The sequence below is a fragment of the Arachis hypogaea genome, chromosome 20, assembly GCF_003086295.3.
Source record: "Arachis hypogaea cultivar Tifrunner chromosome 20, arahy.Tifrunner.gnm2.J5K5, whole genome shotgun sequence".
NCBI lineage: Eukaryota > Viridiplantae > Streptophyta > Magnoliopsida > Fabales > Fabaceae > Arachis > Arachis hypogaea.
In genome coordinates this window covers 31486455-31630633 of record NC_092055.1, presented here as the reverse complement: position 1 = coordinate 31630633, position 144179 = coordinate 31486455, and the positions used below count along the sequence as shown (strand labels likewise).

Here is a 144179-nt window from a genome sequence, read left to right as displayed (position 1 = left end):
TCCAATGCCCTGTCACGGCACGGCTAATCGTCTGGAGGCATCACCCTTGTCAATGGCTTCATCTTATCCTCTCAGTGAAAATGGTCAACGCACCCTGTCACGGCATGGCTATTCATCTGTCGGTTCTCGATCATGCTGGAATAGGATTTACTATCCATTTGCGTCTGTCACTAACGCCCCGTAATCGTGAGTTTGGAGCTCGTCACAGTCATCCAATCATTGAATCCTACTCGGAATACCACAGACAAGGTTTAGACCTTCCGGATTCTCTTGAATGCCGCCATCATTCTAGCTTACGCCACGAAGATTCTGGTTAGGAGATCTAAGAGATACTCATTCAATCTAATGTAGAACGGAAGTGGTTGTCAGGAACGCGTTCATAGGGAATGATGATGATTGTCAGGTTCATCACATTCAGGTTGAAGTGCGAATGAATATCTTAGAAGCGAAATAAGATGAGTTGAATAGAAAACAGTAGTACTTTGCATTAATCTTTGAGGAACAGCAGAGCTCTACACCTTAATCTATGGAGTGTAGAAACTCTACCGTTGAAAATACATAAGTGAAGGTCCAGGCATGGCCGAGATGGCCAGCCCCCAAAACATGATCAATAGATCAAAAGATAATCCAAAGATGTCTAATACAATAGTAAAAGGTCCTCTTTATAATAAACTAGTCACTAGGGTTTACAGAAGTAAGTAATTGATGCATAAATCCACTTCCGGGGCCCACTTGGTGTGTGCTTGGGCTGAGCTTGAGTGTTGCACGTGTAGAGGTCCTTCTTGGAGTTGAACGCCAGTTTTTGTGCCAGTTTGGGCGTTCAACTCTGGTTTTGGATCCCTTTCTGGCGCTGGACGCCAGATTTGGGCAGAGAGCTGGCGTTGAACACCAGTTTGCATCGTCTAAACTTGGCCAAAGTATGGACTATTATACATTGCTGGAAAGCCCTGGATGTCTACTTTCCAACGCAATTAAATTTCGAGTTCTGTAGCTCCAGAAAATCCATTTTGAGTGCAGGGAGGTCAGAATTCAACAGCATCAGCAGTCCTTCTTCAACCTCTGAATCTGATTTTTGCTCAAGTCCCTCAATTTCAGCCAGAAAATACCTGAAATCACAGAAAAACACACAAACTCATAGTAAAGTCCAGAAATGTGAATTTAACATAAAAACTAGTGAAAACATCCCTAAAAGTAACTAGATCCTACTAAAAACATACTAAAAACAATGTCAAAAAGCGTATAAATTATCCGCTCATCACAACACCAAACTTAAATTGTTGCTTGTCCCCAAGCAGCTGAAAATCAAATAGGATAAAAAGAAGAGAATATACTATAAATTCCAAATTATCAATGAAACATAGCTTCAATCAAATGAGCGGGACTTATAGCTTTTTGCCTCTTGAATAGTTTTGGCATCTCACTTTATCCATTGTGGTTCAGAATGATTGGCATCTATAGGAACTCAGAGTTCAGATAGTGTTATTGACTCTCCTAGTTCAGTATGATGATTCTTGAACACAGCTATTTTATGAGTCTTGGCCGTGGCCCTAAGCACTTTGTTTTCCAGTATTGCCACCGGATACATAAATGCCACAGACACATAATTGGGTGAACCTTTTCAGATTGTGACTCAGCTTTGCTAAAGTCTCCAATTAGAGGTGTCCAGGGTTCTTAAGCACACTCTTTTTTTGCTTTGGACCTTGACTTTAACCGCTCAGTCTCAAGTTTTCACTTGACACCTACACGCCACAAGCACATGGTTAGGGACAGCTTGGTTTAGCCGCTTAGACCAGGATTTTATTCCTTTTAGGCCCTCCTATCCACTGATGCTCAAAGCCTTGGGATCCTTTTTATTGCCCTTGCCTTTTGGTTTTAAGGGTTATTGGCTTTTTGCTCTTGCCTCTTGGTTTTAAGAGCTTTTGGCTTTTTCTGCTTGCTTTTCTTTCTATTTTTTTTTCGCCTATTTTTTTTTCTGCAAGCTTTGTTCTTTGCTGCTTTTTCTTGCTTCAAGAATCATTTTTATGATTTTTCAGATTATCAAATAACATGTCTCCTAGTCATCATTCTTTCAAGAGCCAACATATTTAACATTCTTAAACAACAACTTCAAAAGATATATACACTGTTCAAGCATACATTCAGAAAACAAGAAGCATTGTCACCACATCAATATAATTAAACTAAGTTCAAGGATAAATTTGAAACTCATGTACTTCTTGTTCTTTTGAATTAAAACATTTTTTCATTTAAGAGAGGTGATGGATTCATAGGACATTCATAACTTTAGGACATAGTTACTAACTACTAATGATCATGTAATGAAGACACAAACATAGATAAGCATATAACATAGAAAACGAAAAACAGAAGAAATAAGAACAAGGAATGAATCCACCTTAGTGATGGTGGCGTTTCCTTCTTGAGGAACCAATGATGTCCTTGAGCTCTTCTATGTCTCTTCCTTGTCTTTATTGCTCTTCCCTCATTGCTTTTTGATCTTCTCTAATTTCATGAAGCATGATGGAGTGCTCTTGATGTTCCACCCTTAATTGTCCCATATTGGAACTCAATTCTCCTAGGGAGGTGTTGATTTGCTCCCAATAATTTTGTGGAGGAGAGTGCATTTGAGGCATCTCCGGGGTCTCATGGTAATGAGCTTCTTGCACCTCTTGAGCTCCATGAATGGGCTCTCTTGCTTGCTCCATCTTTTTCTTAGTGATGGGTTTTTCCTCTTTAATGAGGATATCTCCCTCTATGTCAATCCCAGCCAAATTGCATAGGTGGCAGATGAGGTGAGGAAAGGCTAACCTTGCCATAGTGGAGGACTTGTCAGCCACCTTGTAGAGTTCTTGAGGTATAATCTCATAAACTTCCACCTCTTCTCCAATCATGATGCTATGGATCATGATGGCCCGGTCTATAGTAACTTCAGACCGGTTACTAGTGAGAATGATTGAGCATTGAATGAACTCCAACCATCCTCTAGCTATAGGCTTGAGGTCCACTCTTCTTAGTTGAACCGGCTTGCCTTTGGAGTCAATCTTCCATTGAGCTCCTTCTACACATATGTCCATAAGGACTTGGTCCAACCTTTGATTAAAGTTGACCCTTCTAGTGTAGGGGCGGTCATCTCCTTGCATCATGGGCAAGTTAAACGTCAACCTCACATTTTCCGGACTAAAATCCAAGTATTTCCCCCGAACCATTGAAACATAGTTCTTTGGATCTGGGTTCTTACTTTGATCATGGTTCTTGGTGATCCATGCATTGGCATAGAACTCTTGAACCATTAGGATGCCGACTTGTTGGATGGGATTTGTTAGAACTTCCCAACCTCTTCTTTGAATTTCATGTCGGATCTCCGGATACTCATTTCTTTTGAGTTTGAAAGGGACCTCAGGGATCACCTTCTTCTTGGCCACAACATCATAGAAGTGGTCTTGATGGGCTTTGGAGATGAACCTTTCCATCTCCCATGACTCGGAGGTGGAAGCTTTTGTCTTCCCTTTCCCCTTTCTAGAGGATTCTCCGGTCTTAGGTGCCATCAATGGTAATGGAAAAACAAAAAGCTTATGCTTTTACCACACCAAACTTAGAATTTTGCTCGCCCTCGAGCAAGAGAAGAAAGAATAGATGAAGAAGAAGAAGAAATAGAGGAGAGGGAGAAGGTGATGTGGTTCGGCCAAGAAGGGTGTAGAGGGGTTGTGTTGTGTGAATAGGAAGAAGAATGGAGAGCTTTATATAGGGAAGGGAGGGGGGAAAGGTTTCGGCCATATGGGTGGGTTTGGGTGGGAAATTGGTTTTGAATTTTGAAGGTAGGTGGGGTTTATGAGGTAGGTTTATGGGGAAGAGTGGATGGATGTGAGTGGTGAAGAGGTGATGGGGAAGAGAGATTGAGGTGATTGGTGAAGGATTTTTGGGGAAGAGTGTTTATGGGGTTGTGTGAAAGAGAGTGGTGAGAAGAAGTAAGTGAAGGTAGGTGGGGATCCTGAGTGGATCCTGTGGGGTCCACAGATCCTGAGGTGTTCAAGGATTTACATCCCTGCACCCATTAGGCATGTAAAAATGCCTTTGCATACAACTCTGGGCGTTCAGCGCCAGGTTGGTGGCCATTTTGGGCGTTCAACGCCCATTTGTGTGCCATTTCTGGCGTTGAACGCCAGAACCATGCCTGTTCTGGCGTTCAGCACCCAGAAGCTACCCATTTTGGGCGTTCAACGCCAGAACCATGCTCTGTTCTGGCGCTGAACGCCAGACAGATGCTCCTCCAGGATGTGATTTTTCTTCTGCTGTTTTTGATTCTGTTTTCAATTTTTCTATTTATTTTGTGACTCCACATGATCATGAACCTATAAAGACATAAAAAACAATGAAAATAAAAATTAGATACATAAACATTGGGTTGCCTCCCAACAAGCGCTTCTTTATTGCCAATAGCTTGACAGTGGGCTCTCATGGAGCCTTACAGATGTTCAGAGCATTGTTGAAACTCTCCAACACCAAACTTAGAGTTTGGATATGGGAGTTCAACACCAAACTTAGAGTTTGGTTGTGGCCTCCCAACACCAAACTTAGAGTTTGACTGTGGGAGCTTGGGTCGACTCTGCTTTGAGAGAAGCTTTTCATGCTTCCTCTCCATGGTTGCAGAGGGAGATCTTTGAGTTTTAAACACAAGGGAGTCCTCATTCCATTGAAGGACTATTTCACCTCTGTCAACATCAATCACAGCTCTTGCTGTGGCCAGGAAAGGTCTTCCTAGGATGATGGATTCATCCTCTTCCTTTCCAGTATCCAGGACTATGAAATCAGCAGGGATGTAAAGGCCTTCAACCTTTACTAATACGTCCTCTACTTGTCCATATGCCTATTTTCTTGAATTGTCTGCCATCTCTAATGAGATTTTAGCAGCTTGCACCCCATAGATTCCTAGTTTCTCTATTACAGAGAGGGGCATGAGGTTTATCCCTGAACCAAGGTCACACAGAGCCTTAAAGATCATGGTGCCTATAGTACAAGGTATTATGAACTTTCCAGGATCCTGTCTCTTCTGAGGCAATGTCAGTTGATCCAGATCACTTAGTTCATTGATGAACAAGGGAGGTTCAACTTCCCAAGTATCAATGCCAAATAATTTGGCATTCAGCTTCATGATTGCACCAAGAAACTTGGCAGTTTGCTCTTCAGTAACATCCCCATTCTCTTCAGAAGAGGAATACTCATCAGAGCTCATGAAGGGCATAAGGAGGTTCAATGGAATCTCTATGGTCTCTAGATGAGCCTCAGAGTCCTTTGGTTCCTCAGAGGGAAGCTCCTTATTGATCACTGGACGTCCCAGGAGGTCTTCCTCCTTGGGATTCACGTCCTCCTCTCCCTCATTGGGTTCGGCCATTTTGCTTATGTCAATGGCCTTGCACTCTCCTTTTGGATTCTCCTCTGTATTGCTTGGGAGAGTACTGGGAGGGATTTCAGTGATCCTTTTACTCAGCTGGCCCACTTGTGCTTCCAGATTTCTAATGGAAGATCTTGTTTCATTCATGAAACTTACAGTGGCCTTAGATAGATCAGAGACTAAATTTGCTAAATTAGAAGTATTTTGTTCAGAGTTCTCTGTCTGTTGCTGAGTGGATGATGGAAAAGGCTTGCTATTGCTAAACCTGTTTCTTCCACCATTATTAAAGCCTTGTTGAGGCTTTTGATCCTTCCATGAGAAATTTGGATGATTTCTCCATGATGAGTTATAGGTGTTTCCATAAGGTTCACCTAAGTAATTTACCTCTGCTATTGCAGGGTTCTCAGGATCATAAGCTTCTTCTGCATAAGAAGCCTCTTGAGTACTGTTGGATGCAGCTTGCATTCCATGCAGACTCTGAGAGATCATATTGACTTGCTGAGTCAATATTTTATTCTGAGGCAATATGGCATTCAGAGTATCAACTTTAAGAACTCCCTTCTTCATAGGCGTCCTATTACTCACAGGATTCCTTTCAGAAGTGTACATGAACTGGTTATTAGCAACCATGTCAATAAGCTCTTGAGCTTCTGCAGGCGTTTTCTTTAGGTGAATGGATCCACCTACAGAAGTGTCCAGTGACATCTTTGATAGCTCAGATAAACCATCATAGAATATATCCAGGATGGTCCATTCTGAAAGCATGTCAGAAGGACACTTTTTGGCCAACTGTTTGTATCTTTCCCAAGCTTCATAGAGGGATTCACCTTCTTTCTGTCTGAAGGTTTGAACATCAGCTCTAAGCTTGCTCAGCTTTTGAGGAGGAAAGTACTTGGCTAAGAAAGCCGTGACCAGCTTATTCCAAGAGTTCAGGCTGTCTTTGGGTTGAGAATCCAACCATAATCTAGCTCTGTCTCTTACAGCAAAAGGGAAAAGCATGAGCCTGTAGACTTCAGGATCTACTCCATTAGTTTTAACAGTATCACATATCTGCAAGAATTCAGTTAAGAACTGAAAAGGATCTTCAGATGGAAGTCCATGAAACTTGCAGTTCTGCTGCCTCAGAGAAACTAATTGAGGTTTCAGCTCAAAGTTGTTTGCTCCAATGGCAGGAATGGAGATGCTTCTTCCATGTAAATTGGAATTAGGTGCAGTAAAGTCACCAAGCATCTTCCTTACATTATTATTATTTTCGGCTGCCGTCTCCTCTTCCTGTTCGAAAATTTCTGAAAGGTTATCTCTGGATTGTTGTATTTTAGCTTCTCTTAGTTTCCTTTTTAGAGTCCTTTCAGGTTCTGGATCTGCTTCCACAAGAATGTTCTTATCCTTGCTCCTGCTCATATGACAAAGAAGATGGCACAGAAAAATAATAATAATAGAGATCCCTTATACCACAGTATAGGGATTCCTTTGTGAGTGGAAGAAAAGAGGGGGAGACAAAGAATGTAATGTAATGGAAGAAACACAACTGTGAGGAGGGTTGAGATGTGAGATGAGATGTTAGTAAATGAATAAATAAATAGAATAAGATGGGAGAGGGAGAATTTTCGAAAAATATTTTTGAAAAAGAGTTAGTGATTTTCGAAAATGGTTTTTGAAAAATGTTAGTATTTTTCAAAAATTTTTAAAATCAAAAATAAAAATAAGAATAATTAGTTAATTAAAAAGAAATTTTTGAAAAAGAGGGAAGATATTTTCGAAAATTAGAGAGAGAGAGTTAGTTAGGTAGTTTTGAAAAAGTTAAGAAACAAACAAAAAGTTAGTTAGTTAGTTGAAACAAATTTTGAAAAGATAAGAAGTTAGGAGGTTAGAAAAGATATTTTGAAACCAATTTTTTGAAAAAGGTAAGATAAGAAGATATTTTAGAAATTAGTTTTGAAAAATATTTGATTTTTAAAATCTCAATTAATGACTTGATTCATAAGAAATCACAAGATATGATTCTAGAACTTAAAGTTTGAATCTTTCTTAACAAGCAAGTAACAAACTTCAAATTTTTGAATCAAAACATTAATTGATTATGTTATTTTCGAAAATTTGATATAAAAATAAGAAAAAGATTTTTGAAAAATATTTTTGGAATTTTCGAAAATAACTAAGAATTTTGAAAAAGATTTTATTTTTGAAAAAGATTTTGAAAAAGATAAGATTTTCAAATTGAAAATTTGATTTGACTCATAAGAAACAACTTGATTTTAAAAATTTTTGAAAAAGTCAACTCAAATTTTCGAATTTGATGAGAGAAAAAGGGAAAGATATTTTTTTGTTTTTTTGAATTTTTATGATGAGAGAGGAAAACAGGAAAAATGATGTAATGCATGAAAGTTATGGATCAAAATAATGAATGCATGCAAGAATGCTATGAATGTCAAGATGAACACCAAGAACACTTTGAATGTCAAGATAAACATCATAGACACAATTTTGAAAAATTTTTAATGCAAAGAAAACATGCAAGACACCAAACTTAGAATTCTTTAATGCTTACGCACTAAGAATTCAAGAATGCATATGAAAAACACCATATAACACAAAACAAAAAATCATCAAGATCAAACAAGAAGACTTACCAAGAACAACTTGAAGATCATGAAGAACACTATGAATGCATGAAATTTTCGAAAAATGCAAGATGCACATGCAAATGACACCAAACTTATGACATGACTCATGACCCAAACAAGAAACACAAAAAATGTTTTTGAATTTTATGATTTTCTAATTTTTTTGGATTTTTTTTTTCGAAAATTATATGAAAAAGAAAAAATAAGGATTCCAAAATTTTTTTTTTAACATGAATTCCAGGAATCTTGCATTCTTAGTCTAAAGCTTTAGTCCAGGAATTAGACATGGCTCACTAGCCAGCCAAGCTTTCAATGAAAGCTCCGGTTCAAAACACTAGACATGGCCAATTGCCAGCCAAGCTTCAGCAGGTGAATCAGGAACAGCAACAGGTGGATTAGCAACAACTAGCTTGCTCTTGATAACAAATTGCTGCCTCAGTCCAAAAAAATTTAGACATGGCTTTACAGCCAGCCAGGCTTCACATGCTTCATGAAACACTAGAATTCATTCTTAAAAATTTTGAATAAAATTTTTGAAAACATTTTTATATTATTTATTTATTTATTTATTTTTTTTTTTCTAAAACAAAGGAGAAAATTCTGAAATATTTTTGAAAAATTTTTTTTGAAAAGAAAACAAGAAGAAAATTACCTAATCTGAGCAACAAGATGAACCGTCAGTTGTCCAAACTCGAACAATCCCCGGCAACGGCGCCAAAAACTTGGTACGCGGAATCGTGATTACACTTTAATTATGTAAAATTCATTGCCCTTTCTTTCCCTGGCAATGGCACCAAAAACATGATGCCAAGACCATGGTTCACAACTCCGTGTAACTAACCAGCAACTGCACTGGGTCGTCCAAGTAATACCTTACGTGAGTAAGGGTCAAATCCCACGGAGATTGTCGGTATGAAGCAAGCTATGGTCACCTTGTAAATCTCAGTCAAGCGGATATCAAACAGTAATGGGTTTTCGAAAGTAATTAATAAAATAGGGATAGAAATACTTATGTAAATCATTGGTAGGAATTTCAGATAAGCGAATGGAGATGCTTTTCGTCCTCTGAACCTCTGCTTTCCTGCTATCTTCATCCAGTCAGTCTTACTCCTTTCCATGGCTGGCTTTATGTGATACATCACCATTGTCAACGGCTACTTTCGGTCATCTCTCGGGAAAATGATCCAATGCCCTGTCACGGCACGGCTAATCGTCTGGAGGCATCACCCTTGTCAATGGCTTCATCTTATCCTCTCAGTGAAAATGGTCAACGCACCCTGTCACGGCACGGCTATTCATCTGTCGGTTCTCGATCATGCTGGAATAGGATTTACTATCCTTTTGCGTCTGTCACTAACGCCCCGCAATCGCGAGTTTGGAGCTCGTCACAGTCATCCAATCATTGAATCCTACTCAGAATACCACAGACAAGGTTTAGACCTTCTGAATTCTCTTGAATGCCGCCATCATTCTAGCTTACGCCACGAAGATTCTGGTTAGGAGATCTAAGAGATACTCATTCAATCTAATGTAGAACGGAAGTGGTTGTCAGGCACGTGTTCATAGGGAATGATGATGATTGTCACGTTCATCACATTCAGGTTGAAGTGCGAATGAATATTTTAGAAGCGAAATAAGATGAGTTGAATAGAAAACAGTAGTACTTTGCATTAATTTTTGAGGAACAGCAGAGCTCTACACCTTAATCTATGGAGTGTAGAAACTCTACCGTTGAAAATACATAAGTGAAGGTCCAGGCATGGCCGAGATGGCCAGCCCCCAAAACGTGATCAATAGATCAAAAGATAATCCAAAGATGTCTAATACAATAGTAAAAGGTCCTATTTATAATAAACTAGTCACTAGGGTTTACAGAAGTAAGTAATTGATGCATAAATCCACTTTCGGGGCCCACTTGGTGTGTGCTTGGGCTGAGCTTGAGTGTTGCACGTGTAGAGGTCCTTCTTGGAGTTGAACGCCAGTTTTTGTGCCAGTTTAGGCGTTCAACTCTGGTTTTGGATCCTTTTCTGGCGCTGGACGCCAGATTTGGGCAGAGAGCTGGCGTTGAACACCAGTTTGCATCGTCTAAACTTGGCCAAAGTATGGACTATTATACATTGCTGGAAAGCCCTGGATGTCTACTTTCCAACGCAATTGAAACCGCGCCATTTCGAGTTCTGTAGCTCCAAAAAATTCATTTTGAGTGCAGGGAGGTCAGAATCCAACAGCATCAGCAGTCCTTCTTCAACCTCTGAATCTGATTTTTGCTCAAGTCCCTCAATTTCAGCCAGAAAATACCTGAAATCACAGAAAAACACACAAACTCATAGTAAAGTCCATAAATGTGAATTTAACATAAAAACTAGTGAAAACATCCCTAAAAGTAACTAAATCCTACTAAAAACATACTAAAAACAATGTCAAAAAGCGTATAAATTATCCGCTCATCAGTTATACTATTTATAACTGTCATTGTCTTGCATGTTAGAAATATCTTTACTTTACTGTCATACTAGAGCTAGCGTCACCATTTGCTGGTATAAAGCATGCTCTGATTACATGTAAATACTGCAGGTTATAAACATGGAGTGGGGTAATTTCCGATCCTCACATCTTCCTCTAACAGAATATGATGTAGCTCTAGATGCTGAGAGGTTAAATCCTGGAGAGCAGGTCAAGATCATCACGTTATAGTCATTGGTTTAAAGCTTTAACCAGCATGTGTAATTTTGTAATATTCTTCCACTATTGTTCACAGATATTTGAGAAGTTGATTTCTGGTATGTATTTGGGGGACATTGTAAGGAGATCTTTATTGAAGAAGGGTGAAGAAGCTGACTTTTTTGGAGATATAGTTCCCCCCAAGTTGAGAGTTCCTTTCATACTCAGGTATGCATGCTAGTTAATTATACTCAAGTATTACAAGAAGCTGTGCTGCCTCCCTTGCAGTGAGATTTGCAAATCATGGGCACCCCACTATGGTGGTTTCAACTGACCCTGCTCACTCCTTAAGCGACTCTTTTGCTCAGGTACCTAACGAGACCAAGAAAAATCTCTTGATTGTTTAGTTTACTAGTTCTTCAATATGGATAAAACTTCAGAAGTGTAATGCTACAATCTCGTTAGGATTTGACAGGTGGTAGGCTTGTTCCGGTTTAAGGAGTGGAGTCACCATTATATGCTCTCAAGGTACTCATTTTGATTGAAACAGAATTGAATATTAAACTAATAATTCTCATTTTGATTGCTGACCAGGTAGTTTCTGCTTTTAATTATGAGTGTTTCTTAATCTAGTGTTAAGTTCTAAGCATTTTTAGGGGCTAATAGTTTCTTCTATTTATGTCCATATAGAACAATCAATGTATCAAATCTCCAAAGTCAATGACTCATTTATAATTGAATTTGGTATAATAAAGCTGATTCACTTCTTCTAACATTATATGATGTCTTAATTTTTTGATAATTTTTTACCTCTCCTATATCTAATTTAAGTGTGAAAGTCTGGTTAATTAGTGCATGAAAAATTCTATAGGGACATATTAGGATTGTGTTAAAGGAAATGGAAGAAAGAAACACCTGTAGATTTTCATGGTTTGAATGAAACAAGATAATACATAATTCCTTGAATTCACCTCTTCTGCCGTGACCATGTTATTTTTTTTAGTATATGCTTTCTTGGTTTACTATGTCTACGTGTTCCATTTAATTTTTATAATTACGAATGTCATTATGAATATTTTTTTAACTACTTTTCTATATAATTATGCAGGGTAACAATGAAGATTAAGCAATAATGAAGATTAAGCTGACTATTATTGTGGTTTATTGGCCAAGATAGAGTGCTATTTAGAATCTTTACATGTATGGTTGACTAATAATTTTTATTAGAAGATACTTTTATTAGCTAAGTGATATTATGGTTTTGATATGGCTATGCTTACTTTAGTTTGAGATGTATGAATCTTTACAGTTAACTTCATTCTAGTACTTTTAGATCAATGTTATAAATATATTTTGGTTAGAGATAATTTTTATTATATAAAGAAATTATTTAGTATAATTATGTATTTATTTTTATTTTGTAATATTCAACTCATTTATACATGTAATCATATTAACTATTATGTTGTATTAATATATATATATATATAACAGGAAAAAAAATAAGACCTAAGGCTACACTTATATACAGTAGGTATAGTATACAAAAAAAAAAACGAGACCTAAGGCTACACTTATATACAGTAGCTATAGTATACAAAAGAAAAAAAATGAGACCTAAGGCTACACTTATATACAGTAGCTATAGTATATATAAAAAAAAAAGAGGGACCTAAGGCTACGCTTATAAAAAGTAGCTATGGTATACAATGTGGCTACGCTTTACAAGTGATGCAGTAGCGTTGAAAAGCGTAGCCTATTCTGGAAGAATGAAAGCTGAAAAGCGTAGCCTTTGGTCCTGGACAGCATCACTTGAAAAGCGTAGCCTATTCCCAAACGCCAAAAGCGTAGCCCTTGGTGCAGAAAAGCGTAGCCTTTGAGAATAGGCAACGGCCGAATAGGAATCACCCCAAAAAGCGTAGCCGTAGTCTAAGGCATCATTTTTTTTCACTTTTGGCTACACTTTTCAAGTGTACCTAAATGAGTATTTTTCTTGTAGTGTTAAGAGCTCTGGGCACCTCTAACTAGGGACTCTAGCAAAGCTGAGTCACAATCTGAAAAGGTTCACTCAGTTATGTGTCTGTGGCATTTATGTATCCGGTGGTAATACTGGAAAACAAAATGCTTAGGGTCACGGCCAAGACTCATAAAGTAGCTGTGTTCAAGAATCAACATACTGAACTAGGAGAATCAATAACACTATCTAAATTCTGAGTTCCTATGGATGCCAATCATTCTGAACTTCAAAGGATAAAGTGAGATGCCAAAACTGTTCAGAAGTAAAAAGCTACTAGTCCCGCTCAACTAATTGGAACTAAGCTTCATTGATATTTTGAAATTTATTGTATATTCTCTTCTTTTTATCCTATTTTGTTTTTAGTTTCTTGGGGACAAGCAACAATTTAAGTTTGGTGTTGTGATGAGCGGATAATTTATACCCTTTTTGGCATTATTTTTACATAGTTTTTAGTATGTTTTAGCTACTTTTTATTATATTTCTATTAGTTTTTATGCAAAAATCACATTTCTGGACTTTACTATGAGTTTGTGTATTTTTCTGTAATTTCAGGTATTTTCTGGCTGAAATTGAGGGATCTGAGCAAAAGTCTGATTCAGAGGCTGAGAAAGGACTGCAGATGCTGTTGGATTCTCACCCACCTGCTCTCGAAGTGGATTTTCTGGAGCTACCGAAACCCAACTGGCGCGCTCTCAATTGCGTTGGAAAGTAGACATCTTGGGCTTTCTACCAATATATAATAGTTCACACTTTTCCCGAGATTTGATGGCCCAAACTGGCGTAAAATGCCAGCCAAAGACCCTTTTCTAGCGTAAAATGCCAGAACTTGCACCAAAACTGGAGTTAAACGCCCAAACTGGCATCCAAGCTGGCGTTTAACTCTAGAAATGGCCTATGCACATGTAAAGCTCAATGCTCAGCCCAAGCACACACCAAGTGGGCCCCAGAAGTAGAATTCTGCACGATCTGCACTTAGTTACTTATTTTCTGTAATCCCTAGTAACTAGTTTAGTATAAATAAAACTTTTAACTTTTGAATCATATCATCTTTGGACTTGGAGGCTGGCCTCACAGCCATTCCTAGACCTTTTTCTCTTATGTATTTTCTACGGTGGAGTTTTTACACCTCATAGATTAAGGTGTGGAGCTCTGCTGTTCTTCATGAATTAATGCAAGTACTATTGTTTCTCTTTCAATTCACGCTTACTTCTTCTCTAAGATATACTCTCTTACTTAATTCAGTTAAGTCAAAATGAAGGGGTGACCCGTGACAATCACCCACTATCTTCGTTACTCGCTTAGCCAAGATCCGCGTGTCTGACAACAACAAGCGGTCTACATGATGTTCAACATAGTCATTGGACGACAGCCGGAGTATATTCTCTTGGGTCTCTAATACACGGACCGAGTCCGTGAGATTACAACCTTTGTGGTATAGGCTAGAACCAATTGGCAGCATTCCTGAGATCCGGAAAGTCTAAACCTTGTCTGTGGTATTCCGAGTAGGATCTGGGAAGGGATGACTGTGACGAGCTTCAAACTCGCGAATGTTGGGCGCAGTGACAGTGTGTAAAAGGATAGAGAGATCCTATTCTGACGCTAGTGAGAACCGACAGATGATTAGCCGTGCGGTAGCTGTACCTGGTATTTTTCATCCGAGACGAGAAATCCGACAGTTGATTAGCCGTGCAGAAACCGTACCTGGTATTTTTCATCCGAGAGGATCATACAGCTTGCCATGGAAGGGAGCACGCATGATTGGATGAATACAATAGGAAAGCAGAGGTTCAGAAGCAACAAAGCATCTCCAAACGCTTATCTAAAATTTCCACCGATGAATTACATAAGTATCTTTATTTTATTTTATGTTTTATTTATCTTTTAATTATCAAAACCTCATAACCATTTGAATCCGCCTGACTAAGATTTACAGGATGACCATAGCTTGCTTCAAGCCGACAATCTCCGTGGGATCGACCTTTACTCACGTAAGGTATTACTTGGACGACCCATTGCACTTGCTGGTTAATTGTGCGGAGTTGTGAAAAGTGTGATCACAATTCCATGCACCAAACATGTACTTGTAAATTTTGGCAGCTTACAAGGTTGCCATGTAGGTATCTTGTGCTACACTATCCAGTAGGGGTCAAAGAGCTAAAACATTCGTGTACAACTGGTTGTCAATGGGAGCATTTAATGCAACTTACCAAGAATTTATCCAACCAGTTCTATTCAAGGAATTTTGAAAGAAAGCTCAAGGATATCTATTACTTCCCTCACATTACAAGAAACCAATTGGTAGACCAACCAAGAAAAAGATAAGTGGTCCTGAGCTAAATCCCAACCCTCACAAGCTCAAAAGAAGATATACAGCCATTAAATGCAAAACTTGTCTGAATGTAAAACTTAAATTAAAATGTATGACAGTTTGAGATTAATATTAGTGCCTAATTAATTCTTGATGTATATAATATTGTTTGGTGTAGATTGGACATAATAATAGAGGTTGTCCTTACAAGAATGGAAACCAAGCTGGAATTTTACAATCATCTGTTGAAGTGAATTTAGATGTTGATGATGCCCAACATTAAAAGGATTACTAGGAGGAGACAATGGAGGCTTTGGATGAGGAAGAGGCTGTAGCTACAGCTGCAACAACATCATAGGTATATTCACACTTTTTCTTAGGGTTGGTTGTAGGTTTCTATTGTATCATATAGTCCCACATTTTTAGTTTTTTGTTAGTTTTATGTTCAGCAGAACCAATCCACTTCAGCTCAATAAGCTGCAGCGGGAAGTGGGTGGAGCTTTATACCAACACCAGGCCTGACAAAGCCTCCTGTCAGTGATCCAAAATTGCCCAAATCAACATCTTCAAGTCCTAACCCAAGGTCCCAGGCTGCAAAAAGGAAAATCCAAATATGATGGGGCAGGAGCTTCTACTATAGCCAAGAGTGGTGGGACATCAAGGAATACCAAGATGTTGAAGATGCCTGTTGCAAAACTCTCAATTAGGAGGCCTCGTAGAGTGTTGAATGTTGATGTGACCTTTTTGTTTTTTTTTTTTTTTTTGGTTTTTAGAATAAAGTCATTTTGTGGGCAATACTTTTTAGACCCAAGTTATAATTTGTTCCTAATTTAGTGTTGTGTTTATTTTTCTTCATTGTTGCTTTTGTTGACATTAAGGAATTATCAGTGTTTTGAAAACCGAACCGGACAGGCCGGTTCAACCGGGTTAACCGGGAACCAGTCCCTTAGCCAGTTCGGTTGAAGTGAAAAACCGTCTGGCAAAAAACCAGTGAAAAAACCAGTCAAACCGATGGTTAACCGGTGAACCGCTTGAACCGGACAATTTTTTTCCGGTTTTTAATTTAAAAAATAAAAAATATATAAAACCCCCCTTCCCTTCTCTCTCGCACACACCCCATGACCTAGTCACCACCCAGCCCCTCTCTCTCTGATCTCCACACGAAACCCTAGCCGCTCTCTTTCTCCCAGACCGCCAGCAAACAGTGGCCAGCGTCGAGTCCCGCCATCGCGATTCTCTTCTTCTGGATCGCTTCACCTCGCGTCGCCAGGTATGCTCGCTGTTGACGTCGCCGCCTCTGTCTTCGTCGTCGTTGGCCACCCTGAAATCGTGTCTCCGTCGGTCCGTCCTCATCGTTGATCCCTCTCTCTCGCGCGTCAAGCCTGTCTTCAATCCTATCTGTGCCTGAGCTCACTTCCGTTCTTCCATCGCTATCACTTGGATTCCTCCTTCACCGCCGGTCTTCAATTTAATATTGCTTGTTTTTGTACTTTTATTTGGTTTCTGATTTCTGATTCTGAGTTTACTAATTTCTTTTTAGCTTGAGTTTATGAATTTCTGAGTTTGTAAGCAGATCTTGCCCTGCTTCAGTTTTCATTTTTGGGAGTTAATTGCTATTTTTTGGATTTGATTATGTTGATTGTTTCTTGTTTGTCTGGGTTAATTGTTGTTTTCATTGCTGTCTTCTGCATTTAATTTCTGTTGATTGCTGCTGTCTTTTGCTTTTTAGCTTTTAATTTTGTTAATTAAATGAATTAATCAAATTTTTTTATTCTGTTTTTGTAAGTTTTAAATTATGTTTTTGTTCTATTTTTAATTTATTATTGCAATTTGATTTCATAATCTATTTGTTTGATTTCATATATTTTTGTAATTCTATTTGTTTGTTCAAATTATGATTATGTTTGTTCAAAATTTAAATTATGATTATGTTTGCAAATTCAATGGTTAATGGTTATTACTGATTTGTTTCAATTGTTTGTTATTTTTTACTATTAGGTTATAGATTGAAATTTTAAATTTTATTAGGTTAAATTTTATTGAAATTTAAATATTTAAAATTATATATTATATTTTTAATAATTTTATTTAATATTTAATTAAACCGGTCGAATCCCAGTTAAACCCCAATCAAACTATTAAACTAATAAACCAGTCACCTCACCGATTTATTGACTGGTTTGGTTCTTGCAACCTTGAGAATTATGGTTGTACTTAGGATGATACAAACAAGTGTTCTAGTATTGGTCATGTTGACACCAAAGTGTGACTATTTTATATTTTAATGATTAGTATTTGGTTGGTTTAATTTACATGTTTCAGAGTGCTACTGATCTTATACATAACTTTCTTAAGAGGCACAAATAAAACACAATTTTTTCATATAACAAATTCAAAAATACAATTTCAACTTTTGCATTACAACAAGGTTCAGAAACAACACATGTAACTTCAATGATAACACATCACTTTAACAAGTTATACAAGCTCATGAATACCAACATTTCCACACCAACGTACAACCCAATTATCAAACTCCTTAGGTTATTAATCTCTAAATTCATCCCAGCAATCAATTTTAAAATCGCTTTGCATTGTAGTCATGTCTGTCCATCTCTTCACTGATATTTGCACTGTTTCTCCATGGTTATGACTGGTGCAATAAGCCTCCATAAAAAATATCCTTCTCCTTATATTCATCTCCAAATTTATCAACCCAAATAAAATATCATGTCTCATCTCTAATTTCTACTCCACACAAGATTGGATGAGGGAAGAACAAATTAGCATCAACCAAGATTTCGAATAACATTGGAAGCACAATGATTAGTGTACACATACCTTATAATGTGGGCACCGTAAGAACCATCTATCTGGGTTCTCCACCGTTCATGACTTTAACAGCACACATTCCATGTCATGGTAGCATTAGCCACCATTGAAAGGGTGTTTCTTTTTGTTTCTCTTCGTCACACCTCCTACAGAAGATCCATTAGTGTCACTTAGGGCTGGCAATTCATACCTTACTGCGGGTACCCAACCCGGTCCAATCCGTTCGGGTAGGGTATGCTACCCGACCCGCTGCGGGTATGGTAGGGTACGGTCTGGGTATGCCTGCGAGTAGGGTAGGATACGGGTTTAGGGTGTACTCTATCCTACCCTACTCGCACCTCATATATAACACATATTTTATTAAAAATTAGGTATATAGTGAAGGAAGTGAGAGTTGAACCCACAACCTCCCTTATGTAATGACTTACAATAAGTGAACAACCACTAAACTAATTAGTTAATTTAGTCATTTAGATCATTAGTTTTTTATTTTTTATGTTATTAATATGTATAAAATTTGAAATGATTGAATTTTATATTTACTTTGAAAAAATTTGATATTTCTACGGGTAGGATAGGGTAGGGTAGGGTAGGGTTTAGAACTTTAGGGTGCGGGTAGGGTAGGGTAGAATTTTAATAAAATTTTCAACTCGCGAGTAGGGTTAGGGTAAAGTCCAAACCCTACCCTACCCTACCCATTGCCAGCCCTAGTGTCACTAAAGCTGTTCTCCTGGCATAGTAGTGTCTGTAACACCCTAACTGGCTGTTCATACATAGCCGATCCAAAATCTCAAGCAAACAACAATAATTCAACATAAATTCAACATAGACTTACTCAAACTCAAACAGTAATCAATCAAACCAACATTCATTCATCTAATTCACTTTTAATGATTATAAAATTACCAAATCCTACCTCCATATGAAATCAAAATACTCGAGACTCTAGAGAAGCTTTCTGACCGAGCTATCGAAAAAGAGAATGCAGAAATCATCTGTACCTCCTAGAACTCCAATTGGCCGAACTCAAAGGGGAAGAGGAGTTACGTCACCATCAACTTCTATCGAACAAAAATAATGTCAACGTGTAGAAAAAGAGAATATGAACACTTTTACCAAATTAAATTTTTTATTAGAGTTACAGATTGCAAAAAATCAGAATCAAAAGCTCGGAGGTTCCACAGTTTCTTTCCCTCACCCTCGGTCACTCCTTCTTTCCCTTATTCCTTGATTTTTGTTTCGGTGATGAAAGAAACCAAATGAACTAAGGATGGTAATGGTGATTAATAAATAAAAGGATAGGTGTCATGTATATATGTATATATATGAATACATGCAAGCCACGTTAACGCTTTCTTCTCCCTTTTGTTGTGTATAATTCGGTGGTGATAACGATGAATGATTAGTAAGTTTATATATTTAATAAGTGAGTGTTATATATATATATATGTATGCATTTGTATATAAGCTATGTCTTTCATTTCTTTCATTTCATTCCTTTAGTGGCTTTGGCCAAATAGAATAAATGAATGATGATGATGATAACGATGATGATGATGATTTTTTTATATATTTTTTTAAAATATTTTATTATAATAAAAATTATTTAAAAATTCTAATAAATTTTAAACTTAAAATATCATAAAATTTAATTTAATTACTTTTAGAAAAAATAATTTTTTTAAATAAAATAATAAATCATAATTAACTCATTATTTAATTTTTAAAAAAACTCAAGGCATTATATCTCACCCACCTTACAAAAATTTTTGTCCTCAAAAATTGTCATATTGAAACAAGTTTAAACTCAAACTAAAGAAAATAAGGTCCATAAAGAGAAGTACAAGAATATCAAAGATAATGTTTGGAAGAGGTCAGGAAATAATCAGATCACATTCTGAAAAAATCCAAGGCAATAATTTCAATGAAGATAATGAAAGAAGAGATGGCATGAGTTCGTGTAACACGAATAAAGATTATACTTCAGAACTGAGCTATCTTCGTAACCTCTAACATTCCAAAACTCTGTAATTCGCATTATCTATTACTCCTATTTCGTCTATGATAATCCATTAGTGTTTCCATATACATAAACTGTAAGACCCGGTTAATTAACGGCTAATTAACCCATAAATGATAATTTATTTTAGAAAGCCAAAAAATGTTATTTTATGGCTTAATATGATAGAGAAAATTGAGACGAGAATTTCGGTACCAATTTTATAGAAATCGGACCAAGATTGGACCGAACGGAACAAACCGGGCCAACCGGACCCAAAATGGGCCCTTGGCCCAACATAACTAAACCAAAACCCTAGTTTTCAGCACTCTCTCTCCTTATTTGCTACACACACGCTGAAAATAGTGGAGAAGAAGGGAAGAACACTCTCTCAAGTTCTATCTCTCACTTGATCTTCAAACCACCATAACTTTTGATCTAGAGCTCCGATTGCCACACCGTTTGCGGCCACGCGTTCACCGCGGAGAGCTCTACAAAACTCATACAATAAATCTTAAGGTAAGCTACGTTTTGCTCTTCGAATTTCCAGCCTTGATTTCGAGTTTCATGCGCAAAAATGTTGAGATTTTGGGCTCTTTGATGTTATAGGACCCAACTCTCTTGAAGGAGAAGGTTAATCTTGTCTCCTTGGACCTTGGGTGTGATAAGATTCTCAATTCTAGTGTAATTTATTGTTCTATGATGTTTGGGTATTGAGATGTTGTGTATGGGTATGATGATTGTGGCTTAGGTTGTGTATATGTGAATATTGGAGCTTGAATTGGTGATTTTGGAAAGCTTGGGAGAGGGTTTTGTGTGATAAAATTTGTTTTTGGAGGTGTTGATACCTTGAGAGCTTGTGGACAAGTAGTTTGGAAGTGCTCCGGTTGAGCTTGGGAAATCGGCTAAGGTATGGTTTCGGTTTCCCGTATCTAATATGTAATGTGATAGGAAATACTTAGGCTAGAGGCCCTAAGATAGGCATTGAATTGTTGATGTTGTTGAATGGTTGAGATATATGATGTGATCATATATGTGATTATGAATATTGATGCCTTGATTGTGTGATATATGAGAAATGCATGTTGTGATATATGCTTGATGGATGATTGGGGTTGAATTGATGGGTGGTACCATGTTGATGGTGAGTATGATGTTGGTCCTGTATAATGATGGTTGATTGAAAATGGTATTATTGGAAATTGGGATGAGGAGGGATGTATGACATGATATTGTGTTTGTCCTTTAGCCATTTGATTGAGAAGTGTTAAAATGGTTGTATGGTGGTTTTGGAAATCTTGGTAAAGTGTCAATGTGTGAGTTGAGGATGGCTTGTTGTTGATTTTGGTATATTTTGAATGATTTCAAAGAAAAGGGTTGAAATTGGCATGTTTTGATTGATTTTGAAAAGAGTTGAAAGTGGCTCGTTTTGAAAATGGCACTTTGTGGTTTTGTATGAAAATATGGTTTTTGGGCATACTTTGATGGGACATAACTTGGACTACAGATCTCTGATTTGTGCCAAATCTGTTTAGAAATGAAATTGGATCCGGGATGTCCATGCCGTTCGAAGAACGGGTGAAAAATGATTTAAAATGAGAGAGTTATGACCGTCGGAAGATTGGGGGTTTAATCTGTGAATTCTGCAGCTTTTAATTTAGAAAATTTTTAGCAGAATAACCCTCCGCGCGTAGGCGCACTTGGCGCGTGCGCGCCATTCTTCCAGGAAGCACCATCCACGCGTGCGCGTGGTGTGCGCGGGCGCGTCGATGCGCTGCGCCATATGCCCAGCTATTTTCCAGAGAGTTGTGCCAGAATTGTGCCAGTTTTGTGCCTGGGCGAAAGAGCACCCACGCGTACGCGTGGCTGACGCTTTTGCGTCGATGAGTTTTTGGCCATCCGCGCGTGCGCGTAGAGTGCGCGTACGCGTGGCCCTGTTTTCATCCCAAAGTTGATTTTTGAGTTTTAAAAGCCAAATTTCATACTTCTAAGCCTCCGATCTCACCACTTATATCTTAAATCATTATGATATGCCTAGCATGAGGAAAAGGGCTAGTGAATGTGGTAACTTGCGAGTGAAGCAAGGGAAAAATGAATGATCAATAAGGATCAAAGATGATTATGTGAGATGCGGAGAATGGCGATGGAAGTGCTTGTTATGCCATGGGCCGAAGGGCCGTAATTGTTAATGAATTGGCTGGTTATGGATTTAACCGTGAGCCGGATGGCTAGATTATTGCCGTGTTACGGCGGAGCCATGATTATGGCTAAGTATAAATGCATATATGTTGTTGAATGAATTGTGAATGTTGCACTTCCACTATCTGAGATACGAGTTTTCCTGGGTAGTAGCAGTGGCTAGCCACCACGTGCTCCAGGTTGAGACTTGATACTCTGTTGACCCTATGTCGTAAGTGTGGCCGGGCACTGTGAAAGCCCCGGATGAGCTCACCCCCGTAAATATTCACCAGTGAGGGTGATGGATATGGATTATGATTATGATCAAGTTTCAGATGAGTATAACTCGAGTTGGGAATGCGCGACAGAGGGACAGTCCAATGGTTAGCTACCAGGACTTGTCGGGTTGGCTCTATAACCGACAGATGATATCATCAGCCACTAGGGACAGGCATGCATCATAAGCATACTACATGAATTGTTTGAGATTACCTATTTGACTGCATATTACTTGCTAATTTTCTAAATGCCTTATCTGTTTCTATTTGTAAATCTCTTGTCTGATATAACTGTGCTTGCTATATTATACTCCTGCTGGTGGTTGGGAGGTCTGAAGGAATTGGAAAGGGAAGTATTAGTTAGACTGAAGGATCTTTAGTCAGTTGCCACTTATGGTTTAGCTTGTTTATAAGCTTTGATATTATCTGGAGGAAGTTCTAGGATTGCCTTCGGCTTTCCTCTATTATTATGTATTATATATGTGGAAGCTGTTACCATGCTGAGGACCTCTGGTTCTCACCCATGCGGATTTTGTGGTTTTCAGATGCAGGACGCGAGACTTCTCGTTGAGGCATGCTGGAGACTTCTGGATTAGCGAAGATCCTTTGTTCTTGGGACTCTGTTTTGGTTTATATATCTTGTTTAGATATTTTTATCTCCATTAAATAATACAAACTGTGATGACTCCTTCTAGAGGGGATTTTGGAGATTAGATTTCTGTATTTGTGTCCCTTTGGGTTTTCTTTGGGGTTTTCCTTATTTTATTATATGTATATATTGCTATGCTCGGACCGGTTATCTTCGCAGCCGGATTTTGAGTCTTGATATTCCTGTTTTTGACACTCCTTTGTATATATATAATCTCGCGTTCGCTTATCCTTTGCTCGTTGCGTTATCGATCGGAGTGTAGCGCTTTCGAGTTACGGTTTTTTTTGTTTACCCCTTTTTCTATAAAGGCTCCTAGTTATAATCAATCATTCATACTACTATACGTACTAAATTTTTATTTTAGAGGTCGTAATACCTTGCCATCTCTGAATTATGACTTAAGCATAAGACTCTGTATGGTAGGGTGTTACATAAATCATTAGTATTAGGTTGGCCAAACTTAATACCATGAGGTGTGCAATGGTAAGCTAACAGCGTTAATTAACAAACAGTCATGCATATAAAGTCTAAATTCTTGTCATTAAGACAAGTCCTATCGCATAACAGACACTCAGAGTACACAGTGAAACATAGTCAGTCCATTTTTAAGGCTTTAATAGGAACGAACTACTCTGATACCATAATGTAACACCCTAACTGGTTGTTCATACATAGCCGATCCAAAATCTCAAGCAAACAATAATAATTCAACATAAATTCAACATAGACTTAATCAAACTCAAACAGTAATCAATCAAACCAACATTCATTCATCCAATTCACTTTTAATGATTATAAAATTACCAAACCTTACCTCCATATAAAATCAAAATATTCGAGACTCCGAAGAAGCTTTCTGATCGAGCTACCAAGAAAAGAACGTCAGAAATTATGTGTACCTCCTAGAACTCTAATTGGCCGAACTCAAGAAAAAAGAGGAGCTACGTCACCATCAACTTCTACCGGACAAAAGTAACACCAATATATAGAAAAAGAGGATACGAATTCTTTTATCGAATTAAATTTTTTATTGGAGTTACGGATCGTAAAAAATCGAAATCAAAAGCTCGGAGGTTCCACGATTTCTCTCCTTTACCCTCGGTCACTCTTTCTTTCCCTTATTCCTTGATTTTTGTTTCGGTGATGAAAGAAACCAAATGAACTAAGGATGATAATGGTGATTAATAAATAGAAAGATAGGTGTCATGTATATATGTATATCTATAAATACATGCAAGTCACGTTAACACTTTCTTTTCCCTTTTGTTGTGTATAATTCGGTGGTGATAATGATGAACGATTAGTAAGTTTATATATTTAATAAGTGAATGTTATATATATATATATATATATATATATATATATATATATATATATATATATATATAATATATATATGCATTTGTATATAAGATATATCTTTTATTTCTTTCCTTTCATTCTTTTAGTGGCTTTGGCCAAATAGATTAAATGGAATAATAATAATAATAATAATAATAATAATAATTTATATTTTTTTTAAAATATATTATTATAATAAAAATTATTCAAAATTTTTAATAAATTTTAAATTTAAAATATCATAAAATTTAATTTAATTAATTTTAAAAAAAATAATTTTTTTAATTAACTCATTATTTAATTTTTAAAAACTCGGAGCGTTATAATCTCGATTTATCCTCAAACTTAGAATGAACTTCACCTCTTGTCTCTCAATTTTTGAAAGCTATTGCAATTGGAATAGCTACAATAACTGAGGTAATAGATAGATTTTTCTACGAAATTAGGACACTCAATACACTTTGATTTTTTATTTTATTTTATTTTTTAAATTTTTAAATTAACTAATTTTCACCTAACCCTCATTATACAGTCCACTTTGTCAAGCTACTTTTTTTCGTATGTAGTAAATTTAACAGAAATGGACCCCAATTAACGGCATGTCATTATTGTCCATCTTTACTAATCTTTCATGTGTACATTGAATATTTCAAAAGATCGGAATGTATATTTATCCACCCAAAATTTTTATGTGTGTACTTTTGTCCATTTATTCTTTATAAAATGAAGAGAATGATAAAGTAATAAAATAAAGAATTAATTATTATTAAATTTTTAATTTTGATCATGCATAAATCTATTACAAGAATTTGATATGGTTTATATACTTATATATATTTTTTACATGGTTGGTCAAACTATACAATTATAGGCAAGAAATATATTGGGAGCTATTTGTTATAATTAATAATTAATGATTAATGATTGGCAAAAGTGATATCAACGGTCAGAAAACACTAGGTTATGAGGATCCAGGTAATGCACCAGAGCATATTAAAACCATTACTCCAGAAAATAATTGGTTTAACACGGACACAACAGCTTTTGGTACGAAATGGACAATGGAATACACGATGTTCCAATAATATAACCCTATAAAAAGGGGGCTACAGATTAGAGTAGCAATCATTAGTTAAAGTTAGTACTAATCTCACTTTTAATATGTATTTTGGGAAAAATTTCAAGTGTATCGGAGAATATCGGTGTTTCAGTTGTTTTAATAGTTGATTTTAATTAATATATATTATATATATTTTTTATAATTTATATCAAAAGTTAAAATAACTGGAACACCGATATTCTCGATACACTTGAAACTCTTCCTATATTTTATATTCTAATGTGTATTCTATCTTAGTAGTTGATTTTAGTATACACCTAACATAGTTGTTTTTGTTAATATACATGCGTCCTCCTTAGTACTCTTTCTTATTTTTATTATCCCTCATTACATTGTTTCTCATTGTTGTGACCTGAATTCTACTTCCTAGACTAACAGTTTCTGTAAAACTTTCTTATACACTTAGTTTGCATATCAATAAAGTTTCAGTGGGTATGTGTTTCGTAGGCTGCGAAAGAACTCCATATATCAAGCTTGTTGGCTTTGACAAATAAGAAGGCTGCTAAAAAACTCCTGATCCCAACCAAGGAGCTGAAGGGCCTCAATGACTGTTTGAGCCGACAAATGTTCCATTATTTTATCTATGTGGCTAGTGACAAGACACACAAAGAGACCATCCTGACTGAATTGGACAATATTTGTGATGACTCAACTAAAGACTCAGACATGGTAGTTGCTTGTAAAGACTTAAGACAATGGCTCACTAAAGTTGGTAACTCGGCCAAGCCCCTTTACAAGGATTTCGAGAGTCTCGTGGAATCCCATCCCTTCCATGAACTCTGCCCTTTCTCTGTATCAAAACATACTTCCCGAAATGGATCAAATTTCCTTAAGAAGTTGCGATGGACCTGTCTTGAAGGTGGGCAAGAGTGTTGCAACTAGTGGCGGAGCTTGAAACAAAATTTTGGGGGAGCCAGATAGAAGATAATTGTCAAGATGCTTTTGATATGGATCCCATTTAAGATAAGTTCGTCTAACCTCATTTCTCTGATTTGGGTGATAATTGATATTGTCAAATTTGAAGCCGTTTTTCAGGATTTTGTTTCAAAGAAATAAGGTCAAACTCGATGCAACTCTTTAAACTTTTGGAAATTGTATCTCACTTTTTTCGTGATTCATTAAAGTAGAAGAACTATCTACATGTGTTTATATTGTAAAAGTTATATGTTTTCCTTCTTGAATATTAGCATTCTTCTTAAAAAATGCATTAATTCTTTGATTTTTCATGATTATTTTATATAAAAATTTGAATATATATTCTGTAAAATATGTAAAAAAAAAGTTAGAATGACAAATATTAAAATTTATAATATTTATTGAATTTTTTTATCAATTTATACAAATACAATAATATCAATACTTATTGAATATTCTAATATTTTTTTATCATATAAAAAATTAAATTAAATAAACAGTAAAATATAAAATAATATTAAATTACATAAATAAAAATACCTAATTTTTTATATTTGAACTCAAAAATAAAGGGAGTGTTGCTTATTGAATAGAGAGATGCAAATACACTCAATTCAGTCCAAATCCAACATGTTTTGGATATTTAAAACTAAAAATTATTGTACAATAAAAGCAAGAGATGAAGATTGAACTTTGGTATTTTAAGTCATAGCGAAGTATTTGAGTCAGCTGAACTAATTTTTTATTTTTTGAAAAAGTATTACTAATTTTTTTACCAAAAGTTTGGGGCCATGCCCCCCTTGTCTTAACTAAATTCTGCCCCTGGTTGCAACTGCTAAATCCCTGTTTGTGCAAGACCATATTGATTTTAATTCTAATTTGCATGAGGTCGAGGTACCCATTGTTAGAGATATTCTTTCGTAGATCCTTGACTTCTGTCAAAAGAAATAGAATTTTCGTGGGATCGTGGTGAATCATTTCAAGAGATAGGCCACTTTCTACTTGAAGCGGAACAAAAATATTCTTTCCAATTTGAATGAGGTGAGTTTATTAACGATATATCACATACATACTCAGTTCTTGTTCTTGACATTAATTATTAAATGGTAGATGTCAGCTCAGCTTTGGAAAAGATGTGCATATTTGCTGAAAAACTCTAGTGTACATGCTCTAAGAGTTTCAAATCTTTTGTAGGCTGCCAACTATCTCATTATCCCGAGCTTGTTGGAGTTAACAACTAATGCATTGGCAAATTCAGTGCAAACAAAGCTTGACCTCCCGATGGTGTAGAAAACTATCCTTATCACCAATAATGACTCCCCTCTTCCTTTATGATTAAAGGATTACTTGCATATTCATCATCTAGTGTATTTTTGTTAAATTTTATTCGTTTCTTGGTAGCAATTCATGATGAGCTTATTTGGATAATGCTTTCCTCATCAAGGTTTGTGGTTAATGGAGCATAGACTCTAAAGTTTAAACGATGAGGTCTATGTAGATTTTTTCACGAATGTTTAATTTCTAAGGAATTAAGTTGATTGATGTTGCTCACTACCTCTAAAGATGAATGGAGTTACTCATTCATGGTTGATGCTTTGCCTCTCATGTTCATTTATAAGAATGTGATTAGCCTACATCAGGTTCGTGTCCCCGTCGCGTATTTGACGAGGTTGCTACATTGACAAAGTTGGTTAATAGGTCTTTTAGCACAATTTTCTTTTTATTTATTTATTTATTTATCAAATAGGTGGTTGATCACGTTTAAAAATATCTAATAAATCATGTATAAGCAAATTTCATTCAAATATTGTGTTCGTGCTCGGAGCGTGGTCACGATCTAAAGAGGTGGAGGTAGGAGATCCCAACTTCGTCAAATGCAGAACCAGGCCGGGTGGACAACTTGCAAGACACTCCGATACTAAAGTTTGTGAGGTTATAAGTGAGTTTTCGTGTGTTTACCTGGTGGTTGCCTCTCCTTTTTAGTCTTTGTCCTTTTGGGTTGCCTTTTTCTGACATTAAATGCTCATTACGACACATTATTTGTTGGGATTCGGTGGTTACGAAATTATGGTGGCATATCCATTGTGGTATCCGGCCGTTATCCCATAAGGTCGGTTACAACTTTAATCTCTTGGTCGGTTATGCTTGCTTTTGTTCGAAATAGTGCCCCAACTCGGAGTTTTGGACCTGGGCCATCGGGTCAGAGGTATCCGAGTTCATGAGTTAAGCCCTTCCTTTAGATCAAAATTTTGAAAGGTTTATTTAATTTAAAAACGGTTATGATTCCCCCATTCCACGAACTGTCAGTTCTATTCTCTCTCTGCAATAAATGCAACATTAATTTGAAATTAAATAACTTTTATTCTTCACTTTACCTTTCATTTCCAATGTTTACCAACACTCTCCCACTTTCTCCAAAAACTCTTCCACTTCGCGCAAACGAAGTCTTCCTCTTCTTCTTCGAGCAGTTTCTTCTTTGTCTTTGTTAAGTTCATCGTTGTCGATACCCTTTCTATTAACTTTTTTAAGGTTAGTGATTCTGATACCTCTTTGCTCTTGCATGTAATTTTTCCTTTTTGGAGCTTTCCACTTGTGAATCTTCGTTTATTCTTCCTGTTCTATGGATACTTGTTTGATGCTTATTGCAATTTTTCACATGTTTCCTTTTGGTTATTTACTTTTGATTAGGCTGAATGTAGTTGGGGAACCACTGTTTAAGTTTTTTCCATATAATTTAGTGATTCTACTTGCCCCTATTCTTGTGTTTCCTGAATTTTATTTTTTGCTTTCTTAGCCAAAATTTTGTAGTGTTAGAATTTTTGCTTCCTGATAGTAGTAGTGAGGTAGTAGTGGTGCCCCTATAGGTGATGGCTAGGAAAAAGGTCATTGTGGCTCGTGGTTGTGGCAGTGCGAATTTGCCGAGACCCCGACCTGCCCCTATTCAAAGGATAAATAGCAAGCTCGAGGTAAAAATCTACGGTTGGGTGTACGAGGAGATTAAAACCACTCCTTCCACTATCAAACAGTATGAGCTTGGTAATCTACGAGAAGTTCGAATTATTTTTTATTCTGATATTAGCAACTTGTATATTTTCTCTGTCCTGAGATTCGGGGACCATTTGTTCCACGTAAATGAGCACGCCGATACTGTCTCGGATTGGTTGTGGATGTATGAGACTTTGTTCTCCGGGATCAGGGTTCGTTTACCCTTTTTCGATTTTCAAGTGAGTATTTTGACTCATGTAAGACCCAGAATCGTTGAAAAGTCTTATTATGATCAAGTCTCAAATCATATAGTTATTTATAGCCTTAATTTCAGAGATTATTTTATTAAGGATAATTAAGACAAGTTTTGATTTATCGAATTTGAGGCGAGTTATGATTATTATCCAGTTTTATAATTATTGGATTATTTTCTATATTTGAATTATAAAGTTGATAGTTATAAAATAATAAGTATTTTATATGATTTGGTTTGGATAAGTAATATTTTAAATATTAATACAGCTATTTTGGAAAATAGAGAAATTAATTATACTATTTCTAATTATTTGATTTGGACATTTTATTGAAAATAATTTGTGAAAGTGATGAACAAATAGTATTTTCTATATATAATTAGTGTTGAATTTAATTGAGTTTCAATTACCATATTATTCCCTACTTTTATTTGAAATTACTAAACTACCCCTAGCCTAACACAAACCCTAGTTTTCAAAATGATGAAACCCTAATTTCCAAGCATAGCAGCCGCCACCCTTTCTTCTTCCCTTCAGCAAACCTGCAACCCAACGAAGGAAACAGAAACAGAAAATCATGGGGGAGGGAGCTTGAGAAGGGAGGTCTGGCAGAGAGGAAAGGGCTGCGCCGTGACCACTACCCAGTCGTCGCTGCCGCCCCGCGCTTACTTCCTCACCGCCGCCGCTGTTTTTGTGATCCCCAGCGGCGCTGCCGGCGAGCGCGAAGCCAGAGGAGAAGAAAGAGACAGACCAAGAAGGGAGAGCGCGCGCGCAGGGGAGGAAGGAGTCGCCTAGCTCGCTGCCGCCGCGCTGCTCGGGTCCGTCGAACCCTCCTTGCTGCCGCCGTTCATGTCGCGACCAGAGGGGAGCGAGAGACCAAAAAGGGAGGCGTCACGCAAAGAGGGAGCTCGCGGTGAAGAGAGTGGGGAGCTACCTTGCGCGTCGCCGGAGCTGGGTAGTCATTGTCCTTGCCAGCAGCGAAGAAGAAGCGAGATGAAACCCCCCTAGTCTGCTGCTTCGGTTCGCCAAGAAAGAGCTTGGCGCCGCCGGAGTTGCTGTCTGTCTCTGCCTCGGGGTTCTGCGAGTTGCCGGAGCCCACTGTCGCCGGAGCTGCCCAGAACTACCACTGTGGCTGCCGCTGGGATTGTGAACGGAAGGGGGAGAAGCTGGTTCTGTCATAGCCATTTCCGGGGGAGAAATCAGTCGTGCCACCGTGCTCCTGGCGCTGGGAAACGCCACTACCGCGACCAAGTTCCACCGTCGGAGCTTCTGACTACTTCTGCCGTCGCCGGAAAAAGTGGCCAGTAAGGGTTTTATTTGAAGTTTCTGCCTTTTTGGATTTCGAGAAGGTTTTAATGTTGCGCGGTTTTTATAGTTGATCCACCGAAGCTTCTGGCCGCCGCCAGAGCTGTTGCCGGGGCCGGTTCGGAATCGCAGCTGCCTTATTGTATTATTTCGGTAAGAAATTATGTTTCGAATAATCTCGCGTTAGTATTCTGTTGTGTTTGGTTAATGAATGAGTCTTGGTAACGTGGGATCGAGTTCTGATTATTATATGTTGCGATTAGTGTTGCTATGGTTATTGCAAAAGTGGCTGGGAGCTGAGGCTTTAGTTTTCGTCAGTTCGGTTTGAGACGGAAAGGACTTGATGAGGCATTTGGGCTATGGTTTTGCATTTTGAGGTACGGGCGCTTTCCAAAAACTGTGTTTTATGTATTGGAATTATTACATATGGGTACTGATGTGAGATATTGTGTATTTGGTGATTGTATCTGCCTTATGTATTATTTGATTGACTCGAATGATTATGGATGTTGATTTGGCTGAATTGTTGTGCGGCTTGTGAAATGTAAGGTTTTGAAGTTGATTCTTTAAAGCTTTGAAATCGAGTTTAATCCGCTGAGGATTGATTTGAGTTAATTTTCTTGGGAATGTGAAAAATAGAATGTACTCTTGAATTCAGCCTGGTTTACTTTAATTGACTTGGTTTTGGACAAATGATTTATTGCTGAACCGATTCTTTAAAGCTTTGGAAATGAGTTAAATCGGTTGATATTGGGTTGAATTTTGAAATGGTTTCCTTGAGATACGCCACTGAGGCAATTGTTGGATTTAGCTTGCTTTGAATTGATTTCTGGTTTTGAGCTGTTGAAAAGGAATGAGGAACGGTTTAGTTGGGACCCGAACCGGGTGGCAAAGTCCAAGTTTTAGGGGAGGTGCTGCCGAAATTTCTATAAAATCCGAGTCTTTATTGAAATGTTGTCGGGCAAATGATGAGTTAAAGACTTCTACAATTTTATTTGAATTATCAAGAAAATGATGATTCATACTCTTGAAATGAATTATTAAAGAGGAAATTGTGATTTAGTCTTGCTTCTTAAGGAAGGCATTGTATCTCTTTCAGGAGAAAGTTATTTAGATGAAACTTGTGTTTTAAAGCTATTTGAATGTGAAAAGGGTTTATGCCTTTGAATTTGACTTGGGGGTTTCAATTAAAGAGTTTTAATGATTTTGAAAAGACCTGATTGTTTATTGACAAGTTTCATTTTAAAATGTTTTGAGAAAGGTTTTAAGTACTCCTTGAATTCTGAATTCTTGCAAGACTAAAACAAACCTTGAACAGTTGAAACGTTCTAGAAATTATCCTGGGGGTTGAAGTTGGTTTTGCTTAAGTAAAGGAAACGGCTTTGAAAGAAGTAAATGATTACGTGACTCGGTTTGGCTTAGATCCTATTTGCTTACTCAAATCAGAAAGCCAATGTTTTAATGATTTTAAATGAATTTGGCGAAATGAGTTATGTTATTCTCCCCTAAAGACTTGGGACTCTGCCGAGAAACTTTGTTATAAAATCCCATTGTGGAATGGGTGATTTTGATTGTTCCCAAATTGAATCTTTAACTTTCCATGGTTTTGGAAGTCTTGGAAAGAGGATGCCGAGAGCGGCTTTGTTTTAAAAAGGGAACTTACTTTGAGTAAAAGTGGCTTATGAGCCTGAGATGATTTGAGAAATGAGATCTTTAAAGCCAAGGCTGAAAAGAGTTGAAACTTGATTTCAAAGTGAATGAATTGAGAAAAGTGATTTATGGCTTAAATGCCGATGTATGAATTTGATGATGTTGAATGGTGGAAGTGCTATTTTGTTATGAGCCGGAATGGCTGTGTATGCTATTGAACTATGCCTGATTGCCGAATGAGTTGTGGGCCGTATGGCTGATTATGAATTATGAATTTAAGCTGAAGGGCTATATTTATTGATAAATTGGCTAGTTCTGGATTGAACCGTGAGCCGGATGGCTAAGATGGATGGCGATCCATGGTTGAGTACAAAAGCATGTAATGCAATTGAATGAATTGTGAATTTAAGCCGGATGGCTGAGATGAATGTTGTATGCGAGTATGCTTGTGTTTTCTCTCTGGTTGTAAGGGTGACAGGGCACCGATACCCTCTAATGGCGACAGGGCGCAGATACCCTCTAATGGCGACAGGGCGCAGATACCCTCTAATGATAATAAAGCACAACAGAGAGACTGTGTCCGGGTTAGCTACCGGACATGTCGGGTTGGCTTGGTAACCGATAGATGATATCATCAGCCACTAGGGACAGGCATGCATCATATGCATTTGTGTGACATTGGTTGGGTGTGCATTTTATACTTGGTTTGCCTATGTGATTAATTGCTAACTGTTCTACTTGTAATAACTGTTTGTTTGTGCTTGAACTTCCTATCTGTGTTTGCATCTGGGAATCTGTTGGATTGTGGTGATTGGTTGTTGGTTGGATTGTTTGGGCCTAGGGCCGTGGTTGGGAAGAGATGAACTGATGGTTGATTTCGGTTTTGTGTTTCTGGTTTGGAATAAAATATGAAAGACTATTTTGGTTCAGCACAGATAAACCGTTTTGAAAGGTTCTTGAGTTTTTGAGAATTGAACTGTTCCTCTTTCAGAAAAGGATTTCAGATTTCCTTTTTACTTATAAGCCGTTGTTTTTGAAAAGAGGCATAAGACGATTATTAATCGCTGGTACGGTTTATCTTCATGTATCCTATTACAGTAATTCCCAAAAACCCTCTACTGAGAACCCTTTCGAGGATGATGTTCTCACCCCCCTACATTTTTCCCCTTTCAGGATATGGGCGCAGAAGTTATGAAGAGTTTATTCATTTGTTGTTGAGATGTTCCGTATTGCTTTAGGTTATTATTTGTACCCTCGCCTTTATCTTGAGATATTCTGTAAGAGGGATAGGAATTGTATTGATTATTGTTTGTAATATTATTTATATATATATTTATGTATATATATGGACGTACTCTTTATGAGTTGTTGTAAGTTGAATGGTATTTATGGATGTACGTCATCGGACGAAAGTATCTTTGGGAGCGGTATTGCGGTTTAAAATTTTAAACAGGCTCATATTTAGTATTAAATAGTATAAGTGTCGTTGTAATGTCTGAACTATCAGAGTCGCGCAGCCGGAAGTGTGAGCTTTGGTAGTTAGGGTGTTACAACTCACACTAGGTGCGCCCCTTCATAGCTTCATCCCAATACTTAGGTGATTTTCCGAGGTTTCGAGCTTCTGTGCTCATTCCTGGATATCGTGCCCTCACTTAGGGTCTTTTTCACTTTGACAATTCCATTTAGGTCACGGGGGCACGGGTTCATCTCTTTCCAAGGTGTCCTAAACAGAAAAATTTTTACTTTATTTGAAGAATCCTATCATGGATTCAAAGAAAAGTCTTTTAAGATTGACAGGGTTGAGGGCACTACTCCTTTCTTCACCGAAAATCAGACTTTCCAATGCGAATGCTGACGAGATCCTCGGTATCAATTTGTTAATGATGCTGTGGAATGAGAATCCATTAATTTTGAGAGACATTTTTATAAACAAGTAGGCTGTTCGGAATGCCATCAGAAAGCTTTCAACTCTTTGCGTCTTCATTTATTTCTGTCTTCTTTATCTCAGAAGTTATCTTTTGTTTATGTCTTATAGTTGACATGGTTGGAGTTCTTGCCGCCATTGCCGAGATGAAGAGGAGGTTGGCATTCCAACCTCCTATCTCAGTTGGTGGTGACGGGATTTCGTCGTCTGCAACCATAAGTCGTCAACCTCGGCCTCGGGTGGTGGAAGGGAGTAGGGAGGGGCAAGGCCCGAGATACTCGTTGTGGAGGAGAATTCCCCTGCCAACTCTCCTTTCTCGAAATCGGCCCCGAGATGACAACCAGGATGATGCTATTGTCTCCATCCCTCCGGCATCTAAGCATGTCCTAGACTAAGGATTTTAGGCTCCCGAGTTTGTGCACAAACACTTTATGGATGAGGACATTTGGGTAGCTTTTGCTAAGATGCCACTAGAGGTCACCCTCCCTTGGGTCCAAAGGATGCTCCTACTTTCCGCGACTTATGTCCGAGACGCTGATGTGGAGATAATGAGTCTTTGCTCAGAATTTCTTGCCAAAGATAAGTTGATTGCTGAGGCCACCAATCAAGCTAAGGATCTCAATAACTCGGTTACTACCCTTCAGGCCAAGCAGATTTTCCTGGAAGATGAGGTAAAAACTTTGAAGTCAGCTCAAGCTGCTTCGGATTTGAGGGAGGTGACCTGGAAGAAGCAGGTTTCCAAACTAATGAAGAAGATTGAGGATCTTAAACTTTTTGTCCGGAGAGCAAAGCAAGCAGCTATTAAAGGTGTCTTTGATGCCAAGACTAATTTAAGGAGCAGATTAAGATGAAGGCCCCCGACTTGGATGTCTTCGAAGTCGATGCCTTCAAAAAGGTTGTGGATGGAAAAATTGTTTCCATTTTGTAATTTATATACAATTTTTCTTTACTTATTTTCTAAGTATTTTAAGGTTGGTACCTCGGTATTTATGATACTTTTTGCAGCATCATTCCCGTTTCTTTTCGGGATTTAATAGTTATTTATTCCTGTTATGTCGAGGTAATTGAATGCTTAGCATTTTATTCTATACTAATCATCATAATCCTTTCCCTTCGTTAAACCGTTTGCTTTAAACTTTACTTTTTTTAGCTCGATGTCGATTTTAAACGAGTAAGGTGGCGTTTTCCACGCGCAACATCGAATTCACAGTGAGACTTAGAGATCATTCGAGCAATTCAAACACTAAATAGAAAATTGAGAAAATAGGGAGTTTTGAATAGTACAAAATGGGGTTTCATTAAAAACCTAGTTTCCTAGGAAAAGAGTGCCCTTTATTTCATAAAGAGAAAGAAAATTATTAGTGTTACGATCACCTAAGAGAACTACTTCTTCAAATGGGTTGCATTCCAGCTTCTTGGTACCCCGGTGCTATCTAAGGTTTCTAGCTTGTATTCTCCTTTTTCCAATACCTCTTTTATCCTGAAAGGTCCTTTCTAGGTCGAAGCTAGCTTATTCCGAGTTCCCAGTACCCTAGAATCGGCTTGCCTCAAAATCAAGTCCCCTTCTTGGAAGTTTCTGGGTCGGACTTTTGCGTTGTATCTTTTAGCAACTCTTTGCTTTAGGGCTTGTTTTGCTAAGTTGGCCATACTTCTGACTTCCTCAATTAAGTCCAAGCTTTTATGGGTTGCCGATGTCCCAAGAAGCATTCTCGGGCTAGGGTCTCTAAGTTCCACTGGGATTACGGCTTCTTTGCCGTAGGTAAGTTTGAACGGAGTTTCGTTGGTGGTAGAGTGTATCGTAATTTGGTATGACCACAGCACCAACCATACCTCATCAGCCCAAGAACCAAGATGTTCATCTAGTCTCTTCTTCAATCCATTCAAGATTATCTTGTTTACGGCCTCGGCCTACCTGTTCACCTGGGAATGTTCCATCGAGGCAAAAATTTGCCGGATTCCCAAGCCAGACAGGAGTTTTTGAAATCTCATGTTTATGAACTGGGTTCTATTATCCGTAACAATGGATTCGGAAATTCCGAACCTCGCTATGACATCTTTTCAGATGAACTTCTGACATTGGACAAGCTGATGCTAGACAATGGTGCAACTTTGATCTATTTGGTGAAATAGTCTATAGCAACTATAAGGTATTTTACCTACCCAGGACCTTATGGGAAAGGTCCCAACAAGTCCAACCCCCATTTAGTGAATGGCCGCATCAGTATAACGGAAATGAGTTCATGGGGTGGTGCTTGATAGAGGTTGCTGTGTTGTTGACACTTATCACATTTCTTTACATATTTCATGGCATCTTTGATGAGCGTCAGCCAGTAGTATTCGGCTCTGATGACTTTTTGTGCCAACAGTTTCTCCCTAAGTGGTGTCTACAGCATCTTTCATGATTTTTTTGTAGCACATACATTGTTTGTTTGACATTTAAGCATTTCAATAATGGCTAGGATATGCCCCTTTTATACAATTGACCATTTACCATAGTGTACTTGGCTGCTTTAAGCGGTAGTTTCCTTGATTTCTTAGGATCATTAGGCAATGTCCCGTGTTTGAAATATTCACAAATTGGGTTCATCCAAATGTTGACAATAGATGAACAAAAATCAAAATATCGGGTTTTGTCACAGTGGGCTCTGTAAGCACCTCCTGTATTAGACTACGATTTCCCAAACCAGGTTTAGTGCTTGCAAGCTTGGACAATACATCAGCACGAGTATTTTGTTCTCTAGGTATATGTTTGATTGAAAAAGAATTGAAGGTTTTTACCTTTTGTTGTGCAATTTTGAAGTAGTGTGTTAGACTTGTAGTAATGGGCCTCTTGCTTGGCACTCCCCATTAACTTGAGAGAGGTTACCAACTATGAATCACTGAACTCGGTTATGTCTATCGCTCCAATATCCCGGGCTAGTGCCACTCCTGTAAGCAAAGCCTCATACTCAGCTTGATTATTTGAAATAGGAAAGTCAAATTTAATGGAGGCTTTAATCACCACGTCTTCCCTTTTGGTCAAGATGAGGCCTACTCCCCCATATCGGACATTGGAGGCTCCATCATGTGAAGCTCCCATGTCGGTATATCGGCATCAGGGTGCATCGTCTCAGCTAGGAAATCGACCATTGCTTAAGCCTTAATGGTTGAGTGTGGTTTGTAATGCACATCAAATTGAGACAACTCAACAGACCAGTTCATCATCCGACCCGCGAGGTCGGGCTTTTCCAAAACCTTTTTGATCGACTGATTGGTTCGTACAATTATCAGATAACTTTGGAAATACTGGCACAACCGACGTGCCATTGTTAGTAATGCAAAAGTGGGTTTCTATATTTTTGAGTATCATAGCTCAAGTCCTTGAAGGACTTTGATAACGAATATAGTGGCCGTTAGTGTTTGTCCTGATCTTCTAAGACCAAGGCTGAAGCCAGGGTCTCTTCAGTCATGGATAAAAACAAATATAGAGGTTGGCCATGCTTGGATTTTGCCAAAATGGGAAGAGATGAGAGTAAGTTTTTAAAATGGTAGAAAGCAGCCTCACATTCCTCCGTCCAAGCAAAGTCAGCATCTTTCCTCATTAAGTTAAAGAATGGTTTAGCTTTAGTGGCAGAGGCTCCCAAGAACCTTGACACCGCAGCCAACCGACCTGTCAGCCTTTGGACCTCTTTGAGGTTCCGAGGACTTTACATATCCAAGATTGCCTAGCACTTCTCAGGATTGGCCTCTATGCCTCTTTGGGTAACCATCAACCCTAAAAGTTTACATCCCTAAACTCCAAAAGTGCACTTTGTTGGGTTCAACTTTATCTTGTGAAGTCAGAGGCAATCCAACACTTCCTTGAGGTCCTTGATCAGGTCAGAATCCTCATTGGTTTTGATCAGCATATCATCAATGTATACTTCCATGTTCCTTCCAATCTATTGTTTAAAACCTTCGCCATTAGCCTTTGGTATGTTGCCCCTGTATTTTTAAACCAAAAGGCATTACGGTATAACAATAAATTCCCTCCGGGGTAATGAAAGCTGTTTTTTCCTCGTCAGCTTTGTGCATCGGGATTTGGTTGTAACCACTATAAGCATTCAAGAAGCTTAGAACCCGATATCCCGAGGAGGAGTCAATTATATTATCTATGTTGGGTAAAGAGAAATAGTCTTTTGGATAGACTTTGTTTAAATCAGTGTAATCTACACACATTCACCACTTTCCATTAGACATTTTTACCATCACCACATTTGACAACCAAGTAGAATAAGTTAACTCTCGGATGAACCCAGCATTTAGTGGACTTGACTTTTGACCTCGGCTGCTCGGTCGGGTGACATCTTATGACGTCGCTACACAATCGGCTTGAAAGCGGGGTCAATGACCAATTGATGGGACATGAATGCTGGGTCTATTCTGGGCATATCAGCAGGTTCCCAAGCAAATAAGTCTACATTACCTCTCAATAAGCTATGGAGTTCCGACTTCAGAGGGTGAGGTAGCTCTTTATTAATCATAGTATACCTTTCTGGCTTGTCCCCAATTTGAATTTTTTGAGCTCTCCATTAGGCTCTGGCCTCGGGTTCTTTTGAATACAGGTATCCAAGTCAACAAGGAAGACTCCAGTAGACTCTTTGATCGCATCCCAGAGTGTGAGACTGGATTTGTTGCACTTGACTGCGGACACCCGATTTCCTCGAATCGTTGTGACCAATTTTCCACTATCAGGAACTTCATGACCAAGAACTTGGTTCAGATGAATACACACAAATCGTTGAGGGTCTTCCTCCCCAAATGACATTGTATGCTATAGAATCCTGGAGGACAACGAACTTGGCTTGTACAACCCTTATGTTCGTGCCTCCCACTAAAGTAAAAAGGAGATCTACAGCTCCATCCGGCTTGATGTAATGATTTCTCAGGCCAACAACTCCTGGGAGATGGGGTTTTAGGTGTTGATCTTTTAACCCCAAAACATCAAATGCAATCCTGAAAAGGAGGTTTGAGTCTGCGCCAGTATCAACGAAGATCCTCTTCACTATGCCATTACCCAATCTGGCCGTGATAACCAGGGGCTTGTCCTCATCCGATGTGGCGATGTGAAAGTCTTCCGATGTGAACTAGATTGCTGGGATGCTTGTTACCTTGAGGACTTCCGAGGTGGTGACTTTAACATCTCTTTTTAAAGTGTTGTTAGAATTTGGCAACCTGCTCCTTCTAACCACCACATTGACCATGACCTGAGTTGTATCTTCCATGCTCTCTGGGGTTTGGATCTTCTTGGGTTTCTAGTTTCCCGATCTTCATCCTTATTATGTCGTATTGGTAGCTGTACGTGTTGGACGAATTTGGGAAGCTTCCGATCTTGGATTGCTTGCTCCAGGGCATCTTTTAGATCAATACAATCTTCAGCCTTGTGACCATGGGACTTGTGGTAATCACAATAGTAGGATTTGTTTAATGAAGCTCTTGGTCAGATCTCCCTTACTTTCGGTAAGATGCCCTTATGAGAGACTTGTTGATAAACTTCAGCAAGTGAGGCCACTAAGGGAGTGTAAGAAGTGAATTTTCCAACTCTAAGAACTGAAGGTTTTGAGTTTGAGGTCTGTCCCGGGTTTTCGCCTTTTTGAGGAGACAATGTCGGGTTCTTTCTTTTAGTGGAAACTACCTTTGACACATCCTCATCTTGCATGTACTCCAATGTGATCTGATGGATTTCCTCCATAGATTTTACATCCTTTAAATTAGTTTGCTTATCAAAATACTTTGGCAATCGAACTTGAAGGACATGGGAAGCAAATGGGATCTGACCCATAATGACGTGTTATCGGAATTTCCTATGCCTTTTAGGAGTTGGACTCCTTTGCGGAGTCCTCTTCCTTTCAAACCGAGCGTATCATGATTCCTCCCTTGCCCGTGAATCGCCGTGTCGTTGGGGTGACACCCTCTCGTCTCTACGACGTGGGGGAGAAGGAAAAAATTTTCGATGCTCCCTTCTGCGTTCATAATTTCCAGCACGAGGTTGCTCTCGTTCCTTAGCTGGGCGACTTTGAGAATGGGACTGCCTGGACAACGAGCGTTCAGCCAATTACCATTGAAGTTCCAACTGGTATCATTTCAACTCTTGTACCATATGTCGCATTTCTTGCATGGCATGGTGATAGTCATCACTGAGGCTACCAAAATGACGAGCCTCTTGATTGATGAGTTCACGATTTTCATAGTCTAAAAGGACTTCTTCAAAGACTTGGTGTGAGGTCTGTCTCGTGTCCATCTTCTGGATGTTTGCTCTTCAATGGAGTTTCTAAATTGACGGTCTATTGAATTCGTCGTTCGGCCATGATCTTTGATAAAGAGGGATCCCACAAACAGCGCCATTATTCAGAAGTGTTTTTGCTCTTCCGAGTTTATTGTTCAAAAGTATTTTTTCTCTTTCGAGTTTAGGAGTTACCTGAACAAAATTGTAGAGAGTTGGTTGGAGACACGATGTTGCCGACATCTTCCTATTCTGAGTAGCTAATTCTCCAAGTTCATCATTTCCAAGGGTGGGGGTGTTCCTGCAAGGACTCCGACGCTCGAGTTAGCATGGGTAGCAAGAAGAACTAAGTTAGAGATCATACCTTAGTATACGTATTTGGAATACTGTATATATTGTGAAGTTATGATGTTATGTGCTTCTCTTATCTTTTTATGAGCTACTCTCATTATAAGATGCTTGATGTCTTATTATGGTCCATGCTAACTCGAGCGTCGGAGTCCTTGTAGGAACACCCCCACTATTGGGAATGACGAACTCGGAGAATTAGCAACTCGGAATAGGAAGATGCCGGTAACATCGTGTCTACAACCTACTCTCTACAATTTTGTACAGGTAACTCCTAAATTTAAAAGAGCAAAAACACTTCTGAACAATAGCGTCGTCTATAGGGACACGTTGCTTGCCACATTCTCTTCATTCTAAGTTTTACCCCGAGATGAGTTTAGCACAATACATGTTTATAAGATGAGCAATGTAGGAAAAAGAACAGAAAATGCATGCTCACAAAAGACAAGTATTAAAGTACATAATACAAAAATTCCACCAAAGAGAAAAATATTTACAAATTTAAATTTGTGACTATATCACTATATGCGTCAAATGCTTATAATTGCTAAACCAATTAAATGATCAATAATTTGGAGGCTTAATAACAACGTAAAGGTTGTAAAGTAAGAAATCGAAAAAAAAGTTTTTACAAATTTACTACAAAAAATACAACTTGACACCGTGAGATCGAAATTTATAAAGCCAAAAGACAAAACTCGCTCTCATGTTGAAAATCCTACTTAAGCTCCTTGAAGTCAAACCACATTCATACTTAGACACATAAATGTATGATTTATTTTATTTAAATTTTTATAAAATATTTTAGAGAATATTATCATTTAAAAAATAATAATAAAAATTTATAGTAGAAATAAAAAAATAAACTCTAAATAACTATTTATTGAAAAAATTCATGAGTCAACTAATCTAAATTAGAAAAATCCATCATTCAATTGTGAAAACAATTGCTTTAGATAGAAAAAATTTCATTTAGATAGATTTCACTTAAATGAAAAAATTCATCAAGCAATTGGTTTAAGAAAAACAATTTCTTTATTTTAAACTCAACATTTTTATGATTGAATTACTATTTCATGTATAGTAAATTTAATAATTATTGATTTTGACAACTTGAATTTATTTTGATATGTCTTCATCAGAATCTCGAAAACTCGGAGCTCGTGCCTACAAGCTACGAGTTAGGGGTACCTACTATAGGAAGTCCATGAAACCAAATAAAAAAATTCAAGAAAATTATTTTGACATTCAAAGAATAGAAGCATCGACTATTGATCGAAGAATCATAATATTTAACTTTGAAAAAAAAACTCTAACTCCCAAACTCATAAATTGAGGTGATAACCTATGATTGATAGAAGTTATGGTCAGAGTTCAGACTTTATAAAAAAAAAGTAAAATAAAAAGCTCTATCTTAAAGGATAAGATGCTTGGGTTGAGATCTGAAATTTAAAAAATCTTTCTTGAAAGAAATACATACCGATTTTGGGGTTTGTTCTAGAATATTTCTATAAGCCCAATACTAAGAACCGGGTTCAATAGTATAGGTTCTAAGGAACTGATTTGATAATTAAGTATTCTCTCAAATTACAAAGCATATCTTACAAAGAGGACATTAATTCCTCATAACTCATTCTAATGTCTAATAACTCAATTTTATGAGGTTAATTGTTATGTTGTAACTATCATTCTACTATTAAAAGAGAATGTTATAATATTGAATATAAAAAGGCCTAAGAGCATCATACAAAGAGGGACCACAATAAAGTATCAAATAATTCATGAGAATAGCAACTCATTCTCATAGATCAACTTAACCTAAAAGGCAATTCATAGTCTCTAAAGGACATAAAGAGAGGAGTTCATGACATCACAACCTCACAATATATGCACTATTCCAAATACTTGCACTAAGGTATGATCTCTAACTTGGTTCTTCTTGCAACCCATGCTAACTTGAGCGTTGGAGTCTTTACAGGAACAACCCCACCATTGGGAATGACGAACTCGAAGAATTATCAACACAAAATAGGAAGATGTCGGTAACATCGTGTCTCCAACCTACTCTCTACATTTTTATTCAGATAACTCCTAAACTCGGAAGAGCAAAAACACTTTTGAACACTTTATATGATGCTGTTAGACCTTTACATGTCTAACTATGAACGTGGTTTGGTTTCAAGGAGCTTAATTAGAATTTTTAACGTGAGAACAAGTTTTTGTCTTCTACTTTTATAAACTTCGATCTCTGGGTGTCAAGGTGTATCTTTTGTGGTAAATTTGCAAAAAAAAAAAATTCGATTTCTTACTTCACAATTTTTACATTGTTACAGTCTTCAAATCATTGACTATTTAATTGGTTTAGCAATTATAAGCATTTAAAACATATAATGATATGGTCACAAATTTAAATTTGTAAACATCTCCATCTCTTTGGTGGAATTTTTATATTATGTGGTTTAATGCTTGTCTTTTGTGACCATGCATTTTTTTCTCTTTTTCCTACATTGTTCATCTTGTGAACATGTGTTGTGCTGAATTCATCTCAGAGTAGAATTTAGAATAGACAAGCGACGTATCCTCACAGACGGCGCCAAATGTTCGTGCTTGGAGCGTAGTCACGATCTAAAGAGGTGGAGGTAGAGGATCCCAACTTTGTCAAGTGCAGAATCAGACCAGGTGGGCAACCTGCAAGATACTCTGATGCTAAAGTCAGTAAAGTGTGAGGTTGTAAGTGAGTTTTCGTGTGTTTACCTGGTGGTTGCCTCTCCCTTTTAGTCTTTGCCCTTTAGGGCTGCCATTTTTCCGGTATTAAGTGCTCATTACGACGCATTATTTTTCGGGATTTGGCGATTATGGATTATGGTGGCATATCCGTTGTGGTATCCGACCGTTATCCCGTAAGGTCGGTTACGGCTTTAATCTCTTGGTCGGTTATGTTCACTTTTGTCCGGAACACATTGATAAGCCACTTTCTATTTTCTAATCATATTTTGATGCTAGGCAGTCAAAAATTAATTACAATATAGAAATGTCACGTAAAAATTCTCATTCTATTGATAAGCAAGTGACATACACCTCCTTGTCACTCACCCTCCTTATTACTTACCCTTTTTTTGCGTGTTTAGAGTCATTAATGTTCTTTCTAAAATTAATTTCAGTTTTTTCCAAATTAAATTCCTAACATCTCTCAATCACATTATTACCCATTAAAATGTAATTTTTCTACAGAAATTATGAAGGTTAAATTAAAAAATTTTAACAACTTCTACTATACAACTCATATTTTATATATAGACTATTAAAAAATAAAATATAAACAAAAATTAAAAAATAAATTTTTAAAAATAATTATTAACTCGTCATATTAAAATCAATAAATAAGCATACATATAAATATTAAATAAAAATATTAAAATAATTAAAATCATGACCTATTAGTGCACATATGAGATAATTTGAAGAATACAATAAGACACATAATTTAAATTTGGTAATATTAATTATAAAAATTTATTAATTATAGACATCATATGTATGAAATTATGAATATTATGAGTATAAAATTATGGATATTATTAATATGAAATTATAGATGTTATGTGTATGAATTTATCAATTGAATAAATTAATTTAAGAATTTGACATTTTTTCAAATTCAATTATAATAAAATTTAAAAACTTATGTGTTAACTTGATAGTTAGTTATGCAATAACTAAAAAATGATATGTGTATGGATGTAATATCTAATAAACATGAATTTAACTTTTAGATATTAGTTGTTGGTAATTATGGATGTTATGTATATGAACTTATGAATGTTCTGTCTATAAACTTATTTAGTACAGTATAATTATAAATGCATATAAAAAATCAGTTTATTACCATACCTTATCAAAGCTAGCATAGTTTTTCATATTCTTAAAAATTGGTTGACTGACAACAATCTCATTGGGTGAGTCCATCTGTTGTTCAACTTATTCTTCAACTCCTTCCGACATAGGTACTGTGTTAAGGTCGAATTCAAATATCATATTATTTGCAATGATAAAGGCGACTTCTTGTAAATTTCCGTAATCTATCCCAATTGTACTTGTAATTGAACTAAAATTGTGATTTTTGACCTCTGAGAGAGTATACAGCCTTCATGATTCTTCTAATAATGATAAACCTATTAAACAAGGCCTTTACGTTTGCTAACTCCTAGAATGATAATAAATGAAATAAAGGAATTAAAACTCAATTACAATTAAAGTCATTTAATGAATATTATTATTACAGTTTTTTACTTTTATTATTGTTTATTGTATTCTTAAATATAAATTTCAAATTATAAAAGGGAATATTAAGTAGTGATTATAAGAAGAGTACTGCTACATGTAAAACCCAAATAATTAATGAATAATTAACTCATAAATTAATATTTATTTGAAAAAATTAGAAAATTAAATTTTTATAGTTTAATGTGATAGAACTAATTAAAAAGGAAATTTTGACACTAATTTTAAAGAATTTGGCCTATTATTAGGCCGAAAGGGCCAAACCGAGCTCGTATTGGGCCCAAGGCCCAACCCAACTCAGCCCAAACACACTTAAAGGCAGCCTTCTTTCCTCCCTCCTTCGGCAAAACACGCTGAATCATTTGCCCAAGGGGGAAGAACACTTCCATGAAACCTAACCCTTGGTTTGATTTCAATCCAACATAACTTCTCTCTCCGACCTCCGATCGCCGCACCGTTTGTGGCCACGCGACCGCAACGGCGAGCTCTACAAAATCTAGTCATTGATTAGGTAAGAAAACTACCTCTGTGTTCTAGTTTTTTCCTCCCTAAGTTTCAAATTTAATGAACAATTATGTTGAAAATTATTTAATTTCGGGGTTTAAGTTCGAATTAGCTTGTGAGTTTTGTTGGGTGTGGCTCACTTGAGCTGTGGGCAAGGTAAGAACCTTAACCCTTTTATGAAATTGTTGAGATTTTGAGTTTAGGGATTAATTATAGTGATATATGTGATTTAGATTGAATGTTGTTAGTAAGAAAATCAAATTGGAGGTCAAACCAATGAGATTGGAACTTATTTAAGGAAATTGAAGCTTGGGATCAATTTTGAAAGCTAAGGTTGATAGCTTGTAGTGCGAGGAACGCTTCAGGTGTTCCGGGTTTATCGAAGAATCGGCCAAGGTATGGTTTCGGTTTCTCGTATCTAAAATATAATGTATTGTGAAAACTTAGGCTAGTGACCCTAGGATAGGAACCGAATTATTAATGTTGTTGATTGGTTGAGATGGATTGTATTGATTATGTGGTTAATGGTTTTAGAGGTGGTGGTTGATGCTCTTGTTGATGAGTATGTAATTTGTATCTGATATTGATTGGTATGCATAATGGTTGATTAAGTTGAGTAGTGTTGGAACTTGAAATATTGAATATTATTGAATTTTGAGATTGATGAAAGTGGGAAATTGGTAGGTTGTGGATTGAATGAGGAAGTTAGAAATATGTGTTGGGAAATGTTTAATACTGAATTGGTAAAGTTTGGGTTGGTTTTAAAAGTTTTGGAATTGATGTTTTAAAAAGTGGAGGTTTGTAAAGTTTTATGAAAATCGTGATTTTGATCAACTTTGGCAGAGCATAACTTGATCTCTGGACCTTTGATTTGTATCAAACTTATTTAAAAAGAAAAACTAGTTCGATATGTTTACACCGTTTGAAGAACGGAGGAAAAATACTTTAAAACGAAAAAGTTATGCACGATCAAAGTTTAGTGTGCAAAACTGAAAATTCTGGACTTAGCAGCTTTTTGAACTTCTGCTATGCATGCGTACGCAAGAAACACACGCGACGTGGCCGTTGGACACTGTCCAAAGGGCTCGCGTACGTGAGATGTGTGTCGTGTATGTGGACATGGTCTTTTTCTTGGTTGCGTACGCGACCACATGGCACGCGGTGCGAGCAATGCCTTCGGGTTGAGGAGCTCACGTACGCAAACCAGTGACGCGTACGCGAGAGGTCCAGTTTTGCAATGGTGCGTACGCGAGTCCCCTGTTTTTCCAAACTTTAATTTTTTTATTTCTAAGGCATTCCTCCAGCTTTCAAAATCCTATTTTCTCTTGTTTAAAGCCTGGTAGGTGGATTTTGGGTAATGAAACATAGTGAGGGCTATGAAGAAGGTAACTTGTTGATGAAGAAAGAGGTAAATTGATGATAAATCATAGCTGATAATGATTATATGTGTTTAATGATGATGATGGCGGAAGTGCCATTTATATTATGAGCCGGAAGGCTATATTGATAAAGAAATTATGGCTGATTATGATTATATGATGATTGATTGAGTATGTGATTGTTGCACTTCCAAATATCTGAGATATGAGTTTTTCTGGGTGAAAGCAATGGCTAGCCACCACGTGCTCCAGGTTGAGACTCGATACTCTGCTGACCCTATGTCGTAAGTGTGGCCAGATACTGTAAAATTTTTAGATGAGCACGCCCCCGTGGATAAACACCGGCGTGTGTTATATGATTATGATTGAGAATTACTTGAGTTTTAGGGATGCACAATAGAGGAACAGTCCAATGGTTAGCTATTAAGACTTGTCGGGTTGGCTATATAACCGATAGATAAGACTCATCAACCATAGAACAGGCATGCATCATATGTATCTATGTGTTTGTTTAGTATGCTTTGTTTGAATTGCCTAACTGATTGCATAAACTACTTGCTACCTGTTTATCTGCTGTATCTGAATCTTAGTTGTGTTGAATTGCCTAACTGATTGCATAAACTACTTGCTACCTGTTTATCTGTTGTATCTGAATCTTAGTTGTATTTTTCCTTGTATGTAATAATTATGTTTGAATAAATTATTCCAATGGAGGTTGGGAGGTTCGGTGGAGTTCGAAAGGAGAGTTTTAGATAGAATGAAGACCCTTAGCTAGTTTCCTAATCTATTTTGGTTTAGTTATGTTTTATAAGTTTAAATCAACGTCGAAAGTTCTAAGATTGCCTTTGGCTTTTCCGGGACATTATATGTTAGATATGTGGGCACTGTTACTATGTTGAGAACTTCTGGTTCTCACCCCATATATATTTTGTGGTTTTCAGATGCAAGACGTGAGGCACCTTACTGAGGCATGTTGGAAGCTTCTGATAGCGAAGATCTCTGGTATTTTTTGGGCTTTATTTTGGTTACATGTATATGTAGATACTTATTATCTCCACTACTTATGTATATGATGTATTAACTTCCTCTTAGAGGTTATTTTTGAGAAACAGGTTCTGTAAAGTTTGTATTTTGGGTTCTTTTGGGTTCTCTTATATATATGTATATATATACTTATATGCTCTGGCCGGTTTATCTTCGCGAGCTGAGTCATGAGCCTTGTTAATTGTATTTTGGAACTCTTTAGTATATATCCATGTTAGCTTACTCTTATCTTGGTTCGTATACGTTGTCATTTCGTGTGTGTTGCACTTTTCGTTTTACCGCTTTTGTTTTGACTTTTTATCAAAGGCTCCTAGTTATTAAACTTATATATATATATATATATATATATATATATATATATATATATATATATATATATATATAATTTTACTTAAGCATAAGATTTTAGAGCTCGTAATACCTCACCACCTCTGTCTTATGACTTAAGCATAAGATTCTATATGGTAGGGTGTTACACTACATATAGGGGTGAAAAAGGGCAGGCAGCCTGCCAGGGGCCTGTAGCCTGGCCTGTGTTTGCCCTGGCCTGACCTGGCCTGTTATAAAATAGGCACAGGCTCAGACTCTTATAAAAACCTTATTATGTTAATAAGCTAGGTCCAGGCTCACTAATTACCCTTATTGGCCTGTCAGGCCTGCTTGGGCCTTTTAATATATAATTACATATATAAATAAATTTTTTATTATTAACAAAATTATGAGATATTTTAAATTTATTATATTTAATTATAAATAGTTTTGTATATTTTAAATACTTTAAAGTTTAAAAATTCTTATAAATATTAAATATGACATTTTACATATAAATATGTTTATTAAAAAAAATTTTTAAATAATATTTTTATTTTTGTAAAAAAAATTAGCAGACATTTTAACAGGTTTCAGGCCAGGCCAGGCTGAATAACAGGCCAGGATTAGTACTTTGAAAAAAGCCTATAGCAGGCTGCAAACCAGACTCAAGCCAATTAACTACATGACAGGCCAGGCCTGTTAAGAGCAAAGCCTGGCCTGGCGCTGTTAAGAGCAAAGCCTGGCCTGGCCTGGCCTATTTCCACTCCTAACTACACATACAAGCCTTTTTGGTGTACAAGTCACTTACATAACGCGTGTGTGAAATCACGTTGTTCCTCTTTATATCCTGCGTTCCTCCTCCTCCTCCTCCTCCTTCTTCTCCTCCTTCTTTGCGTTTCTCCTCTTTTTTCTTCGCGTATTGCATCTTCATCGTCGTTTTTTTTATTATTGTTGTTGTTGCTGCACTTTTTTTCCTCCTCCTCTTTCTATTGATTTTATAACATCATGTATTTTTTCTTCTTTGTTTGATTTTTTCCTCTTAAGAAGAATTATGAGAATATGAAATAAGAAGATGAAGAAGAAGAAGAAGCAACAGAAGATGAGGAAGAGGAAAAATTTTGAATTATACAGAACTTATCAGCACACATACACCGAAAATTCTTAAACAATACACTCAAATATCTTCGTGTTACACCTAAATATCTTCGTGTTACGCCCAAATTAAATTTACTGCAAATACAGAAAAATATTTTCTTTAATTCAGAACTTTTACATTATATTTAATTCAAACCATCAACAATGAAATATTATTCACCTACAGAATCATAAACTACTAACGAAAAAATTAACTAGAATCGAACCACACTTCAGCCACTTGATTGGATTCAAAATAATAATCAATTTCATTCTGGTTCAATTGACAATCTGAACTTGAATTATTCATTATCTTCAACAACGAGATAATTAAAGAAGAAGAAGGTGCAACAAGAAGAAGAAGAAGAAAGTGCAGTAATGACAAGAAGAAAAACGTGCACGCATAAATATAAATGAATAACTTGTATAAACTTGTATCAACAAATGACTTGTATATGAAGAATAATTGTTATAAAAATGTCTAATAATTAGAGATATGATATTATAATTAATATCATTAATAAATAGAACTGATAAAATTATGATAAATAGATCAATAAGAAAATGAGATAAAAAAATCAAAATATTATTAAATTATATACATAAAATAAATTTTAAAAAATTTTGATTAATTATGATTTAAAAAAAAATTTTTACCAAATTTTTTTCTTTTTTCAACGTGGTTCTCTTTTCTTTCCCCTCAGCCGTTACCATCTGTCTCCAAAGTATATTACTTTAGAACCAAGTATTGGACGGTTTTCCGTATTAATAGATAGTAAAAGTTTGTATTATTGGAGAGAAAAAATAAAATTTATATTGTCAATAAATAACTTGACTAGGAACTTTGTAGATTTAGTGTTTTTTTCTGTTAATAATTTTGTCTATTATTTTTAAAATGGATAATTATTAAAAATTTTGAATTTAAATTATTTTTATTAAATAACCTTTAATTGATAAAGGATTACGGACTGATCATTAAGTAAAATGTCATTTTATGTTAAAATTAATAATGTTACTCGAATCTAGGCATAAGTATAGGTAGTCTAGGTTTGACAAATTTAGCCATAATAGGTTGGGGGTTGAGTTGAGTGGACCGAAAAAAGTAGTTCACGCCTAATTAGCCAACCCAATAAAACCACATTTGAATATTTAACAAAAAGAGTAAACTACCATTTGTACCCACGAAAGTTGAAAACGCTGACATATCTACCCATAGAAAAAAGAAATTACCATTTGTACCCATAAAAAATTATTTTTATAGGCAAAATTATCCAAACACTAAAAAATTACCTAAAATTCCTAAATTACCCTCATCTTCACCACCACACCACCTCCTTCACCCAATCACCTTTCTAACCCTAACCCTCTTCACCCAGCCACCACCCCTCTTTCTCTTTCTAATCTCCAATCCCACATTGATGAGATATCCTACCAGGACTATCTTCAGCTCTAACAAGTTCACCATTAATGCCGCCGTTTATGGACCGGTTTGGAAGTCTCTGCGGCGGAACATGGTTCAGAACATGCTGAGCTCCACCAGGCTGAGGGAGTTCCGTACCGTGAGGGACAATGCCATGGAGAATCTCATCAACCGGCTCAGAACTGAAGCAGAGAACAATAATGGCGTTGTCTTCGTCCGCAAAGATGCGAGGTTCGCGACGTTCTGTATCCTCGTTGCAATGTGTTTTGGCCTCGACATGGAAGAACACAAGGTGGAGAAAATAGATCAAGTGATGAAGAACGTTCTCATAACTCTGAATCCAAGACTCGATGATTAACTTCCGATCCTGAGTCCTTTCTTCTCGAAACAGAGGAAAATAGTGTTACAAGTTCGAAAGGAACAGGTGGATTTCATTGTACCGTTGATTGAACAGAGAAGAAAAGCTATAGAGAATCCAGGCTCCGACGAAATCGCAACAACGTTCTCATACCTTGACACACTATTCGATTTGAAGGTTGAAGGGAGGAAATCTGGTCCTCTAAATGATGAATTGGTTTCCCTCTGCTCAAAGTTCCTGAACGGGGGAATGGACACGACGGCGATGGCAGTGGAATGGGAGATAGCGCAGCTGATTGCGAATCCGAAAGTCCAAGAAAAGCTTTACAGAGAGATAAAGGAATGTATTGGGTGGTGGGATTTGAGATTAGAAAGAAAAAGAAGGGTGGTGACTGGGTGAAGAGGGTTAGGGTTAGAAAAGAGGGGTGGTGGCTGGGTGAAGAGGGTCAGGGTTAGAAAGGTGATTGGGTGAAGGAGGTGGTGTGGTGGTGAAGATGAGGGTAATTTAGTGATTTTAGGTAATTTTTTAGTGTTTGAATAATTTTGCCTGTAAAAATAATTTTTTATGGGTACAAATGGTAATTTCTTTTTTCTATGGGTAGATATGTCAGCGTTTTCAACTTTCGTGGGTACAAATGGTAGTTTACTCACATGATTATGATGATCTCTAGAGTTTCAAACTCAACTCAATGTCGTTGTCCTTCCATACTCTCTTCCTCGTCCTCATCGTCTCAAATCTCTATCCTATCATCCTATGGCTACTGCAGGGGCGGAGCTAGGCTAACTATTTAGGGGGGGCGGTGTTATATTTTATATTACTATTTCTATTGATAAAATTAAAAAAAATAAATATATAATCTCAATCAAAGTAAGACAATAATATATAAAAATTACCACTTACAGTTTTGTATCATGAAAAGGCTATTCGACGTTTTTTTCTATTTTCAAAATCATCTATAATTGAATTTGTGTCGAAAATAGCTGCTAATTCTTTTTCTATATAGATGACCAAATTATCTGCAAGAAATTCATCAGCCATCTTACTTCGGAGTCTTGTCTTAACAATTTTCATTGCTGAAAAAGCTCTTTCTGTTGTTGCTGTAGACACTGGTAGAGTCAAAACAAGACGTATTAATCTATCAACCATGTGATAAGTTCTTGATTTTCCTATTTTTTGCAACTTGTTGCACAATTCAGAAAGTGTACCAATGCCTTTCAAATGATTCTGTATATCATGTTGATAATGTTGCAACTGAGATTTCAAAATATTTAGCTCATTAGAAGGAAAGTCAAGGGGATAAAACTTCTCTGCTAACTTGCTGATTTCTTCAATATTAAATGATTTGAAATTGTCCTTAGGATCCAAAGCACAACTCAAAGTCAAAAGCTCTATTGTTTGCTCATTAAATCTACTATTCAACTATTGTATTTGAGAGTCAATTGTTGCCAAGAATACATCTATTCGATAATGATGCTCAACTGTCACACTTGGTTGACGAGATCGACCTCTTCCAAAAACATATTGTGCACTCGTATTAGGGACTTCAATTTCATGTTTTTCACAAAAATCTTTAACATTTGCAAGAAAATTGCACCATCCACCATCTCTTAATTATTGAAGAAGTAACTTTGATGTAGAAACAATATGCATTGCATTAAGAATATCTTGAGATTGTTGTTGCAGTGCTTGGCAAAGAACATTAGTGATTCCCATAATCTCTTTCATCAAGTGCAAAGTGAAAACAAATTCAAATGACAATAATATTTTACTAACACCATAAGCCTCACCTCTTTGTGCATAAGTTTTCCCGTCTTCAATGATATTATTCAGAACAATATTGGTAGCAGTAAACATTTTTACTAAACTGCAAATAGAATTAAAGTGAGAGCTCCATCGAGTATCCCCAGCTCTTTGTAAAGTGCTTATTTGATTCGCACATTTGCCTGTTTCTAATTCATTTTGAGCAACCAAGTTTGCATTTTCAATTGCTTGAACTTCTTGTAATTGATCATGTCTTTTTGAAGAAGCACTAACAATAGTGACAATAGAGTTTAATTGAGTAAAAAATTCATGAATTTGAAGTACCTCTCTTGAAGCTGTCACCAATGCTAATTGTAACCTATGAGCAAAATAATGCACATAGTATGCTTGTGGAGAATCTTTAAGAAACAAAGCTTGCAAACCATTCCACTCACCCCGCATGTTGCTAGCACCATCATACCCTTGACCCCTAATATTTTCAACTTGGAGATTATAATGAGAAAGGACAGAAATCAATTCTTTCTTTAAAGTTGTTGCACAAGTATCAGTGACATGCACAAGATCAAAAAATCTCTCTTTAACAAAACCATCTAGAGTAACAAATCTTAAAACAATGGCCATTTTCTCCTTTTTAGATTCATCTCTAGATTCATCAACAATAATACAAAATTTGGCATCTCCAATCTCTTCTCTAATTGAATTTCTCACCTTAGTAGCAAGAATATGTAGAATTTCTTTTTGGACATCATTTGAAGTATACTTAGCATTTTTTGGAGCATTTTCCAAAACATTCTTTTTCACTCTTTCATTGTAAGATCCCAAAAATTTCAACATTTCCAAAAGGTTACCTCTGTTGCTTGAACTTTGGTTTTCATCATGTCCTCTGTATGTACAACCTTGAAATGTCAACCATCTAATGCAATCTATAGATGCTCCTAGTTGAATTCAATTCTTTTCAATCTCTTCTTATGTTTGCTTATGAAGAAGTCTATCAATATGTTGTGATTGTTTCATCAAATCATCACATGATTTCAGAGCCTTATGATGGAATGAGTTAGGACCTTTGCGAATGTGATTCAAAAGAGCACATTCTTTTCCACTATTTACTTTCTTCCAATTCCTGAAACCATTCTCAATAAAAGTATTTGAACCCGTATTGATTGAAGGTTTCTTAGCAAAAAGAAAGTACGAAAAACAATATATAGCATCATCTTTTATAGAATATTCTAATCAAGATGGAAACAATTTAAACCATGAAGCTTGAAAGCGACGATGACTTTTATCACCAGAAAATGGATAATTATCAAGAATTGGTTGATTTGGCCCAACTTTAATATAAGCCCGATAGATTTCATCTCTTTTATTTGGAGAAAACTTCCAAATCATTGGTCGCATTCCAGGATCTCTTTCCAAACGAAAAACATCCAGTTGATTTGGAAGAAATCGTGGACGCTTTGAGCTATTCAATGAAGAACTTGAAGTAATGAAATTTGATGACCCCTCAAGTATTGGAGTAGTAATAGTAGAAGCATCTTCATTCTCTTGATCTTTTCTTTTAAAAAATGTATCAATAGTTTTGAACTTACTCATAATTCAAATGGCCAAATAAGTTCCTATAATTAAAAATATATTTAGCAAAAAATATAAATTACAGTCTAAATCTTTATAAAATATAAAAATTATATTTCAATATAAAATAAAATATTAAAATTCAGAACAATAATACTAGCATCCTAGTATAAATAATATAAAATTGTAATTAAATAGTTAACTAATAAAAAAAACTAAATATACAAACTAACATATAAAAACATAAACTTAATTAACAAATAATAATAAATTAACTAATTAAGTAAATAACTAAATATATAAAAAAGAATAAAAATAGAACATTTTTTTAGAAAGAAGAGTGAAAAATCACTTGTTAAACTATTATCTTTTTTTTTTAATCTGCAAAAAACAAAAAAAATAAAAGTCAAAGAGGTAAAACTGTAAAAGATAAGAAGATTAAAGAGATAAAGAAAAAGAAAAAAAGAAAAAGTTGTTACCTGAAATTTTGGAAAGCCAGGGCGGGAAGGGAAGAGGGAGAGATTGGTTGTATGCTGAAAAATAAAAAAAAGGGGATGGAAATTGGGGAATGATTGTACGTTGAGAATTAAAAAAAGGGATAGGGGTTGGGAAATAAAAAAAGGATAGAAAATGGACTATTGGGCTGGATTTTTTTAGAAATTAAAGGGGGAGATTTGGAAAAGATAGAACAAAAAGAGAGGAGGGACTGGGAAATAAAAAAAGGAGAGGACTAAACTATTTTTTCTAAAATAAAAACTAAAATTTTGGGGGGCGATTGCCCCTTTACTTCTATGTACCTGCGGCTCTGGGCTGGATTTTTTTAGAAATTAAAAGGGGGGGGATTTAGAAAAGATAGAACAAAAAGAGAGGGGAGGGCTGGAAAATAAAAAAAGGGAAAAACTACCATTTGTACCCATGAACTTTACGAACGCTGACAAAAGTATCCATGGAAGAAGAAAAGTGACTTAGTACCCATGAAAGGCTGGATCCGTCTGTCGATAGTACCCGAACGTCATTAAAACGTTAGCTCCGTTAAGTTAAAAGCCAACATGGCACGTTAACTGCTTACCTGGCTTTGAATCAGCAGTCTAACGTGTCCAAGAATAAATATACTGTTATAACATCACTCATTTCCCTAATTTATCCTCAACTGTTTCTCCAATTTCAATTTCAAAACCCTAGAATGTCTAGGAGAAGCAGAGGTAACCAATGTTCTTCGAATGGAAGCATCAGCGAAGAAGGGACTTCATCTTCCAAGAAGGATGAAGAGAAGACTTTGTTTGGGAGATGCTTTTGTGGACAGGGTGTGGTGTTGCTACAATCTGGAACCTTAACAAATCCTGGGAGATGGTTCGTAAGGTGTCCTCTATGGAAGGTAAGTCTTTTTGTTTTTGTGCTTCTGATCATATTAACTTATTGTGAATGATTCCTTATTCCTCCCTTTCACACTACAGATGATGGATTGCAAGTATTTTGTATGGGTGGATGAGATTGACAGAGGATGGGAGGGACTGGCAAGAGCCCTTGTTAGAAAAAATCAAGATAGCTCCTATGGTAACCATGAGGTCAATCTCACTGGGCAAAGAAGAGGGATTCAAGAGAATAGTGTGAAGATCTTGTTAAAGATAGGGAAGCTCCAGGGTGAAATTAGAATTATTAGGTCATGGATTATAACTATTTTTTTGAGTTTACTGATTTGTGTAGGGCTGAATCTACTCCAATTAATCAATAGGTAACTGTGCTTATGGTGTATGTTGTCCTGGAGTCTTTTTGTGCAGCTTTTTGGTTTCAATGATGATGAACTTAGAAGCTGGTTGGTCTCGATGATGATGAACTTCGAAACTCTGTTACTATCTTCACTTGTTGTGGAAAAAGTCAAGTTGTGTTATGACATTAATGTCCATGATTGTTAATGTATTTGATATCTGTTAGATTGGAGTTAACTCAATTTTGACAAAAAAAGAAATATAAATGTCGTGATTTATCTTAATATAGCCAGAAACATGGTATTGTAAAATAAATAGCAAAGTTGTAACCTGGAAATGGAACTAAATATTCATTCCATAAGCTATAATAAACCTTGAAGTAATTTACTCATATGCAGTTATCAACAAAAGCCTCAAAACGAGGGTATGAGTTTGATGTAGCAGTAGCAAATCAAATGTACCTAATAGAACCAATACAAACCATGAACATGAAAGCATCAAGTTGTGCTGTTTAATTACTAGGCATAAGTTACAAAAAAACCATAATATAAGAGTTCATAGAGCTCTCATTACAGTAAGTACTTCATCAAAAAATAAATTCACACTAGAAAATCCTATTTGTTGGGTGTGGAGTTGCTGCTGCCACTAAAAATCCCGTTGTTGTTGCCACTTGAAGATGCTCCTGTTGGTGGACAGAACCCAGGTACTGACCATCTGCCTGGTGTTTGAATTGTGGATGGTGGAGTTGGCATGAATCGCATAAATCGTGTAGTGGTCTCTCGACTTGCACCATGCATTGTTTGTCTGGTAACTCTTGGAGGCGGTTGGTTAGTTGGTGATGTAGGTCTAACAACAGAAGGTTGTGGTATGGCTAATTGGGTGCTCTGTGTATAATTCAATCTTATGCCCATTCTCCACAGCAGCTTCATACATCTTAACGACATCCATGTCAAGTCGCAAAAGCCTCAAACCACCCTCAATTTCCATTCCAGGCTGTCCCCAGTAGAAATCAGAGATGATTGGATACCCAATATCTTTCAGTAGGTCACTAATGAAGAAGCCATTCAGAGTATCCATGTTAACTCTCTCCACCTCAGTAATTTCACCTTCTGCATAACACAACTTGCCATTCGATCCCCTTTCAAGTCTATCTCTATGGTGTATTATTAATGTGATATGCGTCGTGGTAGCCATTTCTGTCAATAAAAAAAGAATGAACAGTCCATATCAATACACCTACTATTTCAACAAGGACATTCAACTAACGCATAACCAAAGTTTAATCACAATCATCATCAAAAAGTTCAGAAAACAGTTGCACTTTATTTGAGACAAGTAATAAGAGAAGCTAAACTGCAATAGATAAAAATATTTAAGATAAAATAGATAAAAATATTTTAGTTATACAATAGATAAAAATTTAAAATAAAAAATATTTAAGATAAAGAAAGGAAATGAAGATAAACTTTTGATAAACAACGACTTACGGCTCAAACATTAACGTGATAATTAGTTTCTTAAAGTATTATTATTCATGTAAATCTTATTAATTATGTAGGTATGTCTATTACCACTAAATGAACAAATCATGGTTCATGGGAAAGTTAATTGTCTATTTTCACTAAAATTGATTCACGAAAAAGTTTGGACAATGTTTATGACTTTTCTAATTATTAAATTATAAAATATGATTCACTCAATAATTAAATGACTATTGTTTCTATAAATCTATTACACAATAAAAAAGATATGATTTAAATTTATTAGAATAATTGAGAATTAGTAAAATTTTAGTTATACATTATTTGAAATTTTAGCTAAACTGCATTCATAAGCCCAATACATCCCTTAATCCTTTCCATTATTTATTACATGGAAAATGGGGTTTCAACTTTCATTTATTGATTTATAGAATAATGATTTGAGATATACATGTTATGATGTTTGGTGAGGAATATGTAATAGGCTATGTTTGCTGCCAACCCGTGTAAAATAGTGAATGTTTCAGAAAAATGTCTCCTGAAAACTATAATTATCTTATGGTGGTGGTGGTATTGTTTTCAACTGTGTAAAATATGAAGAATTTACTAAATTACATTTTGTTAGGTAGGTATCTCTTCATTGAGTGACAACAACATATAGATAACTTAGTGTTCAACAAGGACATTCAACTAGCGCATAACTAAAGTTTAATCACAATCATCATCACGAAGTTCAGAAAACTGCATATTTGTGAATTAAAATGCCTAATGAAAACAAAACTTAAGTCCTATGCTGATCAGATATAAGGTTTAAATAAAAAACTTCATTCAGGCGATATATCGAGCATGTGGTGTGCAACAAATTCAGACAGCGTGTTTAGTTCTATGTTGGCATCAAACAACCCAGAAAATTCAGCCACAGCAAACACATTCACTCCAAAACACAGAAATCATGTAACTTAACCTACCCAGATCACTAAAACAGAATGAAAAAGTAATAAAAATAAAGAGAAAAAAGACAGGGAAGCAGGGAAAGGGAATTGAACCTACGCTGATGAGAGGGAAGGACGAAGAAATTGGGCGAGGCGGAGGAGCGGCGGTCGCATCGGCACAAAAATTCGCCGCCCTTGGTTCCTCGTCGGACTGGAAGATGCGAAGCAGGGGCTGTTCGCGCAGAGACAGAGTGACTACGCGAAAAGGAGAGAAGAAATAGGAAAATGGAGAAGAAAATGGAAGAAGGATTGGGCGATGCTGGTCGCCAGTGGTGTTTTGGGCGGACGGAGGCGGTTGGGCGGATTGGTTGGTGGCGTCGGGTTCAGTAAGTGGTTCACGTCTCTCTCTCTCTGCTAGGGCATGCATAAGGGTGGTGGGGAAGAAGATGGAATGGCGCGAAGTGCCTCTAACGTTTCTCTCTCTCTCTTCTATAAGGTTCTTAAAAAAATTCAAATTAAAAATCAAAAGTCAGGTAAGCAGTTAACGTGCCATGTTGACTTTTAACTTAACAGAGCTAACGTTTTAATGACGTTTTTTCATGAGTACAAAGTCACTTTTCTTCTTCCATGGATATTTTTGTCAGTGTTTGTAAAGTTTATGAGTACAAATGGTAGTTTTTCCTAAAAAAAAGGAAGGACTAGACTAATTTTTTTTTATTTTAAAATAAAAACTAAATTTGGGGGGGGGATTCCCCCCTGGGCTACTGCAGTAACATATTGCAACTCGCAACATAACCAGCCCATAATTCCCACCCTCTCAACCAACCAACACCCTCCACGTGTCACCCTCCCTCCTCATTCCCGCACTTTATCAACACCATTACCACCTTCAACTTGAAGCACTTTCCATCACATTCCCTCCACACAGTCATGGTTACCCAAACGCAACAAAACGCTTCCTCATCTTCCCCCGAACCGGGTTTTAAGCTGGTCGGATTCAAAAACTTTGTCCGAACCAACCCAAAATCGGACCGCTTCAAGGTAATCCGGTTCCACCATGTGGAGTTCTGGTGCACTGACGCAACAACGCCGCCAGCCGCTTCTCTTGGGGTCTCAGAATGCCAATCGTAGCGAAATCCGACCTATCCACCGAAAACGCTGTTCATGCTTCCTACCTCCTCCGCTCCGGCAACCTCAATTTCCTCTTCTCCGCCCCTTACTCCGCCTCAATCTCCGGCGGCGATGCCTCCGCTGCCATTCCCTCCTTCTCTGCCTCCGATTGTCACTCCTTCGCAGCTAAACACGGCCTCGCCGTCCGCGCCGTCACCATCGAGGTGGAAGACGTCTCCGCCGCCTTCTCCGCCAGCGTCGCCAATGGCGCGAACCTGTATCTCCGGCGGTTCTCCTCGACAACAGCGTCGGATTCGCCGAGGTTCAACTCTACGGCGACGTCGTTCTCCGCTACATCAGCTACTCCGACCCGACCCGAGAATCTGACCGAAATCCTGGCTTACGGTTCCTCCCTGGATTCGAAGCCGTGGAGGCTGATTCGTCGTTCCCGGAGCTAGATTGCGGGATCTGGCGCCGGCAGTGAATTACTAGAAGAAATTCACCGGATTCCACGAGTTCGCTGAGTTTACGGCGGAGGACGTTGGAACGAGTGAGTCAGGGCTGAACTCGGTGGTTCTTGCGAGCAACTATGAGATGGTTCTTCTTCCGTTGAACGAACTGGTGTACGGAACAAAGAGGAAGAGCCAGATTGAGACGTACCTGGAGCACAACGAAGGTGCAGGGTTGCAGCACTTGGCTTGGTCTCCTAAGACATATTCAGAACTCTGAGGGAGATGAGGAAGAGAAGCTTCATCGGTGGTTTTCAGTTCATGCCGTCTCCGCCGCCAACGTATTAGCGGAACTTGCAAAAGCGTGCCGGTGATGTGCTGAGTGATGAGCAGATTAAGGAGAGTGAGGAGCTTGGGATTCTTGTTGATAGAGATGATCAGGGGACTCTGCTTCAGATTTTCACCAAACCTGTTGGTGATAGGTCAGTGAATTTTATTGAATCACAATTGCAATTTGCGGCGCATTTTAGTTGCGGTCTTTGCCTGAAGTTGATAGTCTATAATTTAGTCAAGTCAAATGATCTCAAAATTTTCGACTACCAATTTCAAATGAAAATAATTATGTTTGAAATCTAGGACTGTATATAGTAGTTGACCAACTATAATCATTTTGAGATATTGTTCTTATTTATGCTATGAATGATGATTGGTTCTTGTTTGTCTTAAATTTGCAGGCCAACCATTTTTATAGAGATAATTCAGAGAATTGGATGCATGCTCAAGGATGAAGAAGGCAAGGTGTACCAAAAAGGTGGATGTGGGGGTTTTGGAAAAGGCAACTTCTATGAGCTTTTTAAATCCATTGAAGAATATGAGATGACTTTGGAAAGTAGAAGAATTGCATAATGGGATTCTGTCCCTTGCAATTTGCCTGAAAAATGAGAACTACCAGTGACTAAATAAGCTATGTTATTGAGATCCAATAATAAAAAAGCTCATAGATAAAGCAACACAATTACACAGTCACTTAGGCTATGCTCCTTTCTTCTTGTATTATTTACCATATAGTTGTGCATGAATGATACAAACAATCTTTGGTACTTAACTGGTCAAAGTATATTCTCTTCAGGACTATTGCCCTTAAAAGTGATGTTAAAATCTTAACTTGCTTGAATTTTAATATCTTTTAGCTTTCAATTGTTGAAGAGTGAGACGATAAAATTGGAATTTGATAATGACATAGGGTAGCATTGGCGATGCATATACATGCAGAAAAAATAAATTCCGTTGCCGGGAATCGAACCCGGGTCTCCTGGGTGAAAGCCAGATATCCTAACCGCTGGACGACAACGGAATTATTGAATTAAATTTGCAAATGTTTTGGTGAAGAATTTTGAAAAACAATTGCTCAAAGATAATTCCTATCGTGTTCACAGGTGTAAATTGGGAAGACTAGATATTACACCCAGTCGCCCACACATACAATAATTTACAATTTATCACCCTATATTTATATACGTTGTGTATTTTATATTTCAGATTTTTGCAATACCTTATTCATATTCAAATCTATTATAAATTTATAATTATTATTAAAACCTCTTATTAAAGCTTTTAACACTTATTTAACGTAGAATTGTAAGGCTTCAACTATATTGGACTTTGATTAAGTAATGAACACTTTATTGAGTTGCCGGGTTTATATATCAGACACATTTCGAACACGACACTCATCAATACTCGTTTGATACGCATGTCTGCTGTGTCTAACCGTATTTTAGTAAAACTAAAAAAATGTTTACTAAACACATTTGGACACACCTAAATACCATCATATGTTAGTATATCCAATCTTATTCTTAACTTATATTCTGAAATAAATTTAGAAATCGTATATATTATTATTTATTAACAAAAAAAATATTTTAAATATTTTATATAATTAAAATAAGATATTATATTTTAATATCAATAAAATATCTAAATATTATCACGATTTATTTAAAACATACTTTATATTTTATATATATATGTGTGTTCCATATCTTATAAAATTTTAAAATTAGTGTGTTGACATATCCCATGTCGTATGTATTCAATGTTTATGTCCGTGCATCATAGCTAATAGGTAATATTTTTTTGATGGAACTAACAATATAAATGAAACTAATTACATAACTTGATTGCACTTTTCTGAGAAGTAAGGTTGAGAAAGTTAAATAAAGAGTAAACAGTCAATCAAAAATAAATACATAACTAAATTTTTTGTTAACTAAAAACAGGTTTAGTTTTTAAATTAACCATAACAATGTAAAGCCGTAGTTTAAATTGCTTCTGAACTTGAAAATGAATGTAACTATATCCTTGAGTCTAATTTTCTCATCACTTGTGGTTGGATCATTCACCAAGGCATATTACTGTTCTAGAGCCAAGATTAACTTTCCTATGTTATTCACTAGTTATTATTATCTACATAAAATCCAAATATTCTTTTCTAGAATCTAAATTGTAATTTAATTTCACGTGTACCTTTTACTTTAGTGATAGAGTTGATCAATTTGTTTCTTGAATATACGATTTGGCTTTCTCTTCTTTTTAAAATGTTGGTAACAGTCATGTCCTTAATAACTTCATCAACATGTCGAAAAATGATGCTCAATAATTGATCATGCATAATTTGTACTATATACTTATCAAAAAATTCAGTTACTTGTTAAGTTAATCAATGAAAAAAGAATAAAAAGCTTAGAAATTTAGAATAAACACAATTTACTTTATATTAGAGCGTAAGGCATTGTCTTTTAGACAATTATATTTTGGCTGTCAAAGACTTTTTAAAAATAATAATATACACATAACGACAAAAAAAGAGATATTGGTTAAAACTTAAAAGTGTAAAACATATAAATACTAATATAATAATATGATAATCAACACATAAAATACTCATAACAACTAAGTAGTTAATGCTTATGATATAGTTAATAAAGGAAAAATAAAGAAGCAAGATACGGTTATGATAGTATATTGGCATAACATTTAACCATATAGATTAGTCAAATTGAAAATGCTTAACATAATCTATATTTTATAGCGTCCTAAAAACACATCAAAATACAGTGTCGGTCAGTCACCGAATTAAAATGCAGTATTCTAAATATTAAAAAAATAGAGGTAAACATTAAATCAGTATTCTAAAAATTTTGGCACTGACAAAATAGTACCTGACTTTTGTTATTGACAAAATGGTCGCTAAAAGATTTTAATATTTGACAAGCGTATCCCCGAACTCGTCGGAGCAAATCTCTGACAAGCACAATACTGATATGGCCACCATATTTTGGTGACCTGATAAACTACTTCCAATTCTAATCCCTCCCTCCCCAACGCAGACTCCCCCTCCATCTCCCTCCCCATGCAACCATCCCCCTACCCAATGCAACCTCCTCCCCTTCCCTCCCCATCGCAACCCCCATTTTCTCTCCCTCCCCAACACACTTCCCCCTTCCCTTTCCCTCCCCTAAAACAACGGTTAACCAGAGGAATAGAAATCCATAATGGCCGCAAATATCTCAGGCTTCAACAACTCTCAAGAAAAATCATCAGATTTCATCACAGTAACAAAATCAGACCCGAAAAAAACCCTAGTAATCCCTGCAATCCAATCGCAAACGCGCATTCACCAAAATGTCAGCTACAAAATCAAATTGAACTAGAGGACAAACATGAATACCATCAATTCCAAAGATTGATTTAGCGAGAGGCGAATTCATAGCCGCGCGTTTGGGAAGTCGGCGCTTCCAACTTCCATGACAGGCTTCCCAGCATAGAACATCAGAGACGAAAGATACGGTATAGGTTGCATTTGGATGAACATGTTCCGTCTTTGTCCTGTTATGATGCACAGTTTGAGTTCAAACAAACAGAGAAGGGGGAAGAAGAAGAAGAAGAAGAAGAAGAAGAAGAAGACCTCTGAATCTCAAGAAGGGGGAAGATTTGAGTGACGGTAGTAGAGAGGCGGGGGAATAAAAGGCATTGTGGTAGTGGCAGTGAAACGATGCTGTTGTGTGAACGGGGTGGATGATGGAAACGACACTGTTCTCCGCTTGCGATGGAGAAGGAAAGGAAGGGAGAGTGTACGTTGGGGAGCTGCGGTGGGGAAGGAGAGGAAAAGGAGGTTGCGATGGGGAGAGAGGGGGAAGGGGTTGCGTTGGGTAGGGAGAGGGCTACGATGGGGAGGGAGATGGAGGGGGAGTCTGAGTTGGGAGGGAGGGATTAGGTTTGGGGGGTGGTTTGCCAGGTCACCAAAATACGGTGGTCATGTTAGCGTTGTGCTTGCCAGAAATTTGAGTAACAGCAAACTCGGGGGATTAGTGTGATTTTCGCTGGTGGTCCCTTTTCCATATAGATTAAGATATTTGTAGTAGGATTTGGATCGGTTTTGAGTAAAAAATTTATTCGATTTGAACATTAATTTTACTTGCGGTGTGATTTGGATTGGATGATTTTTTATAAAAAAAATTCGATCCAATCTTATTCAATTTCAAGCGGTATGGATTGGATTGGATTTGCGATTTTTTAAATTATATATATATATATAACAAGTCTTAACATTAAATTTTAAATAATAAACAATAATTTTAACAATATCTTAAAAAACCAACGATAACATAACAATAGAAATAAAATTATAAGTTAGTTAAAATATATAAATTATATTTTGAATATAAAATATTTATTAAATAATAACAATACACGAATAATATAAAGATGTATAACAAATTGAATATGTTATAAGTAAAATTATAAATATGATAATAAAAAAATAACATTATAGCATTGCGGTTTGAATTGGATTGGATTGGATATGAGAAATAGATCCAAAATCTTATCCGATCAAGCGGTTTGCATAAAATAGAATCCAAACGGTTTAATTTAAATCGGTTTGAATTTGAACCTCGCAAGATTAAGAAACCTCGTAAACCGGCCAATGAGAAACCAAAGAGACACAACATTGCAAACTTTTGGTTTCTTTCTATGTGAAGAAGCAGTAAGGGCCAGTTTGGCTAAACTTCTTAAATAAGTTCTTTTGAAAAAGGAGCTTAAAATATAAGGACTTTTATTAATAATAATTTTTAAATAAGTTATTTTGTGTTTGGAAAGTTATTATAGAAATCATTGTTTTAAAGTTGTGCATTAAATAGGAGTGATAAAATAGCTTTTGAAAATAGGAGAAGTCACATTGTTTAACTTCTTCAAAAGCTCTTAAATAACTTTTTGAAAAATTAAAAATTTATCTAAAAAATTATACCAAACACTATTAATGTAACTTTTTATAAGTCAAAAACTACAAAAAAGATAGCTTTTTGGAGTTTCCAAACGGACCTAAGTTTAATTCAGTTCTATAGCGGTCAATCATGTGTGCTTGTCTGCTGGCTTTTCCTCTTCCTTCTGCACTTTATCATATTGATGGACAATTATGATGCGGCTATGTTGTCGTTTCAATCCAGGGAGACCATGTTGTTCAACTTTTTCTGTGATGTAAGCAACATTGGAATTGTATTACGGGAAGAACTAATTAGCGAATTTTTGCGCTTGAAGCAATTGAGACTCTATAGCAAGAATGCTTGTCAAGCCTTTTAGTGATTGGCTCATTTTCTCTCATAAACCTAGGGAACCAAACATTTCTGAGCTCTCTCTTATCAAGGACAAGTATCTTTTGCGCTATAATGATTATCAGCTTGCGAAAGATCATTTTCACACTCTTGCGAAGGATAACGAATTCAAGAATCTCTGCTTCTCTCTCTACGATTGGTACAAAAGTGGTAAACAAAGCTCGTACAAGTTTTTAATAAGATGTATGACAGATCTAAAACCTTTGTGGCTTCATCAGAGCGTTGCTAAGACTGAATGTGGTGTTTTGAAGGGCCACGCTAATGCTATTGAAGAAGGATTGGTGGTGGTTGACGGTGATGGAGTGATCCTATGCCTGATGTCTCTAGCTATATCCTCTCTCAGGTCATCCTCTTCTTGGAGAGGAAACGCCATTTCCAGGAGGCCGTCGACACAGGTGCCACCACTGCGAGGGCTGGTCCGCCGCCTTTTTCAACCGGAACAGCCACATTCTATTCAATTTGCAACAGGTCAGATTTTGCATTCTGTTAAATGTCGTTAATTAATGGTAGAAATAATTAGTAAGGGTTACAGTTTTAGCTGTAATTAGTTAGTTGGTTAGAATTTCGTTTTCAATTAGACTTATTGTAGGAACCTGTGGAAGCATGTAGTGTAGGCTATAGCTATAAGCTTATTCCTTCAATGAGAAATCATTTCCCCTATTAACTCTTAAATCTTGATACATTTGATTTCCCTTTTTCATTATTATTTTGGATCCTCTAGGATACGCAAGATCTTCAGATCCCAAACTTGCTGGAATCAATAAGAGAGGTGCAAAAGCGTAAGGATGGTGGCCACCTCAATGACAATTTGTCGAGTGAAATATTTCACTATTTCTGTGGTATGGCTAGCAAAAACAAACGTGGCAGAGCCATTCTGGAGGAATTGAATAACATCAAGTTATTTAAAGGCTTGGATAAGGTTTCTTGTTAAAACTTTGGAATATGATTCATTCAGATTGGGGATTTGGATAGGGACCATCATAATAAATTCAAGACTCTCATGAAGTCCCCTGACTTCAGTCAAGTCTACCTTTCTCTATATTGGGGCGACGAACGTCTACAGTTTGCTTATGTCTCCCTAAGAAGCCGAGACGAAAAGGTCTTGAAGATAGATAAGAGTGTTGTCGTTGATGAATATGTGTTTTTAAGACGTTGTGTTAGGTGTAGTGGTTAGTGGACTGAGATCCCTGTGAACATTGATAGCTCTATACTCTCATTGATCATTTACTTCTGTTATAAGGTATGGGATTTCCATAAGATATATGGTTCCCGCTGGATCAAGGAGGGACTTGTAGTTGTGGATCATTTCAGAGGTTGGATCACAGAATTCCTCAAGAATAACATAGACATGCTCTCCGAATTGTACGAGGTTGGTTTCTTTGTTCTTGTCATGTTCCGTCTATTTCTTGTTCTTCATATTATATGCAACATAGCACGAATTTTATTTGGTATGCTTTTGGATGACCCATGATTCTAGTGATTGTTTTATGATATGTCACTTAATTAGTTAATCTGAATCCACCTAGGTTTTGAACTCGATTTATGGAAAGTTCTGAATTTTATCCATTGTAGCGTGTGTATCGTGATGTATGTGGTTCTCATTGTTAGATTGACCATCTGCTTCATTCTTGTCTTCGAGAGGAGCAAATTTCCTTTGCTAGTTAGTGTACATGCTCCAAAAGTTTTCTACTCTTTTGATATCCTCCATGTTAATTTGCAAATCAACTCAATGCTGTGACTGTGGTTGTTTAGGCTGCTGACTTTCTTGAAACCCCAAGCCTGTTGCTACTTATATTACAACTGAGGAGGTGACAGATCTGGTGATGAGGTTCCTTGACAAGGCATCGGTGTTGATTGGGAAACTATCATTTTTACGAATGCTTTCATCCCTTTTCATTAAATTCATAAAGTAAGGTTGGCCATTAAATAGGAAATTCGTTTGCTGTTGTTAATCAAAGGACTACTTGATTTGCTCGTTCACCATTTTTATGTTTACTTTCTTGGTGAACTTCAGTTTGTTTTCTATTTAAAGGTTTGTAGCAGCAATTGATGATGAATTCATTCATTGGGATATTGCTCTATCGATCCCATCTAGTGGAATTTAGATCCTCTAAATTTTGGATTTTCACTTGAGAGAGTAAAGTGTGATCTCTCACCATTGAATGGTTTCTTTCTCATATTTCTTTTGGTTCTACCTATGAAATAAATAGCGAGAGATCACATTTTACCGTCTAAAGTAAAATCCAAAATTTAGAAGATCCAAATCCCACCTAATGGGATAAGATTTTATTGTTGTTGTATGGAGCTATTGGTTATTTCTTTTCTGATTATAATGTTCTCTTTCAAAAATGAAATGCTGTTGCTCACCTGGTTTGAACTTGATAGGTGTCCACTCCCTCTAAAGATGTAAATGGTAGGTGCTTTCCTTTCCATAATCATTCAAAGTGTCATCAATGTTTGTGAGATGTATGGTGATCGTATTTAGCAAAGGTGAATGCTAAAACATAGGAGATCAATACGTTTAGTATTAAAAAGAAAGGGAATTAGCTAGTATTTGTTAAAGAATAAATTACCATATGTACCCATAAAAGATACAGACGCTGACAAATGCACTTATGTAGAAAAGAAACGACACTTGTAACCACGGAAGATGCCTTATGTATAACAAAAGTATCCAAACTCTAAAAAATTATTCAAAAATCACAAATTGTCCTTCTCTCCACCACTGCTACCATCATCCCCAAATTATTCATGGTGTGCTGTTGTACCTTACCCTCCCCCACCACCACTGCCACCGTTACCACCACCACCACCACCATGGCCAAATATGAAGAAAGTTATCATGTTTCCTAAGGTCTTGCTTGGAACAGGAGGATCCATCCTCTTGTGGAGATTCACCGCAACTGTGCTTAACAACGAGGAGTTAGGACATAACCCTAGTGCAAAAGCCGTACACTTGCAAATTAGTGCTGCCACTGCTTCAAATCTTGTCTGATGAATTGGTGCAATCGTGGCTTTGAGGGCTTCGATTTTGGAAGCTTCGAACACGAACCTCTTGTAGACCAATTTCGGGAGACCAAAGTAGGGTTTCTCTTGGTAAACCGATCGGTCTCCTTGAGAAAAAAACGAACATTCTAGTGTCCAGTAAGGACGGAGAGGGTAATGGGTGGTTCTGATCTTGGTGGTGGTTGGTGATGGCATCCCAGTCATTGACGAAGTTGATGAGAGTGAAAATGTCGCCAAGCTTGTGAGAGGCGCAGAGTGTAATTTCAATTCCTTCGCAATGGAAGCAGTTGATTTGAATGGCCATGATGGGAGCATGCTCTGAATTGTTCATATTGGTTCTGGCCAAATTGTGTGAAAATAGAGGAAACAGATTAACTTGGATTAGGTTGTTAAGAAAGTGCTTGTTGCTGCCCACCATTGCTACTGTTGTTTTGTCTCTCTCGTTCTTCATCATCTTCTTCTCCTTCTTTCGCTGCACTACACTCCTCTACTACTGTTAGGAATTCAAGGTTTCTATTGTTGTCTTTTCAAAGGAGTACCCCACCTCCACTTAGTGTTTGGAGGAAATGACGGCTAGTGTTGATGCAAAATTGAGAACTATGAGAGTTGTGAATATAATTTCATACACGCTTGTTTGAATATGAACTTTGAGAATTTTTGAACCAGCATTTGATTTTCTTCCAAGTTTTATGATTACTTTTGGTTAAGTTGTGCACCTAACTATCTTTCTAAAATACTTGAGGAAGTATTTTAGCTCTTAGCCAAATCTGTGTTCATTTTGTTTTCAAACTCTACATAATCTACTTCAACATAAAATTGTATTAAAGTAAAGCCACGTTTATGCTTTTGTTACTCTCTCGAAGGATGTTGTTGCTTAACTTTTCTTTTAGACCGTGAAGTGATTTTTTCGCAAGTTTTCGATTCTTTTATGAACAATGTATTCGGAAGTATTTTTAATCATGCTCTTGAGTTCTGTGAGCTTTGTCTTGGGTTTGAGATATTCCTTTTTGTAACAAGCGAAGCGTTAGTCTTTTTAGAATGCAGTTCGTGAACGTAAAAAGGTGGAGCGGTAAGTGTACAACGTTATGAGGAGTTGTGGGGGTTTTATTCCTTGTGAAAGAGTTTGCGGGGGTTAGACTTGTGACCAGGTATGGAGTTGTAAAGTGACTGATGAAGTTGGGAAGTTGAAGCTCTGAAGTGGGTACGCGATCTGTGAGCGAACGTTATGTCCGCTGTTTAAATACCAGCATGCTTTGTAGCCTTTTACCACATTAACTACCGCTTTGCTTTGTGAATGCCTATCTTGATTTGCACCCTATTTTGTTCCTTCAAATTTTTGTAGAGACTTGAAACTATATAACCTTTTTGCATCGAGCCTATCTTGTATCTTCTGCCTTACACCATACTTTACAAATATATTTAATTCTTATGGTAGTTCCGTATTTGAATACTTATATATATATTGCCAAGGTTCATTACTCTTCTAAAAAGTATTTAAGAGTAAAGTACTAAGACTATGTATTATCTTATGTATTACTTTAATTTTTGAGGATGAAAATTTTTATAAGTGGAGTAGGATGTCAGACCCCGAATTTTCAGAAACTAAATATTGTTATTTAATGATTTATTTTATTTACTCGAGAATATAATTTCCAGGAATTTATATATTAATTGAGTATTTTCTTATTATTGATTTAAAACTTTAGTGATTGAAAAATAATGAGAGTTTTATCTGCTTTAGTTTGAATAATTAGATTTTGAATTTTATTTTATGATTTAAAGGAAATTAATTTAATTATCTCCAGTTATTGAGTTAGAGTATCTATTTGAAAATAAATTTGTAAATTAATGATTAAATAGTATTTTTATAGATATTATTGTTGGATTAAAAATTTGGTTTTCAATTACCCTATTACCCTAATTTTACTAAAATTACTATATTACCCCTAACCCTTATTTTGCTATACCCATCCCCCTTCCAATCTAACATTCCTCCACGCTGCGCAGCCCCAACCCCCCATCTTCACTATCTTCGCTACGCAGCCCTAGCCTCTTCTTCACCCTCTTCCCTGTGCAGCACACACCCACGGATTGTGGAAGGAAAGCTTGGCACCGTCGAACAGAGAAGGAAGGGAGAGGGAAGAGTTGCTCGCACCGTCACCACGCTGCTGCTGCGACCTAACCGCGTTGCCGCTGACCCGTGAAGCTACCGCCAGAACCGCGCGAGGAGCGTCATCGTCCTGTGGAGCCGTGTCGTCGCCATTCAGCCCACTGTCGGAGCAGAGACGTGCGAGGGAGGAAGACACCGCCAGGAGCTTCGCGCTGCTGCCACTGTCTGTGCCGTCTTCGTCATCGCCGACCCCTTTCGCCGCCGTCGTCATTGACGAGCCCAGCCGCTGCCATCACATCTCCATTGCCCTTGAGGATGGTCAGCCGCCAATCTGGTCTGAGGGAGAGGGAATGCCTCTGCTGCCAGCTTTGGGGTGTCATTCAAGCCGCTGCCCAGCCACCGTCAAGCATAGTCTGCCGTCAGAAAAGGGTTCAAGCCTCTGCTAATGGAGCTAGCCGGGACTATTCCAAGGTTTTGCCGCTCATTCCGATCCTGCTCTATTTTGGTTAATGCCGTTGTCATTATTCTGGCTACTTCTGCCGTCGCCGGAAAAACACTGCCGTCGAAAACAGCCGCGGAGTCCTCTGTGTTAGTAAGCTCTAACCTTGCTTCAGCTTCTTTATCTGTTAAGTTTTCCATTACCATGAGAGTTGTTGCTAAGGCTGGTTGTGCTAGGAGTTTATCGCGTGTTGTCGTCGTTCTGGTCACCGGCTGTGGCGTTGGTGTTGTCGGAACCGCCACTGGTGCTGCCGTTACTTGGTTCCCTCGAGTATGGTAAGCATTTTTGTTTTGAAGAGTCCTTTAATCGCTGCTCTGTTATCATACGCTGAAGTTTTACGGCGTTAATTGCTATAAGATTGAGTTTTGGTTGTTGTATGTCGCGATTAGAGTTGCTATGGTTACTGCGAAAGTGGCTTGGAGCTGAGGTTGCGGTTGTCGGTGATTTCGGGTTGAGATAGAAGGTTCCTGTGACGCGTTTGGGTTATGGTTTTGCGTATTGAGGTAGGGGCTTTTCTAAAGAGCTATTTTATATTTGGAATTGTTATAAATGGATACTGGTGTGAGAATTATATACTTTTAGTGATTGTACCAGGCTTATGTATTGTTTGGGTACTTGATGAGCGGATAATTTATACGCTTTTTGGCATTGTTTTTAGTATGTTTTTAGTAGAATCTAGTTACTTTTAGGGATGCTTTCATTAGTTTTTATGTTAAATTCACATTTCTAGACTTTACTATGAGTTTGTGTGTTTTTCTGTGATTTCAGGTATTTTCTGGCTGAAATTAAGGGACTTGAGCAAAAATCAGATTCAGAGGTTGAAGAAGGACTGCTGATGCTGTTGGATTCTGACCTCCTTGCACTCAAAGTGGATTTTCTGGAGCTACAGAACTCAAAATGGCGCGCTTCCAATTGCGTTGGAAAGTGGACATCCAGGGCTTTCCAGCAATATATAATAGTCTATACTTTGGCCGAGTTTAGATGACGTAAAATGGCGTTGAACGCCAGTTCTACGCTGCTGTCTGGAGTTAAACGCCAGAAATACGTCACAAACCAGAGTTGAACGCCAGAAATACGTTACAACCTGGCGTTCAACTCCAGAAAGAGCCTCTGCACGTGTAACATTCAAGCTCATCCCAAGCACACACCAAGTGGGCTCCGGAAGTGGATTTATGCATCAATTACTTACTTCTGTAAACCCTAGTAGCTAGTTTAGTATAAATAGGACCTTTTACTATTGTATTAGACATCTTATGATCTTTTGAACCATCTTTTGATCATAGTGATCACGTTTTGGGGGCTAGCCATTCGACCATGCCTGGACCTTTCACTTATGTATTTTTAACGGTAGAGTTTCTACACTCCATAGATTAAGGTGTGGAGCTCTGCTGTTCCTCAAAGATTAATGCAAAGTACTACTGTTTTTCTATTCAACTCAACTTATTCCGCTTCTAAGATATTCATTCGCACTTCAACATGAATGTGATGAACGTGACAATCATCATCATTCCCTATGAACGCATGCCTGACAACCACTTCCATTTTACCTTCGATTGAATGATTATCTCTTGGATCTCTTAATCAGAATCTTCGTGGTATAAGCTAGATTGATAGCGGCCTTCATGAGAATCCGGAAAGTCTAAACCTTATCTGTGGTATTTCGAGTAGGATTCTGGGATTGAATGACTGTGACGAACTTCAAACTCGCGAGTGCTGGGCGTAGTGACAGACGCAAAAGGAGGGTGAATCCTATTCCAGTATGATCGAGAACCTCAGATGATTAGCCGTGCTGTGACAGAGCATTTGGACCATTTTCACAAGAGGATGGGATGCAGCCATTGACAACGGTGATGCCTCCAGACGATTAGCCATGTAGTGACAGCGCATCGGACCATTTTCCAGAGAGGATCAAAAGTAGCCATTGCCAATGGTGATGTCCTTGCATAAAGCCAGCCATAGAAAGGAGTAAGACTGATTGGATGAAGACAGCAGAAAAGCAGAGGTTCAGAGGAACGAAGGCATCTCTATACGTTTATCTGAAATTCTCACCAATGATATACATAAGTATTTCTATCCCTATTTTATTATGTATTTTCGAAAACTCCATAACTATTTTATATCCGCCTGACTGAGATTTACAAGGTGACCATAGCTTGCTTCAAACCGACAATCTCCATGGGATCGACCCTTACTCACGTAAGGTTTATTACTTGGACGACCCAGTGCACTTGCTGGTTAATTGTATCGAAGTTGTGAATGAAAAACAATTTATTAAGACGTGCGTACAGAGTTTTTGGCGCCGTTGCCTGAGATCACAATTTCGTGCACCAGTACTTTGGATGAATATGATTATATGTTTTGATTAGATTATTGTTTGGTTTTGATAAATCAATTGTTGCTGAACTGTTTCTTTAAAGTTTTGGAATTGAGTTTAATCGGTTGATAATGATTTGATTTTTGAAACGGTTTTCTTGAGATATGAAAATGACATAACTGTTGGATTTAGCTTGCTTTTGAACTGGTTTTGGATTTTGGACCGTTGAAAAGGATTGTGGATTTGTTTGGTTGGGACCCGAAAAGGGTGGCAGAGTCCAAGATTTAAGGGAGGTGCTGCCGAAATTTCTAAAGAATCTGAGTCTTTGTTTGAAATGTTATTTGAAGAATTATGGATTTAAGGCCTTTACTATCTTACTTGGGGAATTGTTAATTTGAGACTTTTATTATCTTTACCTGAAGTAATTGCGGAAGTGCTGAAATTATGTTTCGAAAAGAATTATTGAAAAGAGAATTATGACTTAGCCTTGTTTCCTACAGAAAAATATTATGTTTTTGGGTGCAAGTCATTAGAAAGAGGTTTATGCTGAGGGCTGTTTTAAAGATAAAAAGAGTTTATGTTCTTCTTTAATTTGATTAAAAGGTTTTACTCGAAGGAGTTTCAATGACTTTGAAACAACTTGAAAGTTTATTGATAAGTCTAATTTTTACAATGTTTTAGGAAAAAGTTTAAAGCACTCTTTGAATTCTTAGTTTTCAAGACTAAACAATCTTTGAGCAGTTTGAAACACTTTAGATTTAATCATGGAAATGGAATTGGTTTTGGTTAAGTAAAAGAAATGGTCTTAAAAATGTGTTCAGAGTAATTGACTACATGACTCGGTTTGACTTAGATTCTACTTCTATTATTCAAATAAGGAATCCAAAGTTTTAAAGATTTTAAACGAATTTGATGAAATGAATTATGTTATTCTCCCCTAAAGACTTGAGACTCTGTCGAGGAACTTTTGTTATAAAATCCCATTGTTGGATGGATGATTTTGAATATTTTGAAAGAGATCTTTAATTTGTCATGGTTTTGGAAGTTTTGGAAAGAGGATGCCGAGGGTGGCTTTGTTTTAAAAAGGGAACCTACTTTGAGTAAAGGTGGCTTATGAGTCTGAGATGATTTGAGGAATGTGAACTTTAAAGTCAAGGCTGAAAAGAATTGATTTTTGATTTCAAAGTGAAGTGAATTGAGAAAAAGTGATTTATGGCTTGAATAATGATTTTATGGATTTGATGATGTTGGATGGTGGAAGTGCTATTTTGTTATGAGCTGGAATGGCTGTGTATGATAATGAATTATGGCTGATTGTGGAATATGTTATGAGCCGGATGGCTGACTATGAATCATGAATTTAAGTCGGATGGCTGAGATGAATGTTGATTTATGGCTGAGAATAAATGCATACATGCTGAGTTACTGATATTGTGATTGTTGCACTTCCAATTATCTGAGATACGAGTTTCCCTGGGTAGAAGCAGTGGCTAGCCACCACGTGATCCAGGTTGAGACTCGATACTCTGCTGACCCTATGTCGTAAGTGTGGCCAGACACTGTGAAAGTTCTAGATGAGCTCGCCCCCGTGAATATACACCAGTGAGGGTGTTGGATGTGAATTATGATTATGATTGTGAGCAACTCGAGTTGGGGATGCACGACAGAGGGATAGTCCAATGGTTAGCTACCAGGACTTGTCGGGTTGGCTTTATAACCGACAGATGATATCATCAGCCACTAGGACAGGCATTCATCATATGCATCTATGTGATATTGTGTGGGTGTGCATATTGTACTTGGTTTGCCTTTGTGATTACTTGTGATTAACTGCTAATTGTTCTACTTGCAGTAACTGTTTGTTTGTGCTTGAACTTTCCTATTTGTGTTTGCGACTGAGACTCTGTTGGACTATGGTGATTGGTTGTTGTTTGGGTTGTTTGGGCCTAGAGGCGTGGTTGATCATGAGGTGGGCCAAAAGCCATGTCTGGTTGATGTTTCTGGTTTGGAAAAGTATGAAGAACTATTCTGGTTCAGCATAGATAAACCTTTTGAAAGGCTTTTGAATTTTTAAGAAATGAACCGTTTCCTCTTTCAGAAAAGATTTCAGATACTTTTTATAGTAGACCTTTGTTTTTTGAAAAAATACATAAAGCGGTTATTAATCACTGTAACGATTTTATCTTGCGTATCCTATTATAGTAATTCTGCAACCTATAGTGAGAACCCTTTCGTGGATGATGTTCTCACTCCCCTACAGGTCTTTTCTTTTTCAGGTTACAGACGATGAAGTTCGAAAGAGCTTAATTCTTTTCTGTTAGACGATATTTCTGTATTGTTTTAGTATTTATATTTCCCTCACCTTTAGCTTTGCAAGTTTTGTAAGAGGGATAGGATTTTGATATGAGATATTTGTAAATTAATATGTATGTATACGTATATGTATATATATATATATATATATATATATATATATATATATATATATATATATATATATGAAATTTTTGTGAGTATTGTAATTTATATTGTAAGTATGAATGTATGTTTATTAAAGATTCTGTTAAAGTTTTAAACAGGCTCATATTTTAGTATTTAAATATTACAAGAATCGTCGTAATACCCGAGCTATTAGAGTGTCGTGGCCGGAAGCGTGACATTTTGATAGTTAGAGTGTTACATCATGGTATCAGAGCGGTCTTTTCTATAGAGCCTGATGAATGGACCGACTATGCTTCAATTGCATACTCTGAGCGTTTGTCATGTAATAGGTCTTGTTCAGATAACAAGAATTAGAGATTTATGCACAAGACGGTCTATTGATTAATGCCATTAGCTTTGCATTGCATAATTCCTGATATTAAGTTTGGCCGGCTTAATACTAGTGAATTATGTATGTGAAAGTACTAATGGATTATCATAGATGATATACGAGTTTTTGGGTAAAGTGAATCGCGGGTTTTGGGAACTTTAGAAACTATTTCTCGAGGTTATTCAGTTATGTGTCTTGAATTCTGTTCAAGTCACTTGTTCTTTCATAGCCTAACTTGAAGTTCTTATTTGCTAATCCTTTTGAAAAGTAGTTTGATTTTTTCAACCCTATTCCTCTATTCATATGCATCCTTGTTTGATCCTAATTGCATATGCCTGTTTGAAATCCTTAATGTATCTGTCTTTCTCTGTTTAAACCCTTCTTCTGGATTCATGTATTTTTCTATATGATTTTGATCTTATTTTGATGCCGCATGCTTTTTTTAAGTTCTTATTCCGGGTCTCTTTTTGAAGAAATTATGATTCATAATTTTCTCTTATTCGGCTATATTTATAATCAATTTTTGAATTTTTATAAAGTCACTTTTGGTTCAATATACACTCATCTACATAAAACTTTGAAAATTTCTTATGCAATTTAAAAAACTATTTATTTCTAGTACCTCACCTGATCTTCTACTCGTTTAAAGAATTATACTTACTCTAAATACAATTTGATTTTTCAAATAACCTTACTACAGTTCCTATGCATATCTTTATTTGATTATGTGCTTAGGTATTTTTCAAAATTTTAGAAAGAAAGGATTTTCGTCTTTATTCCGGTTGATCTTCGTTTGACAATTTTCGCCTAATTCATTTTTAATCGAATTTAATTTAGCATGATACATTTGCTTATGCAATTGTTGTTCTTTTGAAAATATTGGGCTCATATCTTTCCTTTCTAGCATGGACTAATTCCTTAAGTCTTTGTTTCTATGGATGTCATACTTGACTTTGTTTTTAACTAATTTTTTACATCTTGTGAACATTACCATTGATCTTGGTATCCCCTCTCTTGTGAATATCCTTCTTATGTGAGTCAGCTTGATTCATTTTAAATTAGTGCATCGTTTATCCTCTCATTGTCTCTATCAGAGTTCTTAGTCAAAGATTTATTCTTGAGAAATTACTAGCGATTGAGTTGTCTTTTCCTATGACTTTTGGTATTCTTTTGGAACAGTTGAAAGTTTGTTTGATGTCTCATGCCTAGTGGACCTTGTTTGAACTCCCTTGATTTAAGATCCTTTCTTGTATGGCTTGACTCCTTTTTAACTACATCCTAAACTTCTTGAATGTCCTTCTGAGATGGTGATTTCAAGTATACTTTTGGAGTCTTGTTTTGAACTTTTTAAAGAAGTTTTGAATTCTCTTTGAAGAAAATTCCAAACTAAATTTTTCTGTTGCTTGATTGTAATTGAAACCATCCTTCAATTTTTGACAAAGTTGTTTTGAAGTTGGCATGCACCATTTTAAATGAAGTTTTAGAAAGTTTCCATATTTATCGGAAGTCTGTCTGTTTGCAACGCACCACTTATGTCCTTTACTAACTTATAAACAAATTTTTACCTCGAATTTTCTTTTCTAAATAGAGTTTAATTTCTTCTTCCGTCTTTTCAATAATTTCATACACGCTTGTTTGAATATGAACTTTGAGAATTTTTGAACTAGCATTTGATTTTCTTCCCAGTTTTATGATTACTTTTGGTTAAGTTGTGCACCTAACTATCTTTCTAAAATACTTGAGGAAGTATTTTAGCTCTTGGCCAAACCTGTGTTCATTTGTTTTAAAACTCTACGTAATCTACTTCAACATAAAATTGTATTAAAGTAAAGCCACGTTTATGCTTTTGTTACTCTCTCGAAGGATGTTGTTGCTTAACTTTTCTTTTAGACCGTGAAGTGATTTTTCCGCAAGTTTTCAATTCTTTTATGAACAATGTATTCGGAAGTATTTTTAATTGTGCTCTTGAGTTCTGTGAGCTTTGTCTTGGGTTTGAGATATTCCTTTTTGTAAACCCTATACTTCTTGGCTCAACTTGATTTTTGTTCAAACTACTACACTACCTTCTCTTTTATCGTTCTTATCATACTTCTTTGATTCGGGGTTATTTTGAGATTTTTAAAGTGTATTTTCTTCCCAGCACTCTTCATTTCTTGTACACCCTTGATTGCTTGTGATCCAACAATCCTTTCAAGTTCTTGCGAGTTTAGTCCTTATCGCTTGTCCTTCTCTAAGGTTTAGTACTCTTCTGAATACACTCGAGGATTGCCTTAGAGTCACGCATGACCGTTAGGCGTAACAAGTGAAGCGGTAGTCTCTTTAGAATGCAGTTCGTGAACTTGAAAAGGTGGAGTGGTAAGTATACAACGTTATGAGGAGTTGTGGGGGTTTTATTCCTTGTGAAAGAGTTTGCGGTGTTACACTTGTGACCAGGTATGGAGTTGTAAAGTGACTGATGAAATTGGGAAGTTGAAGCTCTGAAGCGGGTACGAGATCTGTGAGCGAACGTTATGTCCGCTGTTTAAATACCAGCATGCTTTGTAGCCTTTTACCACATTAACTACCACTTTGCTTTGTGAATGCCTATCTTGATTTGCACCCTATTTTGTCCCTTCAAATTTTTGTAGAGACTTGAAACTATATAACCTTTTTGCATCGAGCCTATCTTGTATCTTCTGACTTACACCATACTTTACAAATATCTTTAATTCTTATGGTAGTTCGGTATTTGAATACTTATATATATATATATATATATATATATATATACACCAAGGTTCATTACTCTTCTAAAAAGTATTTAAGAGTAAAGTACTAAGACTATGTATTATCTTATGTATTACTTTAATTTTAAGGACGAAAATTTTTATAAGTGTGGTAGGATGTAAGACCCCGAATTTTCAAAAACTAAATATTGTTATTTAATGATTTATTTTATTTACTCGAGAATATAATTTTCAGAAATTTATATATTAATTGAGTATTTCTTATTATTGATTTAAAACTTTAGTGATTGAAAAATAATGAGAGTTTTATCCGCTTTAGTTTGAATAATTAGATTTTAAATTTTATTTTATGATTTAAAGGAAATTAATTTAATTATCTCCAGTTATTGAGTTAGAGTATCTATTTGAAAATAAATTTGTAAATTAATGATTAAATGGTATTTTTATAGATATAATTTGTTGGATTAAAAATTTGGTTTTCCATATTACCCTAATTTTGCCATACCCATCCCCCTTTGAATCTTCCAACACGCTGCGCAGCCCCAACCCCCCCCCCTCTTCACTATCTTCACTGTGCAGCCCTAGCCTCTTCTTCACCCTCTTTCCTGCGCAGCACACACCCACGGATATTGGAAGGAAAGCTTGGCACCGTCGAACAGAGACGGAAGGGAGAGGGAAGAGTTGCTCGCGCCGTCACCACGCTGCTGCTGCGACCTAACCGCATCGCCGCTGACCCGTGAAGTTGCTGCCAAAACCATGCGAGGAGCGTTGGCATCCTGTGGAGTCATGTCGTCGCCGTTTAGCCCACTTCCGGAGCAGAGACGCGCAAGGGAGGAAGATGCCGCCAGGAGCTTCACGCCGCTGCCGCTGTCTGTGCCGTCTTTGTCGTCGCCAACCCCTTTTGTAGCCGCCGTCGTTAACGAGCCCAGCCGCTGCCGTCACATCTCCATTGCCGTTGAGGATGATCAGCCGCCGATCTGGTCTGAGGGAGAGGGAACGTCTCTACTGCCAGCTTTGGGGTGTCGTTCAAGCCGCTGCATAGCCACTGTTAAGCTAAGTCCGCCGTCAGAAAAGGGTTCAAGCCGCCGCTAATGGAGCTAGCCGGGACTGTTCCAGGGTTTTGCCACTCATTCCGATCATGCTCTGTTTTGGTTAATGCCGTTGTCGTTGTTCTTGCTACTTCTGCTGTCGCCGGAAAAACACTGCCGCCGCCTCTGTCGCCGAAAACAGCCGCTGAGTCCTCTATGTTAGTAAGCTCTAACCCTGCTTCAGCTTCTTTATCTGTTAAGTTTTCCATTGCCATGAGAGTTGTTGCTAAGGCTGGTTGTGCTAGGAGTTTATCGCGTGTTGCCGTCGTTCTGGTTACCGGCTGTGGCGTTGGTGTTGCCGGAACCGCCACTGGTGCTGCCGCTTCTTGGTTTCCTCGAGTACGGTAACCGTTTTTGGTTTGAAGAGACCTTTAATCGCTGCTCTGTTATCATATGCTGAAGTTTTGTGGCGTTAATTACTATAAGAAATAGTTTTAGTTGTTGTATGTCACAATTAGAGTTGCTGTGGTTACTGCAAAAGTGGCTTGGAGCTGAGGTTGCGGTTGTCGGTGATTTCGGGTTGAGAGAGAAGGTTCCTATGACGCGTTTGGGTTATGGTTTTGCGTATTAAGGTAGGGGCATTTCTAAGGAGCTATTTTATATCTAGAATTGTTATAAATCTGGTGTGAGAATCATATACTTTTAGTGATTGTACCAGTCTTATGTATTGTTTGGCTACTTTGGATGAATACGATTATATGTTTTGACTAGATTATTGTTTGGTTTTGATTAATAAATTGTTGCTGAACTGTTTCTTTTAAGTTTTGGAAATAAGTTTAATCGGTTGATAATGATTTAATTTTTGAAACGGTTTTCTTGAGATATGAAAATGAGATAACTATTGGATTTAGCTTGCTTTTAAACTGGTTTTGGATTTTGGACCGTTGAAAAAGATTGTGGATTGATTTGGTTGGGACCCGAAAAGGGTGGCAGAGTCCAAGTTTTAGGGGAGATGCTGCCGAAATTTCTAGAGAATCCGAGTCTTTGTTTGAAATGTTATTTGAAGAATTATGGATTTAAGGCCTTTACTATATTACTTGGGGAATTGTTAATTTGAGACTTTTATTATCTTTACCTGAAGTAATTGCGGAAGTGCTGAAATTATGTTTTAAAAAGAATTATTGAAAAGAGAATTATGACTTAGCCTTGTTTCCTACAAAAAAATATTATGGTTTTGGGTGGAAGTCATTAGGAAGAGGTTTATACTTGAGGGTTGTTTTAAAGATAAAAAGGGTTTATGTTCTTCTTTAATTTGATTAAAAGGTTTTACTCGAAGGAGTTTCAATGACTTTGAAACAACTTGAAAGTTTATTGATAAGTCTAATTTTTCCAATGTTTTAGGGAAAAGTTTAAAGCACTGTTTAAATTTTGAGTTTTCAAGACTAAACAATCTTTGAGAAATTTGAAACACTTTAGATTTAATCATGGAATTGGAATTGGTTTTGGTTAAGTAAAAGAAATGGTCTTAAAAATGTGTTCAGAGTAATTGACTACATGATTCGGTTTGACTTAGATCCTATTTATATTACTCAAATCAGGAATCCAAAGTTTTAAAGATTTTAAACGAATTTGATGAAATGAATTATGTTATTCTCCCCTAAAGACTTGAGACTTTGCTGAGGAACTTTTGTTATAAAATTCCGTTGTTGGATGGATGATTTTGAATATTTCGAAAGAGATCTTTAATTTGTCATGATTTTGGAAGTTTTGGAAAGAGGATGCCGAGGGTGGCTTTGTTTTAAAAAGGGAACCTACTTTGAGTAAAGGTGGCTTATGAGTCTGAGATGATTTGAGGAATGTGAACTTTAAAGTCAAGGCTGAAAAGAATTGATTTTTGATTTCAAAGTGAAGTGAATTGAGAAAAAGTGATTTATGGCTTGAATGATGATTTTATGGATTTGATGATGTTGGATGGTGGAAGTGCTATTTTGTTATGAGCTGGAATGGCTGTGTATGATAATGAATTATGGCTGATTGTGGAATATGTTATGAGCTGGATGGCTGACTATGAATCATGAATTTAAGTCGGATGGCTGAGATGAATGTTGATTTATGGCTAAGAATAAATGCATACATGCTGAGTTACTGATATTGTGATTGTTGCACTTCCAATTATCTGAGATACGAGTTTTCCTGGGTAGAAGCAGTGGCTAGCCACCACGTGCTCCAGGTTGAGACTCGATACTCTGCTGACCCTATGTCGTAAGTGTGGCCAGACACTGTGAAAGTTCTGGATGAGCTCGCCCCCGTGAATATACACCAGTGAGGGTGTTGGATGTGAATTATGATTATGATTGTGGACAACTCGAGTTGGGGATGCACGACAGAGGGACAGTCCAATGGTTAGCTACCAGGACTTGTCGGGTTGGCTTTATAACCGACAGATGATATCATCAGCCACTAGGACAGGCATTCATCATATGCATCTATATGATATTGTGTGGGTGTGCATATTGTACTTGGTTTGCCTTTGTGATCACTTGTGATTAACTGCTAATTGTTCTACTTGCAGTAACTGTTTGTTTGTGCTTGAACTTTCCTATTTGTGTTTGCGACTGGGACTCTGTTGGACTATGGTGATTGGTTGTTGTTTGGGTTGTTTGGGCCTAGAGCCGTAGTTGATCATGAGGTGGGCCAAAAGCCATGTCTGGTTGATGTTTCTGGTTTGGAAAAGTATGAAGAACTATTCTGGTTCAGCATAGATAAACCTTTTGAAAGGCTTTTGAATTTTTAAGAAATGAACCGTTTCCTCTTTCAGAAAAGATTTCAAATACTTTTTATAGTAGACCTTTGTTTTTTGAAAAGATACATAAGGCGGTTATTAATCACTGTAACGATTTTATCTCGCGTATCCTATTATAGTAATTCTGCAACCCTATAGTGAGAACCCTTTCGAGAATGATGTTCTCACTCCCCTACAGGTCTTTTCTTTTTCAGGTTATAGACGATGAAGTTCAAAAGAGCTTAATTCTTTTCTGTTAGACGATATTTCTGTATTGTTTTAGTATTTATGTTTCTCTCGCCTTTAGCTTTGCAAGTTTTGTAAGAGGGATAGGATTTTGATATGAGATGTTTGTAAATTAATATGTATGTGTGTGTGTGTGTGTGTATATATATATATATATATATATATATGAAATTTCTGTGAGTATTGTAATTTATATTGTAAGTATGAATGTATGTTTATTAAAGATTTGGTTAAAGTTTTAAACATGCTCATATTTTAGTATTTAAATATTACAAGAGTCATCGTAATACCCGAGCTATCAAAGTGGCGCAGCCGGAAGCGTGACATTTTGATACTTAGGGTGTTACAGTGGAGGAAAGGGCAATTTGGGATTTTTAATAGTTTTTTAGAGTTTAAGTACTTCTATCATATAGAAGACATCTTTTATGGTTACAATTGTCGTTTTTTTATATAATTACATTTGTCAGCGTTTATATTTTTCATGGGTACATATAGTTATTTATTCATTTGTTAAAGTACTAAATATTTTTTACATCATTTAATGGCCATATATAATTCTTTCCAATACCAAAAAGATTTTCTACAAAGTTTATTCTTGCATTAGTAGAAAATCTTTTGATGTTAGTTTTATATATGGAAAAAATTTATAAAGTGAAGACAAATGATAAAGTAATAAAGTAAAGAATTAATTATTATTAAATTTTTTATTTTGATAATGCATAAATCTATTACTTTGATTTAAAGGTAACTATTTTTTTTTTCATGTTACTAACTTTTTTACTTTACAAGAATTTAATCTCTTTTATATACTTTTATAGATTTCTTACATAGTTGGTCAAACCATACAATAATACGCAAGAGATATATTGGGAGCAGGGACGCAGGTACATAGAAGTAAAGGGGGGCAATGCCCCACCCCAAATTTAGTTTTTATTTTAAAAGAAAAAAAAATTAGTCTAGTCCTTCCCTTTTTTTAGGAAAAATTACCATTTGTACCCATGAACTTTACGAACGCTGACAAAAATATCCATGGAAGAAGAAAAGTGACTTTGTACCCATGAAAGACTGGATCCGTCTGTCGATAGTACCTGAACGTCATTAAAACGTTAGCTCCGTTAAGTTAAAAGCCAACATGGCACGTTAACTGCTTACCTGACTTTTGATTTTTAATTTGAATTTTTTTAAGAACCTTATAGAAGAGAGAGAGAGAGAGAGAGAGAGAGAGAGAGAGAGAGAGAGAGAGAGAGAGAGAGAGAGAGAGAGAGAGAGAGAGAGAGAGAGAGAGAAACGTTAGAGGCACTTCGCGCCATTCCATCTTCTTCCCCACCACCCTTATGCATGCCCTAGCAGAGAGAGAGAGACGTGAACCACTTACTGAACCCGACGCCACCAACCAATCCGCCCAACCGCCTCCGTCTGCCCAAAACACCACCGGCGACCAGCATCGCCCAATCCTTCTTCCATTTTCTTCTCCATTTTCCTATTTCTTCTCTCCTTTTCGCGTAGTCACTCTGTCTCTGCGCGAACAGCCCCTGCTTCGCATCTTCCAGTCCGGCGAGGAACCAAGGGCGGTGAACTTTTGTGCCGATGCGACCGCCGCTCCTCCGCCTCGCCCAATTTCTTCGTCCTTCCCTCTCATCAGCGCAGGTTCAATTCCCTTTCCCTGCTTCCTTGTCTTTTTTCTCTTTATTTTTATTACTTTTTCATTCTATTTTAGTGATCTGGGTAGGTTAAGTTACATGATTTCTGTGTTTTGGAGTGAATATGTTTGCTGTGGCTGAATTTTCTGGGTTGTTTGATGCCAACATAGAACTAAATACGCTGTCTGAATTTATTGCACACCACATGCTCGATATATCGCCTGAATGAAGTTTTTTATTTAAACCTTATATCTGATCAGCATAGGACTTAAGTTTTGTTTTCATTAGGCATTTTAATTCACAAATATGCAGTTTTCTAAACTTCGTGATGATGATTGTGATTAAACTTTAGTTATGCGCTAGTTGAATGTCCTTGTTGAACACCAAGTTATCAATATGTTGTTGTCACTCAATGAAGAGATACCTACCTAACAAAATATAATTTAGTAAATTCTTCATATTTTACACAGTTGAAAATAATACCACCACCACCATAAGATAATTATAGTTTTCAGGAGACATTTTTCTGAAAACATTCACTATTTTACACGGGTTAGCAGCAAACATAGCCTATTACATATTCCTCACCAAACATCATAACATGTATATCTCAAATCATTATTCTATAAATCAATAATTGAAAGTTGAAACCCCATTTTCCATGTAATAAATAATGGAAAGGATTAAGGGATGTATTGGGCTTATGAATGCAGTTTAGCTAAAATTTCAAATAATGTATAACTAAAATTTTACTAATTCTCAATTATTCTAATAAATTTAAATCATATCTTTTTTATTGTGTAATAGATTTATAGAAACAATAGTCATTTAATTATTGAGTGAATCATATTTTATAATTTAATAATTAGAAAAGTCATAAACATTGTCCAAACTTTTTCTTGAATCAATTTTAGTGAAAATAGACAATTAACTTTCCCATGAACCATGATTTGTTCATTTAGTGGTAATAGACATACCTACATAATTAATAAGATTTACATGAATAATAATACTTTAAGAAACTAATTATCACGTTAATGTTTGAGCCGTAAGTCGTTGTTTATCAAAAGTTCATCTTCATTTCCTTTCTTTATCTTAAATATTTTTTATTTTAAATTTTTATCTATTGTATAACTAAAATATTTTTATCTATTTTATCTTAAATATTTTTATCTATTGCAGTTTAGCTTCTCTTATTGCTTGTCTCAAATAAAGTGCAACTGTTTTCTGAACTTTTTGATGATGATTGTGATTAAACTTTGGTTATGCGTTAGTTGAATGTCCTTGTTGAAATAGTAGGTGTATTGATATGGACTGTTCATTCTTTTTTTATTGACAGAAATAGCTACCACGACGCATATCACATTAATAATACACCATAGAGATAGACTTGAAAGGGGATCGAATGGCAAGTTGTGTTATGCAGAAGGTGAAATTACTGAGGTGGAGATAGTTAACATGGATACTCTAAATGGCTTCTTCATTAGTGACCTACTGAAAGACATTGGGTATCCAATCATCTTTGATTTCTACTGGCGACAGCCTGGAATGGAAATTGATGGTGGTTTGAGGCTTTTGCGACTTGACATGGATGTCGTTAAGATGTATGAAGCTGCTGTGGAGAATGGGCATAAGATTGAATTATACACAGAGCACCCAATTAGCCATACCACAACCTTCTGTTGTTAGACCTACATCACCAACTAACCAACCGCCTCCAAGAGTTACCAGACAAACAATGCATGGTGCAAGTCGAGAGACCACTACACGATTTATGCGATTCATGCCAACTCCACCATCCACAATTCAAACACCAGGCAGATGGTCAGTACCTGGGTTCCGTCCACCAACAGGAGCATCTTCAAGTGGCAACAACAACGGGGTTTTTAGTGGCAGCAGCAACTCCACACCCAACAAATAGGATTTTCTAGTGTGAATTTGTTTTTTGATGAAGTACTTACTGTAATGAGAGCTCTATGAACTCTTATATTATGGTTTTTTTGTAACTTATGCCTAGTAATTAAACAGCACAACTTGATGCTTTCATGTTCATGGTTTGTATTGGTTCTATTAGGAACATTTGATTTGCTACTGCTACATCAAACTCATACCCTTGTTTTGAGGCTTTTGTTGATAACTGCATATGAGTAAATTACTTCAAGGTTTATTATAGCTTATGGAATGAATATTTAGTTCCATTTCCAGGTTACAACTTTGCTATTTATTTTACAATACCATGTTTCTGGCTATATTAAGATAAATCACGACATTTATATTTCTTTTTTTGTCAAAATTGAGTTAACTCCAATCTAACAGATATCAAATACATTAACAATCATGGACATTAATGTCATAACACAACTTGACTTTTTCCATTACAAGTGAAGATAGTAACAGAGTTTCGAAGTTCATCATCATCGAGACCAACCAGCTTCTAAGTTCATCATCATTGAAACCAAAAAGCTGCACAAAAAGACTCCAGGACAACATACACCATAAGCACAGTTACATATTGATTAATTGGAGTAGATTCAGCCCTACACAAATCAGTAAACTCAAAAAAATAGTTATAATCCATGACCTAATAATTCTAATTTCACCCTGGAGCTTCCCTATCTTTAACAAGATCTTCACACTATTCTCTTGAATCCCTCTTCTTTGCCCAGTGAGATTGACCTCATGGTTACCACAGGAGCTATCTTGATTTTTTCTAACAAGGGCTCTTGCCAGTCCCTCCCATCCTCTGTCAATCTCATCCACCCATACAAAATACTTGCAATCCATCATCTGTAGTGTGAAAGAGAGGAATAAGGAATCATTCACAATAAGTTAATATGATCAGAAGCACAAAAACAAAAAGACTTACCTTCCATAGAGGACACCTTACGAACCATCTCCCAGGATTTGTTAAGGTTCCAGATTGTAGCAACACCACACCCTGTCCACAAAAGCATCTCCCAAACAAAGTCTTCTCTTCATCCCTCTTGGAAGATGAAGTCTCTTCTTCGCTGATGCTTCCATTCGAAGAACATTGGTTACCTCTGCTTCTCCTAGACATTCTAGGGTTTTGAAATTGAAATTGGGGAAACAGTTGAGGATAAATTAGGAAAATGAGTGATGTTATAACAGTATATTTATGCTTGGACACGTTAGACTGCTGATTCAAAGCCAGGTAAGCAGTTAACGTGCCATGTTGGCTTTTAACTTAACGGAGCTAACGTTTTAATGACGTTCGGGTACTATCGACAGACGGATCCAGCCTTTCATGGGTACAAAGTCACTTTTCTTCTTCCATGGATACTTTTGTCAGCGTTCGTAAAGTTCATGGGTACAAATGGTAGTTTTTCTCTTTTTTTATTTTCCAGCCCTCCCCTCTCTTTTTGTTCTATCTTTTCTAAATCCCCCCTCTTTAATTTCTAAAAAAATCCAGCCCAGAGCCGCAGGTACATAGAAGTAAAGGGGCAATCGCCCCCCAAAATTTTAGTTTTTATTTAAAAAAAAATAGTTTAGTCCTCTCTTTTTTTTTATTTCCCAGACCCTCCTCTCTTTTTGTTCTATCTTTTCCAAATCTCCCCCTTTAATTTCTAAAAAAATCCAGCCCAATAGTCCATTTTCTATCCTTTTTTTATTTCCCAACCCCTATCCCTTTTATTAATTCTCAACGTACAATCATTCCTCAATTTCCATCCCCTTTTTTTTATTTTCCAGCATACAACCAATCTCTCCCTCTTCCCCTTCCTGCCTTGGCTTTCCAAAATTTCAGGTAACAACTTTTTCTATTCTTCTTTTTCTTTATCTCTTTAATCTTCTTATCTTTTACAGTTTTACCTCTTTGACTTTTATTTTTTTTATTTTTTGCAGATTAAAAAAAAAAGATAATAGTTTAACAAGTGATTTTTCACTCTTCTTTCTAAAAAAAGGTTCTATTTTTATTCTTTTTTATATATTTAGTTATTTACTTAATTAGTTAATTTATTATTATTTGTTAATTAAGTTTATGTTATTATATGTTAGTTTGTATATTTAGTTTTTTTTATTAGTTAACTATTTAATTACAATTTTATATTATTTATACTAGGATGTTAGTATTATTGTTCTGAATTTTAATATTTTATTTTATATTGAAATATAATTTTTATATTTTATAAAGATTTAGACTGTAATTTATATTTTTTGCTAAATATATTTTTAATTATAGGAACTTATTTGGCCATTTGAATTATGAGTAAGTTCAAAACTATTGATACATTTTTTAAAAGAAAAGATCAAGAGAATGAAGATGCTTCTACTATTACTACTCCAATACTTGAGGGGTCATCAAATTTCATTACTTCAATTCTTCATTGAATAGCTCAAAACGTCCACGATTTCTTCCAAATCAACTGGATGTTTTTCGTTTGGAAAGAGATCCTGAAATGCGACCAATGATTTGGAAGTTTCCTCCAAATAAAAGAGATGAAATCTATCGGGCTTATATTAAAGTTGGGCCAAATCAACCAATTCTTGATAATTATCCATTTTCTGGTGATAAAAGTCATCGTCGCTTTCAAGCTTCATGGTTTAAATTGTTTCCATCTTGATTAGAATATTCTATAGAAGATGATGTTATATATTATTTTTCGTACTTTCTTTTTGCTAAGAAACCTTCAATCAATACGGGTTCAAATGCTTTTATTGAGAATGGTTTCAGGAATTGGAAGAAAGTAAATAGTGGAAAAGAATGTGCTCTTTTGAATCACATTGGCAAAGGTCCTAACTCATTCCATCATAAGGCGCTAAAATCATGTGATGATTTGATGAAACAATCACAACATATTGATAGACTTCTTCATAAGCAAACATCAGAAGAGATTGAAAAGAATCGAATTCGACTAGGAGCATCTATAGATTGCATTAGATGGTTGACATTTCAAGGTTGTGCATACAGAGGACATGATGAAAGCCAAAGTTCAAGCAACAGAGGTAACCTTTTGGAAATGTTGAAATTTTTGGGATCTTACAATGAAAGAGTGAAAAAGAATGTTTTGGAAAATGATCCAAAAAATGCTAAGTATACTTCAAATGATGTCCAAAAAGAAATTCTACATATTCTTGCTACTAAGGTGAGAAATTCAATTAGAGAAGAGATTGGAGATGCCAAATTTTGTATTATTGTTGATGAATCTAGAGATGAATCTAAAAAGGAGCAAATGGCCATTGTTTTAAGATTTGTTACTCTAGATGGTTTTGTTAAAGAGAGATTTTTTGATCTTGTGCATGTCACTGATACTTGTGCAACAACTTTAAAGAAAGAATTGATTTCTGTCCTTTCTCATTATAATCTCCAAGTTGAAAATATTAGGGGTCAAGGGTATGATGGTGCTAGCAACATGCGGGGTGAGTGGAATGGTTTGCAAGCTTTGTTTCTTAAAGATTCTCCACAAGCATACTATGTGCATTATTTTGCTCATAGGTTACAATTAGCATTGGTGACAGCTTCAAGAGAGGTACTTCAAATTCATGAATTTTTTACTCAATTAAACTCTATTGTCACTATTGTTAGTGCTTCTTCAAAAAGACATGATCAATTACAAGAAGTTCAAACAATTGAAAATGCAAACTTGGTTGCTCAAAATGAATTAGAAACAGGCAAAGGTGTAAATCAAATAAGCACTTTACAAAGAGTTGGGGATACTCGATGGAGCTCTCACTTTAATTCTATTTGCAGTTTGGTAAAAATGTTTACTGCTACCAATATTGTTCTCAATAATATCATTGAAGACGGGACAACTTATGCACAAAGAGGTGAGGCTTATGGTGTTAGTAAAATATTATTGTCATTTGAATTTGTTTTCACTTTGCACTTGATGAAAGAGATTATAGGAATCACTAATGTTCTTTGCCAAGCACTGCAACAACAATCTCAAGATATTCTTAATGCAATGCATATTGTTTCTACATCAAAGTTGCTTCTTCAATAATTAAGAGATGGTGGATGGTGCAATTTTCTTGCAAATGTTAAAGATTTTTGTGAAAAACATGAAATTGAAGTCCCTAATATGAGTGCACAATATGTTTTTGGAAGAGTTCAATCTCGTCAACCAAGTGTGACTGTTGAGCATCATTATCGAATAGATGTATTCTTGGCAACAATTGACTCTCAAATACAAGAGTTGAATAGTAAATTTAATGAGCAAACAATAGAGCTTTTGACTTTGAGTTGTGCTTTGGATCCTAAAGACAATTTCAAATCATTTAATATTGAAGAAATCAGCAAGTTAGCAGAGAAGTTTTATCCCCTTGACTTTCCTTCTAATGAGCTAAATATTTTGAAATCTCAGTTGCAACATTATCAACATGATATACAGAATCATTTGAAAGGCATTGGTACACTTTTTGAATTGTGCAACAAGTTGCAAGAAACAGGAAAATCAAGAACTTATTACATGGTTGATAGATTAATACGTCTTGTTTTGACTCTACCAGTATCTACAGCAACAACAGAAAGAGCTTTTTCAGCAATGAAAATTGTTAAGACAAGACTCCGAAGTAAGATGGCTGATGAATTTCTTGCAGACAATTCGGTCATCTATATAGAAAAAGAATTAGCAACTATTTTCGACACAAATTTAATTATAGATGATTTTGAAAATAGAAAAAAACGTCAAATAGCCTTTTCATGATACAAAACTGTAAGTGGTAATTTTTATATATTATTGTCTTACTTTGATTGAGATTATATATTTATTTTTTTAATTTTATCAATAGAAATAGTAATATAAAATATAACACCGCCCCCCTAAATAGTTAGCCTAGCTCCGCCCCTGATTGGGAGCTATTTGTTATAATTAATAATTAATGATTGGCAAAGGTGATATATTTTCATACATGAGCCTGTTTCTTAGATTCCGTAGTACCCAGAGCATGATAAAGAACATTATAAGCCACTTTCTCTTTTTAATATTTTGGTATTTCTTGGTAGGGCCCACAAATGCAACATAGGCACCATTTTTATACAAATTGTAGAACCAGAGAGCTGTGTCTAAAGTTTGTTAGAGTGAACGGCAAATTGAATAAAAGGAAGAATGACGTGAATTGAGATGTACAGAAGAATTTAGTGAAGTTTTATTAGGGGTTTCTTCTTTAACTTGAAGAAAAAGATTTTGTAGAACTTTTATTTCATATTTTTGTTATAAAAATGTTATTTATACACTAAAATTAATTAATATAATTAGTTGCCATCTATTTGTATATAAATATATACGTAGTTTAATTTATGATAAAAATTTGTATGTAGTTATTTTTATGTGAAGTTGATAATTAAAAATTTTTTGTTGATAATTTAGTCAAATATGTCAAATTATCTACTTATTCTTAACTATCAACTTCACACGAAAATAATTTTTATATGAGTCTTTTAATATATATTTTATATTTCAACATGTATTCTATCCTGATAGTCTATTTTAGTGTACACCTAGCATGATTGTTTTCATTAATATACATACGTCCTCCTTCATACTCTTTCTCATTCTTATTATCTCTCGTTACGTTTTTTTCTCATTGTTGCGACCTGAATTCTACTTCCTAGGCTAATAGTTTCAGTAAAACTTTCTTATAGAGAGGCCATCCTGACTGAATTGGACAACAACTGTGATGACTCAACTAGAAGCTCAGACATGGTAGTTACACTATAACATTTTTGGCCAAAGATAATTTTTATTCAAAGCAATATTTAATAAAAATTGCCTTAAATAAGCAAAGACAACATTTTTCACAAATTGCCTTTAAGTAAGGCAAAGATGGTTCACCAAAAAGTTGGAAAATTGGTTAAGCCCCTTTATGAGGATTTTGAGAGTCTCATGGAATTCCATGATTTCCATCCCTTCTAAGAACGATGAGGTTCATGTAAATTTTTTCACGAGTGTTTAATTTTCTAAGGAATTAAGTTGATTGATGTTGCTCATTACCTCTAAAGATGAATGGGGCTACTCATTCATGGTAGAAGCTTTGCCTCTCATGTATTACACTACAGTAAGATAATCAAAGTGATTTTAATTTTATTAAATCGTCTCTCCCCATTATTGCAGACTACTATATATTTTGTTTACTAGCTTCTTTTTATTTTTAGTGAAAAACTTCTTTTTACTTTTACTATAATTGGTTTTATATAATACGACTCAAATGATATGGATAAATTATAAAAGTATAAAGTCGAATTAATTGTCAATAAAAATAACATAAATAGAAAATTAAGAAATTTAGTACTTACATACATATACTTAAAACTTCCTAGAATACCTCTTAGAACCCTTCTTAGGCATTGTCATCAAGACTCCAAGGGATACTGCACACATTCTCATACCACAAACTAGTTGTCTACTAGACTTGGCTTACTCATTCACATGTCAAACACCACACACTTATTAGATGCATTGCCTGCTAGTCTGCTACTTGAAAATAATATTTTACTTTGTTCCAATGTACCAATTGCTTGTCTTCTTCTTTGCCATATGTTAGCCATGAATTTCAAACATTTCCACCATTGGAACTTATCACCTTTTTCTCTCTATATCACAGCTGGTTTTATATACAAGAGACATGTCAAGTAACAAACGTGCTCTATTGCATTTGTAATTGAGGATGGACAAGTTTTCCTTATTAGTCACGTGTTTAAATTGCTTCTGAACTTGAAAATGAATGTAATTATCCTTGAGTCTAAATGTTCTCATTACTTGTGGTTGGACCATTCACCAATCATCAAAGCATATTACTGTTCTAGAGCCAAGATTAACTTTCCTACGATATTCACTAGTTATTATTGTAAGAACCAGAAATTTTAGAAAAATCTTATTAAGAGTTAATGTTAATTTATTTATTTATTAAGTAACTTAATCTCAAGAATTATTTTATTAAAGATAAATTAAAGCAAATTTTTATTAATTGAGTTTAAAGTAATTTAAGGTTTTATTTAATTTTATAATTATTGAATTATTTTCTATATTTGAATAATAAAGTTTAGCAAATATAAAATAATAAGAATTTTATATGGTTTGATTTAAATAATTGAGATTTTAGAATTTAATATTAATATTTTTATAAATAAAAAAAATTAATTATATTACCTTATAATTTTAATTAGAGTATTTGATTTCAAATTAATTAGTATTTTGATACAATAAATTATATTTTAAAATAATTTTAGAGATTTAATTAAATTTTAGATGAATCTAAAAATCCCCAATTTTATCATAAAATCCTAATTCCCAAACCAAAATCCTAAATTCCTAAAACATAACCCTAACCCCAGTTTTCCTAACCTAGCCGCTATACCCTTTTCCCCAAAATAACCCAACACCCACAACCAAAACCTAATAGCCAGAAGAAAGAAAGAAAGGGAGAAGAGAGAACGGGGAGAGCAGAGGGGAGGAAGGAAGAAGAAGGAGGCGTCGCGGTGGGTATCACCGCCACCGTCGCTGTCGTTGTTGGCAGAGGGGAGAGGAGACCCGAGAGAGATCGCGCAGTTGCCGCCGCCATTCAGCTCGCCGCCGTCCCGCGCCGTCGTGCCACTGACCGAGGAGGCCAAGGGTCACTACCTTCAAAGCTTCTGTCGTGACTGTGCAAGCTGCCGCCATCGTCCTTATCGCGGGCTGCTGCTGCTGCACGTGATCGCTGCCGCCTCTGGGTCCGTTACTGTCGAGCAGAGTCGCCGCTTCTAGGTCCATCACCGCCACTGTTTTCTCCGCCATCGCCGTCCGTGGAGCTCGTCGCCGCCGGAGTCACGAGCTGAGGTGGGGGAGGAGGCCATCTTCCTTGTGTTGATGCAATCACCTTGCTGCTACTGCTACGCTTTGTTTCCTTGTTTTCCTTAGTTACTGTAAGTTATTTTTATTTATGAACCTCCACTGCTACTGTCCTGCTATCCGTTGACTGAGAACCTTAAGCGTTGATGTTTTAGGATTAAGCCGCTGCAGCTGTGGGCTGTGATGGTTGATGTTCCTTAAGAATTGTTGCTGCTGGGTGACTGGAATTGCTACCGCCAGTTCTAACGTTGCTACCGTTGCTGCTGATTTGCCCCAATCCAGGTTCAGTGTCACTGCCCTAGGTCTAGCCTTTCTCCTGACTCTGTTTCACTTTTATACTCTAAACTACCATGGTCTCGTTTATCTATTTGTTATGATTTTAAATCCATTTTATTTTCGGTGTTGCCTTGAATTTTTAGAGTTGTTTCTGCGTTTGATTCCATCAAATTCGATGTTGCTGCGAGTGTAATTGGAGTTGGTGATGCTGCCATCGTCCCGGTTGTGTTGGAATCACCACTGCTATTGTGAGTTTAGACTAAGCGGGACTGTTTTGTTAAAACTATGCGATTGCGACACCGAGGTAGGGGTTTTTCTTAAATCTATTTTACATTACAGGGTTGTTATAAATCGATATTGATGCGTAAAATACATTTTTGTGATTTCGTGAGTCTTATGAATTGAATTGAGTTGTTTTAGTTGAATGAGATTATTAGTTTGATTGATAAACTGATCGATTGAGAAAGTTGGATATTTGGATTAGTTGATTGATGTTGTTAAAGTGGTTTTTCTTGAATTATTAGAGAAGATTTATTATTCCCTTTTAGGTTAATTTTGGAAACGGTTTGATTTTAGAAAAGATTTAATATTGAAATTTGATTCGATATTAAACCCGATTTGATATCGGAATTTGATTTTAAAATAAATTTGGAAAAGACTTGAGATTTGAAAACGGGTTATTTATTGAGAATGATTTGCTATTTTGGAAATGATTCGAAAAGTGTTTGAGGGATGGTTTGGTTTGAAACTGTTTGAGAAGACCGAGAATTCTTAACTATTGATTGATGCTATTGGTTGAAGTCGGTTTAAATTGTGGTTTATAGGGTTGGTTGATTGAATTCTGGATTTTGTAATTTCCTTGGGTTGAGTGCTGTTGTTGTGATAATGGTTATTGGAAGTGATTTGAATGATTAACAGGTGTTTGGTTTGGCTAGGTTGGGACCCGAAAAGGGTGGCAGAATCCGAGTTTTAGAGGAGATGCTGCCGAAATTTTATAAAATTGGAAGTTTTGTTGGAAGTAATTGTTTAAAAAGATGTAGTTCTTAAACGTTATTTGTTTAAGATTGATTTATTTAGAAAAGAAAGAATTATGTTTTGGATTGAGATTGTTGATTAACGAAAAGAAGGATGATAAGGATTCATTTGAAATATGATTTTTGAATGAATTTGGAAATGGGATATGGATTGACGAATGATGATGATATTGAGAATGGCTTAGATATTGATGAATGATGAATGAATTATTTATATGGCTTATGAATTTGAAATATTTGAGATACGAGATTTCCTGGATTAAGTGCCGTGGCTTGCCACCATGTGTACCAGGTTGAAAACTCGATACTCTGTTGACCCTAAGACGTAAGTGTGACCGGGCACTATAAATTCCCGGGAATGTTACCCCCATTGAGCAATATTGATTACTTGAGAAAAAGCTATGCATAGACTCTTGGGGATGCACGTCGGGGGACAGTCTAAGGACAATTCAGACTTGTCGGGTTAGCTGGATAACCAACAGATGAGCCTCATCAGCCATAGGACAGGCATGCATCATATGCATTTGTATGCTTTGTTTGGGTTTGAACTTATCTTGGTTTGCCTAATTGCTAAACTGTTCTTAACTGCTACTTGAACTATTTGCTGTAACTGCTACCTACTTGTGCTTTCCTTGTCTGTCTTGCTTGTGTTTGTCCTGGCGTGCTACATTTGAGAATGAACTTTGGTACTGAGTTAATGACTGTGTTGTTTGATTGCGTGGTTGGTTTCTGATTGAGATTTTCTTATAAGAAAGGAAAGGTTTCGGACTTCTGAAAGATTAAACATTGTTTCTTTGAAAAAGTTTTGAACGATTTCCTATTGGTTTTAAAAGATTCATAAGGCAATGATAATCAATGAGCTTGAAAACAGTTTTCTTATTAAATATCTTCTTATGACAACTTTGAAACTCTGTGGTGAGACCGTGTGGTTAGGTTCTCACCCCCCTACAGCTTTACCTTTTCAGGAACCGGATGAAGAAGCATTAAGAAGAGTTATACTGCGTTTGGTTTATATGTTATTGTATTAATTAGATTATTTTCTTCCCTCGCCTTTGTTATTACAAGTTTGTAAGAGGGATAAGAGTTGTATATTTTATATGTATATTATATTATGAGATATTATGTAAGGAGTATTGTATATGAATCTATGCCTGCTTGTATTTTCTTAAGATAAAGTATTTATTCCCGGTTTTTAAAGAAATCAGCGATACGGTGTCGAGTCACAGGCTCCTATTTTAATATTTAGTATATAAAGTAGTTGTAATACTTCTTGCTATCAGAGTGGCGTAGCCGAAAGCGTGACCTTCTGGTAGTGAGGGTGTTACAATTATTATCTACGTAAAATCCAAATATTCTTCCCTAGAATCTAAATTGTAGTTTAATTTCATGTGTACCTTTTGCTTTAGTGATGGAGTTGATCAATTTGTTTCTTGAATACACGATTTGGCTTTCTCTTCTTTTCAAAATGTTGGTAATGGTCATGTCCTTAATAACTCATCTGCATGTCGAAAAATGATGCTCAATCATTGATCATGCATAATTTGTATGATATACTTAGCGAATAATTCAGTTACTTGTTAATTTAATGATTTAATCAATGAAAAAAGACTAGGAAGCATAGAAATTTAGAATAATTAAACACAATTCACTTGATATTAGATCGTAAGACGATATTGTCATTTGGACAATTATTCTGGCTGTCAAAGACATTTTAAAAATAAAAAAAAATATACAAATAACGACCAAAGGAAAGATATATAATTGGTTGGTTAAAATTCAATATTTTATATATATATATATTTTTTTTATATAATTTGATATGATATAGAGTGAATAATGTTGTAAGTGGATCCAATGTACCATAAATGTACATCTTTGTGATTAAACATCGACACTCCCCACCTTTAATTTTGAGCTGGAGGCAGAGCTTCAAACCTATCCATGAACAAATTCTCTCCAAAGTCCAAAAGTAAGGGTGTTTATGGTTCAGTTTTTTCATAAACTGAACTGAAACTGCATTAAACTATTTTAAATGGTTTAGAAATTGAACCAAATTACTTTGTCAAATAAGAAATTGGTTTTAAACTAGTTTATAATACAGTGCACGAGTTTAAACCAGTTCATAAAAATAAAACAAATTTTAATAGAAAAAACCAGTTTAAATTTGTTTAAAGGCTAAAACTAGTTTTAACTTTTAACATATATAAAATTAGTTTCTAAATTTTCTCTCTCTCCCTCTCCCTCTCTCCCCCCCCTCTCTCTCTCTCTTTCTTTCTGCCTCCCTCTCTCTCTCTCCCTTCTCTCCCTTTCTCTCTCATTCCCTTCTCCCTTTCTCTCTCTCTTCTTCTCTCCCTCTCTCCCATCCTTTCTCTCTCTCCCACTCTCTCTCCTTCTCTCATTCTCTCTCCCCCTCCTCTCTCTATCTCCCTTCTCTCCCTCTCTCTCCCTCCTTCCCCTCTTCCTCTCTCTCTTCTTCTCTCCTTCTCTCTCCCTCTTCTCTTTCTTTTCTTTTTCTCTCTCTCTCTCTCCCCCTTCCCTTCTTTCTCCCCTCCCCTCTCTTTGTCTTTCTCTCTCTCTCCCTCTCTCTCTCTCCCTTTTCTCCCTCTCTATCCATTTCTCTCATTCTCTCTCTCCCCTATCCCTCTTCCTCTCTCTCTCATTCTCTCTCTCTCTCTCTCTCTCTCTCTCTCTCTCTCCCTCATCTCCGTTCATCTCCCCCTCCTCTCTCTCTTTCTCTTCCTCTCTCTCTTTCTTAACATATATAAAATTAGATTTTACATTCTCTTTCTTACCCTCTCTCTCTCCCTCCCTCTCTCTCTCCTTCTCCCCTTCTCTCTCCTTCCTCTCTCTCTCTTTCTCTCTCTCCCTTCTCTCCCTTTTTCTCTTTTCTTTCCCTCTTCCTCTCTTTCTCCTCTTCACTCCCTCCTTTCTCTCTCTCACTCTCTCCTTCCCTTCTCACTCTTCCTCTTCTCTTTCTCTCCCCCTCTTTCTCCCCTTCCCCTCTCATTCTCTTCCTCTTTCTTCCACTCCTCTCTCTCCCCTGCCCCTCTTTCTCCCCCACCCCTTTCTTTCTCTCTCCCTTTTCTCCCTCTATCCCTTTCTCTCACTCTCTCCTATCCCTCTTCCTCTCTATCTCTCTCTCTCCCTCTCTCTCCTTCCCTTTTCCCCTCCGCTCTTTCTCTCTCTCCCTCTCTCTTTCTCTCTGTCTCTCTCACTTTCTCTCCTTCTCTCTCTTCCTCTCTCTCTCTCTCTTGCGCTCTTTCTCTCCCTCCCTTCTCTCTCTTTCTCTCTCTCCTCCTCCTCCTCTCTCTTTCTCCTCTTTCTTCCCTCTTTTTTTCTCTTTTCTCTCTCCCTTCTTCTCTCTCTTGTTTTGGAAAAAAGAGGGGAGAGAGAGAGAGAAAAGAAGGGAAGAAAGAGGATAAAGAGAGAGAGGAGGGAGAAGAAAGAAAGAGAAGAGGAGAGAGAAAGAAGGGAAAGGGGAGGAGAGAGAAAGAGAAAAGAGAGAGAGAGAGAGAGAGAAAGAGGAAGAGAGAAGGGAGGGAGAGGAGAGAGTGAAACAAAAGGGGAGAGAGGGAAAAGAGGGAGGGAGAGAGAGAGAGAGAGAGAGAGAGAAGGGGGAAGGAAGGGAGAGAGAGAGAGAGAGAGAGAGAGAGAGAGAGAGAAGGGGGAAGGGAGGGGGAGCGAGGGAGAGGGGAGAAAAAGGAAAGAGAGGGAGAGAGAGCGAGTGGAAATGGAGAGAGAGAGAGAGAGAGAGAGAGAGAGAGAGAGAAAGAGAGAGAGGGGGGAGGGGAAGAAAGAGGAGAATGAGAGAGAGAGAGAGAGAGAAAGAAAGAGGGGAGAGAGAAAGATGAGGGAGAGGAGAGAGAGAAAGAAAATGGGAGAGCGAGGAAAAGGAGGGAGAGAGAGAGAGAGGAAGGAGGGGGAGAGAGAGGAAGAGGAGGGAAAGGGGAGAGAGAGAGAGAGAGAGAGAGAGAGAGAGAGGGAGAGAGAGAGAGAGAAAGAAAGACGAAGAGAGATGGGAGGGGAAGAGAGATGAGGGAGAGGAGAGAGAGAAAGAAAGTGGAAGAGAGAGCGAAAGGAGGGAGAGAGAGGAGAGGGAGAAAGAGGAGGAGGAGAGAGAGAGAGAGAGAGGAAGAGAGATGAAAAAGGAGAGGGAGAGAGAGAGAGGGAAAGGAGAGAGAGAGAGAGAGAGAGGAAGAGAGATGAAAAAGGAGAGGGAGAGAGAGAGAGGGAAAGGAGAGAGAGAGAGAGAGAGAGAGAGAGAGAGAGAGAGAGAGAGAAGGAAGAAAGGGGAAAGAGAGAGAGAATGGAGAGAGGAGGGGAGAAAGAGGAGAGAGAGGAAGGGGAGAGAGAGAGAGTGAAGGGGGAGAGAGAGAGAGAGAAAGAGTATGTAAAAACTAATTTTAGAGTTTAAATAAAACAAGTTTTAATTTGGTTTAAAACTATACTAAACCATAAAAATTGGTTTTTAATAAACTGGTTTTCATAAAAACTATGGTTTCAGTTCAACTGGTTTATTTAAAACAGTTTCAGTTCAATTTCAATTCAGTTTAGTGAAACCAGTTTTTTTGCACCCCCCTATCCAAAAGGGTCCACCCATTGCAAAAGAGGAGAAATCTCCCTCTGACTGCATTTATTTGCAGGTATAAGACACTAAGATAGGGACATAGAGATATAAAATTGTGTTTAACAAATGAGATATAGATAGAGACATTGTATTCACAACACTAAATTAGTGTATTTTATGTTTATCTTAACAAGAAAAACACAAAAATACTAACAAGATATGCAACTTATTTTTTATTTTTGAGTAATAGTAAATAATGTTCATTATTTATGCGGATAATAATCGGTTCAAAAGAAATTTATTGTTTAGCCAAATAATAAGCATTACACATTTTTGTTTATTTTCTATTAATTATGCGGTCAATAATAGGCCTAAAGGAAGGTTATTGTTTGACCAATTAATAGAAAATATATGCGGTAATAAATAGTTTACAAAGTATAAGTTTCTTTGTACGCATTCAGTCAGTCCAAAGAAAGACTTAATATGTGACAGAAATTTTGACAATATTTGATTATTGCAATGAGAGTATCACCTACAGTTAAGTTTTCTATCCAAATATTGAAAATTAATATTGTTCTAGATATCTCAATATGGATTTTCTCCCATTATTTAACTAATGTTTAATGCAGATTTTTTTTGTTCTAATAAAAAAACTATGGCTTCAGCTACCAATATTTTTGCACAAATTAGTAGTATTCCTATGCTGAATAGTTTAAACTTTAAGGTTTGGAAAGATACCGTGGAGATTGTCCTCGGTTGTATGGATATGGATATAGCTCTTCGAGAGGAAAAACCCACTTTCACTCCAAAAAATTTCAATGAGATTAAAATAGAGAAGTGGAAAAGATCCAATTGAATGAACATTATGATCATGAAACACTCAATTCCTGAGACGTTTCGGGACTCAATTACTGAGGATAAAGATGCCAAACAGTTCTTGAAAGATATTAAAAAATTCTTTGCTAAGAATGAAAAGGTGGAGGCAAGTAACCTTTTTAGCAAACTTATCTCCATGAGGTATAAAGGTAAAGGGAATATAAGAGAGTACATTATGAAAATGTCTCATCTTGTTTCTAAATTGAAAGTACTAAATTTAGAGTTGTCTAAAGATTTACTCCTACATTTTATTGTGATCTCTCTTCTTTCACACTTTGGACAATTCAAAGTGAGTTATAACACTCTGAAGGACACTTGGTCTCTAAATGAGCTTATATCTCGCTGTGAGTAAGAAGAAAAGAGGTTACAGCAAGATAAGACTGAAAGTGCTCACATGGTTTCGTCTTCTCAGTATAAAAGAAAGCGTGATACTACTGCAGATGCGCTTTCTCAGCAGAAAAAGGCTAAGAAATAGGATCAAGCTTCAACCTATTTTTTTTTGTAAGAAAGTGGGATACATGAAGAAGGATTGTACCAAATATGCCACTTGGCATGTGATGCGTGAGCATCTTGTCTATCTTTTCCTAGTGAATTTGCATCTAAATTGTTGAATTTAATTAAGAATTAATTATATTTTAGCCACTATGGATGCTATTTTGAGTTTTGTACAATACTGTTTATTTTAGGTAGCATTTGGCGAAATTTGATGGAGTTTCTGCAGAGAAAGAGAAGAAGCCAAGGAGATGACCAGCGAATACCGACGCGGACGCATGGCTCACGCGACCGCGCGGAATGGAGGAAATCGCAATGACGCGATCGCGTGCCTGACACGATCGCGTGGACTGGAATCTGCACAAATGACGCGAGCGCATGGACGACGCGAACGCGTCACATGCGCCACGTGCAGAAAATGTAGAAAAACGCTGGAGGCAATTTTTGGGCTGTTTTGACCCAGTTCTTAGCCCAGAAATCACATATTAGAAGCTGCAGAATGGACAAATCAAGTGGTCCCCACCCATCAACTGAAGATCTGTTAATTAATTCAAATTTAAATTCAAATTTTAAATTAGGAAAAGATATTATTTTAAGTTTAATTTTAAATATTAGATTTTAAGTTTATTAGGATTAGTTATAAAAAGGGATCTGATGCCATCAGATGAAAACTCGGTACATTTTTACCTGAATTCTTATTTTCTCTTTTCCATGAGCAACTAAACCTCCATTGTTAAGGTTAGGAGCTCTGTCTATTTCTATGGATTGATTGTATTGCTTTTTCTATTTTAATTTATGTATGGATTTATAATTTAAAAATTGTTTTCGCTCTTTATTTTATGAATTTGGGTGGAACGGAAGTATGACCCTCTTTCTATTTGAGTTCTTGTAAAACTTGGAAAAGCTCTTTACCTGAACAACAGCTTGAAAACTATTTCTCCTAAATTTTAATTATCTGAATTTAATAGGATACGTGACATATAATCATTTTACCTCTTGGATAATTAGAGTTTTTGTGGCTTATAAACTAGAAATTGATTATCACCCTCTAATTGGAATTAATTGACCAAGGAATTGGCAGTTAATGAATTTTAGAGGAGACTAGGAAGGTCTAAGGAATTAGAGTCTAGTCACATACAGTTTGCCATAAATTAAATCTTGCATAATTAAATTAGTTAGTAAGAAAAGTTAATCCGGAAAAATAGATAACTCTGAAACCTTAACTATCTTCTCCATATATTATTTCCATCTTAATTACTTGCCTTTCTTCAATATTTTTGATATTGTTTAATGTCTTTTATATTGCATCTCAACACTATTTTCTTCCTGTCTAACTAATCCTATCAAACGCTATTGTTGCTTAATCCATCAATCCTCGTGCGATCGACCCTTACTCACGTAAGGTATTACTTGGTACGACGCGGTGCACTTGCCGGTTAGTAAGTGTGGTTATAAAAATACCGCACCAGCGTGTAAAGAATAGTATGATTCTTACTTTCATTTATTCTGAAGCTAGTTTAAGTTATGCACCTATTGATACTTGGTGGGTAGATTCTGCTGCTACTACTCATGTAAGTGTTACTATGTAGGGTTGCCTATAGAGCCGACCGCCAAGTGATGCTGAAAGACACATATATGTGGCAGACGGTAATATAATTGCAGTCGAAGCTATAGAAATCTTTAGATTATATTCCACGAGTGGATTTTATTTGGATTTATTTGAGATATTTTATGTATCGTCGTTTAGACAGAATTTAATTTCTATTTTTTATTTGGACAAATCAGGTTATTTTTGTTCGTTCGAAACTAATAAAGTTAGTCTCTTTTATAATTCGAATAATATTTGTTCTCTTAAAATTTTTGTTTCACTTTTAACATTTTAATTACCAACAAATTACAATTTAAATACACATCTAAAAATTAAATTAAATTAAATTCAAAATTTTAATTTTAAAATTAATAAAGACTTTAAAATAAAAAATAGTAATGTTCAAATAAATAATAAAATTTTCAACTAATACTATGACAAAATATGTTAGATATATTTTTATTAAACAATATCTAAAAAACTTAACTTAATTTTTTATTTTAACAAATTAAAAAATATTAATATTCAAATAAGTAATGAAAAAATCTAACTAATAATAAAAAAACAAGAAATATTAGATGCATTTTTATTGAATAAGTCAATAAGATATAAAAAAATTAATTTTATTTTTAACATTTAAATGTAAATTTTAGTTATGATTTTGGATGTGTTTTAAAAATATTTTGTATATAACTTAATAATTTTAGATGTGTTATAATTAAAAAATTAATTTTTATGAACATATATTTTAATAATTTTAAAAATATTAATGTTCAAATAAGTAAAGAAAATCTCCAACTAATAATAATAAAATAAGAAATATTATATGTGCTTTTATCGAATAAGATATAAAAAAAATTAATTTTTATTTTCGCAACAATTTTTTTTCTTTTGCATAATCATTACTTTTTTTATTGTGAATCATTTATAACCAAATCGCAAACTAAATATTTAGAGGACTAAATGATTAAGTCATTCGCATATACTTTTATTTCCGTACTTCAAAACGTGAAAATATTAAAAATGAAAAAAATATAACTAATAAATAATCAATCAATCGGATGATATTAGATAGATACTATGAAATCTTTTCGGATTTAAAATAGAATTTATGAACTTGAAAAGAAGTATAAAAATAATAAAATATTAAATATAAAGTAGTAAATTTAACTGCAGACGAGTAACACAACTAGAAAATGTATTCTAGAAAATGGATTAATACAGACAGATTTACGAACAAATATAATCTTTATTACAGACGGATTTTTTATTAACGACGAAATTACCGAATTTGGTTACAGATTTTAGTCTTTATTTACCGACGGATTTTTTTCCTTCGGAAAATTATCGACAGATTTTTACCAGTTTTCGACGAATTTTCCGTCGGTAATTGGCAACAGATTTTCCAACAGATTTTTCGTCTGTAATTTGAACTTTGGAAAATCATCACACACTCTAAATACAGACAGAAAATTCGTTTGTAAATCTGTCAATAAGGTAAAATAAATTTTTTTTAAAATTTTTTCATTGCAAAATAAACTTGTTTTCATACAAAATAAATATAAATTTAATGAATACAAATTTTCTTCTAACTTATATTCGAGTATTTATAATATTTCAAAAAATAAACAAATTTATCATATTATCAAACTAAAAGAAAAGTACCATAATAAACAAGCAAGTCAATATAATTCAAAGCATAAAGAAAATGTATTGATACATCAAGTATAATCCTCAATATATTTTTCAACCATACTAAAACTATCAACCATACTAAAAGCTGTGTTATTCTCCACACTAAAACAGAAATTGGAAAATGCCAAAAATCTCCATATCAGTTTAGACCTCAGTTACAACAATCTCTCATGTGAAATCTCAGGTTCTCTTGGGAATCTATTGAAATTAGAAGCACTTGATCTTTCTCACAATCAACTCACTGGAGAAGTCCCTCCACAAGTTGGTGACATGAGCAGCTTGGGAGTGCTTGATCTCTCCTACAACAACCTTCAAGAAAAATTGGACAGGAAATTCTCTCATTGGCCGGACGAGGCATTTGAAGGGAACCATCAGCTTTGTGGAAGCCCTCTTGATCACTGCAACCGTGATGATGCTTCCAGCAGAGATCAATCAGGCCTAACTGCATCATCAGTAGTGGTAATATCTGCCATTTCAACACTAGCAGCAGTTGCGCTATTTATACTTGCATTCAGAGCCTTCTTCAGAAACAAACCAGAACATTTTAAGAGAGACAGTGAAGCAAATTATGTGTACTCCTCTTCATCACAAGCAAATTATGTTGCTTTCTTTTGGGAAAAAATGCTTTGATAAACAGCATTATTACTCCTCTTAATTATGAAAGTCATCTTAGTACTACTTTTAAATCAGAGAAGGGTCAGCTTATACGATAAGTGTGGTACAAAACAAATGCTTCAAGCCATTTAACACCACATTCTTTTCAAGTAGCTTATCCAAATAAACTACATTGGTTTCTTAGGATATGACACCTCGACTTGAAGGACCACAGGGTCACATCTGCATGCATCTCTTCTTTAATTGAATAGAATCAAACCCATGAATTATAATTAAATCTATATCAATTGCTGAATGACTATATATAATAACCGACAAACTTTAAAAATTGGGTAATACTCATAATATCTCCGATCTTCCAATATACTTATATACATGCATCAAGTTCTAATAAAATATCAGTTGTCTATTTGACTTTGGCTCATTACATGTGTCCTATAACATTATACACATAAGGCCAAAAACATTTCCGTCACCAAGATAACTTAATAAGCATAAACGGATGGTTTGCTAGCTACTAGTAACTAACCTATGAGGATGCATATTCATACTACTCAATATATAATTTACATTCTCTACTGGCAAGATTTGTTACTTAACATTTGTTCCTTAACATTTATTTCCTTTAACTCGCACTTGTTAATTTTTTATACAGGATTCAAATTAGACTTTACTTGCATGGATTATAGGACATATAGCAAGTTTTATGAAACATGATGACTCCATTTATATAATATATAGGCAGAGTTACATAACTAAATCTTATATTATGGTGATTCTTTTGTCATACAATCCAATTCATAAAATCCTCTAGTCAATCATACATTTTGTGATAGTCTCTTGCTTTTTGGAAGTTCAAAGTGACGGTATCAAATTACTTTCAGCATGAAATAAGACTTACTCATGAGATGGGATTGTCTAGGGTTGATCTGAATCAAGGACAGACGAGACATCTTTCTGACCTGAAGTCAGATGGGAACAAACAAAACATAGGCGCGAATGAAAGAGAGACATACTAACTGAAACAGATCCCTGCATCGGGAACAATGTTATCAGCACCAATAAGGTCAGAATAAGAAAGTTCAGAGGTGTAATAAAGTCTTATGAAACAACAATGTTATCTACTTTAAGTGTTTAGATTTGTTCAATCACTTCTTACTCCATTTTCTGATAATTGACAAATTTTTTGCTTCTGGTAAACTCTTGTTTATTTTGCTGTGAAGTAGTCTTCAACAGAAAAATCTGGCATTGTTATTAGCATGGATATTAGATTTGCATCCATGATAAAGCATTCTATGCTGCTATTATAGATGTGTCCACAACTCCACATGAAGCATCCATTTAAGTGCATCTAATTGTGCATACCTAACTAAATAGACAGTCATCTATTCATATATAACTTGGTCATTGAAATTATTTGACTCTTAAGTCTTATCCCCACTATCTTGAAAGTTATATAACATACAAGATTTGATTGCCTAATAGTGTATATGCATTATCAGCATCAAAATTGATCTCATTACTAAAATTAAGACCAATAGAGAATGCTAATATTTTTCTTCAATTTTTCATAGTCACCACCTGAAGATTCTATTGTCAATTAACATGGACATTCTCAAATAGTATAATACAACAGAACCTCAAACTCTTAACAAGCTCAAGAAACTCCAATGCAATGAAAATTGATTGAAAAGCATTATTAATTTGTAATAACTAATAACCATAACCAAAATAAAAGAAAGAACACACCTTCTGGTCATCTCTGGGAACACCATAACCACTGTAATACATCTGACCTACCAAGACCTGCATGTTTATGTCCCCAGCTTTAGCTTCTTTCAGAATGTCTCTGAACCACCGTTTCACACAATCTGCAACAACCCCTGAAAGTGGCACACACCCATTGCTCTCAATTCCACTGCTACTATCCATCTATGATTGATAACCCTTCTTCAAATCACTGCAACTTCAGCAACTTTCTTTTTTTCTTTTTTGGGGGTTGGTAACCGCTAATGAGACTGGGAAAAAAGGGTTTCGTAAAGAAAACGGTTGAATTTTTTGGAAACTAATGAAAAAAAATCAAATAATGGGTATGTTTCAGATTGAGCTAAAAGCTTAAAACACTAAGAAATACAGTACATAGAACTGCAAACTGGATGGCAAAGCTGAAAACCTGCAGGTTCATTCAAAAAATTTTAACATAGGAGTTCAAGCTGAAAAGTTTGGAGACTTCAATGGTTTATCAAATAGTTTATTTACTTTCAAGTTAGTCTCATGGATTACAGGGATACAATTAAGTATCAAAACTTTCACTCCAAAGCTCAGTTAGCAGAACTCAAATATATATATAATTTGGAATGTTTGCCATATTGAAAATTTCAGCAGCAAATTTAGTTAAAAGTAACTTAAATACCTGCTTTGTAAATGTTATAAAATAGTTATTATTTTGCAAGTCCACATATTTGGAATAATGTTATTATTTTGAATTTAAGAAACAAAGCATTTCCAACTCTTATTTCTGCTCTTAAAGTAATGAAAAATACTTCAAAGTTGCAGAGGATAACCTTTCTTAATGTTTCACAAGTGGCAACAACCAGCCAGTCCGGCCAAACAGCTAGAGCAACTAAAATTAAAAGGCCAATAAAAGGTGCAGAGTATATAGCTATAGTCACCCCAGCAACAGTAAGAATGCGCCCCTGTATTACAATAAAAATATATGTACTTTTAAAATGAGCAGAAATGCAACCGAAATACTGACATTATAACAAGACAAACAAATAATTCAAATAAACAAGAAGGAAAATAACTATTATACATCAGCAAAGATAGGGATTGGCCAATTGCACCAGCAGCCCCCAAGATTGCTACCTTGAATCCCGGTGCCCCTCTTTTTGCCTGCACTCATCCCTCTCAACAGGAACATCACCACCATCCTGTCATCACAAAATTGAACACATCACATGATCAAGCACTAATCTTTGGCAATAATAGAAGCTCAAGTTTATGCAAGGAACCCAAATTTAGAAAATTTTCAGGTTATATAGTATTGGTTCATTAAATACTGATCATTGAAGCTTCTTATAGCTATGTAAAGTTATATTAACTATGAAGTACCCTTTGCAACAAAAGATATGAAATTTGAAGTAGGAAGAGCGTGAGGAACAAACCTTGAAATTGGGTGACTGAAGATGAGAGGTGATTCTTGCAATACGATGATTAGCCGCTGCACGTGCTTCCATGTTCTATGAAAGTATTTGAGAAACAAGAGTCAGAAGCAAAGTCCTTTATGACCGAGCATTAAAACTTGGTCTAAAAATCATTAAAATTTAGAACAATCAATGGTATCCATGAACAACTTGGTCTAAAAATCAAAGCAGTGTCCTTTATGACCGAGCAAAAATCACGTTCACAAGATTTGGATATCTGCCTTACACAACTGCAAATAAAACTGGAAACTCTAATAATTACAATGTGTCAGCACTGAGTAATAGCTTCAAGTGTAAAAAGAATACTACAAACAAATTTCAGCTACTTATTTATCAATCCCCATTTTAAAAAATTATTATAACATGAAACTGCACTTCAACATTATTTTTTTTCAAAGAAATAAGAATTGGTAAAAACTCACCAGAGCTTAGATTGCCTCCAACACCACCACAATCCATGAATAGTCCCTATTAAATTGAAGAGCTCAAATAGTAAAAACACACATACAAAAAGAGAACTTTATAATTTATATAGTATAACATAATAATTGATGAAATATATTTTAATAATCTGATAGCAAAAGTAATATAGAAAAAAAATAAATGTAAAAGAAGTTAACATAGCTTCAATAATGCAGAAACTATATTATAAAATATAATAGAGAAGGAGATATAGATAAAAAAAAAAGGTTTATGGAGAAATAATAATCTATGCTTTCATATTCAATTGCATCAAGTGGTTTCTCTGATGTGGAACCAGCTCCCTTCCTCTGCAACTCAAGGGGAAAAAAACTTATTTGAAACAGATTGATTATTGCAAAATAACTAATAAGAATACTTATTTGAGTCTTTTGACATTGTGAAATTTCTTTGAGTAAACTATTTACTGAATTTAGGAATAATATATCCGAATTTTGATAGGTTGATTGATTTCAGATCTAGTAATTTTTTTTGTTAAAATTAAAGAAATGATTTCCCTTGGAAAATATGGTCAAAAGTCTAAATGAAGTATGAACCCCAGTGTGACAGTTTGAGTTTCCTTTAAGAGGTTGGTCCATTTTGCTAGTAATAAGGTATATGCTTTTCTTTTCTTTTCTTTTGAACTGACAGAGTGTATCAGGATGACAGGCATTAATGAGAGAAGTATGGGAATGACCATAGTGTGGGACTTACCTCTTTTAATTTATTTCATCACTCCAATTCACATTTTGATCAAGGAGACTTATTATATATAGATTTGGACGATGGATGATTATATATAGAGAGAGAGATATCTCAACCAGTTTTTGTATAAAATAGAAATATCATCTCTCTTTGATCAACCAGTTTTTGTATAAAATAGCTCAAACTTAATGGGGGAAGCTACCAGTAATTAATGAATATAAAATAGTATAATGAGTTCATGTTATAAATTAAGTTTACTTCATCACCAGTTTCAGCAATTCCCATTTTCATCAGTTCAGTTGTTCATAACTAATGAGTCTTTGATTCTATATTTGCATTCAAGCATTCTTTAAGTTAGTCAATTCAAAGTAAAGACATTAATGGAAACAAGTTTAATTTCTTAGCTTGGATCACCGACAGGTTTGGTTTGGCAAATTTGTAAAAGTAAAAGCAATAAAATTGAACCTCCAGAAGAGACTAAATAGTTCTATAACAAAAACAATTAAGATTCAACTGCTTCATCAAGTAAAAATGTACCCCATCGCACCAAAATAAAAAAAATAAAAAAGAAAGCCATGAAACAAGACAAGCCAAAAAGCAAATTGAACTTACGGTTCTCCTCTAGAAGATACCATAGGCCGTTTGAGCTGAGAACTCATGTAAACATCATCTCTGGACCTCTTCATCCCTAAACAAAAATCAAAAGAAACAAACACACGCTTTCAAACTTCGAACACAATAGAAAAATCCCCAGAAACCGAACTTGCACATTTGAACACAAAAGTCTTTTCTCTACCCAAAGAAAAATATAATGCTGCCATTACGAAGATTACCTTGAATTTAGATTGCTTGAGAATAGGAGCATCGCCAGTGGCTCTCAGATGAACAACCACTGCCACAAAACCAAAACCCTAGTTCACGCACCCTATCGGTTCGAACAGGGGGAAAGAGAGAGGTGGAACCGCGGCTGACGGTGGAACCGATTTTGGTCGCCACGGAGCTAGGGCTTGCGCGAAGGTATGCGAGCCAGAACTGAGGGGGATAAAAGGAGAGAGAGGCGTGGCAGTGGAGGAGCTTGAGCTTTCTGCGAACGAGAAAGAACGAGAGAGACAGGGGCTGTGTTCTACTGGTTCAGTGTTTAAAAAAGAGGAGAAGACGGAGAAGGTAACTGCGGCGGTTAGGGTGGCCGGCGGTGGCGCTGCGGGTGAGGAAAGGAGAAGAAAAAGTAGCTCGTTGACGGAGAAGAAGGATGAAGAATGTTAGGTTTATCTCGGGCAACTGTAGGTTTAACTTATTATTTTCGAACGAAAATTTTAAATTATTTTTGTTCATTTAATTTTTGTAATTATTTTTTACGAAAAAAAATAATTTTTTTATAGAATTATCAATAAATTTTTTTTGTCCGTAATTTATGTTAATTTATTTTTTTATTTTTTAATAAAAATTTTTTCTAAAATTTCGTCTGTATTTTTATAGGATAAAATTTATTGAAAATATCCGTCTGTAATAACTAATTTTTTAGTAGTGAACATTCTTGAATTGAATTTTTTATAAAGAACATGAGAAGGAGAAGAACGTAGGAGAGAGAGAAGCACATACGAGCATAATTGTCAGAACCGAACCGATGATCGAATCGATCAGACTACTGGATCATTGGGTCATTAGTTCAACCAGTGGATTACTGGTTGAACCGATTAACCCGGTCTCACATAAGTAAAATATATAAAATAACTAAAAACTTAAAAATTAACAGTTAAACTAATATTCTTCTGTCTCCACAGTATCAAATCTACAACTGCAATAAACAAAGCAATGGCATTGATTCAATAACATAGATTCAAAGTCAATGATGTCAATGATAAACCCATATTTCATGAGTTCTTTTGTGCTTAATTAGAGTGATTTATTCAACTCTTCATCTACTTATTCACATTAATTGCATAGTTTTACTTTCCCTTCCTTATTATGTCATATAATGAAAAAACATGTTTTCTAAGCTTTAAAAATTAATTATTTTAATTACCTTTATTTCCATTCGACGCCGTGATTAGTGTGTTGAGTAGTTTCAGATTTTCTAAAGGCAGAATGACTTAAAGGATGAAAAAGGAAACATATTAGAATGGAAGGAGGAAGCAAAACGGAGCTTTAAAGAAACTGGTATCCACGCGATCGCATGATGACGCGATCGCGTGCCAAGCACAAATCAGCAGCGACGCGGCCGCATGACTGACGCGACCGCGCGCCTTAAGCAGAATACACATGACGCGGTCGCATGACTGACGCGACCGCGTGACCCACGCGGACGCGTGACAGAGGCCACGCACCAGAAATTACAGAATACGCCCCCAGCGAATTCTGAAGCCCTTTTTGGCCCAGATCCAAGTACAGACAGCATAGACCAGAGGTTATAAAGTGTGGGAATGCTTCCATTCAAACAGAGCTCGCATATTTTCACCTTTCAATGATTTAGATTTAGTTGAGAGGGAGATCTTCTCTCTCTCTCTTTTAGGATTTAGGATTTCTTCTTGTTTTAAGAGTAACTCTGGATCCAGGTTTAATGTTTTTTTAGTTTTACTTTTATTTATTTATTCCAACATTTGAATTGATTATTATAATTTATGAATTATTCCATGTTACAGATTTCTAATTGAATTAATGATAATTTAAGATATTTTCAGTTTATGATTGTTCTCTTTGATTTAAGTTGCCATTGCTTCCCATCTAAGGACACTTTTATTATTTCAGCAATTTACTTTTCTCCCTTTTTGGTTTTGGTTAAGAATTCAGTAACTCAACAGTTATTAAACTCAACATAATTGATAATCGTTATCTTGCTAATTAAGTTGAACTTAAATAATCCCAACCTTTTCTTAGGAAATAATTAGGATTCAAAGGTCAATTTAATTAGTCCCTTGACTTTCCTTTGCTCCGGTAAAGGTTGACCAAGTGGAATTAAGATACAACTTTCATTATTGTTGAGAAGGGTAACTAAGTTGGACTTCTAATTTCCCTTATCTTGCTAAAAGTTGTTTTACAGTTATTATTTATTTTTACTTACCATTTAATTCACTCGTCATTTAAATTACTTGCTTCTCACCTTCTAAACCCCGATTACAACCTTTATAGCCAATAATAAGAACACACTTCCTCACAGTTCCTTGAGAAGACGACCCGAGGTTTGAATACTCGGTTAACAATTTTTAAAGGGGTTTGTTACTTGTGACACCCAACACGTTTGCACGAAGGAATTTTTGCCGGTTTAGAAACTATATCTATAATGCAACCGTTTCTATGAATTTCTTTACTGGTAGAAAATCCGACGTCAGTCAATTCACTTTCTTTTCTTTTGGCTTTCTCACTTGAAAAGCAGATGATATCATCACACCCCCATAATCCCACTATCAAAGAGTACTCAATGAACATAAACAACACCAAATTGTGATATTGAATTAGCATTTACCACATTCAAAGTTCACAAGATCTGTCCACGAAATTCAAATTTCAACTCTCAATGACCAATCTCCTTTAGATAATTTCTGTCACAAAGATTTGCATCACAAGCAAAATTAAAAGTTCAACAAAGGAAAGATCTAAACAAAACTAACCAGTCTTAGCTATAATGGGCTCAAAGACAAGCTTAGCTTCAGACCTTCAGTAAGATACTCCACAAACACATCAGTTTCTTTCTTCTCCTTGTTACCATCATCAAGCAGAGTTTTAGCCTTATCAATTGCAGAATTTACCAGCTCCTTATCCGCAGGATAAAGCTTAGAAGATAGAACCGATTAAGGCTTTCTCCATGTCATAAACATAATCTTCCAAAGCAAGTATTGAAAAAAATAAATCCACTAACTACTAAGAATAATATACAATAGCAACCAACATAAATAACACTATAACAAATAATCAACAATCAACAATCTAACAACAATGGATAATCAACAAACTGAACAGAAATAAAAAATAAATCAACAAACAAGAGAGATTAAACAGAAAAACATATGTGGAAGTATTCATGTTCTCATCTGGCATATATAACAACAATATGTTACAAAAAATTGAATAATCAACAATCTAAATTCTAACAGAAATCAAACAGAAACCAACATACATAATCAATATCATTAATAAATTAATTCTAACTATCAGTACTAAATTATTGAAAATTTAATATCCTGAATAACTTCAAAAAATAAAAAATTAAAAATACATACTTGGAGGGATGGAGGGACGAGCAGAGAAGAGGGAGACTGGAGGTGACGACTGACGAGCAGGAGGCAGTAGGCGACGAGTAGTAGTAATAGCAGGAGGCGACTTGAATCTTCGATGAAGGTGCTTCTTGGCTGTGGTGAGTGGCGCACTGGTGTGGTTGCCTCCAGCGACGACGGTGAGCTAGGTGAAATGGCGCTGCCACGCTGGCTGAACGGGTCTCCCTCTTTCTCACACTCAATGTCTCAGAGACTTAGACTCTCTATCTCTCAGCTCTCATGATGGTCTCTCATGGCCAAAAGGTTTGGGAAGGAAACAGGGAAAGGGGATGATTGACGATGGAGGCTAGGGTTTCACTTTTAGTTCAGGTTTCAGCAGCTTTAGTTTTTTTTTTTTTTTAATTAGAAACGATGTCGTTTCAAGTGCAGGAAAAAAAAAAAGTTCGAACCGGTCTGGGTTAAATGAAATCCACCTATTCATCGGTTCTTATCAAATCCGACCGGTTCAAACCGAGTCATTTCGGTTTGATTCTTTATCCGGTTAAAAAACTCACGTCAAATCGGTTTTTCGATTCGATCGAACGGTTCAGTCCGATTCTGACAACACTACATACGAGAGAGAAAATGATAAAGTAATTATTTTATAAAATGGGTAAGAAATTAGAAAAATTCTAATATTTAAAATTTAAATTAATATTAATTATCAATATATTTATCTATAAAATAGGAATGTATTTTAAAATTTAATTAAATAATATTATTTGAATTAAAAGACCTGTTAAAGATCGAAAATTAACCTATAACTAACCTTTTTCCTTCTTTTATTATTATTCTTTTACAATGATGCTATCTATTTATTTTGACTTGTGTCATTGTTTTATAATCAATTGCTTATAACAAATTATATTATTTAAGATTAACTGCTAATCATTAAGAAGGCAAGATGTCTTAGTTAGTGTATCATAATTTTTGTTTTGTTGTACAATGTTATGAGACAAATTAAGAATTGAAATTTTTTCAAAAAAATCTAATATATGAGACAAACATATGAAGAAAAGTAAAAAGTAATATAGAAACATACATCATATCATTATATATATTTCAATTGCATTAACAGAATTATTTCTTAAGATTGTAATGATAACTACGTTATTTTTCATGAAAAATAGCTAGAACTAATAAAAAAAATTACTATTTATATATAATAAGGATTTTAAATTCTTACTTTATCTATGTATCGTGCATGTGGTTTCATATTCAATTCAGTAGGCACTCGTAGAAAGAACAAACTCCTTTAAATGTGTAGTAGGGGTGCACATGGGTCGGGTGAAACCGGGTTTGATGTGACCTAGATCCGGCGCGAAATATACACCGGGTCTATTTATTAGACCCGAACTCGACCCTAGACCCGATGAAACCAATATATTTTTGGGCTACAATTATACCGGGTGAAAACCATGTCGTTAATATTACATTACGTTGATACCTTCTTATAAACTAGCATGTAAAAATATCCAAATTTCTAAGACTCCAACCATTATTTAACATGGTAAAATTCACTTAGAAAAATATAACAAGAACCAACCCTACTTCAAAATTAAAGTATAACCACAATCAATACTAAAGTATAACCACAATCAATACCAATATTCTCTAATAATACCAAATATTTAAATCAATACAAATAACACAATATTATGCATTAGTCTAAAGTCTTATGCATTCTAAACATAAAACATTAACTTATAGTCTTATAATGACTAATAACACAAAATATTAAGATTTACAATACTTAAATTCCACATAAGAATAGTCATGATCCATCACTAATAACACAAAATATTAATTGTGTATGATGACCGGGCCACCGGGCCGACTTCAGGTGACCCGAGCTATGGCCCAGATCCGACCCGAAATAATGACTGGGTCTATTTTTGAGACCCTTACCCGGCACTAAACCCGATAAAATCACACCAAATTAGTCCCTAAAGTGTTCGGGACCGAACCGAATCTTTGGGACGGGCTGGTTTTGTGCACCCCTAGTGTGTAGTCTACAAGTTGTATATACAAGAAATATAACACATTAATTCATATAAAGGAGTATATGACAATAAAAAATATAAAATATATTAAAAACACAAGAAAATATAACACATTTATTATAACATAGAAGAGTAATACTATAGTGCAAAGAGAAATAAGGTGAAGAATAAACATTATTTGTTTTACAATAAAAAAATATTAAAAAAATAAAAATATCATGTATAATGCACGTTTTTTTAAAATTTAGTTATAATCTTTATTTTTCTGTTTTTTAATTTTGATATTGGATGTATATTAGTATTTTTTAATAATGTATAAAAATTGGTGTGTTTTTTTTATATGGAGATAACAAATCTGATCTTTCAATATGTGAAATTTAACCCTTTTTTTATTTTTAAAACAAAATCAATCTTTCGATTTGTGAACTTACACAAATTTAATCTTCTAATTTGTGAACTTACACAGAACCTACTATCAGATCTGTGGATTTTAATTTTTTTTATTTTTTAAAACACAAATCAGACCATCTAATTTATGATTATCTCCGTACTAAATTAAAACACACTACTTCTTCTTAACCGAGAATAATATAACAATAATTTTCGTATAAAAAAAATCAGGCTCACTCTTCACCCAAAAGAAATTTCCAACATGAAATACATTTTATAAACACAGAAAATAACTATATTAACAGCGCCAAAACATGGAAAGAAGTTTGCTTTGCATGTGTTGATGCAGAGAAGTTCCGTTTGGCCCAAATATATGGATTCGACATTATTGTTCAGGTAGTATGTTGTTTTCTGTCAATATTTTAACGGCTCAGTTTGGAAAGTTGATAATAATGAGCTTTCATATTGTAATGGGAAAATGATATTCGTTTGAGTTCTGTTAGTGAGTTTATTGTATTTCCTATGCTTAATATGTTGATTGTTCTTGTGAATTTCATAGGTGGATGACTTCGAAGAAGTTAGTGAATATTACCAAAATAGAGGTTGCTTCGATGAGCATTCGTGATAAGAATTTAAAAGGATAGATAAGAAGTTTTTTTTCTATTAGAACTCTAATAAATTTGTTCTTAATAATTTAGGTCACTGGAAGGATTTTTCTATTAGACCTCTAAAAAATTTGTTCAAAATTTAGGTTATTGGAAGGTTTTCTTACTAGACTCCTAAAAAATTTGTTCTTAGCAACATAGGTCACTAGAAGGATTTTTCTACTGTCCTTGATAACCTAGATCAGAGGAACGAAAATTGAATCACTCAATCTTCTCTATGCAACAAGCAAAGTAAATCACTCACTTCACTTAATCACACTAATAAAAAAAACGTGCATAAAGCACTAAAAAAATTTTATTCATCAAAATTGTTCTAAATGGTTTCACCAAAGCTGTTTAAATAGGCCCTTAAAAACTAACAAAAAGATAAAATAAGATTTTAAAATTTAAATAAGATTTGATCTTAATGAATTAAATCAAATTTGATTTAAAATTTAAAATTTTTAAAAATATGATAACTAATTTAAATCAGATTTAATCTTAATGGATTAGATCATATTTGATTTAAATTTAAAATTCCTAAAAATACTACTAAGCAAATCAAAATTAAAACAAATCTTCTAAGAAACTTTAACCGCAAAACAAACTAAAACAAAGCCATACAAAATTAGAATTTTAATGATAAATTATGCCTCCCACTAAATTTGAAAAGTATTATTGGGCTTCTTGGTATCCTGACTTAATCTAATGGGTCTTGTGAGCTATTGCCATTTCTGCATCACTGTTTTTAAGACAAGCTCTTGGTATTCTTAATGTCCAAAATCAGCATAGCATAATTCTTCTAGTATTTAGATTTTTGAATATGATAAAATTATCATTCTATCCCCTATCTCTAACATGACCAAAATGCCTTCCTGAGCACACGTATCGATCGGAAGGAACTGGCTTATTTGTATATCCAATATGATGAGTTCGATAATGCTGCAACCACCATCATGAACCATTCGCCTGAAGCATCGGATCACATGCAGTTCAAAGATGTTATTGCTGTCAAAGTTGCAACAATGTCTCTGCAGTTAATGAAGGCTTGAATGAGACATATGTTGAGGAGGAAGATTATGATAGGTTGCGCTAGTCAAATGATTTGCATGATAACTTTGATCAAATAGGCCTCGCGCAGAAGGTGATCCACATTTGTTTTCATTATAATTATTTTCTGATAGATAATTGTAATATTGTTATATATTTATGCAGATTGAAAAGCATGAGCTTCTAAGCAGTCCATTGCCTTGTCAAAGAAGGATAACCTCTACAAAGAGGTACCAATATGATCGACTTTGCCTTCCCATATCGTTTGGCCATTTCATTACTCACTCCAATACTGAATGTATGAAATATGTCTTGTGTTACAGAACATGTATGCTCAATTGCTACCTCTTGCTTTGCCTGCACCACCAATGCTCCCCCTCCAATGATTGTAGCAGTCAAGATTTTGACAATCGCGAAAATTCACTTGCCACTGACAATTAATTAACACCCATCAGCACTTCAGACGGAAATTTAAAAAATGCTGAGAGTTTTCATTTGTAAAATCAGCAAGTGTTGACAGCAAGATGTCTTTCAAAATCGGGTTTTACTCTACAATTTCCAATCAGTTGCTCATATTTTAGGCGTTGACATTATATTTTGTCGTTTTCTCGTATGATAATAATCTTAGATTTTACTCCTATCTTAATTCAAACATTATAAATAATAATAATAATAATAATAATAATAATAATAATAATAATGTTCATATCCTACCCAAATACAATCAGACTCGTTAATGTTCAATTTGGGTAAATAACTTAAATAAACTCTTTTAAAAAAAAATTTAAAGTATAAGGACTTTTATTAATAGCAGCTTATAAATAAGTTATTTTGTGATTGAATTTTTAGTTATAGAAGTACTTATTTTAAAATTGTAGCGTTTAGATAAATAATTCAAAAAATACAATTTTTTTTACACAAAAAAATAAAAATTAAAGTAATAATGATAACAAATACTTTTCAATATTGAATGTTGATTTTACATAATCTAATCACTAATTTAGGTAATTGAATTTTTATCTACTCTCTTATTAGTTTCATTTTTTAGACAATTAGTTCTTGCCACGTAATATCATTAGAAATTGGTTCTTCTACCTCACTTTCACCGATAACGGTGTTCTTGTATGTGGTGAATAATAATAAAATTTTAATTCACAATAATTTTGATGGCAATACCAAAGAAATTATTTTTTATTTTTACTCCTATTAGCCTCCTCCTTTATTAGAGTCAAGAACTTATTATAACTAACTATAAAAATAATAGCAAGTTATAAAAATAAAATCACATGTAAAAAAAATAAAATTAAAATTGAGATTTTATGTCACACATAATGTTAAATATAAATTTAATAATAAAAATAGAGTGATAAAATAGAAGGAATATATACAATAAGTGGTTCAGATGAAATATTATTTTAAATAATGGTGGAGGATCAATACTTTCAGCGGATGAATTATTACGTGAAAATAATAGTGGAAGGCTAGTGCTTCTAACATATGGAACCATGCTTGAAAATGGTGGTGGAGGGCTAGTATTTCTAGAAACAGGAAATATTTTTCACAAAGCCAAGAATGAAAGCAGATCTTTTTTGTTTTGAAATAAGTTTTTTTTAGGGAAGTGATAGAATGACTTATCAAGAAGGAGAAATCATATATTTCTACTTCTTTAGAGAGCTGTAAATTAACTTTTCAAAAAGTTAAGAGCTTTTTCTTAAATGCACGCGTAGGTTCTGCTATCTCCCAAAACATGTTCTAAGAATAAAGACCCATCCGAAAAAGGTGGCTTCTTTCACTTATCCAACTTCACAAAAGGTGGAGCATGACAGGAAATGTTCAGATTACTTATCTGAATAAGTAACTATCTTTTCAAATTTCTCTTGTTATTTTTATTTTACCTAAAAAGATAAATCCTAACAAATTTTTAAAATAAAAGACACGGTTATCCACTAACAAAAAAAAATAGTTATCTATGATATTATAAATATACTAACACTCCTAGGTATATTCACGTCCCAACATACTAAAAACCTATTTAAATCCCTTACTAACTTAAACACCAGACTAAAAATTTGAACGGCATTACCTCAGCACCAGCACAAATCAGACGCAATCTCACAAGGAGTTTAGATCTTACCTTCAGACTCAAATCACTATTTCAGGTAATTTATGGAACAAATAATAATAATAATAACTACTACTACTACGGCGAGGAGAGTAGATCCTCTCAATTGTTAAAAAAAAATTGAGAGTACTAAAGTATAATCTCTAGTCCTCATTATTCTCTCTCATATTTATTTTTAGTCTTACTTATAAAATTAAAGAAAATGCTACTTGTACAACAAAATTTAGCCTTTGATAAGTTTTTAAAATTTAAATAATATTATTTAATTAAATTTTAATTAAAACACATTCCTAATTTGTAGTTAAACATTTTAGTGATTAAAATTAATTTAAATTTTAAATACTGAAATTTTTCTAACTTCCTACCCACTCTATAAAATAGTTATTTCTCTAAATTCCTACTTTGTACGTTCTCCTCTCTCTTGTAGGTTCTTTTCTTCTTCTCCTTCTCTCACGTTCTTCACAAAAATCTCCATAAAAGAGTATTACTCCTTTAGAGGTAAATTTATTATTTCATATTTAATATTTTATTATTATTATTATTATTATTATTATTATTATTAGATGAATAGTGCTATTTTGTTTCTATTTCGATTGATTTGCATGCTAACTCAAAACTTATTCATCGTCACTGTCGAATAAAATTTTAATAAGATTATATCAATATTTAAATTAAACAATAAATGAATTATCAGTTTATATATCAATATTTTTTTTTCTTCTTCACTTTCTTTTTTCTTTCTTTCTTTTATCTTTTTAATCTTTATCTCTGGAATGATTAGAAAAGACCACCAACATAAAATAATTAGACCGAATTAAAGATAAATAAAAGAATAATTACAGGTATATAGAAAAAAAAAATAATAAATAAAAATTTAATAAAGATTTATAATTTCAACCATTTTTTTATTATTAGTTAAATTTTTTTCATTACTTATTTAAACATTAATACTTTTAAAATTATTAAACTGTATGTTCGTAAAAATTCGTTTTTTTATGGGGAGCTTCCGCCAATGAAAAAAAAAAAGTTTGTTATTCAGTTATAGATAATAATGATCTTTGCAGCTGATTTAAATTAAAATTTTGACAATTTCAAAAATTCACATAAACACAATCAAATACATATTAAATACACATATCATATAAATAGTAATAAATTATATTGATTTTATTTTATTTTTAATTAATTTAAATTAAACTATACCATAAATATATTCTTATCTCATTAATGATATAAACAAGATATTAATACATATTTTATTATTATTATTATCATTAATATGATATGATCAAGATAATTTTTTAAAATAAGATATATATAATAAATTTTCTTACCTATTTTGCCAGTAGTGTCAATGAAATATGTATGTTAGTGTCAACAACATAAATTATAAAAGAAATAAATACTCTTAAATTAAATATTTAATAAATAATCAATTTATTTTGTCTATTTATTAAAAAAGAATAAGTGTTTAGTCATGTAGTATATTCAATCTCTTGCTGTAATAGGGTAATATTTTTTTTATTCCGAAAATTAAAATAAAATAAATGAATAATTTTTTTTAGCAAACAACGCATGCTAATTACATTATATGTATTGATCAATTATTCAATTACTTCTCGAGCCAGTAACAACCAAGAGATCCTATAGGACGAAAGCTTTTGAGTTTCGGTTGCAATATTATTTTTTACTCTCAAATTGAACTGATGAATCACAATATTATTTGAAAAATTCGCGGGAAAATTAGATTGAGTAGTGGAAATAACAATAATAATATCTAGAGAATTTAGGATGATATGAATTTAAATTTAAATTAAGATATTTTTCTTTTTTAAAAAAGATATATATCTATATGTATATATAAATCATTAAGGTCGAGTCTCATCTGTCTATTATTTTTTTGTTCTCCAAGAAACTATTCTCTAACTTTCTTTTGTTAAGGAGATTATTATCGTTGCATTTGAGATTTTTTAGTGATTTGGATGATGGCAGAAATACTAAGTAATCCTATTTTTGTTAGTAGTGGTGTGAATGCTAGTACTACTCTCTATGTTCCAATGATCAGTAACACTGAATTCGTTGAAGACGAAAACATGACCGGGTGTTCGAGGACAGTGGCCATGAATAGCAACGAATCCTCTCAAATAACAGAATATTCCGTAGAGTGGTCTTACGATGAACAGAAGTTATTGGAAGAGTGTCTTCTAATGTAAGTTATTATTATTATCTAGATTATTTTTCATAATATTAAAGGTAGGCAGAATTATAATTAGTTAGTCACTTTAGCGTATGTCAATTAAAATAAAAATTAGTTTAGCTTGTTAGTTATTTAATGTGCGACTATAATTAATTGTAGTAGTAATATATTAATTTTTATTCTGATTGACATATGTTAAAGTGACTACTAATTACAGTTGCATCTACATTTATTCTTAATAAAAAATAATTTAGGTAAAAATTATTATTGAATCTTGTTAGGGAGCCAATGATTTATTTATACAATGTGTATAATGGGTTATATGAGTTACAAAATGAACATCACCCATAATACTCAGAATAAGCATCCGGGTACTAGGAATAATAAACATCTCATCCCAAAAGCTTAAGATAATTTTGAGATTCACCAAGGATCGAATTCTTGACCTTTCGGATCTAGAGCTTTAATACCATGTCATGATACCACTCATCATCCCATCCCAGACGCTGATGAGAAAAGGTAACACTAATGGTTATATCTCTAATACTCCTTAAACCTCTATTGTTTACATTGTACAAATATTCCATTGGCTCCCCATACTTTTCCTTATTATTATTGTTGTTTCACAATCACGGTATCTTTAGGCTTATGCTTGTTATTAGCTCTTATAAGGTTCATATAATTTCTATTCTATTGTGTTTTGTTGATCCTTAAACATAATAGGAATGCTAATTTAATACGGTCCTTTTTCATATGCTTCTCCCATCACACTTTGGGAAAGTAGAATATTGCTCTAGAATACATAAAGAGAGATTAGAGCACATGCACTTGAAATAGATTTTGTAATATGGGAGATTCTTAGTTATCAACAACTAACTTCATATATATTTTATTTTTCTGTGTCCTATAATAGATTTTGTAGCACAGAAGGAAAACAATGTCTGGATTTCTGATATACGATGATATCCATTAGTCCAAATAAATCTGTGTATTCCATTTTGGTTGTTAACATGTAATACGACTTATTTTTGATTCATTATTAATGCATAACAGGTATGCTGGTGAGGAATTTTCCGCCCGGTGTCTTTACATTGCTGCTAGGTTGAGGAACAAAACCACTCGTGATGTGGCTTTTAGGTTGACACAGGTATAAACTTCCTTTCACAAATTCATTCATTTATATCCAGCAGTAATTTTTTTTAAGTAATTCTAGAGAGATAATAACATACTTTTATTTTATTTAATGATCTATAAATTTATAGATATAACATTTATAATTATATATTTATTATTCTAAAAGAAAAATATTAAAGTGTTTTTATCATCGGTTAGCAATCAATATTTAAAATAAAATAAAAACTAAAGGATGTTTTTAGATTTACTGGATTAAAGAGATTAGGATGATGACTACAAATAATAACAAAAAAAAAAATTCTGATGGTCATCTAATATTTTTTTATCTAAACAATAATTAAAAAATACAAAATTAAGAAACAAACTTTTTAAATACATTTTCTTAAACTGCTCGTTGTTTTTTCGGTTAAGAAGTTGGTTTACTCATCATATGTTTACTATTTTAATAGGTCATATTATTTTTTTTTTCAGATGGAAAAATATAAAGATAAAAAAATGAGGATTTCTCAACTGAAGGAACAGACATCAGCTGCGTTGCGCGAGAGTAATGAATTAATTAATTTTCATCGTGGTGAAATTAACAAATGGGTTCAGTTGGCAAGTGAACAAGCATATGTATTGAAGCAGTTAGAAGCTCAACAGACAATGTTACAGGACATTTTAAACTTTCAAGATGTACATATAGTTTGACCTTTGAGTTATAAGCATAAATAGTGGTCTCAATTATAATAGTTAGAATTTCGATTTAATTTTTAAAATATTTTAATATTATAATTTTAAATGAGTTAAATCAATTTTAAAAAATTTGTATTAAATTTAATGATTTTAAAATTTAAATTTTATTAATAATTTATATTTTACATAATTAATTTGTTTTTTTTTTTTTATAATTTTACGTAAAATCTCGATTTTTCAACTTTGGTCTCAATTCTAATCTTCTTTGTTGTAGGGAACGTCTAATATATTTCCATGATAACTACTTCAACGTTTTATATTTTGTTTTTCACACATGGGAATAATTAACATATGCTTGTAGAATTTAGTTTGGCTAATTGTAAACAGAATCATGCCCAAAAGATAAATTGTTGATCGAATCATACAATCACTAACAAATACTAGGTCTTTTCATTGGATAAGCAATGTGTTTGTTTCATTTTTTTAAAAAAAAATTATTTTTTTATACTAAATATTACTGTTGTTATTTTTCTATATATAAATGTTATAAAATATTAAAATTAAATAAAAACAGCAATTTTCAATAAATAAATAAATAGAATCTGTTTCAAACCTGGCTCCTCAGGTCCCTTTTCGGAACGGTCAACAAACCCAGATACTCGGGTTGGGTGATCTACACAGCCCATTAAAGCGGATCAATAACTTCCAATATCCCAACCCAATGTTCGAATTCAAATACCTTCCTTATTTTAGTCAGATAAGATAAGATAAAATAACTACCACTAGCTATATAAATGGGAGCCAAAGGCCCCCTGAGGGATGTTACTCATTCCCCTCACACATACTGATGAGCAGTTACTCATTCCCCTCACACATACTGATGAGCAGATATTTTATACGCTTTTTGGCATCATTTTCATATAGTTTTTGTTATGTTTTGTTTATGTTTTATTATATTTTCATAGGTTTTAGTGCAAAATTTATATTTTTGGATTCTACTTTGAGTTATTGTGTTTTATGATGATTTTAGGTATTTTCTGACTGAAATTGAGGAGTTTTGGCAAAGTCTGATTCAGAGACAGAGAAAGAACTGCAGTTGCTGTCAGATTTTGATCTCTATGCACTCGAAAGAGCATTTCTGGAGCTACAGAAGTCCAAATGGCGCGCTCTCAACGGCTATGGAAAGCTAACATCCATGGCTTTCCAGAAATATATAATATTCTATACTTTGCTTTGAAAATGAAGGCCCAAAACTGGTGTTCAACGCCAGCCACCAACCCCATTCCTGGCGTCAAACGCCCAAAAGGGAGCAGCTGGCGTCCAATGCCCATTCAGGAGCCCAAAGCTGGCGTCCAATGCCCAGAGGGAGTACCAACTCGTGGCTTCACTCAAGCTCAGCACAAACACTCACCAAGTGGGTCCGGAAAGTAAATTTTTGCACTACTAGACTAGTTTATCTTATTCCTGTAATTCTTAATTATTAGATTAGTATATATAGATAAGAGTTCACCCTTGTTAGAGCTCTTGGACACTTTACACGTTTTACATTACTTTTCTGTAAGCTATGAGCAACTAAACCTCCTAGGTTAAGGTTAGGAGCTCTGCTGATTCTGATGGATTAATAATATCACTATTCTATTTCAATCTATGCTTGATTTCATTCTAAGATGTATCTTCGTTCTTCATCCTAATGAATTGGGAGTGTAACTTGACCGTCATCCCTATTTCACATGGGTTCGTGCGAGTCCTTGACGGGATAGTACTAAACCATAAGCTTGATTATACATCTCTTAGACGGCTAATCCACGACTTCGTTGGGTACTTGGAGACATCAGTGCAGCTGAGGTGCGGGGCGATTTGGGCCTTTGAGGTATAGACTAGAACCAAGACGCAGCATTCTCTGGTCCGGAAGATTCGATCTTGTCTGTGGCACTTTGATTAGGATCACCAAGGGTATGGACTGCAGGAGCTTCACCCCCCGTTCAGATTGGATGACCGCTAACCCGCCATTTGATCTGAAAGAGAGGAGACTAATGACCGCTGACCCAGCGTTAATCATTTGCAGCCTGCCATGGAATGAATCATCAGAAGTTGGAGTAGATGGTGAGAAAAGTTGATCCAGAAGGAAGAAGCATCTTCGAAGCCTCAACCGTTCTCTCATCACTGATTTCACACCTATCTAGTAACGTTTTATTTATTTATCTGTTTTATGCATTTTTCACAACAACTATCATCTTTTTGAATTGCCTGACTAAGATCTACAAGGTAACCATTGCTTGCTCAAACCAACAATCTTTGTGGGATCGACTCTCACTCAACTGAGGTATTACTTAGACGACCCGGTGCACTTGCCGGTCTATCTGTGCTAATATTGCAGAGTCAAATTCGTGCACCAAGTTTTTGGCGCCGTTGCTGGGGATTGTTCGGATTTGAGAAACTACCAGATTATCTTGTTGCTTAGATTTGATACTTTTTTATTTTTGTTTTCTTTTTCAAAAACTTTTTCAAAATCCATCTTTTCTTTGTCGTTTGTTTGAGTCTAGTGTCAATTCTTAAGTTTGGTGTCCTTTGTGTGTTCTTTATTTTCTTTAAATTTTCGAATTTGTTCTTGAGTGTTCTTCTTGGTATTCAAGTTGTTCATGTTTCTTTTCTTGTTTTGATCTTAAAATTTTTAAGTTTGGTGTCTTTTTGTTGTTTTTCTTTAAAATTTTGAAAAAGCTAGTGTATTTGATCTAAAAATTTTAAGTTTGGTGTCTTTCGGTTATTTTTCTCTTTTCTTCATTAATTCGAAAAAAAGATAAAAAATATTTCTTTTATCTTTATTCAAATTTTCGAAAATCTTGCTTTCTTTTCTTATCTTGATTTAAACATTCTAAGGTTGGTGTTTTCTTGTTAGTAATGTCAAATTTCAAATTTTAAAATCTTATCTTTTTAAATCCTATCATATCTTTCTTTTAATTTGATTCTTTCCTATCTTATCTTTCTTTTAAAAGCTTAAAATTTAAAACTTTTTCAAATCTTTATCTTATCTTTTTATCTTTCTTTAAAATTCAAAAATCCTATCTTATCTTATTTCAAATTCAAACTTTAAAACTCAATTTCAAAATTTAAAAATTTAAAAATTCAATTTCAAAATTCAAAAATCAATTCTTTTTCAAATTTCTTATCTTGTTTTCAAATCTTTCTTAATTAATTACTTGTTTATCTTATTTTTAATTTTAAAAGTTTGGTATCTCGTTAATTCTCCTTTTTTCTTTCCTTCTTTTTCAAAACTTTGTAACTAATTCCTCTCTCTTCTATTTTCGAAAACTTCTTACCTCTTTCTCTCTCTTCTTTTTCGAAAATAACCTATTTAATTTTCAAATCTTTTTAATCAATTAGTTATCTTAGTCTTTAATTTTCTTTTCCTTTTCAAATTTAATCAATAAATAGAAACAAAAACAAAAATATTTTAATTCTAGTTACCCTTTTTACTTCTTAATACTTGAATTCTCCTACCTTTTTTCACCATGAACCCAAATGGGAATGAACAGTTCAGAAGAACTTTGGGGTCCTATACGGCTCCCACTCCTGACTTCTATGGGAGAAGTATCAGTATACCCCCTATTAGAGCAAGTAATTTTGAGCTAAACCCTCAACTCATTACTCTGGTGCAGTAAAACTGCCAGTACTCTGGACTTCCACGGGAAGAGCCTACTGAGTTCCTAGCAAATTTCTTACAAATTGCTGACACAGTACACACTGAGGGAGTGGATCATGATGTCTACAGAATGCTACTCTTTTCCTTTGCTGTAAGAGATCAAGCAAAGAGGTGGTTAGATAAGCAACCGAATCTAGCTTGAAAACATGGAAGCAGCTAGTAGACAAGTTTCTGAATCAATACTTTCCCCCAAGGAAGTTGACCCAGTTAAGGATGAACATCCAAGGCTTCAAGCAAGAGAATAATGAATCTCTTCATGATGCCTGGGGGAGGTATAGAAGAATGCTATGAAAATGCCCCACTGAAATGTTTTCAGAATGGGTGCAATTAGACATCTTTTATTACGGCCTCACAGACATGGCCAAGATGTCTCTAGACCACTCTGCTGTTGGTTCTATACATATGAGGAAAATAATTGAAGAGGCTCACAAACTTATTGAGACATTTGCCACGAACTAACATCTGTACTCGGTTGATGAGACTTCCATAAAAGGAGAGGTTAAAGAAATATCTACTGAATCTAACCCTCCAGAACAAAATGACCCATTGACTCAGTAGCTACATGCCCTTGCACAGCAGTTGCTGAAATTACAAGAGACTTTGCGAGAAACTCAGACTTCTAACAGGAATGTAGAAGCACAGCTGAGTCAAACTAGGCAGCAATTATCTAAGCAGATAAAAGAAGAGTGTCAGGCTATTCAACTGAGGAGTGGGAAAACATTAAACACCCAACCTCAGAAAAACAAAAGACCAAGGGAAGAAAAGCTGACAGAAGGTAACTAGACTATAATCCAAGACACCTTTGAGTGCATTGAACACCCAGAGAGGAATGTCATTGGCGTTCAACGCCAAGAAAGGGGCAACACCCCTAGTGTTGAACGCCCAAGAGGGGACAATATTCCTGGCATTGAACGCCAGGAAGGGGGCATCACCCTTGGCATTGAAAGCCCAAAAGAGGACAGTATTCCTGGCGTTGAACGCTAGAAAAGGGGTAACAAGGGCGTCGAACGCTCAAACAGGGAAGATCAGACACATACAAGTGCTGATAAGACCCTTCCTAAGCAGGCCAATAAACTCCCTTCTAATTCTGTAGGCATTCAACCTACATCAACTAAAGTTGATGAGTACAGGGTCAAGATGCCATATCCTCAGAAGCTCTGCCAAGCGGAGAAAGATAAATAGTTTGCTCGCTTTGCAGATTATCTCAAGACACTTGAGATCAAGATACCTTTTGTAGAGGCTCTTGAGCAGATACCTTCTTATGCCAAGTTCATGAAAGAAATCTTAAGTCATAAGAAGGATTGGAGAGAGGTAGAAACAGTCCTCCTCACTGAAGAATGCAGTGCAGAAATCCAAAAAAACTTACAAGAGAAACTCAAAGATCCTAGGAGCGTTATGATACCTTGTACCTTAGGGGATGCCTGCACAGAGACAACCCTATGTGATCTTGGAGCAAGTATTAAGTTAATACATGCATCATTAATGAAGAGACTCTATTTAACTCACGAAGTTAAACCAACCCACATATGTCTTCAACTTGTTGATGGTTCTGTTAAACTTCCATCAGGCGTGATTGAGGACATGATTGTAGGGTTGGACCCTTTGCTTTCCCCACAGATTTTGTGGTGCTGGAAATGGATGAGCACAAGAGTGCAACCCTCATTCTAGGAAGACCCTTCCTAGCTATAGGACGGACCCTCATTGATGTTCAGAAAGGGGAAGTAACCGTGAGAGTCAATGAGGATGAGTTTGTGCTAAATGCTGTCAAAGTCATGCAGCATCCAGACACTCCAGAGGAGTGCATGAGTATTGACATTATTGAATCCCTGGTGGAAGAAGTGAACATGGTTGAGAGACTCGAAGAAGAGCTGAACGACATCTTTTATGATGTTCAGCCTGAATTAGAGGAGCCGGAGGAAATAAAGGAGCCTGTGAAAACTCCTAAGGAAGAGGATAAGCCTCCTAAACTTGAGCTCAAGCCATTACCATCATCCTTGATATATGCATTTCTTGGAGATGGGGATACTTATCCTATGATTATCAGTTTTGCCTTAGAACCACAGGAAGAAAAAGCACTAATCCAAGTGCTAAAGACACACAAAACAGCTCTTGGGTGGACAATAAGTGACCTTAAGGGCATTAGCCCAACCCGATGCATGCACAAGATCCTGCTGGAAGATGATGCCAAACCAGTGGTTCAACCACAGAGGCGACTGAACCCAGCTATGAAGGAAGTGGTGCAGAAGGAAGTCACAAAATTATGGGAGACTGGGATTATTTATCCCATTTTTGACAGCCCCTAGGTAAGCCCCGTCCAAGTTATTCCCAAAAAGGGAGGCATGACAGTGGTTCATAATGAAAAAAATGAACTGATTCCCACAAGGACAGTTATAGGGTGGCGTATGTGCATTGACTATAGGAGGCTCAATAACGCCACCAGAAAGGATCATTTTCCTTTACCATTTATAGATCAAATGCTGGAGAGATTAGCAGGTCATGCATTCTACTGCTTTTTGGATGGCTATTCAAGCTATAATAAAATTGTAGTAGATCCTCAAGACCAAGAAAAGACAGCATTTACATGCCCATATGGCATGTTTGCTTATAGGCGGATGCCATTTGGCCTGTGCAATGCACCAGCCACCTTTCAGAGGTGTATGCTCTCCATCTTCTCTGATATGGTGGAAAAATTCCTTGAAGTGTTCATGAATGACTTCTCCATCTTTGGAGACTCATTTGACTCCTGCCTTGACCATCTGGCCCTAGTTCTCAAACGATGCCAAGAGACAAACCTAGTTTTAAACTGGGAAAAACGTCACTTCATGGTGAATGAAGGAATTGTTCTTGGGCATCGGATTCCGAACAAAGGAATAGAAGTGGATCAAGTTAAGGTGGAGGTAATTGAGCGATTACCACCACCAACTAATGTTAAGGCAATCAGAAGCTTCCTGGGCCATGTAGTATTCTACAGGAGGTTTATAAAAGATTTTTCCAAAATTGCAAAATCCCTGTGCAACTTATTAGCTACTGACACTCCGTTTGTCTTTAACCAAGAGTGCCTACATGCCTTTGAAACTATGAAGGCTAAGCTTATCACTGTACCCATCATTTCTGCTCCTAACTGGGACCTATCATTCGAATTGATGTTTGATGCCAGTGACCAGGCCATTGGCACAATTCTGGGACAGAGACATGACAAGCTTTTGCATGTCATTTATTATGCTAGTCATGGCCTAAATGATGCACAGAAGAACTACACTACCACAGAAGGAATTACTTGTAGTGGTTTATGCCATTGACAAGTTCAGATCCTATTTAATAGGATCTAAGGTCATTATCTATACTGACCATGCTGCTCTCAAATATCTACTCACCAAGTAGGATTCTAAGCCCAGGCTGATAAGATGGGCACTACTCTTGCAAGAGTTTGATATAGAAATCAGAGACAGAAAAAGGGTCAGAAAATCAAGTGGCTGACCACTTGTCTCAGATTGAACCAGTAGAAGGGACATCTCCTCCCTCTACTGAAGTGTCTGAAAGACTGAAATCTTCCTGGATGAGCAAATATTTGCCATTCAAAAAACACCTTCGTTTGAAGATATTGCAAATTACAAGGCTATAAGGTTCATCCCAAAGAATACAGTAGGCAGCAAGCTCGAAAACTCATTCATGATGCAAGATACTACTTGTGGGATGAACCATATCTCTTTAAGAGATGCTCGAATGGTATCATCCGCCGCTGTGTGTCTGAGGAAGAGGCACAGAAAATCCTATGGAATTACCATGTCTCCGATTATGGAGGACACTTTGGAGGTGAGCGAACAGCCACATATGTTCTCTAAAGTGGTTTCTACTGGCCCACACTCTTTAAAGATTCCCGAGAGTTTGTTCGTCGTTGTGACAGTTGCCAAAGGGCTGGCAATCTCCCTCATGGTCACGACATGCCTCAGCAAAGAATCCTAGAGATTGAGCTATTTGATGTATGGGGTATAGACTTCATGGGTCCTTTCCCACTTTCATACTCAAACACCTATATCCTCGTGGCAGTAGATTATGTGTCTAAATGGGTTGAGGCAGTCGCATCACCCATGAATGACACTAGAGTAGTGATGAAGTTCTTCCAGAAGAACATCTTCAGTAGGTTTGGTGTCCCTCGGACACTGATCAGTGATGGAGGAACTCATTTCTGCAACAAACAACTTGACTCTGTTCTGAACCGATATGGAGTTCGATATAAAGTGGCTATCCCATATCATCCACAGACAAATGGGCAAGCTGAGGTCTCAAATAGAGAATTGAAGAGAATCCTGGAAAGGACGGTGAATTCCTCTAGAAAGGATTGGGCAAGAAAGCTTGATGATGCTCTTTGGGCATACAGAACAGCTTTCAAGACCCCTATAGGAACGTCACCATATCAATTGGTGTATGAGAAGGCGTGCTACTTGCCAATGGAACTGAAACACAAGGCTTACTGGGCAACCAAACTCCTAAACGTTGATCCAAAGGCAGCAGGAGAGAGAAGGTTGCTCCAGCTAAATGAGTTGGATGAATTCCGACTAGCTGCATTTGAAAATACAAAAATTTATAAAGAAAGGGCCAAGATGTGGTATGACAGAAAGATATCTTCCAAAGTCTTTGAACCTAGACAGAAAGTTCTACTCTTCAATTATAGACTAAAGCTCTTCCCAGGAAAGCTTAAGTCACGTTGGACAGGACCTTTCCTGATCACTAATGTATCACCCTATGGTCATATAGAACTCCAGAGTAACTACTCTGATAAAAGATTTATTGTTAATAGCCAAAGAGTGAAACATTATTTTGGGTGGTGAAGTTGAGCAAGAGAAATCCACCCTATTGCTGACATAAGCACAATACAGTCCAGCTAAACGACAGTAAAGAAATGCTTGTTGGGAGGCAACCCAACCATAATTAAGTTATTTCCGTTTTTCATTAAGTTTATTTCAATTATATCATTTTAATTTCTCATAATTGTTTCCTTAGATTTGTGATCATGTGTAGTAGTTAAAATAGAAACAGAGAAAGTCAGAGCAAAAATTAGAGCACCCTGGGGAAATCCCCTTGCTGGCGTTGAATGCCAGACAAGAGGGAAGGATGGGCGCTGAACGCCCTCAAGAAGCAGCAAGATTGGCATTGAACGCCAGCCAGGTGGTTGGGCATTCAAATGCCCCCAAAGAGCAACAAGTCTGGTGTTGAACGCTAGCCAGGGAGCACTGGCTGGGCGTTCAACGCTCTGAAGGGGGAAGAAAAGCTGGCGTTAAACGCCAGCCAGGGAGCACTGGTTGGGCGTTCAATGCCCTGAAAGGAGTAGAAGCTGGCGCTGAACGCCAGCCAGGAGGCACTGTCTGGGCGTTCAACGCCCAGGAGGAGCACACAGCTGGTGTTGAATGCCAGAATAGGGGCATTCTAGGCATTCAACGCCTAACAAAGGTTGGGGAGGTTTTTGACTTCTTCAAAATATATATTTTTCAAATCTTATCTTTTTAACCACATCTTTTAACAAAATTCTTTCAACCATCATCTTTCAATTTCAAATTCCTTTCAAATTTAAAATATTTTCAAATCTTTCTTAATTCTTTTTCAAATCCTTTTCAAATTTAAAATCTTTTCATATCTTGCAATTCTTTTTCAAACCCTTCATTAAACTTTCAAATATTTTCCATATCTTTAATAACTTATATCTTATCTTTTCTTTATCTTTTTCATATCTTTAATACTCCAACAATTTTAAATGTTATATTTTTCTATCTTTTATCTAATTAATTTCGAAAACCCACCCACCCCTCCCTATATATATCATTCGCATCACACACTCCCTCATCCACATACCATTCGAATCCCTCTCATCTTCTTCGTTTTCTTTCTTTTCTTTTTTTTTTTTGCTCAGGGACGAGAAAACCTTTTAAGTTTGGTATGAAAAGAGTGTTGCTTTTTCACTCCATTCAAACTCCATGGCTCTAAAAAGTGGAAAATCCACTTCAAGAAGCAAGAAAGAAGACAACCCAACAACTGTTTTCAAACCTTTCAGATTCTACACCAAGCAGCATGAAGAAAATTATTACAAAATAATGTGCAAGAGGACAGTGATCCCAGAAGCCAGATTCAAATTAAAAGAAGATGAGTACCCAGAGATCCAAGAACAGATTCAAAGGAGAGGATGGGAAGCCCTGGCCGACCTTGTGACCAATGTTAGATTAACAATGGTCCATGAGTACTATGCAAATCTGTGGATAACAGATAAGCAAAAGAAAGATGGACAAGGGTTCCATACTTTTCGCACCATGGTCAGGGGTAAAACTCTCTATTTTCATCTTGACAAGGTGAGAGAGATCTTTAAATTACCTCCACAAAGGGATGATCCAGAATTCTTTAATAGGAGGGTGGTAGCTAATCCCTAGCTGGATCAGATTCTAGAAGATATATGTCTACCTGGAACTCAGTGGATCAATAACACAAAAGGTTAACCAAATCAACTGAGAAGATTTGATCTCAAACCAGTTGCTAGGGATTGGCTGGATTTCATTGGGTGTTCCATACTCCCTACTAGCAACCGCTCGAAGTCACCATCAGAAGGGCTGCGATGATTCACTGCATCATGATGGGAATGAGGTGGAAGTCCACCAATTAATCCCCATTGAGCTATACAAGGTTGCAAATAGGATGTCAACTCAAGCCAAGTTGGCTTATCCAAACCTTATCTTTCGGCTTAGGTGCTGGCGGTGGTGGTAAGGATGCTGCGACTGCTGAAGTAGAGGGGGGTCCTGGTGCTGCTGCTGATGACGAAGACTGAGCTGCCTCCACCACTACTCTAGCTCGAGAGCGGCGTCTGGGTAGGGGCTTCTCGTGCACCCACTGATGCGTGGCAGAAGTTAGACCAATTAAGAGAGTCTTAATAAGATAAATGCGTTGCAAGTATAGCTCTCAACCAGCTAAAGTCTGCCTCACCAATTTAAAAAGGGGTTGTCACAAATTTTAGAAATAAAAATACTGGGAGTATGAATCCCAGGTCGTCTCCTAACGAGTTGCAGGAAAGAGTGCTATTTTATTAACTAGAAGTTTTCCAGAAAAGTTGAGTTTTGATAATGAGTAAAAATAATTGTAAATTAAAGTAATAGAACTAAGAATTATTATTAATATTAAACGGCCTTGACTGGGGGAATGATTAATTGGAAGTTCTATCCTTGTTGGAATCTTCTCAAGTGTAGTGTAAAGAGGTTATTGTTTTCACTTAGTTAACACTTACTAAATAAAGGAAAGTCAAGTGATTAAGCTAACTCTTACCCGCAAATCCTAGTCCTCTCCCTTGGGAAGGTCTAGCATTAGTAGGTACAGAATTAGCCAACAATGTCCCATTTAACTAAGCACTTAAGCATTCCAACTCAAGTGTCTCCTCTTAATCAACCCCCATGTCAAGTAGGAAATCTACTCCATTGACATGGAATTAATACTCATAAAAATATAAGAAGACATAATAAATTAAAACAAAATAAAATAGAAAATTAATAATTAATTAAAAATAAAAGTAACCCTGTATATTAATAAATTCAAGATGCAACATACTTAATTGAATAGGGTCAATGAGCAACTAATAAGAGTAAAGGAATAAGGAAACAAACTAAAGTAATGTCTTCATGGAGGTAATGACTCTTCAGCATCCAAAAATACAAAGCAAAAGCATAAACTACTAATGTAAAGCTAATCTAGATTCAGATCTGAAACTGAAAGCAATCCTAATATCGATGTATCTGAATGTGTGTGGATGCCTCTTGAGCTTCTGCATGTTCCCAAGGGTTAATCTGTGTTTCTGGGCCGAGAACTGGGTTAAAACGCGGCCCGAAATCGCCCCCAATGTATTCTGTTATTTTTGTAGATCGCGTAGGTCACGCGTACGCGTCATCCACGCGTTGGCGTCATTCATCGATTTTTCTTGTCACGCGTTCGCGTCGTCCACGCGTTCGCGTCATTCGTACAGACTTCAATCCACGCGTTTGCGTCAGGCACGTGTTCGCGTCGCTGCGATTTCTTCATTTCGCACGCTCGCGTGAGCCATGCGATCGCGTCAGTGTTCGCTGGTCATCTCCTTAGTTTCTTGTGTTTCTTCCATTTTTGCAAGCTTCCTCTCCATTCTCCAAGCCATTCCTACCCTATGAAGTCTGAAATACTTAACACACGGATCACGGCATCGAATGGTATAAAGGAGAGTTAAAATATACTAATTAAAGGTTTCTAGGAAGCAAGTTTTCAACCATAAACAATACTAGGAAGGAATTATAAAATTCATGCAATCTATATGAATAAGTAGGTAAAGACTTGATAAAATCGCTCAATTAAACACAATATAAATCATAAAATAATGGTTTATCAACCTCCTCACACTTAAACATTAGCATGTCCTCATGCTTAGCTTAAGGAGATAAAATAAATGAGTAGGGAAATGTAAGACTCATGCAATGCAATGCAACCTATATATATGAATGCAACTATATGATTCTTGTCTACTTGGTTAAAAATAAATAAGCTCTTCAAGACAAACGTAAATCAAATTCCACTAATTCAATTTTATATAGTAAAAATAGGTAACATTGTAAGAAGATAGCTCATGAAAGCAGGGAACATAGAATTAAGCATTGAACCCTCACTGATGGTGTATATGCACTCTAGTCTCTCAAGTGTATAGGGTAATCACTCTATCCTTCTCTAATCATGCTTTCTAAATTTTGTTCTTCACCTAACCAATCGACAATATTTAATGTACTAATGCAAACATCATGAGGTCTTTTCAAGGTTGTAATGGGGCTAAGGTAAGGGTAAGGGTATATATATGACTAAGTGAGCTAGAATATGAATCTTTGACTAACCTAAGCCTTCACCTAACATACATATACTCTATATAATTCTAATTCATGCCTAGCTACCCATTATTTCCCACTTTCACCTTACATACTCATGCATTAACTTTTTCTTTTAATTTTCTTATCACATATGCATTGGAGCTTTACTTAACTTAGAATTAGGGTAATTTTGTCCCCTTATTTATTTAAATATTTATTGAATTTTTTTTTCATTTTTTTATATAGAAATAACATATCAATGCACATAGACTTTTTTAATTTTTCTGTTTTACATGAGTATGTATCCAAATTCTCATTATTTTATCATGATATATTCCCTTATTAACCCATGTTCCCACAAATTTCCCATACTCAATTAACACACTTTCTATCTTAAGCTAACCAAAGATTCATTTTGGGATATTTAATTATTTTTCTGCTTAAGGCTAGTGATGTGGTAAAATATAGAACAAATGGGATTTAAAAGGCTCAAAGTGGCTGACAAGGGTGATTTAAAGGGTAGGCTTATTTGGGATAAGTGAGCTAAACAATTAATGGCCTCAATCATATGCATGCATATAGATACATTAAACATTGGACATACAAGATGAAACAAAATAAAGATTACAATCATAGAGAAGTAAACACACAAGAATAATATTTATGGTTAAATAATGTAACCATGTAATTAGGCTCAAAATCTCACGGGTTGTGTGTTCTTAGCTTTTTAAACTATGTTCCAATTGTAACTTCAAACAAATTTAACACAAAAGATTTATTTTAAATTAGTAAATTTTTTTTCAAAAATAGGGTCTTAAAAAAAAACTTATTATTTTTCAACCAAATAAAACATACATGCAACTAATTATTACTATGCAATTTATCCTATTCTAAATAAAAGAAAAACTAACTAAATATCCTATTTTATTGGTGTTTAGGAAAAAGAAATTACCTCCGGCAGTCAGGTACTGACCGACCTCCCCACACTTAAAGCTTTGCACCGTCCTCGGTGCCATCTGTCAGGAACAAAGGGGGGCTGGTAGCAGCATCTCCATCATTGGAACCATCATGGCTCCCTGTGCTGGTAAATGAGGTAGAGTCCGGGGTGTCTGGGTCTTCTCTAGGTGGTTGGTTACCAACAAGTAGCTCCTTGAGGTATGTAAATCTGCGCTTGTTACGGCGCTCTCTTTGCTTTCCTTTCCGGTCAAGCTATTCTAGCCTCTCAAGAATCTGATTGAGCAGTTAGTTTGTAGAAGGTGCTTGTGTAGTGGAAGAAGAAGGAATATCTTCTGCTGGTTCCGTGCTCCGGTTGATAGTTGCTACTGGAGGTCTGATATACTTTCCGTTAGGGACGTATTGATCATCTCGTGGAATCATGGCCTTGGTGTCCCCAGCTCTGTGGGAGACTCCGACTGCTGAGACTAGATCTGAAACCAAGGCGGAAAAAGGTAAGTTGTCCGCAATGTGTACGTGTCCTATAGCATGCCGAATGTGTCTTGGTAAATTGAGGTGCTGGTCTGTAAGGATACACCAGAGTAAAACAGCCATGTCTGCAATGAAGGAGGACTCGTGAGTGCTTGGAAAGACGTAATAGGACATGATTTGTGCCCATACTCGAGTCTCTAAGGTGAGTGCGAAAGCCAATATGCCCTTAGGTCGGGAATGATGGTATCCGTAGATCCATCTGTTGCCAGGTTGTGCGATAACTCTGAGAACGGCGTCCCAGTCAAATTGGTATGTCTGGCTCTTGAACGAGGCTTCTTGAAATGCGTCTAGTCCTTCTAGAGTAGGGGAAAGCTCTAAAGCTTGTTGAATGGCCTCTTCAGTTATGGGGACTTGCTTCTGACGGATATAGACAGACTGCATGGTTGGCATGTGAAAATTGGAGTAGAATTCAACTACCCATGATAGATTAACCTGTCGTGGCTGTCTCCGTAGGAATCCCCATTGTCTTCGCTCAATGCGGGGCTCAACAATTTCAGCAATGATGGTTGGGAGGATGAGAAGGTGCTCATTGTTATAGTTCCTTACTGCCAGGATGGGGAATATCTGCTCACAGTAGCGGTTAGTGAACCGCGCAGTGTCCTTTGCTGGGAAGGCTTTCTCTTTTTCATCGACCTTGATGATCCTCTTGATTCGTTTTGTTGAGGGTTTCAGCACTGTTGAAGATGGCTCTTCCACTAATGCTCGTTTTGTTCCTCTCCTTGCTGGTGGTTTGGGAGTAGCTTTCTCTTTACCTTTCTTGGTGGCCATCCTGAAAAAGGAAAAGGAAAGTAATATATAAAGCTAAGGGTTCGAGCAAGGGAGCGAATATTAAGGGTGGTAATCAATGCATAGTAAAGAAGGATGTCGTTAACACATGGTCTAGACTACATGTGAAAAGTTCATCAAAGGTGATAGAGTGAGTGCATGTGATGGCAATTAAATGCAAGATGTTTATTGGCATGCCGGTGACGTTGGGATTTTTGCTAGTAAAGAATTTATAAAAATAGTCGCGTTGTAGATATAGTTTCTAAACCAATAGAAATCCCTTCGTACAAATGTTTTGGTTGTCACAAGTAACAAACCCCTAAATAAATTGATAACCAAAGTATTCAAACCTCGGGTCGTCTTCTCAAGGAACTGCAGGGAAGTATGTTTTTATTATTGGTTATGAGTATTGTAAATTGGGGTTTTGAAGATGAGGAACAAAAAATTTAAATTGCAATTAAAGTAAGTAAAAGACTGTAATTTAAATAAATAACTGTAAAACACACTTTTGGCAAGGTATGAGAAATTAGAAGTCCTATCCTAGTTATCCTTATCAATGATGATGAAAATTGAATCTTAATTCCACTTAGTTAACCTTTGCTAGAGCAAGGAAAAGTCAAGTGACTAATTAGTTAGATCCTCAAATCCTAGTTAATCCCTAAGGAAAGATTGGGATTATTGAAGTTCAATTCAATTAGCAAAGATAACGATTATCAATCATGTTGAGTTTGATAACTCCTGAGTTACTGATTTCTTAACCAAGACCAAAAGGGGAAAAGTAAATCTACTGGAATAAAAATGTCTTCAGATTGTGGATAAAAGTAACATAATTAAAAGGAAGCAATTGTAAACTGAAATACCTCAAATAACATTAATTCAAAGAGTAATCTGTAACATAGAAGAATTCATAAATTAAATTGAGAAAATAATAAAAAGGAATATTGAACCTGGTAAAGAGATAATCCTGAAAGCGCATAAAATCCTAAATCTAAATCCTAATCCTAAAGAGAGAGGAGAGAACCTCTCCCTCAAAACTACATCTAAATCATCAATACTGACTAATTGGAGACTCTCCTCTGAATGGATGCATTCTCCCACTTCATAACCTCTGATCTGTGCCTTCTGGACTTGGAATTGGGCCAAAAAGGGCTTCAAAAATCGCTGGGAGCGTTTTCTGTAATTTTTGGTGCATGGCCTCTGTCACGTGGTCGTGTCAGTCATGCGTCCGTGTCATATGCGTTTCGTTTAAGGCGGCGATCGCGTCAAGCACGCGGTCGCGTCGTCCATGCGATCGCATCGCTGCCTGTTTCTTCAAAAACTCCGTTTTATGCTTTTCTTCCAATTTTGTATGTTTTCTTTCCATCCTTTAAGTCATTCCTGCCTTAGAAGATCTGAAATTACTCAACACACGAATCACGGCATCGAATGGTAATAAAGGAAAATTAAAATAATTACTTTTAAAGCATAGGAAACATGTTTTTCACATACATCACATAATAAGGAAGGGAAAGTAAAACCATGCAATTAATATGAATAAGTGGGTGAAGGATTGAATAAATCACTCAAATTAGGCACATAATATATCATAAAATATGGGTTTATCAACCTCTCCACACTTAAACAATAGCATGTCCTCATGCTAAATCCAAGATAAAGAGTAAGGTAAGGTTGAAGTGGTGGAATCGCGTGCAATGCAATCTATTCTAAATGCAACTACCTAAATGTATCATGCAATTCTAATTATTTTTATTCACTTGTATATAAAGCTCACATGTAGTTGAATTAATTCACATTTCTCAAGGAATCATATATATAGCCAGACCTCAGATAATGATAAAGCACTTTTACAATTGAGATGGGAAAATATTTTATAAACTTGCAAGACGATTAATAATTCAAGCAGAGATATATGTTAATGAACTATTGAACCCTCACTGGATTTTGTGTTTACTCTCTGGTCACTCAGTGTTTATTGGGTTAATCACTCTATTCTTCTTTTTATCCTTACTTTCTATAAGTTTGTTCTTCATCTAACCAATCAACAATTATAGAATATAGGCATACAAAAGTCATGAGGTCTTTAATTAAGGTTGTAATGGGGCCAAGGTAAAGGTAAGGGTATATGTATAAGACTAAGTGAGTTAATTGAGCGAATCCTTGATTAGTCTAAGATCTCACCTAACACACATAACTTTGTAAAGTAAAGCTTCTTTACCTATTTTCCCATATTTTCCCACTTTTGATTTTACATGCTCATGCATTAGTTTTAATTTTGTCCCATGTGCATTACTTTATTTTGCATTTGGGGAATTCTTTTGTATCCCCTTTATTCAAATACTGAAAAATAAATATTTTTTTTGATGCACATGGTAATTCAATTATTTTGATTTCACATGAGTAGGCTTCCCAAAAATTTTTTTATTTTGAATTATTTTATTCTTTTCAACTTTCTACCCTTTGTTTTTATCATCCATGTTCCGAAATAGGTTTCCCACACTTAAACAATTACACAATTTCTATCTTAAGCTAACCAATGATTCAACTTGGGATTTTTATTTTGTTTTTCTGCTTAAGGCTAGTAATGTGGTTTGTAGAATAAGAGGGGATTTAAAGGCTCAAGGGGGCTAACAAGGGTGATGAAAAAGGTAGGCTAATTTGGGATAAGTGAGCTAAAATCAAACAATGGCCTCAATCACTCTCTTGGTATGTATTTGTATTCTATAATTGGACATATAAATTAAAACAAAGTAAAGAATACCAGAATAAAAAAGAAGGGCGGAACACACAGGAATAAAAATTATGGTTTGAATGTAACCATACAATTAAGCTCAAAACTCACAGGCTGTATGTTCTCTAACTCAGAAATCATATATCAGTTATATATGTCATGCAAGTAAAAATCAAGAGTTCCCATTATTCTCAATGTAAAATTTATTTTGAGTGGCTTTAAAGTTTGTGTTTCTCCTTGATGAAATGTTGTTAACTAACTAACATGGAATGCTATATATACAAGGTGTGGGTTATTTCTATTATGTTCAAGTCTCTAGTTTACTTTCTTTTTATATTTTCAAATTAAACTAAGTTATCTTATGCTAAAAAAAGGGTAAACTATACTAATCAATCCACAATTTCTATAACTAATAAGTTAGAATTGCAACTAAACTAAATAGCTAAAATATGAACTAAGGTGCAATATGCAGAAATAGAGTTAAAATACATGAAAATAGCAATGTATAAGTACTGAGAAAATAAAAATAAAAATAAAAGAGAAAAATACAGAAAAACTAGCAAAATAAAGTAAAAAGAGTCTGTAGTGGTTCACCAAAAAATACGCCAGAGATGGCGACCTCCCCACACTTAAAATGAAGCATCGTCCCTGATGCTCACTCAAGTAGGGTGTGAAGGGGTGTCATCACTGGAAGGGTGGGTAGCTGGAGTCTCTGTGGTGGTGGTCTGAGGGTCTGCCTGCTGCAGAGGAGGTGCTGACTGAATAGGGATCTCAGGGTCGAAAACCTGAATCTGATGCGGGGCCTCCTGCTGTGATGCAGCCTGCTCTGTGCCTACCTGCTCAGCCTCTCTCTGGGGGTGGGTATCTGCCTCGTGATCATCCGCCTCCTCCTCAGATGGCTCTGATGGTGTGTCAGGCTTGGAGGGGATATCACCAGATCGTATCATCAGCTTCAGGTGCTCATAGCGTCGCTTGCTGCGACGCTCAGCTCTCTCATATCGGCGCCGGTTGCGGTGCTCCATCTGGTCTAGCTATCGAAACAGGCGGTGCACTAGATGATAAACCGGCTCTGAGGCAGGTGGAGGTGCAGTGGTGGTAGCAGGGGTAGCTGTGGAGGAAGAGGGGCCGGAAGATAGTGTGGCTGTCTCATCAGTAGGAGTGAGGAATGGAGGTCTGTAGCCCAAAGCCAGAAAGTTCCTGCTGTGAGGGATAATTTTCTTGCATTCTGCAGCAGGTGGCTTCTCATCAGCATCCTCCCAGGGCACGTCAGCTCGACGGCCAAGCTGTGTAATCAGATATGGGAAGGGGAGAGTGCCTCGGACGTGGACCCTGGCCATGTAGTACCGAATGAAGCATGGCAGGTACAGGACCTTACCCTCAATCACACACCATAGAAGGGTGATCATAGCGGCAGGTAGCTCCGTCTCGTGAGTACTCGGCATAATAAAGTTGCTTAGGATCTGATGCCATAGCCGAGCCTCATCGTTCAAGTATGCCCGCTTGATTCCCTTAGGCATGGTGGTGTTCTGACCCATGACCCATGGGACAGTCGGGTCAAGGGCTATCCTGGCCTTGACGGCATCCCAGTCAAATTTCATG

General features: G+C 35.7%; 5 protein-coding genes, 3 long non-coding RNA genes, 2 other non-coding genes and 2 pseudogenes across 26 annotated transcripts; 8 read left to right on the top strand and 4 right to left on the bottom strand.

Annotated features, from left to right (window-relative positions):
- Positions 1-6148: 6148 nt before the first annotated feature.
- Positions 6149-6256, top strand: LOC112787778 (small nucleolar RNA R71). The gene has a single exon (XR_003195171.1). It is a non-coding gene; the product is annotated as a small nucleolar RNA R71 (small nucleolar RNA).
- A 19477-nt stretch (positions 6257-25733) lies between these two features.
- On the top strand, positions 25734-27849 carry LOC140182601 (uncharacterized). The gene is made up of 2 exons (XR_011878524.1): positions 25734-27352; positions 27506-27849. It is a non-coding gene; the product is annotated as an uncharacterized lncRNA (long non-coding RNA).
- A 23254-nt stretch (positions 27850-51103) lies between these two features.
- On the top strand, positions 51104-51849 carry LOC114926036 (cytochrome P450 77A3-like; annotated as a pseudogene).
- Positions 51850-53061: 1212 nt separating this feature from the next.
- LOC112785721 (uncharacterized) lies at positions 53062-54045 on the bottom strand. Its single transcript, XM_025829162.1, has one exon. The coding sequence runs from the start codon at positions 54043-54045 to the stop codon at positions 53062-53064; it is 984 nt and encodes a 327-aa protein (XP_025684947.1).
- Positions 54046-56823: 2778 nt separating this feature from the next.
- LOC140182677 (uncharacterized) lies at positions 56824-59660 on the bottom strand. The gene is made up of 2 exons (XR_011878694.1): positions 59018-59660; positions 56824-57682 (listed from the first exon to the last, which is right to left on the bottom strand). It is a non-coding gene; the product is annotated as an uncharacterized lncRNA (long non-coding RNA).
- A 21-nt stretch (positions 59661-59681) lies between these two features.
- Positions 59682-61586, top strand: LOC112784762 (4-hydroxyphenylpyruvate dioxygenase-like; annotated as a pseudogene).
- Positions 61587-61740: 154 nt separating this feature from the next.
- On the bottom strand, positions 61741-61812 carry TRNAE-UUC (transfer RNA glutamic acid (anticodon UUC)). Its single transcript has one exon. It is a non-coding gene; the product is annotated as a tRNA-Glu (tRNA).
- Positions 61813-65855: 4043 nt separating this feature from the next.
- LOC112786830 (uncharacterized) lies at positions 65856-68499 on the top strand. 2 transcript variants are annotated; one of them, XM_072229615.1, is made up of 4 exons: positions 65880-66283; positions 66385-66601; positions 66855-67502; positions 67886-68499. In XM_072229615.1, exons 1-3 carry the CDS (start codon positions 66188-66190, stop codon positions 66914-66916), a joined length of 375 nt encoding a protein of 124 aa, XP_072085716.1. In that variant the 5' UTR covers positions 65880-66187; the 3' UTR covers positions 66917-67502; positions 67886-68499. The 2 variants fall into 2 exon arrangements, with proteins under 2 accessions (XP_025685980.1, XP_072085716.1); XM_025830195.2 differs by having other exon boundaries at positions 65856-66601.
- Positions 68500-89711: 21212 nt separating this feature from the next.
- Positions 89712-91256, top strand: LOC112785719 (uncharacterized). The gene is made up of 2 exons (XM_025829160.1): positions 89712-89820; positions 89881-91256. The coding sequence occupies exons 1-2, from the start codon at positions 89712-89714 to the stop codon at positions 91254-91256; spliced, it is 1485 nt and encodes a 494-aa protein (XP_025684945.1).
- A 78-nt stretch (positions 91257-91334) lies between these two features.
- LOC112785718 (uncharacterized) lies at positions 91335-91958 on the top strand. Its single transcript, XM_025829159.1, has one exon. The coding sequence runs from the start codon at positions 91335-91337 to the stop codon at positions 91956-91958; it is 624 nt and encodes a 207-aa protein (XP_025684944.1).
- A 2600-nt stretch (positions 91959-94558) lies between these two features.
- On the top strand, positions 94559-97528 carry LOC140182810 (uncharacterized). The gene is made up of 4 exons (XR_011878954.1): positions 94559-95152; positions 95234-95380; positions 95498-95658; positions 97340-97528. It is a non-coding gene; the product is annotated as an uncharacterized lncRNA (long non-coding RNA).
- Positions 97529-105578: 8050 nt separating this feature from the next.
- Positions 105579-115195, bottom strand: LOC112784587 (uncharacterized). 16 transcript variants are annotated; one of them, XR_011879009.1, is made up of 12 exons: positions 114806-115195; positions 114197-114406; positions 111425-112386; positions 111204-111279; positions 109850-109895; positions 109389-109463; positions 109037-109154; positions 108786-108917; positions 107971-108394; positions 107381-107463; positions 107123-107253; positions 105579-106127 (listed from the first exon to the last, which is right to left on the bottom strand). XR_011879009.1 is itself a non-coding variant. In XM_072230288.1 (11 exons), exons 9-11 carry the CDS (start codon positions 108151-108153, stop codon positions 107190-107192), a joined length of 330 nt encoding a protein of 109 aa, XP_072086389.1. In that variant the 5' UTR covers positions 108154-108394; positions 108786-108917; positions 109037-109154; positions 109389-109463; positions 109850-109895; positions 111204-111279; positions 111425-112386; positions 114197-114406; positions 114806-115195; the 3' UTR covers positions 105579-107189. The 16 variants fall into 16 exon arrangements, 8 of the variants coding, with proteins under 8 accessions (XP_072086389.1, XP_072086386.1, XP_072086393.1 ...); XR_011879008.1 differs by having other exon boundaries at positions 107971-108239; XR_011879015.1 differs by having other exon boundaries at positions 107971-108104.
- Positions 115196-144179: the final 28984 nt, after the last annotated feature.

Coding starts and splice junctions, on each gene's coding strand:
- LOC112785721 (XM_025829162.1), bottom strand. CDS start 54,045: ATGTTGAAATTTTTGGGATCTTACAATGAAAGAGTGAAAAAGAATGTT.
- LOC112785718 (XM_025829159.1), top strand. CDS start 91,335: ATGAGTGCACAATATGTTTTTGGAAGAGTTCAATCTCGTCAACCAAGT.
- LOC112786830 (XM_025830195.2), top strand. CDS start 66,082: ATGCTTGTCAAGCCTTTTAGTGATTGGCTCATTTTCTCTCATAAACCT. Junction 66,602..66,854: donor TTCTATTCAATTTGCAACAG/GTCAGATTTTGC, acceptor TGGATCCTCTAG/GATACGCAAGATCTTCAGAT.
- LOC112784587 (XM_072230288.1), bottom strand. CDS start 108,153: ATGGATAGTAGCAGTGGAATTGAGAGCAATGGGTGTGTGCCACTTTCA. Junction 107,464..107,970: donor TTCCCAGAGATGACCAGAAG/GTGTGTTCTTTC, acceptor TAACAATGCCAG/ATTTTTCTGTTGAAGACTAC. Junction 107,254..107,380: donor GTCAATTATCAGAAAATGGA/GTAAGAAGTGAT, acceptor TTCCCGATGCAG/GGATCTGTTTCAGTTAGTAT.
- LOC112785719 (XM_025829160.1), top strand. CDS start 89,712: ATGCGACCAATGATTTGGAAGTTTCCTCCAAATAAAAGAGATGAAATC. Junction 89,821..89,880: donor TGATAATTATCCATTTTCTG/GTGATAAAAGTC, acceptor CATCTTGATTAG/AATATTCTATAGAAGATGAT.